Below are 107482 nucleotides of genomic sequence, written 5' to 3' on the forward strand. Positions count from 1 at the left end.
GCCCTTTTCTGTTGCAACATGACTGCACATGGTTGGTTGCCTTTGGGGTTGAAGAACAAGGCTGACCACACAGCACCCTGACCTCAACCCCATCCAACACCTTTAGGGCGAACTAGAATGGAGATTGTGAAGCAGGCTCACTCTTCCAATAGCAGTGTATGACCTTCTGGATAAATTATCAAAAATGGTTAGAGACACTATAAAATCCTGGAACAAAAATTTCCCAGAATAGATGTCCCCGAGGATCCGGTGAACCAAGAAAAGACCATAAAAATTAGCACTAAGAAAAGACCCATTTCTTTGGAACCATATGGTGGGTTTAAAAATAAATAAATATGGACTGCTCATAAGGAATAAAATAAGAGCAAAAACCGGACACTTTTGACCCGTTGATACAACCACTTTAAACAGCAAGTCATTTTCTGATGATAGCTTCCCTTTAAATCCGACGACCACTTTAAACAATAAGTATTTTTATGACGATAGCTTCTCTTTAAATCAGTAGACCACATTTTGTATCTTGTGTCTTATGTAAACTACTATAATAGTCTTTCAGTTTTGCTTCTAAAGGGCCTGTCACACTAAGCGATATCGCTAGCAATATCACTATAACGTCACTGATTTTGTGACGCAGCAGCGATATTGCTATGTCTGATACTTACCTCTGACCGGCTCCCCCGCTGGTTATCGCTGATCGCGCGAGAACGTCCTGGACCGTTTCTCGTCGTCAGCTTCCTGCTGTGACGACGAGCGACGTGTGGACGCAGGTGGGAGGACGTCAGGATCGCCGCGTCTGACAGGTAAGTAGCGACCCCCGACCCCTGCGATGTCGCTGGTGAGATCTTCCTGTGTGGCAGCTCACTAGCGACCACTTAGCGATGCACCAGCGATCCTGACCGCGTCATATCACTGGTCGGGATCGCTGGTGCATCGCTTAGTATGACAGTACCTTAACAGTATCCTCTGTTTTCAGGTGATGCCTTTTGTTTGTACCATGCTGAAGTAGCCTGTTTGGCCACTAGATGTCAGCACTTACGTTTCCTGTCACCTGCCCTAACTTGACTCCCACCAGTCCACTCTTTTTGCAATTATCCCCTAGGCACATGTATTTAAGAAAATGCAGTAGTAAGCAAAGTTTGCCCATTGAGCTCCTACTTATTTTCTGCTTTTTGCTGAAATCTGACAAAACTTTTAAAATAACGTTCTATATTTTTCTACTTTTTATCTGTAATTATTTTTTATTTTCCTTACAGTGGTTTTATTACCCCAAGCATAACCCTATCTCTGTCCCTAACTGAAGTCTTAGCTGGAGAAAAAGTATGTAAAAATTAAAACATTATTATATTGTTAGTCTTTTGCTTTTCCACAGGCAACTGTTTTTTTTTTCTTTAAGTTAGTGGGGAAAAGAAGACAAATGCTGCACTATTATCAGTCGCTACCTATACAGAGCGCAGCAGTGAAGATTAGTCTTTCACTAACTGCTATGTGCAGCAGCAGTGATGACAAAACTTTGTTATCTTGGTTACTGCCTATGCAGAGCACAGCAGGCAATGACAGACTTATCCTAACTTCTACACTCTGCATAGGGGCCTATGGAGATATCAAAGCTCCTGGCTTTTTGGTGTGCACCTGTACTCCTCAAGTTGACCGGTGTTTGTGTACAGGCTGATAAGGTAATTTAGCAGCAACAAACAAGGGATTTGGTGCCGGTAATTTTTCTGGCCTTGCGGTTTATACCTAAACTTTGTTTCTTTGAGCACAATCCGGCAGCTACTTAACCTCGCCTGAGCAGTTCATTCCTTTCCTCATAAAGTTTCATTGGACATACCGGCAACCCCTAATGGACTACAAGTGGGCAGGGAGAATGCCGATAAATACTTTCCGGAGTGTGCGCAGAGAACTACCGGGACTCCGTGTTTATAAAGATTTATCGAACTTCATGGACAACAAGGATTTTGCGGCTGAATGGGACAATATTCTGCTGCAATGTTCTCAGGACTTACTAAACCTGGAATTAAAACAAACTTAAAAAGAATATCTGAGCACCAACCATGATCTAGACAAGGCAAAAACCGAACTACGGTCCAAGCTGACGATCAATGGTCCGTTTTTAAAGGGAATCTGTCACCTCATTTTTGGCCTATGAGATGCGGCCACCGCCATCAGGGGCTTATCTACAGCATTCGGTAATGCTGTAGATAAGCCCCCAATGTAACCTGAAAGAGAAGAAAAACGAGTTAAAATAATTTTTATTTGTATAGCGCCAACATATTCCGCAGCACTTAATTAAGCGGGGACATGTACAGACAATAAATTCAATACAAGTTAAGACAATTTACACAGTGACATTAGGAGTGAGGTCCCTGCTCGCAAGCTTACAATCTACAAGGAAATGGGGGGGGGGGGGGCACAGTAGGTGAAAAGTGCTTGCTACTTCAGGTCTGGCAATTATAATAAATAGGGATTTTCATATAAAGCTGCATGATCCGGTCATCAGCCCGTGTGTGTATAAGTGCAATAGTCAAGTATCAAGTGCAGTTATCGTGTGCATGGAGGGTGTGGAGACAGATGACTAGTAGTGTGCAGATTCAGAGTAATATTTGGAAGGAGAGAACAGGGCAAAGTTAGTTTACTGAGTAGTTGATGTGGTAGGCTTGTTTGAAGAGATGGGTTTTCAAAGCGTGCTTGAATAGGTCGGGGCTAGGTATCAGTCTGATCGTCTGGGGAAGTGCATTCCAGAGAGCTGGCGCAGCACGCGAGAAGTCTTGGAGATGGAGGTACGAGGTTCGGATTATGGGGATGTTAGTCTTAGGTCATTTGTAGAACGGAGGGCATGTGTAGGGCGATAGACAGAGATGAGAGAAGAGATATAAGGCGTGGCAGAACTGTGGAGAGCTTTGTGGGTGAGAGAGAAGTTTATACTGGACCCTGTAGCGAATAGGTAGCCAGTGTAATGACTGGCACAAGATGGAGGCATCGGTGAAGCGGCTGGACAGAAACATGACCCTGGCTGCCGCATTCAAGATGGATTGGAGAGGAGAAAGTTTGGTAAGAGGGAGACTGATCAGAAGAGTTGCAGTAGTCCAGATGAGAATGAATAAGAGCGACAGTAAGAGTCTTAGCAGTTTCAAAGGTGAGAAAAGGTTGGATTCTGGAGATGTTTTTAAGATGCAGGTGACAAGAGCGAGTGAGTGATCGGATATAGGGAGTAAAGGAAAGTTGGGTGTCGAATATGACCCCAAGACAGCGGGCATGCTGCTTGGGAGTTATGGTTGAATCCTCCAGGATTATTTAGATTTTAGCTAGAGTGAGGTTAGTAGAGAGGAGAAACACAAGAAGTTCAGTGTTGGAGAGATTTAGTTTCAGATAGAGGGAGGACATTATGTTAGAGACAGCAGACAGACAATCCTTGATATGTTGAATTAGGGTAGGGGTGATATCAGGGGAAGAAGTGTATAATTGGGTGTCATCAGCATAGATACTGGAACCCAAATCTGCTGATTGTTTGTCCAATAGGGGCAGTGTATAGAGAGAAGAGGAGGGGGCCTAGGCCTGAGCCCTGCGGGACCCCGATAGTAAAGGGACGAGGAAAGGAAGAGGAGTCGGCAAAAGATACAGTGAAGCAGTCAGAGAGGTAGGAGGAGAACCAGGAGAGGGCTGTGTCCTTGAGGTCTATAGAGCGGAGCATAGTGAGGAGGAGCTGGTGATCCAGTGTCAAATGCGGCAGAGAGATCCAGGAGAATCAGCAGGGAGCAATGACCTTTCGATTTAGCTGTTATTAGATCATTAGACTTTAGTGAGGGCACTTTCAGTGGAGTGTAAATAGCGGAAACCAGATTGTAAGGGGTCGAGAAGAGAGTTAGCGAATTAGACGGGAGTAGACCATGCGTTCCAGGAGTTTAGAGATGAAGGAAAGGTTAGAGACAGGTCTGTAGTTAGCAGTGCAGTTCTGGTCCAGGGATGGCTTTTTAACTAAAGGGGTTATGATGGCATGTTTAAATGAGGAGGGAAATATACCTGAAGAGAGAGGTTAAATATTTTAGTCAGGTGAGTGGTGACCACTGGTGAGAGAGACTGCAGGAGATGTGAAGGAATGGGGTCACTGTTGCAGGCCGAGCAGAAGCGAGGAGCTTGGAAACTTCTTCTGAAACAGGCTCAAAGATGTCTAGTGAGCTTGAGGTGCGGCAGGGAAGGGGATCCTGGCACTGAGGAGATTGAGCTGAGATATCCTGATGGATGTGGTTGATTTTTTCTAGGAAATAAGTGGCCAGATCCTCACCGCTGAGGTTGGTGATGGGGGCCTGTACTTTAGGTTTCAGGAGGGAGTTTAAGGTTTCAAAAAGTTGTTTTGGGTTGTTGGATAGTGAGGTGATGAGGGTGGTGAAGTAGGATTGTTTGGCCAGATGAAGGGCAGAGTTATAGGTTTTGAGCATGAACTTATAGTGGATGAAGTCCTCTGCTAAGAGATTTTCTCCACTGCCACTCTGCACACCTTGAGCAGCGTTGAAGAAAGCGTGTTTGCATTGTGTGCCAGGGCTGCCGTTGTCTGTGTCGGGTCTTTCTGCGTGTAGAAGTTAGATTATACTCACCGGGGGGCGCGGTCCAGTGCGGTGGGTGTCATGGTCCGGTGCCTCCCATCTTCATACGATGTCCTCCTCCTTACTTTTGCTGCGGCTCCTGCGCAGGCGTACTATATCTGCCTTGTTGAGAGCAGAGTAAAGTACTGCAGTGCGCAGGCGCCGGGAAATGTTAGAGAGGTCCGACACATGAGCACTGCAGTACTTTACTCAACAGGGCAGATAAAGTACGGCTGCGCAGGAGCCACAGCAGAAGTAAGAAGGAGGACATCATCGCATGACTGGACAGATGGCAAGGCTTGCCCAGGTTCTATGACAGACCCTTTAGGAGGAGAACTAGAGGGAGAGGTCAGAGGTGCAATGCCCCAGCAGGATCACAAAAGGAAGCAAGTGTCATGGATACAGTAAATGAGGAGACAATCCCTGACATCATTGTAAACCTGATGGACCACACATTGGACAGTCATTGTATCTCGGTGCCCTCTAAGGGCCTAGGCTTTTGTATACCTAATGACTTTAATATAGTGGACTTTAAAATTGATATGCTTAAGGCAATTCGTAAAATACATCTGCTCCGATTTATTTTTTCTCGATGTTAGAATTGGGATCGTTGAGGGTAATATAAAAATGGAGGTATGCAGAAAACCTTCTGCCTCAAACTCTTTCTTGCATTATGGGAGCTCCTGTAAGGGGTACGGGGAGGGGGGCTAGTTTAATGCCTTGCACATGTTCCTGGTAAAAGCAGTATATTCCATATGTCATGTAATGTTGATATACAGGGTGGGCCATTTATATGGCTACACCTAAATAAAATGGGAATGGTTGGTAATATCAACTTCCTGTGTGTGGCACATTAGCATATGGGAGGGGGGGACATTTTTCGAGATGGGTGGTGACCATGGCAGCCAATTTGAAGTAGGCAATTTTGCATCTAATTTTATTTTTTCCCAATGGTAAGAGGGTCATGTGACACATTAAACTTATTGAGAATTTCACAAGAAAAACAATGGTGTGCTTGGGTTTAACGTAACATTCTTTCATGAGTTATTTACAAGTTTATGACCACTTACGAAATGTGTTCAAAGTGCTGCCCATTGTGTTGGATTGTCAATGCAACCCTCTTGTCCCACTCTTGACACACCGATAGCAAAAGAATAAAGTTACGTTAAAACCAAGCACACCATTGTTTTTCTTGGGACACGTTTAAGCAGAGGAGCCCAGCAGTCCAGGGCTTAAGCGCTGACAGTCACACGGTGGTGGAGGAATATCAGGGCAGCATAAGAATGTTAGCAGTTCTTCGTGGGAACAACCCTTAACATCCGAGGCCTACGGCCTGGAAAGGAGTGGAAGAGCCATCCTTCAACTTCACCTTTGGAGAGGGAAGCGGGCGGGGAACTCCTGAAGCGGGTTAGTCTGACGAGTCAGGGAGCTGCCGTACTGGCGGATCCGGTGCGGAAATTTGATATTCCTGGAAGAGTGAGGGACAGTACAGGGAACGGAATGGTTATATTCTGCAAAGAATCTTGTGCTGTTTCTGTGACTAAATGGGACAAGCGGAGTAAAATTGTTTTGCTGAAAATAAACTTGTACTCTATCATTGTGTGGTGCTAAGAGAAATGGAGCCTCAGCAGTTTGGAGCAGACCCTGACTTACAAGTGAGTGGACTACAATGTGTTAATGTGGAGGGGAGCCAGGGTGTGCCAGAACTGTCACCATCAGCCACAACTACCCCCCTGGCCTCTGTTTCACTCCCACCCACCACATACCAAAAAGGACCTCCCCTACAGCCAATTTTTGAGATTGAGAACAAACAGTGACCATAATCGCTACTTGGAATAGGCAGACCTAAAAAGTAAGTTTTCAAGAAGAGGTCATCTGCAAATCCTTCTGAATGATGCCATGGACAGAGTCACCACTTTCTCTCAAAGAGACCTACTCAGAGGGAATACAGTTAAAAACAAAAAACAAGGAAAGGATAAGAGATTTGTCTGGTTGGAGTACTACTGTATACTACTACTTCCCTCTTCCCTGGGTGGGTGAAGGGTACAGACTGAGGGCGGATTCAGAAGCTAAGGCAAGGTACGTGGCAGCGGCATCTTCACCATCAGAAGTAATCCAGAGAGCAGGGCGAGCTAGGGCGCCCCTAGCGTTCGGGACAGGGAAGGAACCCCTGGGCCCGGGACACACGACAGAGTCATGATAATTGCCTTGTGTAAACAGGCTATGTGCTGCCAATATCAACATGATCATTCTATGCAGAGACCATCAAAACAATTGTTCAGTTTGTATAGAATATTGGACGGCTGGTGTAAACAGATCTAGTATAAATGGAAGAATTGACGCTACAGTATTTTTATTTTCAAAGTATTTATTTCCCAGGAACAGGTTTGTAAACACAGTATTACAATAAAATCATAAAAAGGCATCAAAATTTCAATAACGGATAAAAAGTCCCTTCCCTACATTGCAGGCCATGTAATTTACAGGTCACCCATATACGCTACATACAGAAGGTCAATAATACAAAACATACAAGAAAAACAATCAAATAATTTAAGAATGAATCATCTGTGCAGTGACGTGACCTGATCAATCATGGGCTGACAAGGTGGTCATATTGGGTAAGAAATCAATATGTACCAGCATTCATATCCTTCCGTCTCCCTTACATGTCAGCCAATTAATAATGAGGGTTCAACTAGTATTATTAAAATGTTTTGTAAGATTTGTCATAATTGTAACATTTCTCAATTCCGCCAAAAGCTTACAAAACACAGAAATAGTAAAGTGCGATTAGTCAACCAATACAACCAGCCCAATATACGCGAGTTACTAGCAGTAGAGTTTCTGCATATAAACTCTTCATCTGATAATTACAATGACATTACCACATAAGGTGTCAGCAAAGTGTGATCAGTATAGTGCAAGTACAAACCTCTTAAGGGTGCAGTCAGCGGCGGATTTCATCCGGAGGAACTGACTGTCTAATGTATATGGGGCTTCCCGATTCTTTCCCTGACGACTGGAGACAAGAAACTACCAAGGTGGCTCCTCTCTCCCCATAGAACACATGCAGGCTCAGACAAGCTGACCATGCATGTGTGTAAGCGGGATCAAGAGATAGCCATCGGCCGACAGGTATTTCATGTTTATGGACAGGTAACTTGTTTTAGCTGGACAATTCCTTTATCTGCAGGTTCACCTAATAACTTACTGATAGATGGGGGCCAAACGCTGTCACATGCGCCAATCAGGAGAAACAGGTCATATTTATCCACGATGGGGCACTTTTATATCCCTATTACAAAATAGAGCGGAAGGTCGGACATCCGACCGCTACTCCATTCAGTATGAGGAAACTGGAAAAAGCCGAGTGCCGTCCTCGGCAGCCGCACAAAGATGAACTGAGCGGCTGTTGAGCATGTGTGCTAAATGGGATAGAAGTGCTTCACTCTGCCCATCGGTGGGTTTCCCAGCTGTGGGACGCCCATATCCTATGTATAGGTGATGGAGGGGTTGTCCGGGGAAAACAAGGTAAGAACTGGACAAGGCTTCGCTATGTCGTCTAGGTGCTTTTTTGCTTTCTGGATTTTTCGGCAGATGAATAGATAACTTCTTATATTTCTGGTATGTAAAGACACATTTCTATGTGGCAGATTATACGGAAAAGTTCCATTAATGTGAATGAGGTCGTTTGTGCATGGATTCAATATCAATGAGAGATCTTCAGATATTTTTGCAATGAACAATATGGAGTTCCACCAACAACTACGGATTAGGAACAGGTTTGGAAAAACTGAATACAACTACAGCGCAGTTGCTCTCTGAAAAAAAACTGGCACTGGCCTTAAAGTCTGACACATTTCCACCAATATTCCTTATGGGCCACACCTGTGACCCAAATAAAACAAAAATTGAGAACAAATAAAACATAGATTTTTCCCTGACCTTTGCCATCATTACCCAAGTAACACAAGCCATTGGTTATGTCGGAAGTGCACTGGGCAAGGTATGACCTATATTGACCTGTTGGCACGATGGATTTTAGGTGAAGGTATACCTACGACATGACTGACGCAGGGCCACATAGTAAGAAGGGTTATGGTAGCTAGTCACATTTTACATTCACATTCATTTCCTGTACAAAAGTTTATCATATATTAATTACAATCAGTATTCAAGGCTGGGAGATGGGAGCAAAAAAAAATTATCGTTCTGAATCAAAAAGAAGAAAAGTCTGAGCATGGTCTTTACAAGTCATTATAGGATTATACCACAGGTCTATCAATCATCAGATTGTTGGATTACTTATAAAGCTCATCTGCCCAATCCAGACTGTGAAGCCAGGAGCCAATCTCAAGCAATAGGCCAAACCGAGTGATATCTGGGCCCAAGGAGGCAAATCTGGGCTCTTCTTCACAAGTGGATCCCGAGATCTCCAGATTTTTGTTAAATATAAACTATAAAGCGTATTATGTCCATAAAAAATATCAATATAAAAGATAGTCGTGTACAAGACTGTGCCGGAAATCCTTCAAGCGGCTGCTTCACAACGCTGGCTGAACAAGACTTCAACTATACTTGGGTCAGCAAGAGTCGATATGTCCCCCAAATCCTTTTCATTGCGAGCGATCTGCCTCAGTACTCTCCGCATTATCTTACCTACAAGAACAAAGTATCATTTTTATGGCTGCATACGTGTTAATTGCCATGCTTTCAGTTCTTTATTCAGTCACCAAAATTAAATTTTTTCTACCTAATATGATTGCAGCATGATGTAGGGGCAGAGAACCGGATTCAAGTGATGCGTCACTTACTGGTCTAGTTAGTGTGGTGTTCATAAAATCATTGCTTTATCAGTAGGAGATCATCACTACAGGACTAGTAAACCTGCTGCCATGTAGTCCAACCCCACCCTCACTGATGAGTGACAGCTTTCTGTGGACACTGTGCATAGGCAGAAAGCTGCCAACCAGTGTAATCGGCGGGGTTCTACAGAAATCTGCATTCAGAGAACTGGTAGATAAATTACATTTTAATCAAAACTGCAGCACCCCGTAAACTAAGTGATACATCACTGGAATCAGGGTCTCTGTACCTATACAATATGCTGCTCAGATTCCATAGCATAAATATGGTGTCAGATTTCCTTTAAAGAGGGTATATAAAAAAAATTAGGAAGCAGGTTTGCTTTTTTTTTCTTCCCCTCACACAGCACAACTTTTGAATATGGATGTTGGGATTGCAGTTCAGCTACTTTCTCTTGAAATAAACAGGGTCAACAATTGATTTACACCATGTACAAAAATGGAGCAGTGGTTGCAGATCGGAAAATCTCTGTAGTGCACTAGGAATACTATGCAGTTATATAAGCAACAGGTAACAAATAGCCATACAGGCATCACAAAAGCATGGAAGTGCAACCCCGGAGAATTAGATATGAATGTTCTCATTGAGCCAAGACAGATTTACTTAAGGTATTAACAGACTCTTGAACAAAAAAATTAAATTATACACATACTAATTATATTATAAAATTATACATATTCACACACACACACACACACACACACACACACACACACACACACATCTACAACTGTGAACATTTAGTTTTCTTATTATTGTGAAGCAGAGAACTAACAGTGCAAAATAACTGAAAAATTCACCCCCCTAAAGTCAGTACTTTGTAGAGCCTCCTTTTGCAGCAATTAAAGCTGCAAGTCGCTTTGGATAAGGTGGACTTCCTTTCACTATGCATGTGACTTATGAAGGTAATTGCTTGCACCAGAAATTTATGGGGCTTCATAGCAAAAGGGGTGACTACATATGCACATGCCATTTTTTTAGTTTTTTGATCCCATAAATTTAATTCATGCCTATATTTTTCTCACTTCACCAACTTAGACTATTTAGTGCTGAAGCATCATACAAAAATCAGATTACAAAAATATATAAACATAGGTTGTAATGTAACAGGAATAAGTAACAAGCTAAGGAAGGGGAGAGGGGTTGAATACTTTCGCAAGCCACTGTGTGTATGTAATTTTATATGATTATGGGAATTAGGAAGTGCGTTATCACACCTGGAGAGCAATATACATTTACTGGAAAAGGCAGATGACCTTTACAGGATTGCATGGATAATACATAATATATTGCATTAAATGTTCTGCTGGAATTGTTCTTTGTCAATAATGATTACCTACACTAATTATTGATACTTTATGTCATTCAGTATGGATCAAAGAAATGACAGAATTATTCCAGGGCTCACCTGATCTCGTCTTTGGCAATCCTGGAGCGTGCTGTATAAAATCAGGAGTTGCTATTGGCCCAATTTTCTCCCGAACTGCAAATGGTGACATGAGACAAGTTCTTTATTTACATGGATAAATCAAAATATCTTTAGAAACACCGCAAAAGTCACACCACATCGAAGTTGCATTGGAAAATAAAAATGTACAACCAATAAAAAAAAAAAAAAAAAAAAGTAAAAAAATGCTCCTGTTTATTCTGTGGCACTTAGTGGCATCATTAATCACAAAGTAGAAAATTCTAGCTTCTCATATCTAGAGCAAGACAGGACCCTTATACTGTAAAGTTATTACTATATTTCCCTGAAGATGGCACGATTTTAAAGTCTAGTTTAACCTACAAAACTGGACATGTACAGTGGGGGGAAATAAGTATTTGATCCCTTGCTGATTTTGTAAGTTTGCCCACTGACAAAGGCATGAGCAGTCTATAATTTGAAGGCATCATATAAATAATTGAGAAGTCATATTGCCGTAAAAAAATATACAATTTTTATTACTTATTAAAATGGTACAAAAACCACTCATTAAAATGGATAAGAAATGGGGCCAAACAAAGCAAAAAGAGGGCCACTGGAGAGAATAGAAATCATATAATAACAAAGGGAATGTTGGAATTAGTTCCACAATATTACTGACGCAAGCGTCTAAATATGTCAAGCAACCACAAAAAGCTTGCAAAGTGAGCATAAAATTTGCATGATCATAATAGAAAGCACAATATGCTGTATCAGAAGTCAGCAACAATAAAACCTAACTTTTATATGAATCATATGAAAAGTAGCTTCAAAGTATCCCTAGTTATACCATAATGCTTCTTCCAAGGGAGCAGTATATATGACGGCTACTTGTGATATGTCATACCTCCAGATAGCACGCTCCCTTGGAAGCATTACGCGAAACGCGCGTCGGGGGTGCTATGGCTTATCTGGAGGTATGACATATCACAAGTAGCCGCCATATATACTTTTCTTTTGTCATCTTTCCCTTATGTCCTGCCTCAACCGCACCATTATGGTAGGGATACTTTCAAGCTACTTTTCATATGATTCATATAAGGGTGAGGTTCTATTATTGCTGACTTCTGATACAGCATATTGTGCTTTCTATTATGATCATGCAAATTTTGTGCTCACTTTGCAAGCTGTTTGTGGTTTCTTGACATATTTAGACGTTTGTGTCAGTAATAATGTGGAACTAATTCCAACATTCCCTTTGTTATTATATGATTTCTATTCTCTCCAGTGGCCCTCTTTTTGCTTTGTTTGTCCCCATTTCTTATCCATTTTAATGAGTGGTTTTTGTACCATTTTAATAAGTATCTAATAAAAATTGTATATTTTTTTAATGGCAATATGACTTCTCAATTATTATTTATATGATGTCTTGAAATTAGGAAGTCGCCATAAATCTAGGCATGTTTATCATTATTTTGATTGTCCTATAATTTTAAGGGTAGGTTAATTTCAACACAGAGATAGAATATGAAAAATAAAATCCAGAAAATCACATTGTATAAATTATATAAATTTATTTGCATTTTGCAGTTGGAAATAAGTATTTGATCCCCTACCAACCATTAAGCGTTCTGGCTCATAAAGGCCAGTTAGATGCTCCTAATCAACTCATTACCTGCATTAAAGACAGATGTCTTGCATAGGAGTCTTTTACAAGTGTGACCGAGTCCATAGATTCAATTAAACAGTCAGACTCTAACCTCTACAACATGGGCAAGACCAAACAGCTTTATAAGGAAGTCAGGGACAAGATCATAGACCTGCACAAAGCTGGAATGGGCTACAAAACCATAAGTAAGACGCTGAGTGAGAAGGAGACAACTGTTGTTGCAATAGTAAGAAAATGGAAGAAATACAAAATGACTGTCGATCGACATCGATCTGGGGCACCATGCAAAATCTCACCTCGTGGTGTATCCTTGATCATGAGGAAGGTGAGAGATCAGCCTAAAACCACACGGCAGGAACTTGTTAATGATCTCAAGGCATCTGGGACCACAGTCACCAAGAAAACCCATTGGTCACACATTGCGCCGTAAAGGTTTACAATCCTGCAGTGCCCGCAAGGTCCCCCAGCTCAAGAAGGCTCATGTGCAGGCCCGTCTGAAGTTTGCCAATGAACACCTGCATGATTCCGTGAGTACTTAGGAGAAAAGGTGCCATTTGATCAGATGAAACAAAAAATTGAGGTCTTTGGCATTAACTTAACTCACCGTGTTTGGAGGAAGAGAAATTATGTCTATAACCCAAAGAACACCGTCACCACTGTCAAGCATGGAGGTGAAAACATTATGTTTTTGGGGCATTTCTCTGCTAAGGGCACAGGACTACTTCACCACATCAATGGGAGAATGGATGGAGCCATGTACCGTAAAATCCTGAGTGACAACCTCCTTCCCTCCGCCCGGACATTAAAAATGGGTCATGGCTGGGTCTTCCAGTAAGACAATGACCCAAAAAATACAGCCAAGGCAACAAAGGAGCGGTTCAGAAACAAGCACATTAAGGTCATGGAGTGCCCTAGCCAGTCTCCAGACCTTAATGCTATAGAAAACTAATGGAGGGAGCTGAAGCTCCGAGTGTCCAAGCGATAGCCTCAAAATCTTGCTTATTTAGAGATGATCTGCAATGAGGAGTGGACTAAAATTTCTCCTGACATGTGTGCAAGCCTCATCATCAGCTACAAAAAACGTCTGACTGCTGTGCTTGCCAACAAGGGTTTTGCCACCAAGAATTAAGTCTTGTTTGCCAGAGGGATCATATACTTATTTTTCACTGCAAAATGCAAATAAATTTATATAATGTACACAATGTGATTTTCTGGATTTTATTTGATATTCTCTCAAATGTTAAAATTAACCTATACTTAACCCCTTTGAGAAAAAACCTGTTTCTCGTTCGCCTTATTGGGGGACACAGAGACCATGGGTGTATGCTGCTGCCACTAGGAGGCTGACACTATGCACAAAAAAAGGTTAGCCCCTCCTCCGCCGTATACACCCCACCGACCGGCAGGAAGTTCCTCAGTTTAGCTTAGTGTCAGTAGGAGGTGGACACGGGTCTTTGATTAGACCCATATCTACCTCGATGTGCGTCGTTTCTTTTCAGGTTTTTCCGGAGGGATACAGTGTGAATAGTCACATCTGTAGTCCCACAAAGACTATGAGTACGGCGTGTACTGCCACCCCGTATCCTCATAAGTCTACAGCAGGACCAAGACCCCTAACATGGATGTGGCGTTCCAGATGGTCCTCGCTCCCCGTCTCCCACCCACTCGCCTACCAGAGCCGGTCGGTCGGTTGAGGCGCAGGATACTCTCCTTGAAACAGTACGCTGGATGAAACGGATCAGGAGGGTAAGTATGAGACCTGAGTCCCATTCTCCCCTGCGGATTCCACGCCAGGCCACTCCATGGATTCTTCGGCAGCGGTCGCTGTGACAGTGCTGCGACGCCTCCGCGTCGTCTCCAGGCGGCCGCTGCAGCTATTTGGGCCCTGGCTGGTTATCGGACAGCTCTTACCCCCCCCTCTGCCGGGCCCTAGCTGTCCTCAGTAGCGGCCACCGCGGCGGTTCTGCGACGCCTCCGCGCCGCCCTGTGCTGACAGGCGGCCGCCTCTTCTAATCCAGGCCCCGGCTTCATCTGGGGCCTTGTCCGGCGTCGCGGCCACGCCCCCCGCCTCCATCCTCGGGCGGGCTTCCCTCCCGCCCGCTCTAAGCCCGCCCACGGCCTTCTCCCCTCAGGTTGAGCGTCCCGGAGGCGGCGCCGTCCCTCCCACCTACCATCTTAGCGGGCGGCACCATTTTTATCATCGGCGCCTAGCCCCGCCTACCTCCCTCCTCTGCATCTGCAGGAAAGCGCGCGCTTTCTGCTCGGCTCCTCTCTGGCGGCCGCCATTTTCACAGCCTGTCAGCCGGACACTGTCCCCTCAGCCGTGCCCCTGCAAGCCGGACGAACCGTGCATCTCCATTTATTGGAAGCTGCGATAGGACACCGGACCGTGAGTAGCTCTGCATACTGCAGACTGACACCCTCCTCTACCTCCTGTCCCCCAACCTTCCGGCAAGGCTTCAGTGACTGTCCGTCAGTATGTCTGATTCTAAGTCTGACCGCGCTCGTCCCCCTGCCTCCTCTGGCACCTTAGTCAAGTACTTTGCGTGCTCTTCTTGCAATCGCAAACTTCCCTCAGGTCAGTCCACTCCCCTCTGCCTGGACTGTAGCAATCCAATCCAGCCCGACGCCGCTCAGGAGCCATCCATAGCCCCAGTGGTGAGTGAGCCCCCCATGCCGGGCTGGGCCTCCTCTCTATCACAGTCAGTGGCAGACCTCACCAAGGTGTCTCAGTCCCTAGTAGCCGTTCTGGACAAGTTGCCCTTGGGAGCTTCGGCGGGACCCAGCACGTCTCAGGACGTCCCATCTGAGCCAGCCAGCGGCAGTCGCAAGAGGCCCAGGCAGGACCTCCAGGCGGAGTCCTCCCCTCGTCCTACCTCACCCCATAGTCCCCAGCAGTCTCCCTCTCGGGCCTCCTCTCCCGAGTCAGGCGAAGCGCTTTCGGAATCGGAAGGGGTCTTAGAGCTGGATTCGGACCAGGATTCGAACATGAAGGTTACGGTGCAAAACCTCATTGCTGCGATTCACCATACCTTTGACATCGCTGACGCCCCTGCGAAATCCTCAGATCAGGAGGTTTCGTTCAGACGGGCGGAAACACCATCCAGGGTGTTTCCCTTCCATTCTGAGTTTGGAAAGATTTTTACAAGGGAGAGAGTAGATCCGACCAGACGCTTTCAAAGAGGAAAGCGTCTCGGCGTACTGTACCCGTTTGCTAAAGAGCTCACGGACAACTGGGCCGCTTCTCCCTCGGTGGACCCTCCCGTGTCCAGACTTTCTAATAATACGGTCCTTCTGCTGTCAGGTGTGGCGTCTCTAAAAGATTCTAATGATAGGATCATAGAATCTCTAGCAAAATCTGCCTTCGAAGCGGCATCGTCAGCGGTATGTCCAGTCTTTGCTTCTTCTTGGGCAGCAAAGGCCATATCCACTTGGGCAGACGACCTTCGGCAGGGCATTCTGGATAAGGCACGACCAGAGCATTTGGCCGATCTCGCCAATCAGATTTCCCATGCGGGGGATTATCTGCTTTCTGCCTCGCTGGATGCCGCATCTTGCGCAGTTCAGGCGTCAAGTAACATCGTGGCAATCCGACGTACAATTTGGCTCAAGGCCTGGCAGGCGGACTTGTCCTCTAAAAAGTCTCTGACCAATCTACCTTTTCAGGGAGTGCGTCTCTTCAGATCACAATTGGATCAGATTATTAAGGACGCTACCGGAGGTACGAGTTCTCTTCTCCCCTCCAAGCCTCGCAGACCTCCTCCAAGGCGTCAGTTTCGTTCCTTTCGGACTTTCCGCCGTTTCAATACGGCGGAAAACCCTTCCAACCAGCAAAGGCCACAGGCACGTCAGGAAAGAAAGAAGGTTTCCTTCAGGCCCACTCCGTCCTGGCGGTCCCACTCTTCCCAGGGAAGACCGTCCAGATCTAGAGCTGGACGGTCTACATCCGCATGACTACCATCGGTCTCCCGGGGGTCCCTTCCAATTGGGAGGTCGACTTCTTTTCTTCAGCGACGTCTGGCTCGCCTCAGTAGAGGACGCTTGGGTCAGAGAGGTTGTAACAACAGGATACAAAATAGAGTTCATTTCTCTTCCACGGGATCGCTTCTTCCAATCCCGTCCGCCGAGGGATCTGGCCTTGGTCCCGGGGTTCTGTTCGGCCATCGCCTCTCTTCTCAGTTCTGGGGTGATTGTGCCCGTTCCCGAATCGGAACGCTTCACAGGGTTTTATTCAAACCTGTTTGTGGTGCCGAAAAAGGACGGGGCAGTTCGGCCCATTTTGGATCTCAAGTTACTCAAGAGAGTTCGCCTTCGCCACTTCCGGATGGAGTCTGTACGCTCGGTAATTGCTTCCATGGAGGAGCAGGAATTCATTGGTTCCATAGACATCCAAGATGCCTATCTGCATGTGCCCATATTTCCCGGACATCAGAAGTTCCTGCGGTTTGCGATTCACCACGAACATTACCAGTTCGTCGCGCTTCCTTTCGGGCTCGCCACCGCTCCCAGAGTCTTCACGAAGATTATGGCGGCGTTAATGGCCTTGTTGAGGATCAGAGGTCTCGTTCTTTTTCCGTACCTCGACGATATCCTGATCAAGGCTCCCTCCTTTCAACAGGCCCGCCTAAGTGTGGCGATCGTTCTAGACACCCTGTCCAGTTTTGGGTGGATCGTCAACCGGAAAAAGTCCTGTCTGGTCCCTACTCAACGCCTTGTGTTTCTGGGCCTTCTGTTCGACACTCGTCGGTCAAGGGTATTTCTCCCACAAGACAAGATCCTTTCCCTGCAGCAGGGCGTGCGATCATTACAGATCACACGATTTCCATCCCTCAGGACAGCCATGAGGGTCCTGGGGAAGATGGTGGCGGCGATAGAGGCAGTTCCCTTTGCCCAATTTCACGCCAGGCCACTCCAGCAGGCCATTTTGTCCAGATGGAACAGGTCGGCTCTATCTCTGGATCGTCCGGTTCGTCTTTCATGCCTGATCAAGCGGTCTCTCAACTGGTGGTTGACGTCTCCCCTCATTCTCTTGGGGCGGTCTTTTCTTCCCGTTCACTGGCAGATTGTCACTACGGACGCCAGCCTCATCGGCTGGGGTGCAGTGTTCCGCAATCACACTGTTCAGGGTCGATGGTTGACTCAGGAATCAGCTCTGCAGATCAATGTCCTAGAGATACGAGCGATCCATCCAGCTCTCGTCCACTGGGAAAGGCGCCTCAAGGGCCTGCCTGTCAGGATTCAGACAGACAATGCCACAGCGGTGGCGTATATCAACCGCCAAGGGGGGACACGGAGTGTCTCAGCTCTGGCGGAAGTGTCCAGAATTCTTCAATGGGCAGAGACCTTTGTTCCAACGATTTCCGCGGTTCACATTCCCGGCGTGGACAACTGGGCCACCGATTTCCTCAGCCGCGAGGGTCTCGCGGCAGGGGAATGGTCCCTACATCCAGAGGTGTTTCATCTGCTCTGCCGTCGGTGGGGAACTCCGGATGTAGACCTCATGGCATCTCGCCTCAACAGGAAAGTCCCACAATTCGTGTCCAGGTCTCGGGACCCTCTGGCAGTGGGCGCCGACGCTCTGGCCGTCCCTTGGTCACAGTTCGAGCTCCCCTACCTGTTCCCTCCTCTGCCTCTTCTTCCCAAGTTGTTGAAGAAAATCAAAGCAGAGGGGATTCCAGTCATCCTCATCGCCCCGAATTGGCCCAGAAGGTCTTGGTTCGCGGACATTGTCAACCTTCTCGCGGACGCTCCCTGGAAGCTTCCCGACAGGGCAGATCTGTTGTCTCAAGGCCCGATTTGCCACCCCAATTCTCGGTCGCTCAATTTAACGGCGTGGCTGTTGAGACCGAGGTTTTGAGACGGGCAGGATTCTCTGATCGGGTGATTCATACCATGATCCGCGCCAGAAAGCCTTCTTCTTCGAAGATCTATTACCGTACTTGGAAAGCCTATTTCTCCTGGTGTGAGACCAATGACATCGCGCCCTTGGTTTTTTCGCTCCCTTCTATTCTGGCGTTTCTGCAGGCAGGGCTGGATGCGGGGCTTGCTCTCAGTTCCTTGAAGGGTCAAGTTTCGGCACTGTCCATTTTATTTCAGAAAACGCTGGCCTCCCGGCCCCAGGTCAAAACCTTCCTCCAGGGTGTGGCTCACACGGTTCCTCCGTACCGAGCGCCCGTGGATCCTTGGGATCTTAATTTGGTTCTTCAGGTTCTGCAGGGTCCTCCTTTTGAACCTCTCAGGGACGTTTCCCTTTCCCTCCTTTCTTGGAAAGTGGCCTTTCTGGTGGCCATTACCTCCATCCGGCGCGTGTCGGAATTGGCAGCACTTTCTTGCTGCTCTCCTTTTTTGGTCCTTCATCAGGACAAGGTAGTTCTGCGGCCTCCGCCCTCTTTTCTTCCGAAGGTGGTATCTTCGTTTCACCTCAATGAGGACATTGTTCTGCCATCCTTCTGCCCGAGCCCAGCTCACCCTCGGGAGCGGTCCTTGAACAAGCTGGACCTAGCCAGGGCATTGAGAGTCTATCTAGCCCGGACGACTTCCTTGCGGAAGTCAGACTCTCTGTTCATCATTCCTGACGGGGCGAGGAAAGGTCACCCAGCCTCAAAGGCCACTATTGCGCGCTGGATCAGATCGGCAATTTTGGAGGCATACCGGGTCAAGCATCGAGTGGCCCCTCCAGGGGTCAGAGCGCACTCTACCCGGGCGGTGGGTGCCTCCTGGGCGGTGCGCCACAGAGCTTCCGCGCTGCAGCTTTGCAAGGCTGCAACGTGGTCATCGGTTCACACCTTTGTGAAATTCTACAGGGTCCACACCTACGCTTCGGCGGACGCCAGCCTAGGTAGAAGGATTCTGCAGGCTGCGCTGGCGAGTCCACTGGCCTGATGGAAGTTTGTTTCCCACCCCAGGGACTGCTTTGGGACGTCCCATGGTCTCTGTGTCCCCCAATAAGGCGAACGAGAAAACAGGATTTTTTGGGTTGCTTACCGTAAAATCTGTTTCTCGGAGCCTTCATTGGGGGACACAGCACCCTCCCATGTTCTACAACTCCTGTTCTTATGTTTGTCGGTTTGTTACAGTTGAGTTGTTTGTTCTGTTCTCAATCTATTCTGGTACTTCTCCTACTGCTTTCTGACTAACTGAGGAACTTCCTGCCGGTCGGTGGGGTGTATACGGCGGAGGAGGGGCTAACCTTTTTTTGTGCATAGTGTCAGCCTCCTAGTGGCAGCAGCATACACCCATGGTCTCTGTGTCCCCCAATGAAGGCTCCGAGAAACAGATTTTACGGTAAGCAACCCAAAAAATCCTGTTTTTCACCCTCCTGACCAGGCCAATTTTTATAATTCTGAACACTGTCACTTTATGAGGTAATAACTCTGCTTCAACGGATCCTGGTGGTTCTGAGAATGTTTTCTCGTGACATATTGTACTTTATGATAGTGGTAAAATTTCTTTAATATAACTTGCATTTATTTGTGAAAAAAAAAACAGAAATTTGGTGAAAATTTTTAAAATTTCACAATTCTCAAAATTTTCATTTCCCACATGTTTATTTTACATCTGCAGAATTTTGGAAACATTCTGCATTTTTTTTTTTTTTTTTTTAGGGACCACCTCACACCTGAAGGGACTTTGAGGGGCCTACATGGCAGAAAATACCCCAAAATGACACCATTCTAAAAACTGCACCCCTCAAGATACTGAAAACCACATTCAAGAAGTTTGTGGTTTTTTTCTTTTTAATATTTACTTTTCTTTCCCAAAAATTTTCCTTTAGATCTATTTTTTTTTTTTTTTACTTTCGCAAGGGTAACTGGAGAAAATGGACTATAAATTTTGTTGTGCAATTCCTCCTGAGCATGCCGATACCCCATATATGCGGAAAATCTACTGTTTGGGCACACAGCAGGGCTCTGAAAGGAAGGAGCGCCATTTCACTTTTTGAATGTAAAATATGTTAGCTAGTATAATTAGCGGTTGCCATGTTGCGTTTGGAGAGCCCATAATTTGCCTAAACAGTGGAAACCCCCAACAAGTGACCAGGGCCGGTATTAGACCAGGGCCGGTATTAGGCAAAGTGGGACCCCAAATGCTAACATATTGCACATCACACAGAAGCATTTGTTATATTTACATACGCTGAGATCAGGCCGCTAAATGAGTGTGATCAACAATACTGAAGTCGTTTGCTTGTTTCCCTGCCTCTTTACACCAACTGGGAAAGAATAATGGGAACAGAACAATCACTATTAGATCAATCTGTCCCCATACAGCATCATGTTATCAGCAGCACATCTGTAGTTTACACGGGCGATGTGCTGCAGAGAACAATAATTTTTGTTCCGGCATAAACATTCCAATCACTCGTTGAATATGCAGCATTTTTCTTGTTTAGTATAATACACCCTATAGTGCTCCATATATTATAACGTGCCCCACAGTCCTCCATACTGTAAAATGCACACCCCATAGTCCTCCATATAGTATTATACACTACCCATAGTCATCCATATATTAAAATACACTCCTCATTGTCCTCCATATAGTATAATACACTCCTCAGTCCTCCATATAGTATAATACACTCCTCAGTCCTCCATATAGTATAATATACTCCTCAAAGTGCTCCATATAGTATAATACACCGCCATAGTCATCCATGTACTACAATTCACTTCCAATAGTATAATGCACCCCATAGTTCTTTATAGCATAATTTATTCCCCACAGTCCTCAATACAGTATAATGCAGCCACTCCACAGTATATAATGTAGCCCCCCAGTATAATGCAGCCCCTCCATACAATATAATGTAACCTCCCATAGAATGTAATGCAGCCCTCCCTCATAGTATAATGCAGCCCCTCCATAGAATATATTGCAGCCCCCCCATAGTATATAATGTAGCCAGCCCATCCATAGAATACAACGTATCCCTCCTCATATAGTATAATGCAGCCCCCCCATAGAATATAATGTAGCCCATACATACCATTTATGGGCACATTACATTTTTTTTATGGCTTTCTATTCCGATTTTTGGGAGACAGAATGAACAAAAACTAGAAATTAAAGGAATTGCTTTTTTTAGCACACCATTCCGCCTGTGGTAAAATTGATTAAGCAGTTTTATTCTTGGGCTCGTTACGATTACAACGATACCTCATTTATATTTTTTTAGGTTTTGGCGCTTTTACACAATAAAAACCATTTTATAGAAAAAATAAATTTTTGCATTGCTTTATTCTGAGTGCTATAACTATTATTTTTCTGCTGATGGAGCTGTATGGTGGCTTGTTTTTTGCGGGACAAGATAACGTTTTCAGCAGTACCATTTTTATTTACACCAGTCTTTTTGATCGCGTTGTATTCCACTTTTTGTTCAGCGGTATGATAAAGCATTGTTTTTTGCCTCGTTTTTTATTTTACGGTGTTCACTGAAGGGGTAAACTAGTGGACGGTTTTATAGAGCAGATCGTTACGGACGCGGCGATGTACTTTTATTTATTTACATAAATGCATTTATTTGTAAAAAAAAAAATTTTATTTGGGGATTTTTTAAAAAAAATATTTTTACACAATTTGTTTTTAATTTATTACATTTATTACTATTTTACATCAGATCCCTGATCTGACACCGCAATGCAGAGTATCAGATCAGTGATCTGACAGGCAGGGAAGGAGGCATGCCGGCACCTGCTCTCGGCAGGCGTTCACAAACCACCTTCCCTGCAGTACCCGGAAGGACCCCACGGTGGAGACCACCAGATCAACGCGATCGCATTGCGTTGTTCTGGTGGAAGTGGCATCAGAGGGGGTTAAATGCCCACGATTAGTGCTAGCACCAATCGTGGGCATTGATGCAGGGTGTCAGCTGTCACATACAGATGATACCCACACGCGATCGCCGCGGCACTCAGTGTGAGGTTGCGGCGATAGCTTCGTCATACTAGCACTGCTCCGGGCACAATTGCACCTCCTGCAGAGCAGTACTAGTACGGCACATGTCACAAAGAGGTTAAAATCATAGACTGTTCATGTCTGTCAGTGGGCAAACGTACAGAATCAGCAAGGGACCAAATAATTATTTCCCCCATTGTAGATTATCAGATTTCATTCTCGGTGGTCCAAATGAAGCCACAATCCTTTCCTCCCACTACCAGCTGCTCTACAGAGCACATTATTAATCAAAGATACTGACTATATTAGAGAAAAAAAATAAAGAACAAATAGGGACAGCTCAGGGAATAACTTACCTTGTTTTTTGAGTTCTTCTGCAATCAGTTCTGTAAATTTCTTCCCATCTTTTAGGATCACGAAGCAGTAAAGACATTCTCCTTTGACAGTGTGTGGGCGGCTTACCACTGCTGCCTCTACAACTGCAGGGTGCTCCGCCAGCGCAGACTCCACCTCGGCGGTACTTAACAGATGACCTACAGGGGAAATACATGCTCACTACACAGGGCAATCGCTGCAGTATAGACCTAGCTGCTACAGGGCATGTCAAAATATGTATTTTAAGGTCATGAAAGGGAACTGGTCACCAAAAAAAGACACTAAGCCATAATAAAGCTCCTATGGAGGCGTTTAGACCTGTACTGTAATAAGGAATGCCCCATTGGATGCTGTATGTGTGGAGATGGTCTGCCATAGAATAGTAGATGGGACAGCCTAAAAAGCCTATACATCAGCACACAGACCATATGCCTTGTACTGGGGACTACAGATGAGCAAACCTGAATTTAAAAGTTTGAGATTCATACTGGAAAGTTAGGTTATGTTCACAAGTTACGTTTTTGATGTGTTTCCCCCCGCAGGCAAAACTTGCTCTTTGCAGTAAGAAACTTGCTTGGGAGACAAAAAAAAAAAAAAAAAAGCAGGTGTTGCTTACTTTTTTTTATGTCTTTTGCTGCATTTATAGTGTGTGTTTTTCCTGCGGTTTTTTTCAAGGTACATTTGTTTTTGTTTTTTATAAACGCTGGTAAAGTTTAGTGCATAAAAAAAAAAAAAAAAAAAAAAAAAAAAAAATTGATTCTACACCAGGTTTTGGCACCAAAAATGCAGGAAAAAAAAAAAAAAAAAAAAAAAAAACACCTGATACCTGAATTGTCAGCGTTTTTTGCAACACCCATTGCTTTCAAAGCAGAAAAAACGCTGAACTAGGTGACACGTTGCATTTTGCAAAAACCAAGGTATTGCACAAAATACTAATGACAAAAAAAAAACAAAAAAACAACAAGCTGCGCACATGAGATTTCTGAACTCTCAGACTTTACTGGTACTCCAATACACATGAAAATTTGTATTAAAAAAAAAACCAACACGTGAATATAGCCTTAGTGTATGTTGCTAAACACCGAACTGACTTCTCCAGGAAGTCCATTGTAATGTTCGGCATTCCAGGGAAGTCCGGAAGGAGGAAGGACAGGGGCAGAGAGAGAGAGAATATTTTCCAGCTGAAACGTTCGAGTCCCCATTGTTTTCAATGGGGTTCAGGTTCTGGTTCAAGTTCGGGTACAGCTCTGGTTCCCAAACATTGGAATGAATATAGTGTACCAGAACCTGATCTTCAACAGGTCCGCGCAACCCTACTAGGGACCAGTTGGAGTGTATGGCCTCCATACCCTACAATACAGGCCCTGTGTACTGAGCGTTGCCATCTGCATACAACCTTACAATAAGCAGAGTATGCACTATAGAAAGGTCCACATGTGATAATGTAGTGCATTTACTGTAATATACACTCAATATGTAACTATTACACTTACCTGAAACATTCAGCATGTCATCAATGCGCCCGGTAATCCAGATGTATCCATCCTTATCTCTTCTGCATCCTATCAAGCAGATGAGAAGGTCTGAGGTTAGCTGATAACTATGGTACCTGCAATACTGAAAAGGTCACTAAACTGAAATGCCCATTGCTTTCTGTTCATTTATGTATGTAGTTACATCTACTGCAACCTCCTACTCTCTGGTCTCCCTTCTAACACTCTCGCACCCCGCCAATCTATCCTAAACTCTTCTGCCTGACTAATCCACTTGTCCCCCCCGCTATTACCCAGCCTCTTCTCTCTGTCAGTCCCTTATCTGGCACCCCATTACCCAGAGACACTAGCGCAAAACCCTAACCATGACATACAAAGCCATCCACAACTTGTGTTCTTCATACATCTGTGACGTAATCTCCCGGTAATTACCTGCACGCAACCTCCGATCCTCACAAGATCTCCTTCTCTACTCCCCTCTTATCTCCTCTTCCCACAATCGCATACAAGATTTCTCCCACACATCCCCCCTACTCTGGAACTCCTTACCCCAACATATCAGACTGTCGCCTACCAAGGAAACCTTGAGAAGGAACCTGAAGACCTACCTCTTCCGACAAGCCTACAACCTACTGTATCCTCCCCTATCCCTTGTAGACTGAGCACTCGCAGGCAGGGTCCTCTCTCCTCCTATACCAATGACTTGTATTGTTCAAGATTATTATACTTGTTTTTATTATTGTTATGTATACCCCTTTACACAGGTAAAGCGCTATGGAATAAATGGTGCTATAATATTATTCATAATCTACCTTTCCTACACAGCTCTTTCTGCAATATAACTTTAGGCCATTTCTCTTTATTGGTGTTAAAAAAGAACAAAGTAAATCAACTGGTGATTAGTGTCACTTTCGATTGGCTATGACATTGGTCTGTGGCGACTCTAGTGGAGTGGGAGTACCGTTAAGAGCTGTCACAGACCACTGTAGTGGCCAATGGAATGGGGCATGGAAATAGATCGCCATCAACTCTACTGGTGTAGAACATCAACCCTTCCAGTGGTCATATGGGATATAACAAAGATACTGAGCTCTGGGCAGATAATACTAAAAAACAGCCATTAACATTGAAGCAAGTCGGTATACCTTGCAGCAGATGGCACAAGAAATACAAGTCAATCACGTAAGTGTTATAATCCTATAAGAGCAACACCATAAATAAACTAGCAAATGTAATAGTCCTTATGCATACTAGTAAACCAGAGTTAAGGCCCATATTGTTGTTAATGGACCCGAAATAAGCCCATCGACTAAATGTACACAAACTCAAATCAATCAATGCGCTATTACTTGCCAGTTTACAGATGGGAACAGAACCCACACATCATGCTGTCGGCAGCACATTCTCAGCTTACAAGAGGCATTGTGCTGTCAATAACAATGATTTTAATGCCGGCTCAAATTATCCTAACACCTGACGGGCAAAGGTTTTGCTCATTCATTGGGTGATTGTCGGCCTAGGTAGACACGCCAGCAATCGGGAACGAGCTGTCACCGATTATCCACTTGTCCAATGGGTTTAATCCATCTCTCTCTTCAGCACCTTCCCAGGGTACAGCAGTAATCTGCAGGGCTATGATGTATACCTGCGTGACTAGCCAGGTTTGCGATGCAGTACTGCAGTAAGGTTAGGGGACCACTACTCTCTGGTGGTCGCTGTATCTACCGACATTAGTGGTCACCCAGTGTCCAGGTTTTGAATCTTTAAAATGATGTATAGATATGATACCAATCCAACCATATTCCTCAAAATCATGGAAGGGCAGAATCATCTGCAGTCACTGGAAAGATTTTTTTCCCGAATGAAAGTTTCCATAATTACATTGACATACAACATGGCAGAGATAAGGATCAGTGTTGAAGTTTGTGCATCACTCACGTAAAATAACAATTAGAATAATTATCTGAGAATTCAGGATTGTGTGTCAGACATTCATTTCTACACCAATAATCTTACCATCTCCAGCTACATAATAGCCAGGGAACTTTCTGAAATACGTGTTTTCAAAGCGTTCTTGGTTGCCATACACGGTCCTCATAATAGATGGCCATGGCTGCTTGAAGACCTAAAGTTGACAAAATTGGCCAAAATATAGTTTAAGATTAGTGATGAGTGAACGTGCTGGGATAAGGCGTTACCCGAGGATGCTCAGGCACTAACCGCTGTCTTCGGAGTGCTCAATTAATATGTTCTAGTCTCCGCGGCTGCATGTCTCAAGGCTGTTCAACAGCCACAACACATGCAGCTGCGGGGCCTCAAACATATTATTCGAGCATGCTGAAAACACTCGGTTGCCACCCGAGCATACTCAGATAACACCTTATCCTAGCACGTTCACTCATCATCATAAGATACTTGGTGATTTCTCTTTTTATAACCAGGAGAAACAATATCCAACTGGAGAACCTTGGTATCACCATTTCTCAGATTGACAAAAGGGGCAACCAAAGCTGCTCTACATTTGAAGACACCACCAAAAAGCCATATGTCTACACGGAAACCATGAGTACCTAGGATTGAGTGACATTCTGAGGTTTACTGCAAATAAGTGGAGTTACACAATTTTTGCCATGAAGCTCAATGACAACCATATTTCCAGTCCAACTTTCCATCAGTGGAAAAGAAAAATAGGAGGAAAAAAAAAAAAAAAAATTATATATATATATATATATATATATATATATATATATATATTTATTTTAGTGGTGTAGTAGTAACCACTGTGTCCGCTAGGGGGCGCTGTGTGGATGTCCCAGGAGAAAGGATGAATGGCAGAATACTGAATGGCCATTATGTATCTCAAAGTGGGTGGCTTTGAGATGGAGACTTATGTGTTGATCAGCAGTGATACTGCTGAGGTGCTGCTTTAATGTGACAGGGAGAAGTCTCCAGGTAACTAGGGAGATGGGCGGGCCAGTTACCTGCAAACCCACCCAGGGGGTGTGTTTAAAGCTCTGTTGAAAAGAGTGTAAATGCTTGAAGGACCTGTAATGAGGTCAGTCATGTGACCCGGTGGGCGTGGCTATGAACCATATAATGTGGCCAGGATAGGTCACAGGTGGAGAATGCTTGGACCCGGTTGGTCCAGTGTGGAAGGTCCCGCTGAGATGGGGCTTCCTGCCTGACAGCACGTGTGGATGCTGTGAGTGAGTAATGGCTGCAAGTGCCTGAGAGTTCCCTGGAGGGAATGAATGTCTGCAGTATGGAGAAGCAGCCATGAGAGAACCCTGACGGGGTGAGATATAACTGTGAGGCTGAAAAGCCTGTGTATTGGACATTGCTAACAGAGTGAAGCTCTGTCATGGACGCTATGCCGTTTATATATTGCTGGTCATGGTTTATGATGTTTAATAAACCGCATGGACTATACTGGTTTATGGAAAACCTGTGCCGGATCTGATTTTGTGGCTGCCAAGCAAGTGATCCCCTATTTAAATGACAGCGCTACCTCACAATAATAAATATATATATATATATATATATATATATATATATATATATATATATATATATATATATATATATATATATATACACACATATATACACACACACATACACACACATATAAACATATACACACACTTTCGCAGCATACGCTATCCTTGTCAGACGAGACGTGAACATGCGAGTCTATGGGTATGCAACCCCCCACCATCCATGCAAAAAAAAAATCCCATATGGATTATCCGGATATCATCCAATTTTTACAGATATATTGTATATTCTTTAAGCACATGAAATGGTCTTTAGTCTTCTGAGTTTTTAATACATGCTGCTGTATAAAAACAGTTTGCACACAAGCAACAAATATTTTTTTGTTTTTATATGCTTGTGTGAACTTAGCCTTCCAGTGGTTTAAAGAATAACTTGTTTGGAGTACAGATGATGGCAGTGAAAGGCTCATCGCCTGTGCTTCACCAAATCTAGAGATAAACTGCTGCAGAAGATTGTTCTGATAAAACACAACACTCAGGAGGAAGACAAAAGTGCTGACCCATCACTGCCATCATCTGTACTCCAAATGAGTATGTCCTGCTATCAAAGCATCCAAAGGCAAGCAAATTTGCTGAGGAAAAGCTGGGGTATGGAAGCCACATCCATGCAAAGACAAATTCCTTAATAAAGCAATCTGCAAACTTTCATAAATTCCCATGTTGTACAAAATGATTAAAAAAAAATTAGAATAAAAACTTACTCTTTAAAAAAAAAAAATCTTAATTTGATACTGAAAAGAAATTTGAGGACTATACATTAGCACTAATGCATATTCCAACCACAGCATGTAAAGGCATGTCGCTAGGGTATACCAAACATACTGATGTTTAGTGTCTAACCACTAGAAGAGAGGGAATAAAGCCCAAGTTCCGAACACTGTACCACTCCATACCACTAACTATATAGGGAACGGTTATGTAGAGGAATTTTAGTGAATATTCGCTTTTATGCAATTGGTTGTACATGATTAGGAAAAAAAATACTTTTATCCCCATATTTAGCGCCTCATGTATCCATGGTTGTGTCTGGTACTGCAACTCAGCTCCATCAAACAGGGCTCTAGTACAATACTACAGCTTAGCTGTAGACCGGTGGAAGAACGTAGCCATTCTTGTGTCATTCTGTACATCACCTTTAATACAAATTTCTTGGATGTCACAGAATCACGGGGACAACACTTACCAGATAGCCCTCGGCCTCCCCTTCCAGCTCCTCTCCGTGCTCATTCAGTACTGCAGGAACTACTCCAAAGAATGGGAAAGTCTAGAAAACCCAGAAGTCGATCAAACCAGGATACAAACAAGCTCTAGTAAACTCGGAACTATATGCAACTATGTAAATAGGAGGTTTCAGAATATACAGTATATTGAGAAACCATCAAACGTTTATAAGACACGACAAGAAACTTCTGCCTGCAGATATACAACCCAAGCCTGAGGCAATGTGGGAGAAAAAGGGACCTTGTAATGGGAAACATGCCGGCAGAAAACCCAAAACAGACCTGGAATGCCAAGAGCTTTTTGGTCTCCTTTTTAGACACAAAATAAGCCCTAAGGGCCCATATATGCCTTCACATTTCAGTTCCAGATTTATGGGCAGCGTAATAACTATGTAGAGACATACAGACATTTAACTCATTAGTTTAGTGCCTTTGGTAACCATGTAGACACCCAAGAAAAAAATTCTCCCTGCAGGTCTAACCCCTTTATTTAACTAGTTTCGCTAAAAACTAATTATTTTTTAAAAACACATTTACACCCATCATCGTGTGTGTGGAATCCTACAAGGAGGCGCTTATGGCTACAAATTATGTGTATATATAAACTCCTAAACTGTTTATATGGGCATGCAGGTCAGAAAGAGGATTAAAATTATACCCTGATCTATGGGACGAACACAGATCTTCCGGAGAATCTGCCCCCAGAGATTATTTTAAATAAAAGGAGACGTTACCATAGTGAGACGTAGGAGATCTATGCTTGGGCCCTAGTTCTTAATTGCTCATTTACATATAAGAAAAATGAAGATGTCACTGGAATAAGGCATCAGATGGCAGATATCAAGGCATCATAGTATTCAGCTTCCTAGAACTTGTGTGCCCACATAGACGGCTTAGGAGGGTTGATCCTACTGACAGATTCCCTCTAACATCATGGCGGCATCTCTACCAGCAGATACCGTACATCATTGATGACAATCACTTACAGCAGATCCTGGCTTCAGAGGAGTAGCGGCTGGCAAAGGAGTTATGACATGGCCTCCCTGAAAATACAAAAGACATATTATATACATTTCTATTCAGTTTATGGAAAACTTAAATAATTTGTTACATTTTGTCTGGAAAGCTGGAGTTCACATAGGAAGATAACACACACACGTCAGGAGTGGTTACATTTGTATTAGCCATTCAGCCCCTTCTTGACCTGGCGATATTGTGTTTTTGTTGATTTTTATTCTTGCACTTTTCCTCTACTACTTACAAAAAAAAACATACTTATTCTTTCTATCCATATTGCCATACAATCAACGACTTCCATTTATCATTTTGACACATTGTAATGGAAAAAAAAAAAAAAACAAGTGTTTTGACGTTGTGCTGTAAGAATAACATGGCAATAGGAGTCTCCAGGTTTGTACAACTACATCTACAATAAAATTGTATATTGTTTTTTTTTTTTATTATTTAAAAAGGGGTATTCCCATCTCCAAGATCCTATCCCAATATATAGTAAGTGTATTAATATTAGCAAATACCTCCAATTAGAAATGTAGTTTAGTTCTTCTGATTCGCTATGTCTTTTACCCCATGTGCAGGGCATTGCAGTAGCTTAGGTATACAGGATTACTACTACCACTCATCTAGTGACAGTCAGTGGCTACTGGTCGTAACCATGAATACTTAAGCTACTGCAATGCCCTGCACATGGGGTAAGGGACATGGGGAATTAGAAGAACTATACTACATGTCTAATTGGAGCCATTTGCTAATATTAACATGCTATTACATATTTGAGATGGGAATACTTCAATTTAAGTGGTGTAAAAAAAAAAAAAAAAAAATTTGGAAATTCATAAAAAAATTTTTGCTTGTATTGCCTTTTTTGAGAGTTGAAGCATTTTAATTTTTCAGTCTATGGAGCACTGCATGTTTTTTTGTGTGGCGAGTATGAGTATTGAGGCTATATTGAGGTTGATTAACCACTCATGGCGTATTGATGCATTTCTTTACGGTGTTGCAGCATCTGAGAAACCACATTTCTCGCATTTCAACATTTTTCTCTGTATAGCCTTTACAGACAAGATTAGTCCATTATATATTTTGATATGACAGACTTTTAAAAAACCAGATATATCACGTATGTTCTTATTGAGGGGGGATGTGCGATTCTAATTTGTATTTTTTTTTTTTTTCCAATATTGTTGATTTTTTTTTCTTTTGCTTTTATTTATTTTCAGGGGATCTGAATCAGTGATTCGACAATCACTTGTACTATATGCTTCTATACCACGGTATTGCAGACAGTATATATTAAAAATCAGGCAGAGCTGAAGTCCACTTGCTACTGTTAGAAGCAGATGATGACTGTGTAACACAACCACCATCTGTCGGGAATAATACAAGCTCAGCTCCTGAGCCTACATCAAACATGGGGATCCAGCATATGATATGATACACAATATGTCGGGAAGTTCTGGCATATCATTTCATGTAATTCTGACTATTGCTATTCCTGTGTTCTTCCTATTAGAAATTAAACAGTTGCTGTTCTATAGAGGTGGAAGTGGACCCCCTTACCTCTTGGGCCCCCGTGTGACTGCACAAGTTGCACCAGAGGTGTCCCCGGCCCTTGATGGCAGCTGCATAAGTTTATGCAGCTGGACAAGTGGTGAGCAGGCTGTCAGACACAGCTGGACTTCCCCGTAGAAAGTGAAGAGACAGTTTACTACTGTCTCTGCCTTCCCACTCACTGTATACTCAGTGCTGAAGAAACGCTATGTATACGGTATCGGAACCGCTGACATTATCACAGAGTCTAGAGAAGACAATGCGATAGCTGGATTTACAGAGGGAGCAAGAGCTGCTGTCCTAGGAGACCCAGTCAGCTTGGCTGTGCAACCAGTAGGCTGAATTTCTCTTGCAACTGGGGGACTAATATACTAACCCCAAGTTAAAGGGGAATCATTTTATTATCACTTATTGGGGGCATAATGTGTGAAATAATTTAAATATAAACAAAGGAAAAAACTTATATAAATAAAAGCTGAAGCCAACACAAAGCTGTTGTTACTAGCCTTACCCCCGTGTAAAGAAAGAAAAAAAAAAAAAAAAAAAAAAAACCACACACAAATGTATGATATAGATCGTGTAAAGAAAGAAAAAAAAAAAAAGAAAAAAGACAGGACACAAATGTATGATATAGATATTTACGAAAATACATTTTTTTAAGGAGAGGTGAAAAAAAAAAAACTTTATGAAATGTACTTTAGTGGTCCTTTGTGGTAATAAAGTGAAAAAACAGACGAATATTTTCTTTATTTTACCATCAATAGTAGCCAAAAAAAAACGTATAAAAAGGACAAGAAAAATAAGAAAGATGCAAAAAAAATTTGAAAATTGGAATAAAAAAAGTTTTACAGTTCTTAAAACTGCATGTAGAGAAGAAAAAAAAAAAAAAAAAAAAAAAAATGTGCCTTGTCAGGAACAGGTGTAAATGGTCCGGTCTTGAAATGGCTAAAGACTACTTACTGTTTCTGTCTGCCAAAAAGTGTCAACAATGGGACATCTCTGATTACCGATGACGTTGTAGTACCACAGCCACGCTTCTGCATTTATGGGCTCTCCTACTGTACCGAGTATTTTTAAAGAATTTAAATTGTACCTGGAAGGAAATAAGAAAACATTAGGGGTGATAAGATCAATGATCAGAAAGTTTGGTAAGCTGCAAGAATTGTATTAAAGGGAATTTGTCAGCACAGGATGACTGTTCAAACGGTGCTTCATGTTGGGGTCAATCATTTAAATACATCTTAATTCCTGCTTGTTTTCCCTCTATCCACCCCCCCTCCTTAGTTTGAACAGTCATTCTGTGGTGACGGAGTCCCTTTAAGATCTATGGGCCGGACATAAACATCCCTGAGAATCTGCCAGGGATTATTGTAAATGACTGACAGTCTGCTCTCCTGATCTATATGTATCACACTGGTAACTCCTTTCATTTATAATAATCTCTGGAGGCAGATTCTCAGGGAGATCTATGTTCTGCCAATAGATCTTAACAGCTCGGTAACATTAATAAAAAAAGTGAATTTCTCTGGAATAAGACATCAGATCGCAGATATCAAAGCATCATTAGCTCCCTATGACCTGCATACCCATATAAATGGTTTCGGAGGGTTGATCCTACAACAGATTCCACTTAGACAGGGGTTTGCAACAAGTAAAAAAAAAAAAAAAAAAAATAAATAAATAAATAAATATGTATATGTATATATATGCCACCTGTTGAACAACACTTACTTTTGAATGACATCACATCCGTATTTCATCAGTAAACGTATGGCGGTGGGTGCAGTGTAAAACTGGTTCACCTTGTACTTCTCGATGATTTCCCAAAATCTCCCAACATGTGGATAGGTAGGAATGCCTTCAAACTACACAAAAAACAAAAAAAAAACAAACAACAACAACAACAACAACAACAACACACCCCGTAGAAAAAAAAAAAAAAAAAAAAAGTATAATGCTTTTTTCTGACACATGAAATACGACATTAATAATTTAATAATTAGTCTGTAGCCAAAATTACAATTACGCGAACATGAAATAAGCTCTTTACAGTTTTAGTATTTGTGAAATATGGCTAATAAGTAATTGGCAGAGATGGATCGTCACACTCTGGATTACAGTAATTGATAATTTTATGCAGGTGACATGTCTGTACTCTGGTGTTCACTGGGTCTTGTACAAGGGTTTAACTGGATATAAAAGTACAATATATCATCTCCTTCCACGGGCAGAGAACATCTACTGCAGGTAATGAGTTGAGAACACTTACCATTACACTCGTGGCCCCATTAGCTAATGGACCGTAGGTAATGTAAGAATGGCCTGTGATCCAACCAATGTCGGCTGTGCACCAATAAATGTCATCTTCGTGGTAATCAAACACGAACTTGAATGTTAGAGCTGTGTACAGTAAATATCCTGCAACTGTGTGCAAAACCCCCTGCAACACAAGGAGTCAATCATTACCATTACACATAGAACACATGAAAATTCACGATTGATGCATGTATATAGAGAAGTGAATTCAATTGTTGCTACCCTTCTGTTAAAGCAAAACCCACAATGGTCACGGAAATAACCTAAACCTAACAAAAGTGATGTTCAATTTAAACTTGCAGAATATCAATGAATGAAACCCAGACAAATCAGTGACCATTGTGGGGTTCTCTCACTTTAACAGAAGGGTAACAAGAATTCGCATCCAGCTTGACGCACCTCTCCAGCTCCACCAGTATATATGCCTCCAGATTTGTTCTTCTATGCCGGGCTACTCACCATGGACACCTGCTCTTCATAACCGTTTGTTGGACATGGTGCTCATGCACGAAGCCGGCAGACAGACGCGAGCCACACATGGCTACCGAGCCACAGGTAGACCCCCTGCTCTACAGTGTAGCGGCCATAATAGTTTACCATAGATGAAACGGTATCATTTTCACTTATTCTATGTATTACCTACTATTTGTCTAGGTGTTATGTAATGTTCTAGTTTGGATTTATAGGTTTTTTGAGCCCCTAATTAGAGTGTTGAGGACACAGTATACATACGTCTGTAGATATGAGAGCAGAAACAGTCAGATGGTGTGGACCGCTTTAGGTTTTTTACTATGTTATTCTATGCACGCTTTATCTCCTGCAGCACCTCCTTTATGACCAACATGGTGACTGATCTATAAATGTTTCCCAAGTTTGAGAATTAGGAAACATTTATAATATTAATGCCAATATTTATTTGGCAACTTCTAAAAAAAAAAAAGAAAAAAAAAAAAAAAAAATGTTTTATAGCAACATAAATGACTATTGGCTTCTGATTTATTGGTATAGAACAGCTTAATTTGTCTAGCAGTGGTGGAGAAAGAAAGCGATTAATAAACCATGAAGACTTATTTTTTCAATGAACAGTCATGTCCCTATAGGATTAAATCAGACAAGATCTTATATATCATTAGTTATAAAAGTGTGTTTATCAGTTTGTATCCCTAGGACATTTTTGCATATCGTATTGCATGTTAAATGTTTTTAATCTGTGTGCATTTCCTAAGTATTTGACCAACGTCAAAATGTGTTGGTTTGCAATGTTGAATATGTCTGTTTTAGGCTACTTTCACACTAGCGTCGTGTGACGTACGTCACCATGCGTTGGGGCGATGTACCGACGCACGTTGTGAAAGTTTTGCACAACGGGGGCAGCGGATGCAGTTTTTCAACGCATCCGCTGCCCCATTGTAATGTCCAGGGAGGAGGGGGCGGAGTTTCGGCCACGCATGCGCGGTCGAAAATGGCGGACACGACGCACAAAAAAAGTTACATGTAATGTTTTTGTGTGCGTCGCGGCCACCAAAACACGACGCATCCGTCGCACGATGGATGCGACGTGTGGCCATACGTCGCAATGCGTTGCCAATGCAAGTCTATGGAGAAAAAACGGATGCGTTTTCTCTCCAAAACGACGCATTGCGACGTACATCACACGACGCTAGTGTGAAAGTAGCCTTACATGACCATGTTCCTCTGGAATCCGAGTGCTGGACTTTGCCTTTTTTATAGCTATAGTATGTACATTTAACTTTTTTTTTTCTTTTTTAAATAACACAAACAGTATGCCTTCCAGGATATTGTATTGGATGAAAAACAAATGTCACCCTGCACTTGCTGGAATATTTATTCAGGGAGCGGCACGGCTGCACATGTCATAAAACAAAGAATGTTTAGAAGTTAAGAAATGTCACTGCATACGTGGATATGACTGACGTGACATTTTCTGGTAAGATTTCTTGCTCTAGTTTCCTGGTACTTGGTGGTCAGACTACAAGGTTTTGAAAAAAAATCAGACGATGACAAGTCAACACTCACATTAATAAGGAAACATATGGTGGATTAAATGACAGATCGGACAATTAAAGAGGAAATCACTAGGTCCAACGTGCTAAAAACGGTGGTGGTGTTAATATGTGATCTCTCTCTTGGTTGTTTGATGGAGTCCACAATGGCTGCTTCTAAAGAGACCAAAGCATCATATAGGAGGAAAAAAGGTTCTTTTTTTGTTTTGTTTTTTTACAATAACTCAGTGCTGGTGAAATTCAATGCTGCAAAGACTTCTCCAGTACTTACCTTTGGTTTTCCAGTGGAGCCACTTGTATACAGAATAAACAGAGGATCTTCTGAATCCATCCACTCCGGTTCGCACTCCTCCGCCGCCGCGGCCATCAGATCATCCAGCCACCTGTCAGTATCAGGATTCCAGGCCGTCTGCAGACAGGGACAATATATTCACCAGTGACCATGAACAGCTGCGAGACATAATGTACTGTGCGCTCGGGCCAAAAATAGAGAAAGTACAGGATTATTATTCTCCCCTGGAAGGCCTACATAATGGAGTGGCAGTAAACAAGACTGTGTGTGAAATGGTGCTCAAGACACAAGTATTATGGGATAAAAGAACAAAAGTTAAAGAAAAAAATGTAAATAGGGAAGAACAAGTGTATAGAAGCATAAAATGAGACAGCCGTTCTTCTAAGTTTGGGGCAAAAAATATGTAATTAAACAATAGTTATATGCGATTTACCTGAAGTTTGGATTTGTTTTGGTTGTTTAGTCTCCCACCAAGGTGTTTTACCACAATGCAATTCTCTACAGTGTGTGCCCTGTATAACAGAAAAAATACAATATATAAGCCAACACAAAACTCACCACAACAATGACGACAAGCATTAGAATTATTTTTTGTTTAACAACTAAACTTCGTAGTTGTGGTAATGTCTGTAAGGGATGCTGTATATTGTACTCGTAAGAGGTCAGTACACCATAGATCGCTGCTCCACCACACATATCAATGTCCATCTGCATTCAGTGAGGACAGGGCTGCCGGACACCTCTGGCATCAGCTTATCTTCCAGAGAACGGGAGAATGGGGCATATAAAATCACACTGCCCTATTGCCACCTTCCCCGAGCTCATGTATTAGAGCCAGGGCGCCTCCATACACATCAGGTGGTCAGCCAGTCTGAAGTTTAGGGCCTCATATCCACGTTAGATGGCTGCCAGACAATCATTTGGCCAGTAGCCATTTTAGCCACATCCCCATACACAGGGGCTCACTCTGCCGAACGCTCATGTGTTTGCTATGAGAAAGTCGCCGTCAGACATCTCCGACAGCAGCTTATGTCATGGATACCAAAAGGAAAGCAATTCCGAAGTCGTAAAATGTCTAATCTACATCTCCCCTGACAATCATCCTGGCTGGGACCCCCATTCACACTGGACGGGGAGCCGAATTGAGCCTGATCTAGTATTTTGTTTACGGCATCTGTTTCAAACTAATGAAAAATTGGTATCCTTTAATATGGATCCATTCATATTGACTTAAACCATGTAAGAAATGGATCCAGCAGCTTTTTTTGCAGCCAGATCAAAAACATTGCACACAGCTTTTTGTTTGGCTAAAAGCAAAAGTCAAGTCAAAGTGAATGGATCCATTTTAAAGTATCAGTTTTTCATCAGTTTGAAACTGATCCAATTTTTTGGTTTATTAGATATATCCACGGTAATTACTGAATAAGTGAACTCAACTTTACCTCCAAGAAAAAACATATAATATAAGGTTCGGTAAAATGTACATGTGACAAGAGAGTAGTCTGTGGTTATCCTCCAGGTGCAAGAGGGATTGAGACAATCCTAAGCTTTAGAAGGTTCGGTTTATACTAGAACTAGATTGGGCTCCATCAGGTTTTTGCTGAATAGATCTATGGCCAAAGTAGGTTCTTGGTTCCACAGGCATGGACACTGAAAAATAACTCCATTTGGGGAATTGCTATCGGTTTTATAGAGGACCTTTCATCAGATTTCATAATCCAATGTGCCTACATTATTTAATAGATCTGTAATGAACCCCGATAAACAGTGGATCAATAATTTTGTCTCCCCTGACTCTCCCATATGCAGGACGCTTGGCCTAGCAGGTAGCCACTGCCATATTCGTCTGGCAGCATATTTTCTGGAAAATAAAAGGATCCGCAATTAGAAATTTAATAGGCTGGGTCCCTCTCTCCCACAACATCATTTGTCGAGGGGAGAGTCAGGAGACCACCCCATTCACAATACACTTTCGGCAGATCGTTATTAATTAAATCTCTAAAGTCAGCCACACCTCATATTGAGGGCCGATCCTGCTGATATTTGTGGGCTCAGCCACCTTTAGTCACATTTGTTTGGGAGCCTTCAGAGCGCTTGAGACTGGTGTACTTAATGGAAAATCCACATCCTGGTGGCTTTATAGTACCGATAATAAATAATCATTTTATGAGTCTATAGTTGTTTTCATATTCAGTGGTAACATTTTAATTAAGGATTATATAGCCAACTTAACATGAATTTTCAAAGTAATTACACCTGTCTCATTAGGTCAAAGATTTATTTAAGACTGAATTATGAAATCTAGTGACAGATCCACACATTCCTTCTTATACCGGTGTGTAGTTTATTCACTGTAATATACAGTTGTGGCCAAAAGTATTGACACCCCTGCAATTCTGTCAGATAATACTCAGTTTCTTCCTGAAAATGATTGCAAACACAAATTCTTTGGTATTATCTTCATTTAATTTGTCTTAAATGAAAAAACACAAAAAGAATGGTCCTAAAGCCAAATTGGATATAATTCCACACCAAACATAAAAGAGGGTGGACAAAAGTATTGGCACTGTTCGAAAAAAGGAGATTTTTGTGTACTCACCGTAAAATCTCTCTTAGCTTTAATTGGGGGACACAGAACCGTGGGTGTTATGCTGCTGTCCACTAGGAGGCGACACTATGCATAATCTGAAAAAGATTAACTTTGGCTCCTCCTCTGCAGTATACACCCCTGGACGGCGTCAGCCTTCTCCAGTTTTGTGCAAAAGCATTAGGAGGAATATACCAGAAACATAACCATGCCTGTAAAAAAAGGCTACTATAAACAGGCTCAAACAACAATATGAGAACCCAACCGTAACAACGGCCCGCAAGGGCAACAGGGTGGGAGCTGTGTCCCCCAATTAAAGGCTAAGAGAGAGATTTTACGGTGAGTACACAAAAATCTCCTTTACTCTGTCGCCTTATTGGGGGACACAAAACCGTCGGACGTCCCAAAGCAGTCCTTGGGTGGGAAGCAGTGGACGAATATTGTGCTGACAGTCCTCTAGACTTGGGGTACTGCCGCCTGCAGGACCAGTCTACCCAGGCTCGCATCCGCTGAGGACTGGGTATGCACTCTGTAGTGTTTTGTAAATGTGTGCAGGCTAGTCCAAGTGGCTGCCTTACACACTTGATGTGCTGAGGCTTGATGCCGAATGGACCAAGAGGCCCCTACCGCCCGCGTAGTGTGCCCCGTGATACCGGCCGGAAGGGGAGAATTGTTGAGGCGGTAAGCCTCTTGAATGGTGGACTTGATCCACTTAGCAAGGGTGGCTTTGGAAGCCGGTAGGCCCTTGCGAACGCCTTCTGGAAGAAGGAAAAGTGAGTCAGACTTCCGGAAGGGAGCAGTCCTAGACACGTAAATACGCAATGCCCTGACAAGGTCAAGCGTATGCAGAGCCTTCTCTACCCTATGAACGGGAGCTGGGCAAAGAGACAGTAGTGATATTTCCTCATTGAGGTGGAAGCTGGACACGACCTTCGGAAGGAAGGATGGTACTGTACGGAGAACAACCTTGTCCTGGTGAAAAACCAGGAAGGGTTGTCTGCAGGAAAAGAGCTGAAAGTTCAGACGCCCTGCGTAGCGAGGTGATTGGCACCAGGAAAAACCACTTTGTGATAGAAAGCGGAGTGAGACCACCCTAAGGGGTTCAAAGGGAGGTGACTGTAGTGCTGTCAAGACCAGGTTGAGGTCCCACGTCTCCAACGGACGTTTGTAGGGGGGAACCAAATCGGGAAACCCCTTGGAGAAAAGTCTTCACTTGCGGCTTGTTAGCAATACGCCTCTGAAAGAGCACTGAGAGCGCTGACACCTGGCTCTTCAGCGAGCCCAGGGATAGCCCGGCGTCCAGGCCTGACTGAAGGAAACCGAGGACCTTTGGAAGAGAATAGGGAAGTGGAATCTGCCCACGAGAGTCGCACCATGTGAAGAAAATCTTCCAGGTACGATAGCAAATCCTGGCTGGAGTTGGCTTTCGAGCCCTGATCATGGTTTTAACAACGTCCGGTGAAAAACCTGCTTGGGTCAAAACCCAGGTCTCAATGGCCACGCCGTCAAATTGAGAGCCCCTGAGTTCTGGTGGAAGAACGGGCCTTGTGACAGGAGGTCGGGACGTGTGGGGAGACGCCAGGGGGCGTCTGCTGTGAGTTGCACGACGTCGGCGAACCATATACGCCTGGGCCAGTCTGGAGCGATCAGAATGGTGGGAACACCCTCTTGTTTGATCTTCCTCAGGACTCTGGAGATCAGGGAGAGGGGTGGAAAAATGTACAGAAGCTGGAACTGGGTCCAGTCCTGAACCAGGGCATCTGCCCCGAGCGACCGCGGATCGCACGTCCTGACCATGAAATTGGGAACCTTGGCATTGAGATGGGATGCCATCAGATCCACGTCCGGGGTCCCCCAACAATGACAGATCTGACAGAAGACTTCGGGATGGAGAGACCATTCCCCCGAGTCCATTCCTTGTTGGCTGAGATAGTCGGCTTCCCAGTTGTCCACACCCGGAATGTGGACCGCGGAGAGTACCGACCTTGCAGCCTCCGCGCATTGTAGGATACGCGTTACTTCGGTCATCGCCTGGATGCTGCGGGTGCCGCCTTGATGGTTCACGTATGCCACTGCCGTGGCATTGTCCGACTGTACTCCGATATGAGAGTCTGCCAGCAAGTGATGGAAGGCTTTCAACGCCAGGAAGATGGCCCGAATTTCCAGGATGTTGATGGGCATGGTCGATTCCCTTGGTGACCACCTGCCTTGCGCTCTGATGTAGGTGCACCGCGCCCCAACCCATAAGGCTTGCGTAGGTGGTCAAAACCTTCCATTGACCGGAGAAAAGGATTTTCCCCTTGCAAGCGAGGTTGGCTTGAGCCACCAGTGCAGGGACCTCCTGGTGTTTGCTGATAATCGGAACTCCCTGTCGAGGGAGAACAGATTCCTGTCCCAGGACTTGAGGATGGCCAGTTGAAGGGGTCTGAGGTGAAACTGGGCAAATGGTACCGCCTCCATTGCTGCTGCCATCCTGCCAAGTACTCATGGCATACCGGAGAGATCTGGGGGACTTGCGGAGGAGTGTGTGAACTCCCAGACAGAGAGCCAGTGCCTTGTCCCTGGGGAGGATCACCAGACCCTTGGAGGAGTCGAATAGCATCCCCAGGAAGGTCAGAGACTGACTCGGGGTAGTCGAGGACTTCTGTAAATTGACTAACCATCCCAGGCGCGTCAGAGTGTCGATCGTGATCGAGACGTTGACCTCGCAGTCCTTGAGGGTGGGGGCCTTGATGAGAAGGTCGTCTAGGTATGGAATGACTACTATGCCTCTGGAGTGCAGAATGTCCATGGTAGCTGCCATGACCTTTGTAAATGTTCTGGGAGCCGTGGCGAGACCGAACGGGAGGGCCACAAACTGGTAATGGTCTTGGTTGATTGCGAATCTGAGAAACCTCTGATGGGCGGGAGCAATCGGTATGTGCAGGTATGCATCCTGTATGTCTATGGAGGCAAGATATTCTCCTTTTTCCATAGACGCAACGATTGACCGGAGGGATTCCATGCGGAAGTGACGAACTCGAACATACTTGTTGAGTTGCTTGAGGTCTAGTATGGGTCGGACGCTGCCTCCCTTCTTGGGCACCACGAACAGGTTGGAGTAGAACCCTCGGAAGCGCTCTTCTGCTGGGACTGGCACTATGACTCCTGCTCGCAGGAGGGAAGAAACCGCTTGACGGAAGGCCTGAGCTTTGAGCGGGGATTTTGGAGGGACAAAGGGAAAAAACCTGTGCGGTGGGCTGGTAGTAAACTCGATTTTGTATCCTGAAGACACTATTTCCTTGACCCACTTGTCTTCTGTAATAGGCAGCCAGACCTGCTGAAAGAGTAGCAGTCGTCCGCCTACAAGTGGGGTGTCTTGCAGAGGGCATGAGTCAGGATGAGGGAAACGTCTGAGGTTTTCCTCCTTTAGGTTTTGCCTGGCTTGTCTTTGATTGCCAGTTTCTGTCCAGCCTCTGTGCCGCACGTGTGTTGTCCCTGCAGGGGGAACGATTACGGTTTTGTGCTGGGCGTGAGACGGACCAGCCTGAAGAATTCCGAAAGGATCGGAAACGAGATTGATTACGCCTTTTAAACGTGCGTTTTGGTCTTAGTTGGGGAAAGTACTTTTGCCCCCGGTAGCATTGGATATCATTGTATCCAGCTTTCCACCGAAAAGACGGCCACTGAAGTACAGATTTGTTAGGGACTTTTTTGAGGCCGCATCCGCTTTCCATTCTCTTAGCCAGAGAATACGCCGGATTGTGATGGCGTTTGAGGCTATTCCCGCTATTCCTCTTGCTGAGTCCAACGCTGCATGAACTATGTAATCTGCCACCACTGCAATTTGCACCGCCTGGTCCGCCAGCTGAGGATTTGAGGCTTGAAGGCCCTTTTGCAATAGATCAGCCCAAGCCATGATGGCCTTGGCTGCCCAAACTGAAGTGACATCACTTTTAATATGATTGAACTAATCAAACCAAGGGCTAGGGGAGGTAATCTGGACAATTTAATTCTGAGACGGGAGTGTGAATGGATGTTCAGACTGCAATCGGTCTTCCCTAATGGGATGAATGAATGCATCTCATATGCCTGTTTTTTATGATCTTTTGATTCTCTGGTTGGTTGAACTTGCCCTTTTTCTGTTATAGGGGGTTATGATAAGGGGCTCTATATGTCTGGCATATTGGATGATGCCTGTATGGCATGGACCACATTGTATGGTTGATTTGATTTATCGCATAGCAATATGCACATATTTTTATTTTTCTATATTCTTTGAATTTCTGATGTGCAGCATTATGCCGAATATGAGGACATTGGTACTACTAGATTTATTGGGGTCATCCTTACTGTGATAAATCTGACTCCTGGGACATTGTATTGCGGGCAGACTCTTTATTTTCTGGCGATCTCATGTGATGCGCTCTGTCTGTTTCTATGGTTACATCATTGAGCAGGGAGAAAACATGTGATCGGAAGGTCCGGCCCCATTGGTGATGCGTCCATTGCTGGTTACTATGGGCGTGTCCGGGAGCAAAGGGGAAACATGTGACCGGAAGTTCCGGCGCCATTTTTGATTCCCCTCCGCCCTGCCCGTACAGGATGGTTCCGGAGGCTACAGCCCGCTGAGGGGGTTGCGCGACCGGAAGTATGGGCGCCATATTGGATACGCCCCACGGTGGAACGCACGCTAATGACCCCCCTTCCGCTTTGAATTTCGAATGCAGCGGCGGGCTCTCAGGTATATGACATTTTTTGCTGCACACCTGGCTCTCAGTTATTTGCATCTTCACACCGATTGGACTGCCGGATAGTGGGTGGTATGCAATACAATCACACCGGTTATTTAAATCCGGTTTCCTAGACTTCTGGTGCCATTATTATTGAAGGTATCAGGCATGAAGCAGCAACAATATCTTTGATAGGACTATTCCTCCTGATGAACCGCTACGGCAGGGAAACGCGTTGAGGGTCCCCCATGAGACATGATAAGTGACCTTTTATTAATTGCTGATTGTATCTGAGGATGTTTATCTCTCCAAGCGAGAATAGCTGCTATCTTTGTGGGTCACATGATATGGTAAATGTTTTTATTGCTGTATTATCTGTTTGGTCTGCATAAGTCCTAGGGCATTCTGATCTTTTCATTACTGTTCTATCTTGGAAATTGTTTTCCCCTCTGTGATACTAGGGATCACTAGGGAAGTGAGGGATAGTCCTCGTTGAGTGGGGGCGCCAATATCGTACTATTAGGGTGCCAACCTCCACGGATAGGAAGGTATCAGTTAGGCCTTAATGTAGGGCTATGCAGCACCTTATACTAGGTCTATTTTTTGACATTTTTTCAACGTCACTGGGAAGGTGTGTTTTATGATCATTAATAAAATTGTGTTTTAAGGGGATTTTTATGTACACTAAGTTTTTTCCAATCTCCATGAATTAGTGATTTTTTCTGCCCAAACTGAAGCAAATGCGGAAGCCAAAGAGGCACCTGCCGCTTCAAAGATTGAACAAGCCATGCGTTCGACTTGTCTGTCTGCTGTGTCCTTGAGGGTTGAACTGTCCGGCAGCGAGAGAAGCGTTTGTGCTGCCAGCCTAGAGACTGGAGGGTCCACTTCAGGCGAATCTGTCCAATCCTTGGTGTCTCTGTGGAAAGGGGTAATTTGCTTCCAAATACTTGCGATTGGCAAATTTTTTCTCAGGCTGCAAAAAAAATGCTTAGAAAGGATTTTTTGAAATTCCGGGTGATTAGGGAAGACCTTCGATGGTTTCTGAACACTTTCAAAGGAAATCTTGTGTTCTGGTGCTTCCGGGGTCGGATCTGAAATGTCCAGCACCCAAAGGATGGAAGAGACGATATCCTCAACTATTGCAGTATTGCAAGGGGGACAAGAGACGAGATAATTCTCTGTTTCGTTGTCTGGTTTAGAGTCACATATGCCTTCCGAGTCTGTGGTCGGAAATCGTTGCGGAGATCCGCATTGTCTGTCTCTGTCAGGGGACGGACTATGTGACCTGGAGCCACTGTGTCTCTCCCTGGAGGGGGACGACCGAGTGCTATGTGAGGACGCAGATGAATGCGACCTGTGGGTCCGCTTACGTCTGAGACTGTCGGAAGTGGCATGTCCCCGAGATGGGCTGTCCCTTTGCTGGGTAACGTTCATAGCCGAGACATGACCCTGCAAAGCCTGCAGTAGTGTAGAGGTCAGGCTATGTATGGACTGTGTTATAGACTGCAACATCTGAGTAGCCCATTCCGGTATGGAAGAAGACGCAGAAGCGTTGGTTCTGACCCAGTGTTGTGGACACAGTCCCGGCAGTGTGGGTCCGTGCTGCCCCTGGGGAGTGTCTTGCAGGCTGTGCAGAATGCATAAAAGCAGTCTTGCCTGGTTTTCTTCCTTGAGCCCGGCATCATGCACAGAGGCTGGCTAGCAGGGGTCCTACAGGGGCTATGCAAAGGGGAGAACTTATAGGTAATATGAATGCACAGCTGAGTAAAGAGAACCCAGCTGTGATCTTACCCCACCAGTGTGCCCCTAAGTCCAGCGCCGACAAATCACAGTCCTGTGCCCCCCGAAGACTGCTGTATGGCTGTCAGCTATGTTTCCTGCTGCAGCAAGATGGCCACCGGGATTCTGAGGTGGAGGGGGAAGGGGGCGGAGAGCTGAAAAGGGCACGCTGAGCTATGTAAAAGCGCGCCCTTCCTGCCTCGATCCGCCCCTTCTATGACACTGCAGAGTGTCATTTTCGTCATCCGGGGGGCGGGAATAGGGCGGCGACTTCGGCTAGGCCGAAGCCGCGGCCTAAATTTGATACCTCATGCCCAGAAGGGCTCCAGGACGGCGCGGTTGTCCGGGGGGGGGGGGGTCGGATTCAAACCAGACCCCCCCCGGATTTAACGGCAGGCTAGCGGTGGGGTTATGAGCGTGAACTAGGCCCTGTGGGGGGTCCCTTTGAGGCGCTATGCAGCTGGTGCTGCCACAGAGACAGGGGCGCAGGGAGCCCTGTCTCTGACAAGTGCCATGCCTGCCTGCACCTCCCCCGGTCCCAACAGGAGCCCGCAGCTGGGCTGGGGTCCCTGGACTTGTCAGTGGCCGAATGGTGCCTGATACAGGCCCTACCTGCGGTGTCTCAACCTAATGCCCCCAGAGGGGGATTAGGGAGGGTGCTGCTGTCACCGTCAGGGGGCTTCATCCTATCCTCGACCTCAACCCAGAGCCCAAGGAACTGGGGAAGGAGGGGGGGGGGGGGGGGTCTCGACTTTGAGCCAGAACTGGGGAAGGAGGGGGGGGGGGGGGGTCTCGACTTCGAGCCAGTACCCGAGGGACTGGGGAAGGAGCGACATGGGGAATAGCCGTCTCGACCTCAACCGGGTACCCCTTAATAGGGGACCGAGGAGGGAGCCATGCCGGGAGTCTCGCTGGGGACCCGCTTTTCTTCATCTGTAATCCGTTGAAAAAAAAAAAATCAAGGAAAAAAACGGAGTAAAAAAATCTTAGGTGTGCCTCCTTGCGACACTAAGCAAAACTGGAGAAGGCTGACGCCGTCCAGGGGTGTATACTGCAGAGGAGGAGCCAAGGTTAATCTTTTTCAGATTATGCATAGTGTCGCCTCCTAGTGGACAGCAGCATAACACCCACGGTTCTGTGTCCCCCAATAAGGCGACAGAGTAATCATGTGATGCTTCTCTAATTTGTGTAATTAACAGCACCTATAACTTACCTGTGGCACCTAACAGGTGTTGGCAATAACTAAATCACACTTGCAGCCAGTTGACATGGATTAAAGTTGACTCAATCTCTGTCCTGTGTCCTTGTGTGTACCACATTGAGCATGGAGAAAAGAAAGAAGACCAAAGAACTGTCTGAGGACTTGAGAAACCAAAATGTGAGGAAGCATGAGCAATCTCAAGGCTACAAGTCCATCTCCAAAGACCTGAATGTTCCTGTGTCTACCGTGCGCAGTGTCATCAAGAAGTTTAAAGCCCATGGCACTGTGGCTAACCTCCCTAGATGTGGACGGAAAAGAAAAATTGACAAGAGATTTCTACTCATGATTGTGCGGATGTTGGATAAAGAACCTCCACTAACATCCAAACAAGTTCAAGCTGCCCTGCAGTCCGAGGGTACAACAGTGTCAACCCGTACTATCTGTCAGCGTCTGAATGAAAAGGGACTGGATGGTAGGAGACCCAGGAAGACCCCACTTCTTACCCCGAGACATAAAAAAGCCAGGCTGGAGTTTGCAAAAACTTACCTGAAAAGCCTAAAATGTTTTGGAAGAATGTTCTCATGATGTTGTCAGATGAGACAAAAGTAGAGCTTTTTGGGCAAAGGCTTCAACATAGAGTTTACAGGAGAAAAAAAAAAAAGAGGCATTCAAAGAAAAGAACACGGTCCCTACAGTCAAACATGGCGGAGGTTCCCTGATGTTTTGGGGTTGCTTTGCTGCCTCTGGCACTGGACTGCTTGACCGTGTGCATGGCATTATGAAGTCAGAAGACTACCAACAAATTTTGCAGCATAATGTAGGGCCCAGTGTGAGAAAGCTGGGTCTCCCTCAGAAGTCATGGGTCTTCCAGCAGGACAATGACCCAAAACACACTTCAAAAAGCACTAGAAAATGGTTTGAGAGAAAGTACTGGAGACTTCTAAGGTGGCTAGCAATGAGTCCAGACCTGAATCCCATAGAACACCTGTGGAGAGATCTAAAAATGGCAGTTTGGAGAAGGCACCCTTCAAATATCAGGGACCTGGAGCACTTTGCCAAAGAATGGTCTAAAAATCCAGCAGAGCATTGTAAGAAACTCATTGATGGTTACCGGAAGCGGTTGGTCGCAGTTATTTTGGCTAAAGGTTGTGCAACCAAGTATTCGGCTGAGGGTGCCAATACTTTTGTCTGGCCCATTTTTAGAGTTTTGTGTGAAATGAGCAATGTTTTGCTTTTTGCTTCATTCTCTTTTGTGTTTTTTCATTTAAGACAAATTAAATGAAGATAATACGAAAGAATTTGTGTTTGCAATCATTTTCAGGAAGAAACTGAGTATTATCTGACAGAATTGCAGGGGTGTCAATACTTTTTGCCACAACTGTATCCTATAGAAATTACAACAGGAAAAGGATTTAGAAAGTCATACTTTTCCTTGCATTTTTGGATAGCCTCATCTGCAATATGCTTCAAGTTGATGATTTTTTCTCCTCTGAATACCCCATCTGAAAAAGAAGCATTTATTTTTTCCATGATTGATGGCCACACAAATTTTGGATCAATAAATAAGCGCACATTACACATGGTAGATTTTCTGTAGATATTTCTGCAGTGGTCACTTACTTTTCAATTTGGATTCTAAAAATTGTGTATAATTCCAGGAATAACCACAATCATATATGAGACAAGAGCTCTCCAAACAGTGGCCACATGAGAAGGTGCCGAGATCATTAGATTTTCCATACCTGCAGTGATCAGGACAGTGCACTGGGAGTCCAAGATCCTTTCACAAAGGGAATCAGAGGAAAAGCCTGCAAACTAAATAAGCATGTTCTTGATTTATACCTTATTATTGTAAGATTCCAAAATGCATCTTGTGGGCAACATGCATAAAATTAACAAAACATTCATGTTGGACCATCGGTACATGCAGAGGAGGGGGTGGTGGCACAGTGATCGATCTAACCCCCATAAGTCATATTTGCAATATGTTCATTCCTACAGCATGAAAGATGGACAAGACGCATCTCTTCACCTACTTAAAAATCGGGAAAAACACATAAGAAGAGACTAAAGCCGGCCAGACACTTCCAACAGCCGATGGCCATCAGGTGATCGCCCAACTCCCCCATACACATTAATGTGCGGCTCGGCCAAATCTTTGTGTTTGAAAGAGACCGGACGGAGCTGCTGATAGACCACAGCATATCTGCCAAATAAAAAAAAAAAAAAGGATTGGGCCACATCATCTGTTCGGAGACGCCCCAAACATTAGATTGATTGATGTCCTATCCCAAAGCCAAGTAATGTAATGTGTATAGGGGCACCATGGCTGTAACCAAGGCTATATCAGTGGATATAGTACAAAAACTATGAAGGCTTGTTCCAGCTCCTGGATGAAGGATAGAGAGATTTTTTTCATTATTGAAATATTCTTAAAACATAGCAACAAGATGTCAGGGGAGGAGGAAGGCAAAAGTGAAGCGTTTCGAACGCCATCTGGCGTTCTTACGTTGGGTAGAGTTCAAAATGCAACGCTTTTGCCTTCCTCCTTAAAGTCACGTCTTGTTGCCATGTTAAGCGTATTTCAATAAAGAAAAAAAAAAAAATCTTTTTATTCCTTCACCCAGGAGCTGGAGCAAGCATTCATTCTTTATGTCTTATAACCAGTGCCACCATGCCGCAGTAGGGACATTTACAGGCTCCGAGACCAATTTTCAAAGAAGAACCTACCACTATAGAGTGAACTGCGCCAATTCTTGCACATGCCAACATGGAATATACCAGCTCTGGGATCATTGGCAAATAAATGGCCACCCTGTCTCCTTTCTTCACTCCTTAAAAACAAAAACAAGACAGAGTGAAATAAGAATCGAGGTAACCCTACAACCAGCTTTTACTAAAACACAGATATTTATTGGGTGTAAGTCTCCTGCACACAGTAATACGAGTCTATGAAGTATTGTGCGCTAGGACGAGACCTGAATAGGTTTTTGCTCAGAATATTAGTTACCAGTGATGGACCCCATCTACCATGCTGTCTGTATCTGAAAACACAATGCCATCAATGTAATTCCTGAACACTCACTATACAGCAGACATGAACGTTATCACCAACTTGGATTTCCTCAATAATACTAAGGAAAGCAATGATAACAAATGCATCCACTACTTATACCCCGTGAATTGTACATTATCTCAGCGAAACTTACTGACACGGAAAAAAAAAAAAAAAAAAACTGTTTTTTTTATCTTTATTACGGGCAATTGTAAAATATGGCCTATTACTTCACTTTGTCAGAAGACACCTGAACGCAATCTTCAGCTTATCGACCTAGGAGCGGTTCCTGTGCTCCGTGTACGTCCTCACCTCTGTATCAAACAGGAGCCGTGGGTTCAGTCAATAAAGAGATGGCAGATCCACGTTAACTCATTTTGTGATGGTTCATAATGGATCCCTTTGACTTGGGTTAGGTCTGTCAGATCAACCATGCTATTCTGACCAATAGGCGCAAAGAAAAATCAACAAAGATAGCGCCACAGGAAATACTTACGGGAGTTGGTCCCTTTACTTTACCAGGTGTGTTGCGACATGATTTTGTGGCACTTACTATGATATAGCTATGACAGGTTCTCCTCCTGCTCTTCTTAGTGCAGGTTTCCTCACAGACTGCACAGCTCTCCAGTCCATACAGTGGCTACTGGTGGAGGAGAAGGTGACCTCACAGGGGAAAAGTGCTTTTCTACTGGAAGAACTGATGGGCAGGTCTGGTCACTTCTCCTCCACCGGCAGCCATTGTATGGACTGGAGACCTGCGCAGTCTGAGGAAAGCTGCATGAACCAGAGCAGGAGGAGAACCGGTCATAGCTATATAGTAGCAAGTTCCACAAAATCATGTCCCAACGCATCTGATAGAACAATGATAAGGACCCCGATTCAAAGATTTGTCACAAGAAAATTGGGGTAAAAAGCTTAGAAAAGTTGCAAAAATTTTGCAACTTTAGTCATTTTCTCCCTCCTTCACCAAAATAGGCATAGCTGAAGCAAGACATGGGTGTGCAGGGCTGTGAAGTTGGTATAAAATGGACCGACTGATTCCTAAAATATATAATACATTGGGTCCACTAATTCAATGCATGATGTGCTGAATAACTTTTCCTAAGAACATGGAAAAGTTGTGAAATGTCCTATAGATGTCTATTCTGATCCTGATCTAAGGATCTCAGCTTTTAGCCAAGACTAATCTGTGCTGCACTTTATGTACTTGCTCAGCAGTGACGCTCCTCTATCAGAGGAAAAAAAAAGCACTGGGAAGAAACGCCTACATGCCTGCACTCATCTCAGATCTTTTGGCTGAAATGATCTATAGCCCTAATCGCATTAATTTAAGGGGAAAAAAAAAAAAAAGGCTCTAAAGTTGGACCACCCCTTTAAAAGCGTTATTCCCATCTACCCATAGGATAGGTGATAACCTTCTGTGGAGTGCCCCGTTTGAGCAGTGTGACTGTCACACCAGCGCAGAACTACTCCGCAAAATGTCTGGGAGACAGATTGCTGTTCGGTGCACTCATCTGGTCTTCGGTAGTCACATAAGAGTGAATGGAGCGCCACTGCAGATGATTGACCTCTAAGAGCCCCGGTTCTTGGGATTGGTGGGTGTCCAAGCACTAATCAGACCCCTAGCAATAGAGAAGTTATCCCTCATCAAAAGGATAGGGGATAACTTCTAAATATAGGCCAGAAATGAGCGCCCCACACCCTCACTCATAACATAAACCTGCACATTTTAGCACAGATCACATAATCCACCGTCTGCAATGATATTCTGAATATTTGCCCTAGATGTCAGATCAGCCGATACAGGACTAAAACAAGTCGTTCCTACAATAGGCCGCATTTCTGGGCATAATGAGCAGAAAATGACTAACTGGATATGGTTATAAAATGAGTAAACCATTGACAGAGAAGACAAATTTAATATCCATGTCCAAGTCTGTAAATGTATCACTTGTTTTATATGTTCTGTTCAGGTTACGTAATGCTTCTAATGTTAGGACATCAACAGAAATATTCATTTATGGGACGGAATTCCTTAATACTCATTTGACACCCTAGTTTCACAGGGCAGCAGTGTCGCTGCAACGGCCACGTAAAATACTCAGCTCTTGGTCACCATCGGTGATCCTGAGAAGGAAGGATTTTGCACTCTGCCTTGCAGGGAACTGCAGCCTCATTAAAGTGAATGATTCCATGCTTCCCTTGCCCAGTGGCTACAGGGACCTCAATGTATTCGGTAACTTGCATTGCAACCACTTCTGATAAATGGTGGGAGTGCCAGGAATAAAAATCCCACAGATTAGGAAGCGATGACGTAGCTTTATGTAAAGTGCTGCGGAATATGTTGGCGCTATATAAAGATTATTATTATTTATATCTAAAAGCTGTTTAACTGTGGTCATAGATGTACAACATTACAGAATCAGGCAAGACTCCAAAGAATCACACCTAATGCTTTTGGGGGGTTTTTATCCACAGGATAGGTGGAACATGTATGAAATCAGGAGGGCACCGATTGTCGAGACCCTCACCCATCCAGAGCAGGCCGCTAACCCATCCAGGGGTCTCAAAGCATGTGGGAATGCTCAGTAACTTCCAGATATAACTCTCCCATCAGCGCCAAAGACATACAAGGAACTGCAGTCACGCATGTGCCCCACCTCTGCATTGATACAGGGAATTCTTCGCCCCCCATTTTTGAGCTTAGTAGGGGGTCTCAAAAGCCAGCCACCAGCAATCCTACGTTTATATACATTATAATTAACATGGTATAAACTGTAATAAAACCAACCATGTTCAGCAACTAGTTGTACAGTTGTATTACCAGTGCAGCCATCTTACGCGCTATTTACCTAAATTCCTCAAGACATTTGCCGACTTGCACACCTGTTTGAGTAATTCGGCGTAAGAAATGACTGAAGACTCCGAGGGAGCATTGCCTTCCCTAAAATACAAAATGAAGAGTATGTCAGTTTTATTCCCATAGCTTTATGAGAATATTTGATACCCCCTTCTTCATGTATGGTGGAGAGAACTCTCAGGTACAACCTTCTCTGACTGAAGCATTCTTATAAGGGTAAGTTCACACTAGGCATTTTTTTTCTGCACCAAAACCTGATCGCTTGGCAGGAAAAACTGCAGAAAAAAAAGTTTTCCTTGTGTGTTTTTTTTTTTTTGCGACGGTATTGGCATGCTAGATTTGTCTCTTGCGCAAGCTGATAAACAGCAAAACCTGATACCTGCGTTTTTGGTGCTTTTTTTCCCCACTACCCATTCAAGTCAATGGATAAAAAAAAAGCTGAAAAATGTGACATGCTCATGTCCTAAAAACCATGCAAAGCACAATTTACTGGTGACAAAAAAAAAAACAAAAAAAAAACACACACAAAATGGAAAAAAAACTGACCATTTTTAACCTAGTTACAGGCCCTCTTTGACCTGCCACCCTGAAAACAAAGTTGATAACGAATAATTCCCGTTTATATGGACAGAAAACGTTCAGCTCTACTCAGTATAGAGATCAATATATGTGTGAGTGATATATACAAGACGCCACTAATACACAGCGTTAGAGACCAGATTGTCATCAGGCAATTGAGCAGTTAACGGGACGCAGATCCTTTTGGAGTGTGTACACTAGTCATACCCGAGCCCTGCCCTCGTGGAACCAGATATTACAGAAATGACCAGGTAAAAAAAACAAGTCAGTGGAAATATTACACCTGTCACTAGAACAATATTTGCTGCAAAGTAATTATTCACTTCAAAACATGCCAATAATTGGAAGAAGAAAAGTTGAAAATAAAATTCATGAAATTGAAATCTATACATCATGGAACAGCACTAGTCACCATAAGGCTGTGTGCACACACAGCGTTTTTTTAGTTTTTTTTTATTGGATTTGCCAATATAAGCTTCCCATTCATTTTGCACTTTTTGTGCATATTGATGTTTTTTTACCACAAAAACACCGCTTCGCGGTAAAAACCGCAGCATGCTCATTCATTTAGCGGATTTTTCCGCATTTCTGGCCATTTCTATAGGTCTGGAACCACGCGGAAAAAAACAGCGCAGTTTCTGGGAAGGGAGTCCGGTTTTTAAGCAGAAATTTTCTGCTACGTGTGCACATAGCCTTACACGGTTTCCTCACTGCGTTAAGTGCGTGATGGCTCAGTGGTTTGCAATGTACAAATCAGAAAAATATCATCTTTACCTGCATATATATCCTTCTATACATAGCTGGTGAAATAAGCATTTAAAAAGCAATCCTGCCACTTAGTGAAAAACAGAAAAGTAATATAAGGAACTAAACTTTCAGTTCTTAGAAGGAGCCCATGGAGCTTCAGAAGTGTGTGTGTGGAAGAATGGGCCAAAGTCACACCTGAGCAATGTATGTGACTAGTTTCTCCATACCGGAGGTGTCATGAAGCGGTCAGCACCAACAAAGGCTTTTGTATGACGTATTAAAGAAATTCCAGTATACTTTTTCCCGGTGTCATTTTTCATTATTACACATAACTTAATTTATGGACATTTATGGCTTGATTTCTTTGCCTGTGTGGATTGAACGGGTTGCTACCGTCATCTGGTGAGAATTTCATGTCAATAACACCTTTATAAATATATTTACTTAGAAAACTGGTGACGTGTTCAATACTTATTTCACCAGCTGTAGATACACATATACTGAAGATCGGCTCAACAGAAAGTCTCCGGAGAACCTCTTTAGCGTGGGAGGAGAGCAAGTAAACCCCCACTGAACACAATTTTGGCACATCTCTATGAAATGTCAAATGTTTGGGTTTTTTTTTTTTAAAGCACACATACTGTACACTTTAAACCAAGAACTGGCTATAGATTATTTTTAAAGAAATTCTGACGTGTCATATTCAAGCAAGTTTATATTAAGCCCCATAGAAAACGTGTTCATAGGAATGCTTAATCATCAGTTCAGCGATTATGCTTTTCATTGGGCACGATGATTTTTAAGCAAGCTTAAAAATTGGTGTAGTCAGCAGCGCATCGCTCCACGGAAACAGGACATGTGCTGCCATGCACACAGAGACAGCATATCGGCCATTGTTCTTTGTATAGAACATTTGTAGGCCATTAAATGACCACTGATAGGCTGGTGTGTAGCCTTCGGGGGTCTTTTAGCAGCTGGGTTCAGCACATCCGGAGACGGGATTTTGAGCTCATCAATAAGGGTGAGATAACAAGTTTGACTTGATCTAAAATTATTATCTTACAATTTATTAGCATTGACCTTAATAGCACAAAGCTCTTCCTTTTTTCTGCCGTCACTGTTCTATATAAAGATAAGAACTCTGCTAAATAACGTCTGATGAACATCATAAATGTGTCGCTCTCAGCCAACGCCGATAATATGCCATCCCATTTATGACAAATATGTGTCTCTGGGAATGGACTGTATATGGTGTAGTTAGCACCAAGTACTGATCCCAATGTCCTTGACGGAAGGCCACCATTCAGCCTTAGTTTGGGTTTATATTAAAGTAGATTGAAAAAGGTTTTGTACATGTAAGTAATAAGGAATAAAAATGTGTTCATTTAGAGTTCTGAAAGTTGTAAAAGTAATTTCACAGAAAAAAAAAAAAAAAAGTATTCAATTTAACATAAAATGTATCATATCCCTATACCCACAAAAAAACTTTTTCAGGCAGACTCTGTTCCGAAAACGACAAAAAAAAAAAAAAAAAAAAAAGGGAATTAAATGTTCAAAAGAATGAACACATGCATTTCTATGTAAAAACGACTTGCTGATCAGGTCGGCGAGATGAGGCTTCTACTTATTGGAAAAGACGGCTAATGATTCTAGGGATAAGTCTACAGGAGACCTTCACCTGGACTACATGGGCCAGAAGCAGCATCAATATAAGGTCTTGGATTTTAATCTGAATTCTACTTTCAACCTGAAATAAGTAACACCAATAGAGTGTGGTGCCAGCCCATTCCTGCTCCCACCATAGAAGTCACACAACTGCTCATCTGACCTGAACGGGCACGGTTATGGTGGAGATATACAATAGGGTTAGCTTAGAACCAACACTCCCAGCAACGAGATGCCAGTTAATTCTCCATAGAACATTATGCGCACTAACTGTTTCTAAGAGAACTCACACCAGAATGTCGATTTCTGCCTCCAGCTCCATAGAATTTTAAAAGCACTGAGTGTCAATTATCTCAGTGGTGGGAATCTCTCACTTCACCGAGTACAGATTTTACCTAGCAACTGGGAATGAAAAAGCAGTCTACAAGGTGAAAGAAGGCGATGTTTTACATAGTTGGTTATTGTCATATGTATTATTGGTTTATTAAATAAAATTAATCATCAATGTAGAACTCCCCATATTCAGGGGAAGCTGAACGATGAGTGTTCCCTGTGCGTCGCTATCCATACTTATACAGGTCATTCGGATCCATCAGTACGTCCTTTAAAGTAATTCAATATCTAGTCTGCTTACCGCAACAAGGCACTAAGAATATCACTTAGTGGTGACACACAGGCTCAGATCCTTTGTAATGAGGACAGAATGTAGTCCTCCGCTATTCAATAACATGATGCAATGATGACTGGCCCAAAACTGAGATGATGTCACAATCTGGGTCATCTCCAAAATAACCTTGAAGGCTTAGGTGAGACACCTGGTATTGGGTAATAGCAGCTCTAGCACCGGAGCATTTTGATAAAGAGAAACACGTCAACCACCACGAAGTTGCCGGAGGTAATTTAGAGATGTCATCAATGTTAATTGTGAGGATCACAATGTCAACCAGGCTATTGAATGCTGCTACTAACAACGATCAAAGGCAATAGGTGCACCATGGGAAATTCATGAATTAAAGGGTCATTCTCCTCTCAGCCTTTCATGGCAGAGATACAAAAACCCCTAAGACCACCTGGCCACAAGCGGTGGGGGATACGGGAACAGCTGAGTTCTCCACTTGAAATGAATGGGAGATCTGGAAATAGGAAGCCAAGTAGCTACAGCTCCACTACTGACGGAACGCCAGAATTGCTGAAACATAGTCGCTCGCACTGCTTCTGTAACCACCATTCACTTCTATGGGAACATCAATATCTGTTATTTCTCTGTGAGGGGTATTTCCAGTGTATAATTTCGACATATTTCTAGGATATAGCATTATGCTCAATGGTGGTCTCAGGGAGAGGGGCGGTAACATCTCTTGTAAGTGATAGATCTTTTGCTTGGGATTTGGATGTTTTGCCCCCACCAGCTCGCCCCCGGGTATATTTCGCCCCCGCACATTTGATAAAGAGGTTCTGTAGAAGCTGGTTAACCACCACTTTAGTTCAGCAAAGCCAATATCTCAGTTCTGCAGAGATGGTTGGTGGGATTAACCCTATAGTCAGTCAACAGTCCCTGGGACGAACTGCTGGGGGCGAAACTTCCTATAACCCTTTTGCTTTCTACTGTAAAAAGACACAGAACTGGAAGCAGGAGACCGAAATAGGCCAAGCAGCCAGTGTGAGAACTGAAAAAGATTAGAGGTTTTTTTTTGTTTTGTTTTTTTTTTTAATACAGATCAATAAGTGGGGGGGATGCCAAATATGTACAAAAAAAAACAATTTTGCACAAATACCTGATCAATAAATCATGTTTTTATTAACTACTTTAAAAGGGAATGAATCAGTGACATAGAAAATGGTTTCCATGCCATTCAATTGGAAACTAAATGAAATCTGTCGGCAGTTTTTTTTCCCTCTGTAATCTGAGAGGAGCATGATGTAGGGGCTTAAACCCTGCATCCAGCGATGTGCCACTTGCTGGTCTGCATTCCATCATTTTGATAAAATCACAGCATTCTGAGCACTGCTATAACCCCGCCCACAACGATTGTAAACTGACTAGTGTACACAAAAATCTAATGGACGGCACAGGACACCTAGTGCTGTAGTGATTATCTCCTGCTGATAAAACACTGACTTTTTATTGAAACACAGCCCAATAAATGACACATCACTGCAATCAGGGTATCAATCCCTACATCATGTTGCTCTCAGACAACAGAGCAAAACCTGCAGATGGATTCCTTTTAATAAACACGTACCTTCTGTATTTAGGGGACCGCCTTTCCCACAGTCAAGGAATTTGAACAAATGCAGGAATACAAACTTCCTATGTCAAGAAGTGGGATCTTAAATTGGGACACTGGCGCAGATTTCATAAAGGAGCGCCGTACACAAGTTTTATTAGGTTCCGTTTGAACAACTTGTACACAACTTTAGTCACTGGACAATTTCTTCAAAGGGAATTATGCCCGGTCTAACAATGGATTTTGGTGAGGACGACAGACTGCATCGGTCATGGACTACCTGCTTGTAACCAAAGACCAGGGTGACTACAAGAAGGAGTTGTGCTGTTTTTATAGTAACAGGATTACCCCAAGGAACCCAACAAATTCTTTACATGGTACAGAAATTATATTACATGAACAACGGCTAAACAAGTAGTTCCACTCGAACAGCCGGTTATATTCTCCATCTACCTGCGTACCAACCAGAATTTCTGGTTATCATCTGCTACAGAGTATGATGGGTATAATGTCACTTATTACTGGAGAAATCCCCAGGTTACAGATAGAAGTATTGATCTGTGGTCGGCACAGTGACCATCAGTAAAGACAAGGGAGAAGATCAGACAGGACTAAAAGTCTGTTCCTTCCAAATAACCCCATCCCGAACTAAGGACTTGCTCAAAAGAGTATTAGAAGTGTAAGCTCAGCCCGAGTCAGATCGCTCGCTGGCCAATATTACTCAGTGGCGCTGCTCACATTAGGCCGGTTTCACACGTCTGTGTCTCCGGTATGTGTGGTGACAGTTTTCTCACGTACCGGAGACACTGACACATGTAGACCCATTCAAATGAATAGGTCTATGTACATGTCCGCGTGTTTTCACGGACCGTGTGTCTGTGTGCAAAACACACTGACCTGTCCATTTTTAAGCAACAGCACGGATCACACGGACCCATACAAGTCAAAGGGTCCGTGTAAACACGTACCGCACACGGATGGCATCCGTGTGCGTTTTTAAACGTCATAGGGTTAACAAATGTTTTCAATACAAGGAAAGCGCACGGATCACACATGGATGGTACACACGGACATACAAATAGCACACGGATGCCACAGATTTACACACGGACAGCTCCGGTACCGGAAATATCAGGATGTGTGAAACCGGCCTTAGAGAGGGTCCTCCACATGGATGAGGTGTCCGTGTGTAAAATAAATATCGCAAGATGCACTAATCTCTTCCATTTTCCAGATGGGACTCACCCATTCAAGTCTGTGGGTGTGCAAAAAAAAAAAAAAAAATTATATTATAATACAATATATATATCTACATAAGATAGATCTATATCTCACATGCAGATCTTGTATTACAGCTGACTTACGGACACATTGCAATAAAAAAAAAAGAAAGCTTTATGTGCATTTTCACAAATGGATGCCACAGAAATGTTAAAAAAAAAAAGCCAAGTACAGATGGGATATGAATGTTAATTCAGATGGAAAACAGATCTTTCACACCCTCATCTGAACACTGCCCAGCTCTGCATTCACACATCCATTGTGTAAAGGGGACTGGTTTTCTCCCATGTTTCACCAGTTTTGCATAATTTTTTCCCCCTCTTCCAAAAGCAGGTAGACTGCCGGAGCTTTTTTAGCCATTGACTGTTAGCAATGGATCAGGTACAATTGGGTGGAATGGATGCATCCAGATTAGTGGGACCAGCTGCAGTACCCTGCACATCCAGGCGGCAAGTGGGGGCAGCTTTGCTGGGAAAGAAGAGGCGACAATGTCTGCCAGCAGTGTCTGATAAGTGGGGCGCACACGCTATAAAGCATGGCAGTCCCTTGAACTCAGTCTAGTTGTTGGGTGGCACTAGTGGGCACTACCCAGGCGGCCTCCGGCACATCATCATTTGTATTAATCTGTTCTCACATACACATTACCAGAAATATGCCGTCTTGTCCCCAAGGTTCTTCTCCAGGACATTTCGGTCCACGACATTGTAGCAGACATTGGTCTTGGCCCCTTTCATGAACTCCACAAATATTTGGCCTTTGGTGATATCAAAGTTATAATCCAGCACTTTGCCAGTAGGGGGCGACTTCCAGTAAAATTCAGAAGCCACATTCAGCCAAAATTCTGGGCAGAAGGAAGACAAGGCATCATTGGACGCACATCACTGTGTAATTCTGTAAGGCAAGGTTTACTATGGCTCCTCACATTTCTGGGACAGAAAATAGTCATATTCATTAACCCTTTGATACTGCTGTACTTAGACACTGCGTTCACCTGTGTTGGATGTATATTATGCAGTTCTATGAAAAACTACACATAATGCACTCTGGTATCATAAGTTTATGTAAATAAACGCTCTGCTGCGCCTACAGGGGCCCCGCTCACCCCTGCTACAGGGGCCCCGCTCACCCCTGCTACAGGGGCCCCGCTCACCACTGCTACAGGGGCCCCGCTCACCACTGCTACACCAGAGGAGCGGAGCCCTAGGCAGCTGCCTGGTCTGCCTGCCCCTAATGCCCTCCCTGCACATGTTACCCAGCTCTGCTACATGGACATGGGCACACTGGCCTCTATAGGAGGAATACCTTGAGGGTTTTGGATGGACTTCTCATACAGATCCTTGTATGTCCGCAGATCTGGGACGTGGGCATTCTCCTGCAGGGGCTCTGCGGGGTGATAGGTCATCTCGTCTTCTGGAGCCACCCGAGACGCTGCCTTCACCTGGCTTGGCATATTGGCTTCTCAAACACCTTGCTCCGAATTTAGGAACGACTTATTAGCCTGCTTGCCGAGTGCCCCGTCCGGCCGCCGTGTAATATGAGTAGAGGTGACCGGGCACTGGACTACATGGGATTTCGCCGCGGTAATCCCTCCTCGCCGCCTCCTCACTCGCTGCTCTCTCGATCCTTACAGCAGGACCCGATTTGTGAATCTCGCCCGGGTCTGTACGCTCACACGTCACCATCCAATCAGTGAACGCCCTGCTCACACACCTTTTTTCTGATTGGCTATGACGCGCTCGGCTCATCTCTTGCGATTGGAGATGTAGCGCACACAAGATGGTGGAGTCAGCGGGCGGAGGAGGCGCTGCTATAGTCTGAGGGGGCGCTATATACGGGGGAGGGACTCTGCTGTAGTGTGGGGACGTGAGGGGTGAGAGGGGTGCACAGTCAGCTGAAGTCAGAGGGCGCTATAAGGAAGAAGGGCGAGGGTACTGCTGGAGACTAGAGAGGAGTCTGAGGGAGCGGGACATAACGTGATCTGACATCTCTGAGGCTCATGTCCCTCGTTTAGGAGCTGGATTGATTTGGTGAACTCGATCATTCCATATGAGCGCAGGCTGTATCGAAACAGAGGATGCCCGGGTAAATTTGAGATCTGGGAGAGGTGGAAATCCTCTCATCATACTCTGTAGAGTGGAGACGTCGCATGATAAATAGCTGATCGTCTGGAACCAGGCTGCAAAATAATTGTTTTGTAGAAATAGGTATGGTTTAGAAGTTAGATAGGTTTCATCACTTGAGCAATAATATGATCTGACATCTCTATATGCCATAAGGCGAGGGGATTCCTGTAGTCTGAAAGTGGCGTAAGGGGGGCACTAGTGTGAGGACCAAGAGCTTGGACCTACAGTGACTTGTGAAAGTATTCACACCCCCCCCCCCTTTGGCATTTTTCTAATTCTCCAGAGATGCTCTAGGAGTACTGAACGCCGATGGAGAAAAACCCGCACACCAGAAGACTTCATCCAGTTCAAATTTATGCTAAGAACCTACAACGCTGCCCTTCACCTCGCCAAACAGACCTACTTCACCACCCTGATCTCCTCACTAGCCAACAGCCCCAAGAAACTTTTTGACATCCTTCACTCCCTCCTCAAGCCAAAAGCACAAGCTCCTATGTCAGACATTTGTGTAAATGACCTGGCCTCCCATTTTATAGAGTAAATAGATAATATCCGTCAGGAAATCCGCTCCCAACCACCAAGTGCTGTGACTCCCATCCCTACCTGCATCTCCCCTGGCTCACTTTCCATATTTGATCCCATCACAGAAGAAGAAGTCTCCAGACTCCTCTCTTCTTCTCGCCCAACTACATGCACTACCGACCCCATTACCTCACAACTCCTCCAGTCTCTCCAGTCATCACAACTCACCTAACTACAATCTTTAATCTCTCCCTCTCCTCGGGCATTTTCCCATCCTCCTTCAAACGCTCTATCATTACTCCATTATTAAAGAAACCTGCAATCGACCCATCCTGCACAAACAACTACAGACCAGTCTCCAATCTCCCCTTCATCTCTAAACTTTTGGAGCGCCTAGTCTACTCCCGCCTTACCCGTTACCTCTCCACTCACTCCCTCCTAGACCCTTCACAGTCTGGCTTCCGACCCCTACATTCGACTGAAACTGCACTCATCAAAGTGACCAATGACCTTCTGACAGCAAAATGTAACGGTGAACACTCTCTGCTCATTCTTCTCGACCTTTCTGCAGCTTTCGATACTGTTGACCACCGTCTCCTATTCCATAGGCTTCAGTCACTAGGCATTAAGGACACTGCTCTCTCCTGGTTCTCTTCCTATCTCTCTGACCGCTCCTTTTTTTTTTTTTTTTGCTGGCTCCACGTCATCTCCTCTTCCTCTCGCTGTCGGGGTACTTCAGGGCTCAGTCCTTGGCCCCCTTCTCTTTTCTCTCTACACGGCCCCAATTGGACAGACCATCAGCAGATTTGGCTTTCAGTACCATCTTTATGATGATGATACACAACTATATACGTCATTCCCTGACCTTACCCCCGCTGTACTACAGAACGCCAGTGATTGTCTGTCCGCAGTCTCCAACGTCATGTCCGCTCTCTATCTGAAACTTAACCTCTCAAAAACTGAACTTCTGCTCCCACCATCTACTAACCTCCCTAAATCTGACATTTCCCTCTCCGGGGGTGGCACCATAATAACACCCCGGCAGCAGGCACGCTGTCTGGGTGTTATGTTTGACACCAACCTCTCCTTCACATCCCATATACAATGTCTTGCCCGCTCTTGCCGCCTTCACCTAAAGTACATCTCCAGAATTCGCCCTTTTCTCACCATGGAAACAACAAAAACCCTCACTGTAGCATTGATCCACTCCCGCCTGGATTACTGCAACGCTCTATTAATTGGCCTCCCCGCTACTCGACTCTCCCCTCTCCAGTCCATACTTAATGCAGCAGCCAGGCTCATCTACCTGGCTAATCGGTACTCGGACGTGTCCGCTCTTCGCCAGTCCTTACACTGGCTGCCCATTCATTATAGGATCCAATTCAAAGTACTTGTTCTCACCCACAAAGCTCTCCACAGTGCGGCACCCCCCTACATCTCCTCCCTCATTTCTGTCTATCGGCCTAGCCGACCGCTGCGCTCTGCAAAAGACTTTCGACTTACCTCTGCACTAATCCGCACCTCCCACTCACGACTCCAAGACTTTTCCCGCGCTGCGCCAATCCTCTGGAATGCTCTACCCCAAGAAATTAGGACTAGCCACAATTTGCACAGTTTTAGGCGCTCTGTCAAAACACATCTATTCAGAGCAGCCTATCACGTTCACTAATCAGTCATTTTATGTGCAAGTGTGAGTATGTAGCCCATTCACTATCTCTGTCCCCCACCTTCTCAAGATGGCTGGACCATCGTTGTAAATACACACCTGTACTTTGTATCTCCCACACCTCATTGTAGATTGTAAGCTCTCACGAGCAGGGTCGTCTTATTTTACTTTAATTACTGTATTGTTAACGTTATTACTTATGACTTGTGTTTTGAAACTGTTAAACTGTAAAGTGCTGCGGAATATGTTGGCGCTATATAAATAAAGATTATTATTATGTGGTCACATTACAACTTGTGTTTAAATATTCTTGAAATCTGATGTGTGTGACGACGCATCAGCACTAAATAGTATAAGTTGGTGAAGTGAGAAAAATATAGGCATGAACTAAATTTATTGGATCAAATAACTAAAAATTGCCATGTGCATATGTATTCCCCCCTTTTGTATTCCTCCCACTCCCGTCTCCAAGACTTTTCATGTGCTGCGCCAATTCTTTGGAGTGCACTACCCAGGTTAATAAGATTAATCTCCACAGTTTTAAGCGTGCCCTAAAAACGCAATTGTTCAGACTGGCCTATCGCCTCAACGCATTAACCTAAATATCCCTGTGTGGCTCATTCAAAATTTTTTACCATAACCAGGTTCCTCGCATCATGTTCTCACATGCTTTATGCATTTAATAGCCCTCTGTGTCTGTACGGTTACATATTTAGACTGTTAACTGGTTCATGCAGCAACAGTAACACCTGATTCTTACTCTATGGCTGGTCCAAACAATAAAAGCAATTGTTACCATCCAACTTTCGTGTCTCCCCTAATTCCTCATAGTTTGCAAGCTTGCGAGCAGGGCCCTCATTCCTCTTGGTATCTGTTTAGATCTATGTGTTTATTATTATGCTGTAATGTCTATTGTCTGTAGAATTCCCCTCTATAATGTAAAGTGCTGCAAAATATGTTGGCGCTATAGAAATAAAATTATTATTATTATTTTGCTAAGAACCACCAAAAAATTTCTAGTGCAATTACTAAGTCACTTGCTTAGGGAAAGGAAGGGGTGCAATCTAAGTGTCACATTGTCAGTATATGCAAGCCTTTTGGAAGAGGCTGCAACTCCATTACCCCCATAGTGACTGAGCTAATGTTGACCTTAACCCCTTTCCACATCAAGCGTAATAGTGCGACGATGTCGGACTCCCTTCCATTGATGTGGGCTCAGGCGGTGAACCAACATCTTTTCCTGACAGCAGCATTTAACATGCACTTCTGGCAATCATGCCAAAAATCCACGAATCGGTGACCTCTGTCACGTGATCGCGGGTCACTGGTGAGTTGGCATGACAATCACAGGTCTTCTGGAGACCTCTATGCTTGTCACTACCTGCTTGCTGTGAGCACCACCCAGTAGTCAGCGCTCATAGCAAGTAATTCAGCTACATACAAGCAAACTGATCATCGCCTGTATGTAGCAGAGCCAATCAGGTTATGGCAGCTTCTAGTCTCCCATGGACCACTGCCATATCCTTTAAAAGGTCACCAGCTGACTGTTGGTGATACAGTTATTTTCTGGAGACCAGCCTAGCAGGAGCAGCTCTCTGGTGTCAGCCACATCTGGTGTTGGGAGTTCAGTTGCTGCTGTTATCTGCGGTGTGGAGCTTAGCAGCAGTGTCCATAGGCTAAGTTGTTTTTTCCCCGCCCCTTACTTGTTTGTCACTATCCCCTATATGTTATTATCTGTAGTGGTTATGCTAGCGCTATACACCGCCAGTGCGCTAGCCAGGGCAGTTTAGGTGACAGTGAGGGACGAGGTATCCTGACGGTGGCGGGGGAAAAGACCTGCATAGGGCATTAGATGAGTACAGGGACAGGCTTAGGTTGGAGATCGGGTGGTGACCATCCCTCATTCCCTATTGGTAGGGCCTTCCTCTCACCTATCCCATCCCCGTTGTATGTATGTTGTGCCGTTAGCTGCCCAATCATTTTTTGGGTCGAGTCACTCCGTGACAGTATAAGGGTATGTGCACACGTTGCGGATTTTGATGCGTTTCCGCAGCATTTTTTGACACGCAGAAATGCCTCAAATCCGCAGAGCAGAGTGCACACAATGTTAATGAATGGGAAATGCAAAAACGCTGTGCACATGCTGCGGAATATTCAGTGCGGAATCGCAGCGGTTTACTTTCCGCAGCATGTCAATTCTTTTTGCGAATCCACAGCTGCGGTTTCCATTCTGGCACATATAAAGAGTCTCTCTCTCTCTCCCCTCCACAGTCACAAAGTAGAAAGTTCACAAACCAAATCCGCACAGTAAAAACCCAATAGAATCCGCAGGAAACCCCAAAGAATCAGCAGCAATTCCGCAGGAAAACCGCAAGCATTTTACCCTGTGTTTTCTGCCAAAAGATGCGGATTCTCTGCAGAAAATTCCGCAAACTAATCCGCAACGTGTGCACACGCCCTAAGTGTGTAAAGGTGTAAGAAGGTCAACAAGACAGCGGGTACCTGCGTGCCGGGTCCGGAAATTGAGAGGGCTGCATCCACTACTCTCGCGGGGAAGCTTGAAGGAGGTGGACCTTCCACTGCAGCTTGAGGGAAGCCTGAGTGAGCCGGACTTTCCTCTTGACTCAGGAGAGTGGGATGAGCCAGAAAAGGGCGTGCAGTGACGGAGCAATAGAAAGAAAAATCGCGCGAAGCAGAGCAGTCTGGCGCCAGCGGAGAGCAGTGCAGAGGGTAGAGTGCAGAGCGGTGAGTGGCGTCCCCTGCTTCCCCCACCAGATGGTACCAGTGTGGTGAAGGGCCAAATAGAAGGAGCCCCTGTCGCCTGCAGAACAGAGCCGTGTAAAGCAGAGCCATGCCAGCAGAGCCAAGCCCGATGCTGCAGTAGTCAGAGAGGAGTGCTCCATCCGGGGAGCACGAGTGCGACACAGACCAGTGTCCGCTGTCACCCGCCATCAACAGCGGGGACCAGAGTGAGAGAGTGACTGGTAGGGTGTGCCCGGTGACCGTCATAAAGCCAGCAGCCAGGGCATCATGGTTTCATCACGAGGGACACAGATTTGACATTCTACAGGATGCCAGCTCAGGGGACCACAGCCCCGGCTGAAAGAATAAAGATATGCTTCTTTGACCATCAGTGAACCCATGAGTACGTTTATGAAAGCAAGGATTGGGACCATCCGCTCAGCTGGCTTCATGGAGATGTTCAGAGAAGCCAGGTTGTGATCCACCAGTCACCTTGTCCTTGTGTGGTTAGTGACTGTACGTATATTCCGTGTCTCCGGACTGCTACAACCAGTCTCCGTACACTGAAGTCGCATTGGTGGCACCTGTATCCTGAAGCCGCTCCGCGGTGGTACCTAAATTAGTCATGTCTCTCCGCGCCAGTGACTGTTATGCCTGAGGATATTGAACCGATTAGTCTGAACGGAGTCCAAGTCCATATCTGTGTGTGCGTACCTCAGCAGCAGCAGTACCGGGGACTGCCTAGAAGTGGTACCTAGGGACTACATGCAGCTAAGCCTGACTGCACCATCAGGAGCTATGCCCCTCCTAGGTAAACCTGGCTCCATGGCACAGTGGGTTCTTGAAGCCAAGTTTTTAGATAGCATGCCAGGCCACTTGAAACCCTAACATGGAGCATGGCAGAGGGCAGTGGCCATATGGAAAGGTGATGAAGCTCTTCCGAGGGCATAACACATAAGCTAGAAATCTTACTTCAGTCATCAATGGGAGTAAGCTTTTTTGCATTGCATGATGTACTGAAGATTTCTGCTACATTAGGATTCTCAAAAAATTTTGGAAGAATTTCTTGTTATTGCTGTAATTGTGTACTTAAATGGTAAAAAAAATGTACAACTGCTTCACTCCCAATGCTAGCATCGATAACGGTCAGGCCTCATTCAGACCATTCAGACTTCCATTTTTGACATACATACAGTGGTGTGTAAAAGTTTGGGCTCACCTGTAGAAAATTAATGTTATTGTGAACAGTTAAGCAAGTTGAAAATGCTGAAATTTTAAGACAAGACGTTGAGAAGGCCGAACTTTTAAATTCCTATTTTGCATCTGTTTTCTCCCAGAAAGGAAATATAACATCAACTGTTCTTCACTGTCCTATTAAGGGAATAGAAGAATCCAGGATATCTATAAACAGAAAGATAGTGAGGAAACACTTAGTTAACCTAAATGAATTCAAGTCTCCGGGTCCAGATGAATTACACCCCAGAGTACTGAAGGAGATAGCAGAAGAAATTTTTAAACCCCTGTCCATAATCTTTGAAAATTCTTGGAGAACAGGAGAAATCCCAGAAGACTGGAGAAGAGCAAATGTTGTTCCTAGCTTCAAAAAAGGGAATAAGGTGGACCCAGGCAACTATAGGCCGGTGAATATGACTTCTATACCAGGAAAGATCTTTGAACAAATTATTAAACAACATGTATGTCAGTACTTGGAAAAGAATTAAGTGATTAAACAGAGTCAGCATGGGTTTGTAACTAATAATTCATGTCAGACTAACTTAATTTCCTTCTATGACGGAATCACTGATTGGGTGGATCAAGGAAATGCTGTAGATATAGTATATCTTGACTTCAGCAAAGCATTTGACAAAGTATCTCACACAATCCTTATTGAAAAAATGACTAGGTATGGAATGGACAAGGCAACTGTTAGGTGGATTCATAACTGGCTAAGTGATCGGACCCAAAGAGTGGTCGTTAGAGTTGAGCGACTTTGGTCGGATCGGGTTTCATGAAACAAAATTTGTCAAGTCAATGGGGAATAAAAGTCGGCATTGAGTGGATGAATGTCATCCGCTCAATGCCGACTTTTATTTCCCATTGACTTGCATTGGGGTCGGGTTTCGGACAAAACTCTGACTTTTTTTTGCCCTAGTCGGACCAGTTTCATCTGACACAAGTTTTCTTTCATGAAACCCGATCCGACCAAAGTCGCTCAACTCTAGTGGTCATAAATGGATGCACATCCAGTTGGAAGAATGTCTCAAGTGGGGTACCACAGGGCTATGTCCTGGGCCCTGTATTGTTCAACATCTTTCTCAACTATTTAGATGAAGGAATTGAGGGTAAACTTATTAAATTTGCTGATGACATAAAGCTAGGATGGATAGCTAATACTAGAGAAGAGAGAGAGGATTCAAAAAGATATAAATAAACTGGAGCAGTGGGCAGCAACTAACAGAATGGTTTTTAACAGGGAAAAATGCAAAGTACTACATCTGGGCAATAAAAATGAAAAAAGCATATACAGAAAGGGAGGAATAGGGCTAAGCAACAGCACATGTGAAAAAGACTTGGGTATACTAATAGATCACAGACTGAATGTGAGTCAACACTGTGATGCAGCAGCAAAAAAGGAAAATGCAATTATAGGATGTATTAACAGAAGTATACAGTCTAGATCACGTGAAGTCATTATTGCCCTCTACTCCTCTATGATCAGACCTCATCTGGAATACTGTGTCCAGTTTTGGGCACCACATTTTGAAAAAAGACAACAACAAACTGGAGCAAGTTCAGAAAAGAGCGACCAGAATGGTGACCGGTCTGCAAACCCTGTCTTATGAGGAAAGGTTGCATGATTTGGGAATGTTTAGCTTGCAAAAGAGAAGACTGAGAGGAGACTTAATAGCTGTCTACAAATATCTCAAGGGCTGTCACATTGTAGAAGGATCATCTTTATTCTCATTTGCACAAGGAAAGACTAGAAGCAATGGGATGAAACTGAAAGGGAGGAGACAGATTAGATATTAGAAAAAACTTTTGACAGAGTGATCAATGAGTGGAACACGCTGCCACGAGAAGTGGTGAGTTCTCCTTCAATGGAAGTCTTCAAACAGAGTCTGGACAGACATCTGTCTGGGATGATTTAGCGAATCCTGCTTTGAGCAGGGGGTTGGACCAGTTGGCCCAGGAGGTCCCTTCCAACTCTACGATTCTATGGTTCTAAGTTGAAGATGAAATGATCTCTAAAATACCTAAAATTAAAAGATTACACATTTCCTTTGTATTTTATGCAAAAAATATATATAGTAATTTTTTACATTTTAAAAATTCCAAAAAGCAAAATGATCCAATTGGAGATTTGTGTGCTCAACTTTGATCAAGGTTTCAGACCTTAGACAGTTAGGATTATGGCTTGTTCACTATCATCGTTAGGAAAGGCCAGGTAATGCAAATTTCACAGATTTATAAATACCCATCCTCCTCTAACCTTGTGCCCACAAAGCAGCCATGGGTTTTTCTAAGCAGCTACCTAGCACTCTGAAAATGGTGGAGGCCCACAAAGCAGGAGAAGGCTACAAGAAGATAGCAAAGAGTTTTCCAGTTGCCGTTTCCTCAGTTTGAAATCTAATTAAGAAATGGCACTTATCAGGAACAGTGGAGGTCAAGATAACCCCTGCTTGAATGCAAAAGACCTTAAGAAAGAGTTAACAGATTTAGCAAGTCCTGTGGACTGATGAGGTTAAAATATAATTCTTTAGCCACAATGATCAAAGGTATCTGTGGAGAAAAAAGGGCACAGAATTTCAGGAAAAGGACATCTTGCCACCTTAAGAAAGGGTGTGGATCAATCATGCTTTGGGTTTGTGCTGCAGTATATGGCACTCGGAATATTTCACAGGTAGAGGGAAGAATGGATTCAATTAAATTTCAAGAAATTGTTCATGCAAATATATCACCCTCTGTAAAAAAAAAAAAAAAAAGCTGAAGTTGAAGTTGAAAATAGGATGGCTTCTACAAATGGATAATGATCCTAAACACGTCAAAATCCATAATAGACTACCTCACAAGGCACAAGCTGAATGTTTTAAAATGGCCCTCACAGTCCCCTGATATGAACATCATGGAAAATCTGTGGATACACCTAAAATTAGCAAAGTTGTCTGTCATAAGTTGAAACTGCACTCTGTCTCTCTTTATGTAGAACCAGCAGAAGGGAACCCACAGCAGACCAGAGGGGACCCTGATGGTGCAGAAGGCGTTACAGGAGGTACGCTGCAAAGGGGAAAGTGTATGTATGTGTCAGGTGGCCAGGGTGCGCTCCAGCAGCCATCATTGCGGGCCCTCGCTACTACCCTGGCGCCCCTCACTTGGCGTTGTGCGGCAGGATCCTGCAATTTTGCAACATGGAAATGCTGTGAAAAATGAAAATGCTGTTAATGTAACTGATGTGACTGATACCCTGGATGTAACTGATATTCTGGATGTGAATGATACTTCGATTATGACAAAAATGGCGGCTTTGAAAATGGCGGAAAATGGTGCGCAGATGGAGGACGACAACTGCAATCCCACCCCTCCTAGGCTTCCTGACAGAGATGGAGCAAAAATCTGCCTGGCAGAGCCAGGGGCCTAGACCCGTGAATGGTGCCCACCCATGGTGGACGAGTCTGAAAAGAAGAAGACCTTGCCCCTTGACACAGGTTGCAGAGAAATGGGTGGAGAGGCCAGAAACGACCCCATCTTAGAATGGGTGGGACTCAGAAGAAAACCCAGTGTGCAGCTGCGCAACGCCATTACGAGATACGGTATCGGCAGCAATGGACCATTCGTGCACACGTCACTGCAGAGGCATAGGCCACGTCGAATGGAAGTGGTAGCAAGAAGAAGTGAAGGCCCAACCTAAACGACAGAGGGGAGTTGCCGATGAGTTTTGGACTCACCGTTTCCCTGAACCTGCGGAGGAGCGGTGCCGGCGGCTGCCGGAACCAAAACATCATCATCGGGAGCCGGAACATCATCGTCGGGAGTTGGAGGCCGGAAACAGTGACTGCCCTGGAGGAGCCCGCGCCGGAAATGGAGTACGAGCTGGAGTGTGCAGCTGCATCAGCGGAGGGATCCGACAGTCACGGGACGAACACGGCCAGGATGCTGGAGCAGGTGACGGTGAGTGATCCTCGGCCCCTGACCCCGGAAGGATGAACTTTAGGCCCATGCGTAGCGACATCCTGCCCCTCGGCCAGTCGCATTTTCACCAGGAGGCAGAGGGACCTTTTACATCCCGCAGGCCGCCTGGATTGCGGGGGTTGTGGAATGCAAAAAAACGAGAAAAGGAGGTGTGGGCAGAGCTGCTCCAACCAGGAGGGGGCGCTATGGCCGGACGTCACACCAGTGGGCAGCTGGTGTACACTGATGTAGACTGTGGCTATGGCTTTATATGAGAGGTGGACACACGCCAAAGTCTATGTAAATGCTGCCTCAGTGAAGTTTGGCAGGCCCTTGAGGGAGGGAGATTGGGTCAATTTCTATAAGGAGGACATCCCTCGGGGATATTTCATGGTGGCAGTTGCGCTGTGCCAGGGGGATGACTTGACAAGGATATCACTAGGAGAGATAAAAGAGGAGACAAAGGGCGCAGAGTCTAAGTGTAGGTGTATATTCACCACAAGAAGATATATATTGTTGCACTCACCTTTTGGATGTCTTGTATGTACATTCAATTGATCCATGTGATGGATCCACTCCTTATAATCTTCTGGTATGCAGCACAATTGCAGGAACTATGCCAGCCTTGATCCAAGGATAAGGATTGCATGTGAATACAATGAAAAAAATATATATATCCTTTCTTGGCACTTCCGGAGGACAAGGATAGTTTAGAGGTTTGTTACTGAGCAAATCATCTCAACCTCTAAACTATCCTTGTCCTCCAGAAGCACCAAGAAAGGATTTTTTTTTTTCATCAGGGGGATGACTTGGTCCTTTATGCGGGCCCGGAACAGGCTCAGTCGGTCCCCTGTTCCCTGGTCACTGCCCGGCCAAGCACTACCCCTGCCATGTCCTTACAGAACACGATGCCTGTGGCTGCAGGGTCATCGTCGGTCCGAACATGGGCATGGAAGGGCACAAAGCGGGAAGGGACACGTGCCGCTGAACTGTGAAAAGTCCTTAAAGTAAAGGACTCGTTGCACAATGTGAAAATGTACTGGACTGTTCCAAATCCCTGTGGGCAAAAGAGCCCTGAAGCACTAAAGTTGAGTGCAGTGTGGTCGGACCGGGCCACAGGGGAACGTTGAAAAGCACTGTTTCCTTTTCCCCTTCCCAAGTTTTTGTTGCGCTTGTTGTGCCTCTCCTGCTGTCTGACAGGACTCTAACCCCAAGGGGGTACATGCCCGTGGATTAAGAACGAACTGTGTGTGTGTAGCTGTAGAAATCCATATAAATCTTTCGAGTTCTTTATTATATGTACTACAGAAACTACGCGTTTCGAGGTGACAAACCGCACCTCTTCTTCAGGTTACAGTACAGAGTTGTCTCTGTACTGTAACCTGAAGAAGAGGTGCGGTTTGTCACCTCGAAACGCGTAGTTTCTGTAGTACATATAATAAAGAACTTGAAAGATTTATATGGATTTCTGAAGAATTCTTATCACTAAAGCAGCGCGGATGCTCAGAAGTGCTCTTCTTGGATCCTCAACTTATCAAAAGGGCAAATTAGCAGTCTGGGCCTGGTATGATTATTGGATTTTCCAGTGACTCTTGACTACCCTTGCACACAGTTTGGACATATACAGTATTTAGAGTTTCAATTCTGAAAAGGACAGAAAGGCAAAGAGCAAGGTGAGCAAACTGATAATTTATGAGGAAAGCCATGCAATGACCCTCACTATGTGAAAATAGGGAAGAGGTCAGTGTTATTGGCAAAGCAAGTAAAAACTTTAGATAACTAAATAATAAAAAAATCTGATTAAGAATATGATTTTTTATCAGCTAGTTATATTCATTTACTAGATGGAGGCCCGCTGCTATCGCATCGGAAGGGCGGTAATATCACGATAGGGGCAGGCTTTGCAGTGTTGAGAATATCTCCCCCGTGTGCTTACCCACCTATCCACTCTCTCTTTCCCCATGTTCTGATTTCCCCCGTCTGTGCTCTCTTCTTTGACCTGTCTACCCCATGTGCTATCCCCCTTGTCTGCTGTCTCGCTCCTTCCTGTGCTGTGTCTCTCTCACCCCTGTTTTTGACCAGCATAGAAAGGGTCATTAACCTCTTCAGCACCAAAGGAAACCAAATTAATTTAATATGGGATCCAAATGCACAGGCGAAATCCCAGATCTCCCAGGACACACTTGTGTCAGCAAACATGAACAATTCAAGGTATTAGGCCTCCAATGTAAGACATATGTGAAACCATCTCCCCTAATCGTGGGCCTCCTTCCACTAGTATTTATAACTCTCTTCACGCTGCCCAAAGAAACCCTACTAATCTTTTCCTGTGATATTCCCACTCTTCATGGGGGACTGTAACAATCCCATTGGTGATCCGCTCTCCACATCTGCCACTCATCTTTTTCTAACCTCCTCCTTAGGCCTTTTGTAAGAGAGTGATTGGGATGGTCATGTGCTTCTCCCTTGATTAGAAAAACGGTTATAACCTGTGTATACGAAAGTGTTTTATATTGCACAGAACCCTATAGGCACCAAGGGGTATGGTTAATGTATTGCTATAATAAGGATGACTCAATGTGTCCTGATAAACATAGGCTAAGATTTAGTTATAAGATTCCTGGAACATCCAGAGCCTATGGTCCAACTGAGGCACTGAGAAGCGAACCTCAATATCTTCCTAGGAGAGAAAGTAAGACGGTGACTCACATAAAGGAGTTGGGATGGAACTCATGGAAGCTGCAGAGCCGGATGGAGTATCCCAGGGGCCAGAGATGCCAGAGAGGAAAGGGATAGCTCATGGGGAGCAAACAATGGACATCAGAACGTGCTGTTCTATGGACTTTGAAAATGGAAAAGTTTGTGCCCAAAGCTATGTGTTTCAATATGTTGAAAATGGACAGTTATATAAACTTCTTTATTATAAAACGAATTGGGTGACCCTGATGTGTGTGTGGCGGTTCCTGAAGTAGAAGATTCGGAGACAGCAGAGAACTGCGACCAAACCGTGAGTGTTACACACCACACGCATAGCACAGGAGAATCAGGACATTGTTTATTTGTAGGGTGCCAGGGTATGGGAACACAGCAGTCTCTCGCCCATGACTACCACCCTGTGGACCTTACACTTTCACAGTTTACTAACTCTCCTACACAGGAAGATGGGAATAGTCTGGACCTGGTCTTCTCCTGCCTCTGCTGAGTGTATGAGTTTACTAACTCCCTTCTCTGACCACAAGCTTTTTTCCCAGCAGCTTATGAACACTCTACAGTCATCATTAACTCCGATCTTCTCCCTCTCCTGTCAAGACTCTGCATTGTCACATTATAAAAATACATTGCAGAATGCCCTTGATGAAACAGCACCTGCTACACGTACAACTGCCCAACACAGACGACAGCAACCTCAGCACATGCTGAAAACACATTTTCTTCAGGGTTGCTCAAGGTGTGCTGAGCGTCATTGGAGAAAATCACTTTCCACAGAAAACTTCATCCAATATTTATAAGTTAATAATGAAAACAAGTCTACTTAACCACCCTCATCACATCACTAGCCGACAATCCAAAATGACTCTTCAAAACTTTCCATTCCCTTCTGAGCCCTAAGTTAGAGGTCCCGGTCACCAACCTCAGTGCCCACGATCTAGCCAATTATTTCATAGAAACAGTAAGGCCACGTGCACACTTTGAGTATTTCATTTTTTACCGCTCTAATCTGACTTTTCACACTGTGAGTTTACTGTACATGGCTGATGAAATGTCAGGTTTTCAAGGACATGAGTGTGTAAAAATTGAACAATCCAAGTGCCGTGCGACTGTTTTCTTGCACCCAATTGACCTCTACTGGCGATTGCAATGTGAAATTCACATCAACTTGCAGCATGCTGCTATTTTTTTATCAATCCAATAGCAATACGATCCGAGCTGAGAAAAAAAAATCAAAGATGAGCACTGAGTCATTGAATAACACTGGTCCGAATTAAAGCCGATTTTTAAAAACATGTTAAAAAATATTAATAAACCAGTAAGCACCACAAAGGAAAACCAAAGGTGGGTTACCTGGACACAATATAAATGTATGTATATGACTAGCAAAACAGTAACAATAAAGGTATGTGAATTATCACAGCACAGTGATTTTTAGTTATTAGGGCTAAAATACATAACATTAATATAATATTGGACATTGGTATCAATTTAAATTATATAACAAGCATATGTATCATAGTACCAATGAGTGTCCAAGATATGTAAAAAATAACAACATAGCCCCATACCCTAGAACAAAGGAGTCATATACATTACCTAATGTGGTCAAAGTAGTCCAGGCACCCACCACACCCGACATGCGTTCCTGCATTTCAATATTTTGCAATTTCATTGCATTTGGAATTTTTTTTCATTATATGTACAGTTCAATATATGGTAAAATCAGTGGTGTTCAAAAAATACAACTCGTCCCTCAAAACATAAGCCCTCACCTGGCCATACTGAAAGAAAAATAAAAAAAAAGTCATGGCTCTGGGAAGAAGGGGAGGAAAAAGGGAAAAACGGAAAATGGCCAGGGTTGAAGGGTTTAAATGATGAACTCAGTAATCTCGCAATTTTCACACTGGCCACTGTCCTTCCACAGTTTCCTTATCATCAGGGGCAGGATTACAATGAATGGTAACACCTCATTATTGAGCACACATGATCCACCAATCACAGCTGACCTTGCTCCCCTTCCTTGACAGTGACCTTTGCAAGCAATAGGTCATTTTTGATGACAGATTCTCTCTAAAGGTATTTGAAGAGTCGATATTTTGCAATGCCCTCCAAACATAACCTGGCCTAACTGTCTGCAGATTGTGCCAACTGCAACAGACTTATCAACAAAAGGTGACTATCGTCTGGTTTACCTTCCTATTGAAGCGCGGTTATTCAAGCTGACATTTCAGTTTCATTTGAACTTTTGTAAACTCAGTTAAACTGAAATAATGAAACTTGCAAAATGCCACGGTCATCAGACTGTAGATAACGGTGTGACACTTCACTGCACAAGAAAAACCTGCTACCATGTACTTATAACTAGTCTGAAAGTAGGGGTTCATTTTCACTGTGCAATGTGCGGTCATTAATGTATACCGATTGTCATCGTGTAGTGCGCATGTGAAGCGGAGTCGGACCGCATAATCAAGCAATTAACCCCTCCTCAACATTGGATGTACCAGTATGTCCAGGTGATCGCAACTGAAAGCTCAGCTTAAGGCATTATACACACTACACATCCATGAAAAATGGTACCACTGTCAATCAGGGTAGTGCATCATTGTGTCATCCGTGTGTCCGTTTTTAGCATCAATGTGTCAGTGTTTTTTGAAGGATGGGTAAATAAAATACAAAGCCTCTCCTATATGTTACCATGTTAACCACTTCACCCCCTAAGCCTGTTTTCACCTTCATGACCAGGCCAAATTCTACAATTCTGACCAGTGTCACTTTATGTGGTAATAACTCTGGAACACTTCAACGGATCTCACTAATTCTGATATTGTTTTTTTTTGTGACATATTGTACTTCATAACAATGGTAACATTTATTTAATATGAGTTGCGTTTATTTGTGAAAATAATTTTTTATTTTTAAATTTTACAATTTTCAAACTTTCAATTTTTATGCCTTTGAACCAGAGACTTATGTCACATAAAATAGTTAATAAATAACATTTCCCAAATGTCTACTTTACATCGGCACAATTTTTCAACATAATTTTTCTGTTAGGAAGTTAGAGGGGTTAAAAGATGACCAGCGATTTCAAAATTTACTAAACCATTCCACATCACATTTGGGGTCTATATGACAGAAAATACCCAAAATTGACACCATTCTAAAAACTACACCTCGCGGTGCTAAAAAAAAATCCCACATTCAAGAAGTTCACCTTTCAGGTGCTTCACAGGAACTGAAGCAAATGTGGAAGGAAAATAAATAACATTAAACTTTTTTTCACAAAACTTTCGCTTTAGACCCACATTTTTTTTTATTTTCACAAGGGTAACAAGATTAAATGAACCCCAACATTTGTTGTGCAATTTCTCCTAAGCACCCCTATACCCCATATGGGGGGGAAAACTACTGTTTGGGGCAAACGGAAGGGTTTGGAAGGAGTGCCATTTGACTTTTTGAACACAAAATTTGCTGGAATCATTAACAGACGCCATGTGATGTTTGGAGAGCCCCTGATGTATCTAAACAGCACAACCCCCACACCCAAAAGTGACCCCAGTTTTTAAACTAGACTCCTCAAGGAACTTATATAGATGTGTGGTGAGCACTCTGAACCTCCAGGTGCTTCACAGAAGTCTATAATGTTGAGTTGTGAAAAAAAATCACCTTTTTCACATAAAAATGTTCTTTTAGCCCCAATGTTTTCATTTTCACAAGGGTAACATGATAAATTGCACCATATAATTTTTTTGAGAAAGAATAATTACATTTTTACCACTAAAGTGTTGTTTTAGCCTCAAATTTGTAATTTTTATTAGGGCTAATAAGAAAAATTGACCTTTCAGTTCGTTGTGCATTTATCCTGAGTACACCAGTGCCCTACATGTAAACGGGAACTACTTTTGAGGCACAGTGCAAAACTCGCAAGGGAAGGAGCGCCATAATATAGTGTACATATTGCTGTTACGGTTTATGGGTGACCCACTGGGAGAGCCACTGAAGTTCCAGAACAGAAGAACCCCCCTATACGGGACCCCATTTTACAAAACTACAACTCTCAATTAATTAATCTAAGGATGCAGTGTTCATATTGACACCACTGGTGTCACAACCTTTGTACCATTGGGTAGTGAAGAAAAAAATAATTACATTTTTACCACAAAAATTTTGCTTTAGCCCCAGATTTTACATTTTCCCATGGGGAAATGGATAAAAATTACACCAAAGTTTGGCACACAATTTCTGCTGAATGTAGAATTATCCCATATGTGGCTGTACAGTACTGCTTAGCAACACGGCGAGACTCGGGAGGGACCGAGCACGATTTGCCTCATGGAGCGCAGATTTTTTTAAAAATAGTTTGCAGAATCCATACACAGAGCCCCTAAGTGTTAGAAGAGCAGAATGACCACATTTTGGACATTATACTCCTTGGGGAATTTATCTACAAGTGTAGTGATGATGATTTTGACTCCATGGGTGATTTCCAGAAACAAGCAGTAGTAGATGTTGCTGAGTGAAAATTGCAAATCTGCTATTGTAGTGCCCAGTACATTGTAGTGGTCAGTGACTTATGCCCAGCTCATGCTTCTGGAGACATGCACCCGTAAATTAAGTGGGCTCTCTAGCTACAGATATACCAAATGTGGACCCTAATTGTGGTTTAGGCTCAAAAGGGAGGAGGGCTTTTGGATTTGGTAGTATAGAATTCGCTGGATTTCTTTTGGTGGATGAGGAGCCATATTGCTTTTCCAGAGCCTTTGTACTACCAGTAACGTGGAAGCCACCTATACTTCCGTTAATAGATTACAGACCTGAGTGGGGACTTGATTTTTTTGTGGATTGAGTTGAAGCGTTTATTGGGAATATTAACATTTGGGATCACATTTATCTTGCACTATGCTGAACACTTATATCTGGATTTCCATCTAAATCTAAGAATGATGTAATTCAGATGAAACTCTGAGGGATCCATTCACTATAATGAGGCAGCAGAGTTACTCTGGACTCCGTCTGGCCTCTGATCAGCGGGGTCCTTTTTAGAGGTGGAGAAAACTGTGGCAGACGGCACTCTTATGCATGCCTAAAAAGACTGACACTGTCGGATCATAGTACAGATGGCATCCACAGTGCCTCCATTAGACTCATTATAAGGAATCTTTTGCCTGGGGTTCCATCTGAATCACATATCTCAGAGATTTACACAGAAACCCAGTGTAAGCGATCATCGCAGAGTGCAGTATAAATGTGCGCTTAACTGTGATCTTTGGGAGGCAGAATGAACAAATCAACAGCAGGTCAAGAATTGTTTTTATTTATTTTTTGCGCCTTTCTTCTTGTTTAAGTGAATAGATGACTTTATTCTTTGGGTCAGTGCGATACAAGATTTATATCTTTTTTATGTTTGGCTACTGTCACACACTAAAACTTCTTTGCAAAAATAAGATTTTGCATCTCCATATTTTGAGAGCTATAATTTTTCCATATGTCTGCCAACAGAGTGATCTGAGGGCTTGGTTTTTGCGGGATGAGATGATGTTTTTATTGGTATCATATTCGGGCGCATTACATTTTTTTAACGCTTTCTATTCAGATTTTTGGGAGGCAGAATGAAAAAAAAACAGCAATTCATGATTTTTTATGCCATTCTACATATAGAAAAATTGATAAGGCAGCTTTATTGTTCAGGTCAGTACGATTACAGCGATACCACATTTATATATTTTTATGTTTTTATGTTTTGGTGCTTTTAATCAATAAAATAATCTGTGTTATAAAAAAAACAATTATTTTTGCATCGCTTTATACTGAGAGCAATAACGTTTTAATTTTTCTGCGGATGGACCTGTATGGCAATTTTTTTTACATGGACAAGATGTTGTGTTCAGTGATACCATTTTTATTTATATTTGTCTTTTTGATTGCATTTTATTTAGTAAAAAATTATTTTTGTACTGCTTTTGGTCTCCTTTGCAAGCCTCACTTCATTACTGGCTTTAGTTCTTCTAACACTTTTCCTGCATTCCCTGTGTGAGAGAAAACATACCATTTTGAGTACGTGGCATCCATCTTGTTTTGTAACTTCTGTGTAATGGTGATCAAGTAACACTAATGGACGGAAAGTTTCACATTTCTATTCATACCCCTTAAGCTCCCATTGGCTCATAACTTTTTCTTTGTCTGTGACACTATTTAAAGTGCATACATGTACTAATAAACCAGAAATCCTGAATAAGGCTGTGCTGTATTGATTTCCCGAGCGGCTGTCCAGGCTGAGAACCACTGGTGACTGAACTGTTGCGAGTCACTGTTGCAGTGACCTCAGTGACATCTCCGCTAGCACCGTGAGAGGTTTTTCTCACCGTGCTAGCAGGGATCTCATCGAGGCCACCGTAGTTCAGACCAGCTGGGAACGCAGCCTCAGTGACTGGACATAATCTCCATGACGTTACCACCGGTCTCTGAGGCTGCGCTGGCAGCTCATTCATCAGTGGTTCTCAGCCTGGATGGTCGCATCTTGGCACCGTCCAGGTTGAAAACTGTTTTTCCGCCACACATGGATTACGGCTTGGGACAGAACAATGGACAGGTATGGTATATTGTGTCACGGTCACCCTGGATACACCGCGTCCAGTTGGGCGAATTTAAATAATAAGACGTGCAGCTGGATACACCGCCTCAAACTAGCGAATTTAGGTATTACACGTATTTATACAATAGTGTGGAAACCCCGCCTCCAGTAAGGCAAATTTAAATAATAAAGGGGAACCTGGGTAACATTAACAATGGTGGGCCCTGCGACAGGGAATAGGGACGTGGAGACCTCCTGCACTCCCCTGAGTCCCTGCACCCCTAACGTTCCCTATGCTGGTTCCGCACCGGGTGACGCACAGGAACCTTAAAGCCCTGACTCGCCCTGACCCTAAACCCTCCCTAGGGAATTGGTCGGTGTGGAAACTAACCCCACCACTGCACTAAACACACACAAGGGAAAATGACAATACAGGGGGAACAACTTAGCTTTGCTCTGTTGCGTACGCTCCTAGCAACAGAGCCCACCACCTGCGTGCATCTTCTCCTCCACCCGGATCCATCACCATAACCGGATCCATCACCATGGTGCAGCCTTGGAGCAGAGTCCACCACCAGTTGCAGCTGCCCAGTAAACAGAGTCCCAAAGATGAGTCTAGCTTCTGCCAAAAAGTCCAGCATGCTTGAGTCCAGTTTTCAGCGACCAAGTCCAGCATGCTGCGTGCAACTCTCACCATCGTCGCCACTTCACCAAGACATGCAAGCACCTCCTGCTGACACCATAAACTGCGACTCCACCACGCCATGCCAGCCCTCCATGCAGACTCCATAGCTGACTCAACCACTCTGGCTGGGCTACCCAGGACTCTCATTCAGCTCCTTCTTTCACCCAGGCTTCCGTGAATAACTAACTCACAATATCACCAACCCTACTTTTTTTTCTGGTTAGCCTTGGCCATGTGGAGACTGCTGAGTAGTTGCTGCTGGGCCTCACTGAGGTGAGTGAGGAGCGGCATGGTGTGTTAGAGCCGCTGCAGCAGTAGTTATCAGGGTCTGGGGGCCTTCCCTTTTGGCTCAACCAGGAAATCAAATTGCGGCTCCGGCAAAGTAGCCCCTAGAGTCGCTGCTGGGGAGCAGGACTTGTTCATACAGGCGGACATAACCAGACAGGTGGGTGGAATTGGTGTCCCCATGGTGCTGTCTGGGGTTCCCCGAGATGAAGGGGTACGTCCCTGTAGTGAGCAGACTGGTGTATAGTCCGCAGGGCTGACGCCAAATCTTCCATACCATTGAAGAAGCCGCCCCCTCCTGGTCGTGTGGAGGCAACCAGAGAGTGTATTTTTCCTCCATATTCCTGTGGCTCTGGCAAAGTGCCCCCTAGAGTCACTGCTGGGGAGCGGGACTTATTCATACAGGCGGACGTACCCAGACGGAACCTGGCAAACTGCGTCAAAGTTCCTTACACTTGCCAGTACTACTCTAACATGAAAACCTCAAGAAGAGGAAAAAATCCTCCAAAAAATTCAGATACAAACCAGACAGGCCTAAATGCATCTGCACTAATACAGGGGAGCGGGACTTGTTCATACAGGCGGACGTACCCAGACAGGTGGGTGGAGTTGGTGATCCCCATGGTGCTGTCTGGGGTTCCCCGAGGTGAAGGGGTACGTCCCTGTAGTGAGCAGACTGGTGTTATAGTCCGTGGGGCTGACGCCAAATCTTCTATACCACCGAAGAGGCCGCCCCCTCCTGGTCGTTTGGAGGAAGGCGACCAGCGAGTGTATATTTCCTCCATATTCCTGTCCCCTTCTCCTCCAGGTGTGAGCGGCAGGTGTGCTGCGGGGGAGTAGGGACAAATCTCACCCCTCGCCATTAACCAACCCTGGGAGGCGCAGACCTCATGGTGAAAGGGTTGGAGGGTGGTGTCCCTTGGTGAATAGCGGGGGTGTGAGTGTGGTGACACAGGGGGATGCCTCTGTTGTCGAGTCCAGAATGAGTTCACCAAAATATGACAAACGAATGTGTGGCAATAAACGTTCAGGTCCAGACCTGTGTGTGAACGAGCATGTATGGGTGGCCACCAAGAAACATATGGTGGAAGTGTGTTGTGGAGTCTGATGAGCTCATAGCAAACATACACATACATAAACTCGTTCCCCAGGTCGGTGCTGTGGAGATGAGTGGTGCCTCCAGAACATGTATTGCCAATACCAGCGGTGCGTTTGTCATAAACCTGAAGTTTCAGGTGGTGGTGGGGTGAACCCAGGATCTGGGTTTCCCCGCTGTAGGTGTTTCCCTTATGAGGAGTGGTCTTGAGGGTCCAGAGGCCCCTCATTAAGGAGGGGGTACTGTCATGATCCAAGGTGGATCTGACAAGTAAATGGACAAAGTGAACTTTTTTCCTTTGGCTTAGTGCCAAACTGGGTTGATTGCCCCCAGTGGCCATTAGAATTATTACACGTGGTGTTGTTCATTCTAAGTTGCCCTGGTGGTGGTGAGCAGTAGTGCACTTTAGTTTCTTTGGTTTAATGTGCACGTAATTATAAATCAGGTGTGAGGCTCTATAAAAGAGAGTCAGGTGTGTTCAATCACTGTTGGTGATATTGTGAGTTAGTCATTCTCAAGGAAGCCTGGGTGAAAGAAGGAGCTGAACAGTCTGGACGTAGCAATAGATCGGAAAACCAGAACGGGCAATGGACGATACAATAGGGACAAACTGTAACGAAGAAACAATAGCCAAGCCAGGAGGTCAGAACCGGAGAAGACAATGGTGCCAAAATGAGAGACGGAGTTCAGAGTGAGGGGACAGACCGGGTCATACACGGGAATCAAACAAGCAATGCAGTATCCAAGCACACCAGGGGGGGTCAGACACACAGCCAGAATAACAGTATAACTGACAGGGAATCCTAGTCTGGAGTGAGTATAAATACCCCTCCCAGATCCAAAGAAAGGCCGGCAAAAGTTAACCCTGTGAGAACAGGACATTAACCATGTCCTAACTATGACAAGTTCCTTACACTTGCCAGTCCTACTCTAACATGAAAACCTCAAAAAGAGGAAAAAATCCTCCAAAAAATTCAGATACAAACCAGACAGGCCTAAATGCATCTGCACTAATACAGGGTGCAGCGGACCCAAGTAAAATAGCAGCTGCACAGGTGCATAAATACCAAATGAAGCAGCCAGCCTACAATCAGGGATTGGCTGTGTGGTACACCAGTGCAGAAGAAATAATCCGCATGTGGCAGTGTTCACACAGTGAATGCAGGGCTTCTGGTTCACAACCTCTTAGTAACACCATATAGGGGGGCTGCCCAGTGCCAACTAAAATGCATCCCGTGTGAACAGAGGCCGCAAGTTTGCAGAATCATTTGGGCCCAACTGCACCCTGAAAGAAATATAAAAAGTGCACAAAAAACATATCAGTATATGTAAGGTATTGGTTGATATTAAGGCCTTAATACGGAAGCTGGCAAACTGCGTCAAAGTTCCTTACACTTGCCAGTCCTACTCCAACATGAAAACCTCAAAAAGAGGACAAAATCCTCCAAAAAATTCAGATGCAAACCAGACAGGCCTAAATGCATCTTCACTAATCCAGGGTGCAGCGGACCCAAGTAAAATGGCAGCTGCACAGGTGCATAAATACCAAATGAAACAGCCAGCCTACAGTCACTTAAGGGGGGGTCTCTGCTGATTTGGCATGTCAGGAGCAGGGGTGAACCTAGCCTATCTGCTGCCTGAGGCGAACAGCAAAATTATGCCCCCCCCCCCCCCCCGCACACAAAGTAAATTTTCATATCTATCCTGTAAAACTGAGTACAATAGTAGACATTTTTATTTAGATAAATAGAAAAAAAAAATGTGTCCAAACACAAGGATGTCAGCGCCATCACACGCACATACAAGAACAATACGTAAGTATCTGACAATGGTAGGCCTGGCACAGGGCCGGACTTGGACAAAAATGCAGCCCTGCCACACAAATCCCACCAGCCCACAAACTATAGCACTCATCACCCCGATCAGTGAATTTTTGCTATACTTTGTCGTCCCCTCATCACTCTCTTTAAGGAGTTATTTGAAGTGCCACATGTGAATGGCACGACAGTGCGTATGATTGACCACAGCTCCATTTACATGGTGCTCTTCAAAGCTATGTTTCCCAGGATCATGAGGGTCCCAGCGGTCTGATCCACAACAAACAGAAAGTCATCCCCTATCCCCACATAATGCTCCATACAATATTATGGGCCCCATATATTACTTCATACAGTATAATGGGCCCCATATATGACTTCATACAGTATAATGGACCCAATATATTACTTCATCCAGTATATTGGGCCCATATATTACTTCATACTTTTATGAGTGGCGGAAGACACTAAATAAAAAATAAATAAAGTGCCTTCGCCACTCGGGGTCCACCGTGCGGTGGATGGAATAACCGCTGCTAAAAGAGGCAGAGCACTAAGGCGTTAATGTGCACAGTGTTTTAGCTGCATCCAGTGCACTGAAGCAGACTCTGTTATATGCACAGAGCTGCAAACAAAAGCATAAATAACGCTGAGTCTGTACAGGGTCACAGACTTCCAGGGATGCAGATACGGTATTAAAGGTCACAAAAGTAGCCTTAAACACCAGGACTACTCCTTCTAGACCTACCATAAAAATAGGATGCGGAACTTCGCAACTGCGAACGCCCGACAGACTGCAACCGCAGCGCGGCGTGAACTGAGCCGCAGAGAAAGCACCTATGCTGTAAGCGCGATGCAGGACGCTAGCTGCTGGCAAAGATGAAGCTTGAGCGCGCTGGCGCAAATACTGGCTGATGCCCAAACACTCACACAGACGTATTATCAGATGGAAGGGGTTCTTAATAAGTCAGTCACCAGTCCAAGCACTCATCACCATACATACAGCAGCCGTATGAAAATACTAGCGCATGGCGGAACGGCCATGCGCACTTTTTATAGCGCACGGGACCTGCCGGAAATCTCCAGGTCTCCAAAAGGAGCCAATAGGATCCGGAGCAGGACCTGAGCACCTGACTCCTGAACTCCAATGGAAGCTCGTCCCGTGAGCATGCTCAGAAGATGGCACAAAGGACTTAGCCTCTGGAGATAAATGTGAGAATCTGGATTCCTGCATAGGCATGGTAGAAACCAGATTCCTAACACATACCGTATAATGGGCCCCATATATTACTTCATACAGTATAATGGGCCCCATATATTACTTTATACAGCATAATGGGCCCCATATATGACTTCATACAGTATAATGGGCCCCATATATTACTTCATACAGTATAATGGGTCCCATATATGACTTCATACAGTATAATGGGCCTCATATATTACTTCATACAGAATAATAGGCACCATATATTACTTCATACAGTATAATGGGCCCCAAATATTATTCATACAGCATAATGGGCCCCATATATTACTTCATACAGTATAATGGGCACCATATATTACTTCATACAGCATAATGGGCACCATATATTACTTCGTACAGTATAATGGGCACTATATATTACTTCATACAGTATAATGGGCACCATATATTAGTGCAAACAATATAGTGGGCACCATATATTACTTCATACAGCATAATGGGCGCCATATATTACTTCATACAGTGTAATGGGCCCCATATAATTCTTCTACCCAAACCCCGCTGTTCTGGTCTCCTCAGTGTATTCTGATCCTCCGTAGTGCTTGGCACAGGGACATCATTAACTTTACCTATATAATTGTCCACTTGGACTGATAGTAATAGTGATTTGTTTGTACTCTGTTGTCTGGCACTGGCCCACTTTATGGGGGTGCTCAGGGCATATGATTAAACACCAGTAAAAAGTATGAGAGGCTCAATGTGACCAGTGCCACCTAGTTTCCTACCCCTCTTATTCGACTGGTACTGTGGGCACACTGACTTGTACTGAGGAAAAGAAAGAAAGAACAGAGAGAAAAAGAAAACAGAGAGAAAGAAAGAAAGAACAGAGAAAGAGGGGAAAGAAAGACAAGAGAGAGAAAGAAAGAGGGGAAAGAAAGAAAGAAATAACAGAGAAAGAAAGAAAGAAAGAAAGAAAGAAAGAAGAAGGAAACAGAGAGAGAAAGAAAGATTCTATAAAGATACTACAGCAGCCCGACTCCCACTGCAGTGCCCACCTGAGCCTCCCGATGCAGGACATATCATGATCCGCTCACATGGCCGGCATCCCGAGTCCACGGCGATCCTGCTGTCCGCGCTGTTGGGGGAGGATACAGTGATGGATCTGAAGCATTCCCTGAAGTGCCTCCATGGTTCCATCACAATCTCCTCCCGAAATTACCTCATTTCCAGTCAGCTTCTAGCACGTCACTTCCGGTGGAATGTCACGTGCAAATTTTAAAGTGCTCATCGGGGCTCTGCCGTGTACTCCTGGGTCCGCGGGAAAAGTAAGCTCCCAGCCGCGGCAGTGGGGCAGAATCTCTCTCAAAATCGCGACTGTCCCGCTGGGAGGTATGAATGCTCCCCACCATACAACTTGTACAAGTATGGCTCCGCATACATCATACACACACGGTTCTGCTTTTTATGCCTCATACACACACGGCTCCGTTCTGTACACCTTGCACACACACGGCTCCACTCAGTACACACATGGCTCCACTCCGTAAACCTTGTACACATGCGGCTCTGCTCCGTACACCTTGTACACATGTGGCCACGCTCTCTAAACCTTGTACACAAATGGCTCCACTCCGTAAACCTTGTACACATGCGGCTTTGCTCCATACTCCTCGCACACACGCGACTCTGCTCTGTACACCTCGTACACGTGCGGCTCTGCTCCGTACATCTCGCACATGCGCTGCTCTGTACACCTCGCACATGCGCTTTTCCGCTCCGTACACCTCGCACACGCGCTGCTCCGCTCCGTACACCTCGCACACGCGCTGCTCCATACACACTGCTCTGTTCTGTACACATGCGGCTCTGCTCCTTACACCTCGCACACACGTGGCTCCGCTCCGTACACACACACAGCTCCGCACACCCCACACACTCGCGGCTCTGCTCCGTACACCTCGTACACACATACGGCTCCGCTCCGTGTACACACACAGCTCCACTTCGGACACATCTCTGCTCCGTACACCTCGTACACACACACAGCTCCACTCCATACACATCTCTACAACGTACACCTCGTACACATGCAGCTCTGCTCCGTGCGGCTCCGCTCCGTACACCTTGTACACACACATGGTTTGGCTCCGTACACCTCGTACACACGCGGCTCTGCTCCTTACACCTCGTACACACACAGCTCCACTCCGTACACCTCACACACTCGCGGCTCTGCTCCATACACCTCAAACACTCGCGGCTCTGCTCCATACACCTCGCACACACCCGGCTCCGCTCCGTACACCTTGTACACACACACGGCTCCACTCTGTGTACACACACAGCTCCACTCCATACACATCTCTGCTCCATACACCTCGCACACACACAGCTCCGCTCCGTACACCTCACACACTCGCGGCTCTGCTCTGTACACCTCGTACACACACACAGCTCCACTCCGTACACATCTCTGCTCCGTACACCTCGTACACACACACAGCTCCACTCCGTACACATCTTTGCTGCATACACCTCGTACACTTGCAGCTCTGCTCCGTACACCTCACACATTTGAGGGCTCTGCTACATACACCCTGTAAACCCCCCTGACCCCACAAATAAACTTCCCTCATCCAGGACGATGAAAGCCAGCACAGACAGCAGAGTCCTGCATAAAACAAGGGCTGATGCACACAGGACCTGTGATGAGGTCATAGGAGAGGAGGAGTCAGGGTCACATGATATCCAGATTGAAGACACTACAGATGAGGAGAGGAGCGACTACAGGACCTGTGATGAGGTCACAGGAGGGGAGGAGTCAGGGGTCACATGATCAGGGGGCCCCTGACTCCTTCCCTCCTGTGATCTCATCAATTACAGCCTCTTGCACAACCGCAGCACCAGCGTGCAGAGGCTAAATTGTAGGTGCTGTGGGTAGAGGAGCGCATAATGCCGCCCCCTGCTGCCTGCCGCTTCAGCACCTGGCTCAACTTGGCTCATTATAGCTGCGGCCCTGGTCCGGAGCTTTGCAAATGTGAACTGGCATTCACAATCTATTCCAGAAAAATGTACGCACCAAAAATCAAGTAGCGCCTTTTTCTTTCTGAGCCCTGCCGGTGACCACATATGGGGTGTCTTCGTGTTCAAAACAAATTGCAAAACAAATTATGTAGTCCATTTTTTCCTACTATCAACTGTGAAAGTTAAAAAAAAATTTTTTGCATATCCACATTGTAAAAATGTCTGTAAAGAACCTACAGGTTCAACAAGCTGAATACAACCATAGACAATTCCTTTATAGGTCTAGTTTTCAAAATGGGGGCACTTGTGGGGGGTTTCCAATCTTTGTAGGTGGGAAAATTTGAAAAATCGGCAGTGTATCAAACATTATTTTGTCCACTGTATGTGTGATTGGTGAGGACGAGGTGCAGAAGTGGAGTTTTTCCAAGAATGGGACTGTGGAAGGTTCGAAGGGTGGAGGCGAAGCTGGGGTGGAGCCTGTACGGAATCTCAAGGGTTGCCCTGAAATTAATGGTGGCAACCCTGTGGGCAGCTGAACACAATTAAACCTGGAACATATTGTGGACACCATGTCACATTTAGAGAGAACCTAAAGTCAGAAAAAAGCAACCCCCTTTTCAAGAGTAACCCCATTTTGGAAACAGCACCCTGACAGGAATTTAGCCTTTTAGTGACCGAGTCAATTTTAAAATTAATGACCAGGCCACATTTTTTTTAAATCTAACCAACTTTACTTCATGTGGTAATAACTGGAACATTTCAACATATCCCAGTGATTCTGAGATTGTTTTTTTCGTGACAGTGTACTTTGCTAGTGGTAAATTTAGGTTGATATGTTTTTGTTTTTTTGTGTAAATATCTGAATTTTGATACATTTTTAAAAATTCGCAATTTTCAAACTTTCAATCTTTATATTCTTAAACCAGTTACAGTAATGCTGTACAAAAATTAATAAATAACATTTCCCACATGTCTACTTTACATCTGCATCATCTTTCAAAAGTTATTGTATTTTGTTAGGTTGTTAGAAGGTTTAAAAGTTTATCAGCAATTTCTAATTTGTTTAAGAAATGTATAAAACCTTTTTCTTTAGGGACTTATTTCGATACCCCGTCTTCTGGTGACAGTGGTCGGTCTCTGGTACATTCCACTGCCCCTAATCCATATATTGTAGTGGTTAAACAATGGTGAGAGCCACAGTCCTGTACGAGCCCAGAGTGACTCCGCAAAATATGCGCTGGTAAAGTCAGGTCAAACGTGCCCGGGCAGATATTCTCTAGCGCAGTCGGGGTGTGGATAACGGTTTCGCTCCCAGTCTCTTTCAGGCAGCATGTGCACGGTACTCACGGTACTGCAGAGTTTGGCACCTGGCTTTATGACGATCCCCGGGCACACCTTGCTCGTCTCTCTCTCTCTCTGGTCCCCGCTGTTGACGGCAGGTGACAGCGGACGCTGGTCTGTGTGGCGCTCGTGCTCCCTGGACAGAGCACTCCTCTCTCTGGCTGCTGCAGCACCCGGCTTGGCTCTGCTCTGCAGGCGAAGGGGCCTCCTTCTATATGGTCTGTCGCCACACGGGTACTCTCTGGTGAGGGAAGCAGGGCGCACCACTCACTGCTTTGCCTGCTGCTCTCTGCGCTGTATCGTGCACTGCGCTCCACCATCGCCAGACTTCCCTGCTTCATGCACTTTTTCTTTTTATGCTTCTGTCACTGCGCACCCTTTTCTGGCTCCTCCCGCTCTCCTGGGTCTGGAGGAAGGTCTGGCTCACACAGACTTCCCCCAGGCTGCAGGGGAAGGTCCGCCTCCTTCAAGCTTCCCCCCAGGAACAGTGGATGCAGACCCTCAATTTCCGGACCCGGCAGGCTGGTACCCGCTGTCTTGTTGGCCTCCTTACATTCTCCCTCTCTTTTAGCTCGCCATTCCACGAGCAAGAACTCGTCGTGCTCCTCTTTGCTCTTCTGAGGGGGGGACAGTTCACCACAATTTTCGTGTCCTCTCCTGCCTTTCTTCTCAAACCATCTGCCCAAAGAAATTGTCTGTCATGATCCAAGGTGGATCTGACAAGTAAATGGACAAAGTGAACTTTTTTCCTTTGGCTTGGTGCCAAAGTGGGTTGATTGCCCCCGGTGGCCATTAAAATTATTACGCGTGGTGTCGTTCATTCTAAGTTGCCCCGGTGGTGGTGAGCAGTAGTGCACTTTAGTTTCTTTGGTTTAATGTGCACGTAATTATAAAACAGGTGTGATGCTCTGTAAAAGAGTGTCAGGTATGTTTGTTTACTGTTCACTGTTGGTGATATTGTGAGTTAGTAATTTACAAGGAAGCCTGGGTGAAAGATGGAGCTGAGCAAGAGTCCTGGACAGCCCAGCGAGAGTGGATGAGTGGCAGCTTTGGAGTCTGCAAGGAGTGCTGGCATGGATTGGTGGAGTCCAACGATGTGGTCTGCATGAAGGGCTGGCATGGCATGGTGGAATCGCAGTTTATGGTGTCAGCAGGAGGTGCTTGCATGGCTTGGTGGAGTGGCGACTATGGTGAGAGTTGCACTCAGCATGCTGGACTTGTTTGCTAAAAACTGGACTCAAGCATGCTGGCCTTACTGGCAGAAAAGTTGGACTTGAGCATGCTGGACTTTTTGGCAGAAGCTGGACTCATCTTTGGGACTCTGTTTACTGGGCAGCTGCAACTGGTGGTGGACTCTGCTCCAAGGCTGCACTATGGTGATGGATCCGGTTATGGTGATGGATCCGGGTGGAGGAGAAGATGCACGCAGGTGGTGGGCTCTGTTGCTGGGAGCATAAGCAACAGAGCAAAGCTAAGTGGTGTTTCCCCTGTTTTGTCACTTTTCCTTATGTGTTTAGTGCAGTGGTGGGATTAGTTTCCACACCGACCAATTACCTAGTGAGGGTTTAGGTGCAGGGCGAGTCAGGGTTTTGAGGTACGCGTGCGTCGCCCGGTGCGGAACCAGCATAGGGAACGTTAGGAGTGCAGGGACACTGGCTCAGGGGAGTGCAGGAGGTCTCCACGTCCCTATTCCCTACCGTAGGGCCCACCATTGTTATTGTTACCCAGATTTCCCCTTTATTATTTAAATTCGCCTTACTGGAGGCGGGGTTTCCAGACTACTGTATATATAATGTGTATTACCTAAATTCACCAGTTGGAGGTGGTGTATCCAGCTGCACGTTTTATTATTTAAATTCGCCCTACTGGAGGCGGTGTATCCAGGGTCACGCGTGTCATGGGTTCGCCTTGCAGTACTCGCTGCGCCCAGACACACGTGACCGTGACACTGACTAGGAGTTGCTCGTCAGTCAAGTCGAGAAATTCTTCCTTTTCATCATCAATAGCTGTAGGGGCAAATTCCTCAGACGAACTTTGCGCTGTTACATTACGCATTTCAACTGCTTCCATTGTCTTCTCCCGCGTGTCCTTTAGCTGGCTCTCGGTCTTCGCCAGTAGCTGGTCGTCCTCTTGCAGGCCACTCTTCGTTTCTAGAGGTTTTTTTCAATACAGTCTATTTCATCCTCTGTGTTGTCATGAAGCTCCAGCATCAGACTCTTCACCTGTCCATCTACAAAGTTCTGCAGCTGTTGGTCTGCCTTCACCAAGGTCACCGCCGTCTCCTTCATCTTCCGCTCCAGCTCTTCAGCCTCACTCTCTGCCTCACACAGCCACTTCATCTCTCCTCCTTCGAGAACAGGTAGCAAGCAAGGTAGTGACATACTCCGATGGGCTACTCGAGTCAACGCTCCACGCGCCTGACCTGCGCAGACACCTCACCGTAGACAGTCGAGACCTTCTCCACCTCTTCTCGGCGTCCGATGTCAAGGCTCTGTCTTGCTGTGGGTGGGACTCTCCTCTTCCTACCGTACCATTCACTACAGAGGCGGTGCTCCCTCCTATTGGCAGGACCTTGGAAGGGGTGAGCGGTTCTCCACCGTCATCGGCCTCGGGTAGGGAAATTTCTGGACAGGTGTCCCACTCTTCCGCATGTCCAGCACTCACTTCTGCACCTGTCCACTCAATGCCGACTTTTATTCCCCATTGACTTGCATTGGGGTTGGGTTTCGGACGAAACTCCGACTTTTTTTGCCCTAGTTGGATCAGTTTCATCTGAAACAAATTTTGTTTCATGAAACCCGATCCAACCAAAGTCGCTCAACTCTATTTGCAAGTCAACAAACTAGTTGGCCTGGACAATGTGTAAGCAACATATTTGCAAACCTCTATTGTTCAATTACCTGTTATGAATGGGTCACCGTGGAGGAAAAACCTAAACAAGCTAAGCCCCAGAAAAACCAAAGAGGTTGGTAACTATGCAGATTGCAGATCCCTGACCCTAACCACACAACTAGCAGCAGCCGTGGAGCGTACCTACGATGAACCTAGACGCCTCGTCACGGCCGGAGGACTAAATAAGCCTAAAGCAAGAAAAGGGGAAAACTAACTGCCCCAGAGCAGACCCCAAAGGAATAGACAGCCCCCACACATGTATTGATAACTTCTGATAACAAAATTAACCCTGAAGTCACTAGACTTTTCCCACTATATCAGCACTCTGAAATATTCTGAGGCAGAGCAAAAAGAGGCCAATTTAATAAGGGACAAAAAGCAAATTGGCAAATACAGATAAGTAAGAGTGAAAATTCAGCACAGCCCCAGCCGGGGCTGGCTGACCACACAAAAAACTGAATAGACCAACAAAATCAAGTGTGAACATTAGCAGAAAAACTTAGCTTGAGCTGACTGGAACAGAGCTGAGAACCAAGACTTGACAAGCCAGAAGGAATCACCAGCACCAGAATAGGACATAGGCTGTCTTAAATCCAGTCTGAGATTCCTGAGGTCCAATTGTCATCCTCCTTATCAGGTGGCAAATCTCTACTGATTAAATCAGCCTCACTACCTCCCGTCACTACCAGAGGGAGCCTGGAAGGAGAACTCACAACTGGTAGACCAGAAAATGAACTCACAACAATTACCCTACATCTCTGTCATCCAGGATAACAATACAATGTTACAACAAACATCAACTTAAAAGTCAATGTTACAAACTTATGCAAACAAATGTCTGTGTTTTCTTGACCAACCAAAGAACAAACAAATAAATTCAAAAGTCAATATATAAATAACAGTCTATGCCTCCTGGCTTAATGAAAATTGTCTAGATAATTAAGATTAAATGCTGTGTCGTCACATGCAGAGGCTATAACATTGTTACTCTTGGAAACAGAGGATTTGTCAGCACTGGTTTTGCAACTTGCGATGAGTTGTCCTGGCTGCACATGCTCTCACAGCCCATGTTTCAGACACCTGCAGCTTTACCACCAGTTTTCAACTCCTGCCACAGCCTAACATGCACATGCAACAGTTAGCTTGTGAAACATCGCCATATTTGCCCACTCTTGCACGTTTTGATGGAGAGATTAGGCCTACCGGGGCTATGTAAACTAATACATTGTACATTTTGAGTTATGTCCTCAGCATTTTTTTTCTGACATGTCCAAATTGACCTACATTTTTTCTTTGCTGTCTGGGGATGGTTTAATGTGGGCTATGCCATTGTGGGAGTGGGATGACCCTATGATGCATTTTTTAACATCTTTCCTGTCGGCTTTTTGTAAAGCGCTTGATGGACTGGCTCTAGTCTACTCCACCGTTGATTCCATACTGCAGCTAAGACAAGGGACTAGCTCGGTGGGACATTATGCCATCCATTTCTGTACCGTGTTTGCTGAGTTTACCTCGAACAATGAAGCTCTCCAGGCTGTCTTAACGCTGACTCATCCAGTCGAGTCAAAGATTAAATTGTTAGTAAAGATTTGCCATCTTCCCTAGATGACTTGACTTTCATTGCCAGCTGAGTGGACTTGCATTTTAAAGAATGATTGATGTACTACATGTGGAGGATATTTCTTTTTTAGTTTTGCCACTTTTTAATGCACCTGTGCTTTTGGGACATTCGTGGCTATGGCTACATGCTCGGGTCATTGACTGGTTGTCCGACAACATTGCCCAGTTGGAATCATCTTGTTTTCGTAACTGCATCAAAATTCCACATCAACCACCTTCTCAGAAATATTGCTCTGCATCCTCTGCTTCTATTGTTTCTGCTCGAATCAGAACTTCACAGATGTCTTCTTCAAGCATGAGGTCAAAATAAACCGCAGTGAAAATATAATCAAGTGTTGTGAATTCCCTTGCTCGGACTTCTAAGTCGGAGTTCCCTCTGGTGGTTACTGGGAGTAGTGGAGCTGGCCAGGCTGATGGAAGTTTGCCACCTGACAATGATGATTGGGAATCTGGGATTACTGGCTGGGAACATATAAGTGAGCAGGCTTCCCTTAGTGGTTGCTGGTGATTTTCTCCTTGTGCATTTGGAGTTCTTTTGTCTCCTGCCTGATCTGCATGGTTCAGTTAAGTGATTATTTTGCTAATCCTTTGCATCTAATCTGGTTGTGCCTTTTTTTTGCTTTCTGCTTTGTTGCAAGGGTTCAGCGTACTCCCTGTTGGGGGCAGTGCTGGGCCCCTCTCCATTTGTTGCAGCTTGTGTCAGTTTGTTCAGTCCCCTGTTATATTAGTATCTTTTGCTTTGCTTCCTGTTCACACAGTGCTGATCTAGCGGGGGTGAGGTCGTGTGGCCTCAGGTTTTTTGTATATCAGATGTGTTGGATTATTGGGGTTTTTTGAGTGATTGCAGACAGTATCTTTTCTGTCCTGTCCTATCTAGACAGCTTGGGCCCCACCATTTGCTCAGTCTGTTTTCTGCCTACGTTTGTGCTTCATCTCACCGACAATATATGTTTGGGGGCTGTCTATTCCTTTGGGGATCTGCTCCGGGGCAGTTAAGATTTCACCTTTATGGCTTTAGACTTAGTTAGTTCACCGGCTGTGCCGAGGCGTCTAGGGCATCGTAGGAATGCTCCACTGCTACTGCTAGCTGTGTTGATAGGATCAGGGGTCTGCAATCCGCTTAGTTACCAACCTCTCTAGTTTCCTGGTGGCTTAGCCTGTTCCTGCCATCCTCTTCACTGACCCATTCATAACAACCAAGCCTGAGTGTGTCCTGACTTCTGCCTCTTCATTTTCCAATTTGCCATCTAGAGGTTGTCCTCTTGCCCTCACCATGTCCTCTTTTACAGTCAAAACAATTCTTGCTTCTGATTCAATCACAGAGCATGAAATTAACCAAGTTCTGGACTACAAAAATACTCTTGATCCTGAGGAGGTATACTGGGTGCCTAAAAAGGATATAGATTCTCCCATCCTGCTCAAGAAATTTTATGCAAATCATTTTGTTTCATCTATTCCCGACTCTTCTTCAGCTTCCCATGTGGCCGCTGCTCTCTGCTGTGCAACACGCTGAGTTTAATAAGTGGCCCGGCATGCTCATATGTGATCATCTGCCTAGGCCTCTAGATGGCTCACTAAGACATACACCCGAGTTTTGGTATTAAGACTCGTGGTTCCATTTGTTAGCACCCCTACCTGTTAATGGCCTGCCTCTGCATGCGTTGTATTGCACTTTCCTACATCATGTCTGCCTGCGGCTACCAATGCTTCAAGTTCTTGCTCCATACCTGCTTTTCTATGTCCTGTCTGCCTGCAGCCTCCAGTACTCCAAGTCCTTGCTCCATATATGCCTTCCTGCTGCTGCATCAATGCCTAGGATCTGTGTGCCCACACGGACCTGGGCTTAGAGGAGCCACCTCACAAAGTCTGCCCTTAACTTATGTAAAGTGCTGTGGAATATGTTGGCGTTATAGAAATAAAATTATTATTATTATTATAATTATTATTAAGAAACTTCACAGCTCATCATGAATCTGATGGGTGGATGTTGCCATGGCCCTGTTCTGTCTATGCCCCATCCACATTGGCAGAGCTGGTTGGGAATGGAGTATAACACTTTGTAAATTCGAAAAACTTTTACACAACTTCAAGTTTGCAGCTTTACAGTATTTTATATCAGTTTACTTTGAGGTATTGGCCGCTGTCCGTTTTCTTGTGTTCTACCAGATGTTTCATGTTTTTTTTTATCCTGTTTATATGGGTTGGTCAGAGGTGTCACTATTACTATATAGACCTGTATAATAATTAGATGACTTATCCATCTCACAATTGAGTCTGGTGTCCACATGAACCATACAAGCAAAGCCCATTACACTGTCTGGGTTAAAAAAAAAAAGTTTTTATCTTTGTGTATTTTGTCTTTAATCCTAGTCTGAGTCCTGTTGTGACAGAATATGCATAAGGGTTAATCTGTGGTCTTTTGTAATGAGATCATACTAGTGTCTGTCTTTTCCCCCCAGGCTGTGGTGTAATGTGATATTACATTAGTGTTTATTTCCTAGTCTACGTATTATATTGAAGAAGTTACGCTAGTACGAATCTTTATTCCCATGTTGTGCTCTTTCTTAATGATGTAATTGCTGTAATTATGTTTACTCGTAGGCTTTGTTTTATTGCTAAAACCCAAGATAGAAACAAAATGAACATATACCCTGCTGTAAGTAAAAAAGTAAAAGCAATAGTGCATATAAATAAACAGGGTACTTAATAAACACCATTTTTGTTTAAAAAAAAAGCATAAAAGCCATCCCACCAGCATGGTACACCTTGGCTTTTACTCTTTTTTTTTTTTTTTTAATAAAAAATGTAAGTACCCTATACCATATGTTATTTATATGCACTATTGCTGTTACTTATTTACTTATTTTGCTTCTGTCTTGGGTTTTGTCTGTTTAATGCCCTGTGTGAACATGCTCTGTTTAATGCCCTGTGTGAACATGCTCCTATTTTGCATGCACAACAACTTATACGACAGTTCATTTTTTTTGTTTTATTGTTGTTGCTCTTTGGCCATGTTGTACTATGATGACAAGTTCTTCGTTTATAATCTGTTTTATTGTAAAGTTGTTACATTAGATATTTTTTCTTTAATTTTTAGTTGCATATTAAATATTGGGGCTGTCCAATTTTATTTATATATTTTTTGTTCCATTGCCTTACAAATACAGCTGTACTCATCCACTGCCACCACAATGGCGGCACTCTGCTGCTGACTCCCGTCTTTGTTAGGCTATGTTCACACACAGTGTTTTTGCAGTGTTTGTTTTTTAAACCAAAACCTGCTCTCTGGACATTAAAAAGTTTTTTTAGCTGAGCTTTTTTTATGCAGATTATATGTGATTTGTCTACAATACATTTTTAATAAAGTTAGTTTTAGTGGCCAAAAATGCAGAAAAAAACACTGCATAAATGCAGTAAAACCTGTTTGCTGCGATTTTTGCAGCATTTTTGCACTTATGGTTTCTATGGTTGAAAAAAATCAGGTAAAAATGCTGAAAGAATTGACATGTTGCAGATTTTGAAAATGCAGTACTTATATGGAAAAAAAGCATATGGATGAGATTTCGTTTTAGCGGCGCTGAAAAATAAGTGTATACCGCTCCCCCAGAGTCGTAATTTCTCCGGGGTCTCGGCTACCAGGGGTAGCTAACACCCCAGAGAACATGATTCGGGTCTGTTTTTACCGACCTTGGTGTTGTGCTCGCCGTTATTCACGGAAAAACAGCAATGCAAAAAAAAGTCCGATTTCACATTTGATTTCTCTCTCCTCTGATGCAAGAAATGGGGTCCCCCGATTCCCCCCGGTGCCTCCGGTGTCCATGAAGTCCCCCTGCCGCCAGCATTTTCTTCCAGGAAGAAAATGATAGGCGCATCCGCAGTGTGCCTGACGAAATCTGCTGGACGGCACCCGACAACAATAGAAATTTTTTTCTATTGGTTCATTTTGATTACTGTGATAGGGTCTATCACAGTGATCAAAGTTTAAAAAAAATAGTAAATCAAACCCCCTTTTATCAACCCCTTAGTTAGGTAAAAATAATAATAAAAAAATGTATTTCCATTTTTCCATTAGGGTTAGAGTTGGGCTGAATTTAGGGTTAGGCCGGCGACACACTAGAGAGGAATACGAACGAAAGAGAGGCGTTAAAAAAACGCATTGCACACGGACCAATGATTCTCTATGGGGCAGCTCCCATCAGCCGTATATTTCTCACGTATATTTTCCGGTCTGTGCCAATCGCAGCATGCTGCGATTGTCAGCGTATTACGCCCGTAGTACGCCAATGCAAGTCTATGAGTGTGAAAAAAAACGCATTACACACGGACCACACGTGTGACTTGCGAGAAATACGCACCCGGTGTCCTTTAGAAAAGACGGCAATTCAGTGCGAGATACAGTAAAATCACACTGACAAAGAAACGAAAGAATAGAAAGAATAGATATATACACATAGAATGCATATATATATATATACATACAGTTGTGGCCAAAAGTATTGACACCCCTGCAATTCTGTCAGATAATACTGTTTCTTCCTGAAAATGATTGCAATCACAAATTCTTTGGTATTATTATCTTCATTTAATTTGTCTTAAATTAAAAAACACAAAAGAGAATGAAGCAAAAAGCAAAACATTGATCATTTCACACAAAACTCCAAAAATGGGCCAGACAAAAGTATTGGCACTCTCAGCCTAATACTTGGTTGCACAACCTTTAGCCAAAATAACTGCGACCAACCGCTTCCGGTAACCATCAATGAGTTTCTTACAATGCTCTGCTGGAATTTTAGACCATTCTTCTTTGGCAAACTGCTCCATGTCCCTGATATTTGAAGGGTGCCTTCTCCAAACTGCCATTTTTAGATCTCTCCACAGGTGTTCTATGGTATTCAGGTCTGGACTCATTGCTGGCCACCTTAGAAGTCTCCAGTGCTTTCTCTCAAACCATTTTCTAGTGCTTTTTGAAGTGTGTTTTGGGTCATTGTCCTGCTGGAAGACCCATGACTTCTGAGGGAGACCCAGCTTTCTCACATTGGGCCCTACATTATGCTTCAAAATTTGTTGGTAGTCTTCAGACTTCATAATGCCATGCACACGGTAAAGCAGTCCAGTGCCAGAGGCAGCAAAGCAACCCCAAAACATCAGGGAACCTCCGCCATGTTTGACTGTAGGGACCATGTTCTTTTCTTTGAATGCCTCTTTTTTTCTCCTGTAAACTCTATGTTGATGTCTTTGCCCAAAAAGCTCTACTTTTGTCTCATCTGACCAGAGAACATTCTTCCAAAACGTTTTAGGCTTTTTCAGGTAAGTTTTGGCAAACTCCAGCCTGGCTTTTTTGTGTCTCGGGGTAAGAAGTGGGGTCTTCCTGGGTCTCCTACCATACAGTCTCTTTTCATTCAGACGCCGACGGATAGTATGGGTTGACACTATGGTACCCTCGGACTGCAGGGCAGCTTGAACTTGTTTGGATGTTAGTCGAGGTTCTTTATCCAACATCTGCACAATCTTGCGTTGAAATCTCTTGTCAAATTTTCTTTTCAGTCCACATCTAGGGAGGTTAGCCACAGTGCCATGGGCTTTAAACTTCTTGATGCCACTGCGCACGGTAGACACAGGAACATTCAGGTCTTTGGAGATGGACTTGTAGCCTTGAGATTGCTCATGCTTCCTCACAATTTGGTTTCTCAAGTCCTCAGACAGTTCTTTGGTCTTCTTTCTTTTCTCCATGCTCAATGTGGTACACACAAGGACACAGGACAGAGGTTGAGTCAACTTTAATCCATGTCAACTGGCTGCAAGTGTGATTTAGTTATTGCCAACACCTGTTAGGTGCCACAGGTAAGTTACAGGTGCTGTTAATTACACAAATTAGAGAAGCATCACATGATTTTTCGAACAGTGCCAATACTTTTGTCCACCCTCTTTTTTATGTTTGGTGTGGAATTATATCCAATTTGGCTTTAGGACAATTCTTTTTGTGTTTTTTCATTTAAGACAAATTAAATGAAGATAATAATACCAAAGAAGTTGTGTTTGCAATCATTTTCAGGAAGAAACTGAGTATTATCTGACAGAATTGCAGGGGTGTCAATACTTTTGGCCACAACTGTATATATACATATATATATATATACACACATGTCATAGAGACACACACATATATATATATATATATTTATATTTCATAGAGTTCTACATAGCAGAATAGCCGCTAATAGCTGGCTTCTGTAAAATCATTCCCCAACCCAACATGAAATGACACATGGTTTACATACAGTAAACCATTTCATTTCATGTTCACCTGAGGTTAACTAATGAGCGTGGGAAAAAAGTAAGAAACTTTCCCACGGTAATTAGTTCATCTCCAGGCAGCCAGTGAGGCTGCGCAGAGCTGAATTAATTCATTCTGTAGTAGATTACAGTGAGGCTGCTCGCATTAGCACCGGTCCTCATTGTAAACTATCTAACCCCTTGTGAAAGATTACAGCGTGGGACATGACTGAATGGCAGAGAGGTAAGGATATTGTTGATTTTTTTATGTTAGATTTTTTGCAGGTCATGGTTTTATTTTGGAATAGCAGAGTAATAAAAATTTGTCAAAAACTAGGTGTCTTTATTTCATTAACCCCTTCACTACCAAGGGTGGTTTGCACGTTAACTCCCGGGCCAATTTTTACAATTCTGACCACTGTACCTTTATGAGGTCATAACTCTGGAACGCTTTCATGGATCCCGGTGATTCTGACAATGTTTTCTCATGACATATTGTACTTCATGTTAGTGGTAAAATTGCATTTAAATAACTTGCGTTTATTTGTGAAAAAAATGGAAATTTGGCGAAAATTTTGAAAATTTCGCAATTTTCCAACTTTGAATTTTTATGCCCTTAAATCACAGCGATACGGCACACAAAAAACTTAATACATAACATTTCCCACATGTTTACTTTACATCAGCACAATTTTGGAACAAAAATTTTTTTTTGTTAGGAAGTTATAAGGGTTAAAAATTGACCAGCGATTTCTCATTTTTGCAACACCATTTTATTTTTAGGGACCACTTCACATTTGAAGCCACTTTGAGGGGTCTATATGATAGAAAATACCCAAAAGTGACACCATTCTAAAAACTGCACCCCTTAAGGTGCTTAAAACCACATTCAAGAAGTTTATTAACCCTTTAGGTGCGTCACAGGAATTTTTTGAATATTAAAAAAAAATGAACATTTAACTTTTTTTTCACAAAAAAAATACTTCAGGTTCAATTTTCTTTATTTTACCAAGGGTAACAGGAGAAATTGGACTGCAAAAGTTATTGCGCAATTTGTCCTGAGTACGCTAATACCTGATATGTGGGGGGGAGCCACTGTTTCTGCGCATGGCAGACCTCAGTAGGGAAGGAGCGCCGTTTGACTTTTTCAATGCAAAATTGGCTGGAATTCAGATCGGACGCCATGTTGCGTTTGGAGAGCCCCTGATGTACCTAAACAGTGGAAACCCCCCAAGTGACCCCTTTTTGGAAACTAGACCCCCCAAGGAACTTATCTAGATATGTGGTGAGAACTTTGAACCCACAAGGGCTTCACAGAAGTTTATAACGTACAGCGGTACAATTAAAAAATCATATTTTTTCCACAAAAATGATCTTTTCACCCTCAATTCTTATTTTTCCAAAAGTAACAGGACCCTAAAAGATATTGTGCAATTTATCCTGAGTACGCTGATACCCTACATGTGGGTGTAAACCACTATTTGGGCGCATGGCAGAGCTCGGAAGGGAAGCAGCGCCATTTGACGTTTTTGGCTAGAATTGAGATCGGACACCATGTCGCGATTGGAAAACCCCTGATGTACCAAAACAGTGGAAACCCCCCACAAATGACACCATTTTGGAATCTAGACCCCCCAAGGAACTTATCTAGATGTGTGGTGAGAACTTTGAACCCCCCAGTGCTTCACTGAAGTTTATAACGTCCGGGCGTGAAAATAAAAAAATCGTATTTTTTCCACAAACATGATCTTTTAGTCCCCATTTTTTTATTTTCCCAAGGGTAACAGGAGAAATTGGACCCCAAAAGTTGTTGTCCAATTTGTCCTGAGTACGCTGATACCTCATATGTGGGAGAAAACTACTGTATGGGCACACGTCGGGGCTCGGAAGGGAAGTAGTGACGTTTTGGAATGCAGACTTTGATGGATTGGTCTGCGGGTGTCATGTGCGTTTGGAGAGCCCCTGATGTACCTAAACTATTGAAACTCCCCACAAGTGACCCCATTTTGGAAACTAGACCCCCCACGGAGCTTATCTAGATGTGTGGAGAGCACTTTGAACCCCCAAGTGCTTCACAGAAGTTTATAACGCCTGGGCGTGAAAATAAAAAAAACATTTTTTTCCGCAAAATTATATTTTTGCCCCCAATTTTTTACTTTCCTAAGGGTAACAGGAGAAATTGGACCCCAAAAGTTGTTTTGTAATTTGTCCTGAGTAGGCTGATACCCTACATGTGGGGGTAAAACACTGTTTGGGCACATGGCAGAGCTTGGAAGGGAAGGAGCACCATTTGACTTTTTCAACGCAGAATTGGCTGGAATTGAGATCAGACGTCATGTTGATGTGCCCAAACAGTGGAAACCCCCAATTATAACTCCAACCCTAACCTCAACACACCCCTAACCCTAATCTGAGCCCTAGCCCTAACCCTAGCCCTAACCCTAACCCTAGCCCTAGCCCTAACCCTAACCCTAGCCCTAACCCTAACCCTAGCCCTAACCCTAACCCTAGCCCTAACCCTAGCCCTAATCCCTAACCCTACCCTAACCCTAACCCTAGCGGGAAAATGGAAATAAATACATTTTCTTTTAGTTTTATTATTTTTCCCTAACTAAGGGGGTGATAACGGGGGGTTTGATTTACGATTTATGGCGGTTTTTGTGTTTGGCGGCTGCCGCACGCTAAAAGACGCTTTTTATTGTAAAAATAGTTTTTGCATCACCACATATTGTGAGCTATAATTTTTCCGTATTTTAACCCACCGAGTCATGTGAGGTCTTATTTTTTGCGGGATGAGTTGATGTTTTTATTGGTACCATTTTCGGCACGTGACATTTTTTGATCGCTTTTTATTCCGATTTTTGGGACGCAGAATGAACAAAAACCAGCGTTTCATGAATTTCTTTTGGGGGGTGCGTTTACACCGTTCCGCGTGCGGTAAAATTGATAACGCGTTTTTATTCTTCGGGTCAGTACGGTTACAGCGATACCTCATTTAGGTCGTTTTTTTATGTTTTGTCGGTTTTTTGCAATGAAAACAATTTTATATAAAAAATAATTATTTTTGTATCGCTTTATTCTGCGAGCTATAACTTTTTTATTTTTTTGCGGATGATGCTGTATGGTGGCTCGTTTTTTGCGGGACAAGATGATGTTTTCAGCGGTACCATGGATATTTATATGCGTCTTTTTGATCGCGCGTTATTGCACTTTTTGTTCGGTGGTATGATAATAAATCACTATTTTTTGCTTCGTTTTTTATTTTTATTTTTTAAGGGGTTCGCTAAAGGGGTTAACTAATGGGACAGTTTTATAGGGCAGGTCATTACGGACGCGGCGATACCAAATATGTGTACTTTTATTGTTTTTGTTTTTTTATTTTGAAAAAATGGATTTATTGGGGAATATTTTTTTTTTTTTTTACTAATTTATTTAGCGATTTTTTTTTAATTATTTTTAACACTTTTTTTTTTTTTTTTTTACTTTATTACCTTGTCCCAGGTGGGACATCACTGTCCTGTGACAGATCGCTGTGACAGATCTGTCACAGGCACTACTGCAGACTTCCTCATGCCTGCGCTTTGCAGGCAGTGAGGAAGTCAGCTCCCTGCAGGCCCCCGTCGCCATCTTGGATCCGGGGGCCTGTAGGGAAAGAGCCCCCCGCAGCAGCGCTGCACATTGCGCTGCCGTGGGGGGCTCAGGGAAGCACGGAGGGAGCCCCCTCCCTGCCGATGCTTCCCTTTAACCCCCGGTACACCGCGATCGCGTTTGATCGCGGTGTGCAAGGGGTTAACGTGTCGGGGGCGGTCCGTGACCGCCCCTGACACATTGTGCCGGGTGTCAGCTATGATAATTAGCTGACACTCGGCCGCGATCAGCGGCGCTCACCACGTGGGCGCCGCTGATCGCGATGACGTAATATTCCGTCCATGGTAATTAGGTCCATGGTCACATGGACGGAATATTACGTCAATTGTAGGTAAGGGGTTAAAATACTTTTTATTAATGGCTGTGTGTGTTTTTAACCCTTTCATAGTCTAGGGTTAATAATGGATCAGTGTCTAATAGACACCTCTCCATTATTAATCGGCTTAATGTCACCTTCCAATAGAATGGTGACATTAACTCTTTGGTATTAACCCATTAGCCACCGCTACAGGGCAATGGGAATAGAGAGGATAAGTGCCAGAATAGGCACATCTTATAGATGCGCTTTTTCTGGGGTGTCTGGGGGCAGATTTTTGTAGCCAGGAGGGGGCCAAAAAAAATGGTCCCTCTCAAGGCTATTTAAATCTGCCCTCACTCACCTGCTTTACCTCTCTGGTTGTCAAATTACCGCGGGAGCCCACGCAATTTTTTACAACGAATTAATCCCTTAAATTAACACCTACACCTCCCAAACTTTACACACAAACCCTTATCTAATTACTAGTGAAAGACATATAAAAAACATGAAATGAAATGGTTTACTGTATGTAAACCATATGTAATTTCATATCGGGTTGGGGAATGATTTTACAAAAGCCAGCAATTGATTTTGTGGCTATTCTGCTAAGTAGAACTCTAGGAAATATAAATATATACAGTATATATATATTTGTCTCAATGACATCTGTGTGTGTGTATATATATATATATATATATATATATATATATACACACTGTATACACACACAGTACAGACCAAAAGTTTGGACACACCTTCTCATTCAAAGAGTTTTCTTTATTTTCATGACAATGAACATTGTAGATTCACCCTGAAGGCATCAAAACTATGAATTAACATATGTGGAATTATATACTTAACAAAAAAGTGTGAAACAACTGAAAATATGTCTTATATTCTAGGTTCTTCAAAGTAGCCACCTTTTGCTTTGATTACTGCTTTGCACACTCTTGGCATTCTCTTGATGAGCTTCAAGAGGTAGTCACCGGAAATGGTCTTCCAACAGTCTTGAAGGAGTTCCCCGAGATGCTTAGCTGTTATGAATGAGTCACCGTAGGAGGCAAAAGCAGAAATACAAGCTAAGTCCAGAAAACCAGAGAAGTTGGCAACTATCAGATTGCAGACCCCTGAACCTATCAACACAACCAGCAGTAGCCGTGGGGGGTTCCTACGATGCCCTAGACCCCTCGATCACAGCCGGAGAAATACATAGGCCTAAAGAAAGAAAGGGGAAATCTAAACTGCCCCAGAGCAGACCCCAAAGCAATAGGCAGCCCCCAACATATAATGACGGTGAAGCAAGAAGAAAATACCAACACAGACAGAAAGATAGACTGAGCAAAGACGGGGCCCCAAAACTACCTAGATAGGAAAGGACAGGGAGGCTGCTGTCTGCAATCTGCCAAAACCCTATCAAAGACATAAGCCAACCAGCTGATATGAAAAAGGCCCTGAAGCAGCTAGGCTTCAAAAACTGAATCAGCACTCAGGTATTTTCAGAAGACAGAGCTAAATGAATTCAGCACACCCCAGCAGGGAATGGCAGAAATCCAGAAAAACAAAGCAAAAACAAAGTCAAAGCACAAAAGCAAAAGGCCGAGCAGCAAACTTAGCTTTGGAGGAGCAGGAATTCAGACTGGTCTCCAAGGATCCCACAGAGAAATCACCCGCAGGGCAGAAGGGCGTCGGCAGCCTTATATCCAGTCCGTAACTCCACTCAGCCAGTCATCATAATCAGCCTCAGGTGTTTGACAATCAGGCTCACTACCTTTCTTTACCAGAAGAGGGGGTTCCTCGGGCCTCAGTAATGAAGGGGAAAATGAACTCACAACACTTAGCACTTGTTGGCCCTTTTGCCTTCACTCTGCGGTCCAGCTCACCCCATACCATCTCGATTGGGTTCATGTTATGAATGGGTCACCGAGGAGGAGAGCGCAATAGGCTATGCCACCAGAACACCAGAGAGGTTGGTTGCTCAGCGGATTGCAGACCCCTGATCTTAACAACACAACTAGCAGTAGCCGTGGAGCGTTCCTACGTTGCCTTAGACGCTTCATCAGAGCCGGAGGACTAACTAAGCCTAAAGACAGAAAGGTGAAATCTAAACTGCCCCGGAGCAGATCCCCAAAGGAATAGACAGCCCCCAAACATATACTGTCGGTGAAACAAGATGAAGCACAAACACAGACAGAAAATAGACTGAGCAAATGATGGGGCCCACACTGACTAGATAGGACAGGACAGAAAAGGCACTGTCTGCAATCACGCAAAAACCCTAACAATTCCAACACAACTGATGTATAAAAGTACTGAGGTTTGCACAAACCTCGCCCCCACTATATCAGCACTCAGGTGTGAACTGGCGGCTAGCAACAGGTTAATACAGCAGGGGACTGAGCAAACAAGCACAAGATACAAAAATACAGGGCAGGAGCCAGCAGCCCCTAGGGGAGCAACCTGACCCCTGACAGCAAGGCAAAATCAGATGCAAAGGGTTTAGCAAATGACACTTAGCTGAAAAATGCAGGATCAAGCACGAGACAGAAATCCTCAATAAGCAAAGAAAGGAGTATCACCGGCAACCACTGAGAGAAGTTTCCACCAGAGGAAGCCTTGCCTCAAAAGTCGGATTAAGAGAGTTCACAACAGTACCCCCCCTTGAGGAGGGGTCACCGAACCCTCATCCACACTACCAGGCCGATCAGGATGGGCCCGGTGAAAAGCACGAACCAATCTCTTGGCATGAATATCGGAAGCAGAGACCCATGAATTATCCTCCTGGCCATAACCTTTCCACTTGACCAAGTACTGGAATCTCCGTCTAGCCAGACGAGA

The 107482-nt window shown here is 44.2% G+C and overlaps 1 protein-coding gene across 2 annotated transcripts; it reads right to left on the reverse strand.

Moving 5' to 3' along the window:
• Positions 1-6927: 6927 nt before the first annotated feature.
• LOC141053838 (acetyl-coenzyme A synthetase, cytoplasmic-like) lies at positions 6928-60730 on the reverse strand. 2 transcript variants are annotated; one of them, XM_073550948.1, is made up of 18 exons: positions 60259-60730; positions 59602-59797; positions 52449-52540; positions 49272-49375; positions 48284-48356; positions 47968-48043; positions 36696-36774; positions 36242-36379; positions 33900-34070; positions 33362-33495; positions 32591-32723; positions 30049-30105; positions 29026-29106; positions 26302-26410; positions 24286-24354; positions 22774-22950; positions 10855-10929; positions 6928-9239 (listed from the first exon to the last, which is right to left on the reverse strand). In XM_073550948.1, exons 1-18 carry the CDS (start codon positions 60404-60406, stop codon positions 9112-9114), a joined length of 2040 nt encoding a protein of 679 aa, XP_073407049.1. In that variant the 5' UTR covers positions 60407-60730; the 3' UTR covers positions 6928-9111. The 2 variants fall into 2 exon arrangements, with proteins under 2 accessions (XP_073407049.1, XP_073407050.1); XM_073550949.1 differs by lacking the exons at positions 52449-52540; positions 60259-60730 and having other exon boundaries at positions 59602-59739.
• Between the last annotated feature and the right edge of the window lie 46752 nt (positions 60731-107482).

The sequence above is a fragment of the Dendrobates tinctorius genome, unplaced genomic scaffold (genome assembly GCF_039654945.1).
Source record: "Dendrobates tinctorius isolate UK_male_01 unplaced genomic scaffold, ASM3965494v1 ptg000171l, whole genome shotgun sequence".
In the NCBI taxonomy this organism is placed as follows: domain Eukaryota; kingdom Metazoa; phylum Chordata; class Amphibia; order Anura; family Dendrobatidae; genus Dendrobates; species Dendrobates tinctorius.

Excerpts from the sequence above, each read along its gene's own strand:
- LOC141053838 (XM_073550948.1), bottom strand. The coding sequence starts at position 60,406 with ATGCCAAGCCAGGTGAAGGCAGCGTCTCGGGTGGCTCCAGAAGACGAG. Across the intron at positions 36,380-36,695 it reads AAAACAAATCCAAACTTCAG|ACGGCCTGGAATCCTGATAC; the intron begins GTAAATCGCATA and ends CCCTGTCTGCAG. Across the intron at positions 24,355-26,301 it reads CTATTATGTAGCTGGAGATG|GATGCAGAAGAGATAAGGAT; the intron begins GTAAGATTATTG and ends TCTGCTTGATAG.